Source organism: Xyrauchen texanus, chromosome 2, assembly GCF_025860055.1.
Source record: "Xyrauchen texanus isolate HMW12.3.18 chromosome 2, RBS_HiC_50CHRs, whole genome shotgun sequence".
NCBI classification, from domain to species: Eukaryota; Metazoa; Chordata; class Actinopteri; order Cypriniformes; family Catostomidae; genus Xyrauchen; species Xyrauchen texanus.
In genome coordinates this window covers 32,039,682-32,159,920 of record NC_068277.1, presented here as the reverse complement: position 1 = coordinate 32,159,920, position 120,239 = coordinate 32,039,682, and the positions used below count along the sequence as shown (strand labels likewise).

The 120,239-nt window shown below is 38.3% G+C and overlaps 1 protein-coding gene across 4 annotated transcripts; it reads left to right on the top strand.

Annotated features, from left to right (window-relative positions):
• Positions 1-6,363: 6,363 nt before the first annotated feature.
• On the top strand, positions 6,364-99,506 carry LOC127617083 (uveal autoantigen with coiled-coil domains and ankyrin repeats protein-like). Of its 4 annotated transcripts, none has more exons than XM_052088991.1 (19): positions 6,364-6,536; positions 69,031-69,161; positions 77,494-77,582; positions 81,349-81,413; positions 83,322-83,379; positions 85,547-85,617; positions 86,469-86,575; positions 86,801-86,982; positions 88,628-88,665; positions 90,215-90,268; positions 90,522-90,614; positions 90,880-90,912; positions 91,118-91,213; positions 91,340-91,370; positions 91,695-91,744; positions 92,995-95,682; positions 95,779-95,931; positions 97,044-97,109; positions 97,299-99,506. In XM_052088991.1, the coding sequence occupies exons 1-19, from the start codon at positions 6,489-6,491 to the stop codon at positions 97,368-97,370; spliced, it is 4,125 nt and encodes a 1,374-aa protein (XP_051944951.1). In that variant the 5' UTR covers positions 6,364-6,488; the 3' UTR covers positions 97,371-99,506. The 4 variants fall into 4 exon arrangements, with proteins under 4 accessions (XP_051944951.1, XP_051944934.1, XP_051944929.1 ...); XM_052088974.1 differs by having other exon boundaries at positions 90,516-90,614; XM_052088969.1 differs by having other exon boundaries at positions 90,215-90,269; positions 90,508-90,614.
• Positions 99,507-120,239: the final 20,733 nt, after the last annotated feature.

Here is a 120,239-nt window from a genome sequence, read left to right as displayed (position 1 = left end):
TACCATTCAGTTAATGTAATCATGCACATAAGTGGTGTTAACACTGACTGATATGCTTGTCTTTTGTTTTCCAGGAAAACTCTAAAAGGAATACAGTATTGTGCACTTTGGATTATAAGTCCATTGTTAATTGTGGCATTTTGTTAATTCAACTGCACATTCAAACTGTTTTATTTTTTCTATAAAATGTCTAAATTGCACACTCAGACAGAGTGTTACTTTACATAAGTAAATGATTATTGCCAAGTGTGCTTTAGATAATTCTTCATTTAATGTTTGCATGATTTAATATTGGTTAAACAAAGCAAAGCTTAAGGTTATTTTCCAGTTTTTTAATTCTCCTTTTCTGTCACTCCTGAGTTGTTTATCTTTCCCGGGGTACACATTCTCTGACTGTAAATGTGTACTCTCTACCTGTTAGTCTAATCTCATTCTCAATTAGTTTAACTTCCAGTGACCTCCACAGGCTTTTAGCCAAGACAACACCATCCACCCTCATAATAAGATGTTTTTTAATTAAAGCATTCAAGGATACATTAGGAAAAGCTAGGCAGACCATGTTGTCGAAGAAGGCCATGTCAGTCTCTTCGCACACATCTGAATGTGCTCCTGTGTAATGTAGAACTATCAGCTCTGCAGCATCCAGTTAATAACCCAGAAAGGGACGACCAGTTTCATAACTGATGTGAATGCTCTATGTCTTGTTAAATTGTGGTTGCTTATAATCACTTACACAGAAAGTTAATGGTCGTCATTTGCAGGCAGTTTGGAAGATTTGAAAAGACAGTACATACTGTATGTTGCTGTTTACAGTTACTTACATCCACAGGAGCTTTTTATAATGGACACCCAGCAGAAGTTATATGCTCTTGATGATGTTCTACACATTATGATACTGTACAACCTGTGTTCAGTCTGTAAATGCAAATGAACTGCAGTGGTCTGATCAATAGTAAGTATTTTTTGCATACAAATATGCTCCCATTGAAGACTATACCAAATAAATCTTGTAAAAAACCTATGCTTACTATAACTCAGCTGGTTTTACTTTATGTGTGTTAAATGTCATTTGAATACTATTTGTATGTTTAAAAACAAAACAAAGCAAACAAAAAATCATATATGTGCCATTGAAGTTCCTGTTTGTATAGAAACATGCATGTCCATTTATTTCGAATGCTGTATATATTCAGAGCAGCCCCATGAGTTTGTGACAATAGCACTTTTACAACTGTGGCAACTAGTACATTACAATCTATAATAATCTTTATTTGTACTTTGTCTTTCCATGTGATCACATATGCACAAGTATAGAATACATAACCTTGCTATTAGCCTATGCTTTTTGTTGTGTCCAGGGTTTGTCTAGATTTACAGTACTATGCTTTGTGTATGCAAATTTATCAGTTTGCCAATATTAGGAAACTCACTTTGGTGTCCACTGAGTGTGTAAATGTAATCAGATCCCCACTGTTAACAGGATTTCCTGTGGTGAGATGGTTTTCTATTACTGAGTGGAACTATGAGTTATAATACAATTCACTTTCTAATGCATGCCATTAAATCAGCATGTTCACATTATGGTCACTTGAAATGTGACAACCTTGAAATTTAATTGTGTACCCTTTGGGATATGAAGGATGTGGCAGTTGCTCTATGCCCTTGGATTTATTAAACAAAACATTTGTATAATTAGACTGTACTGCATACATTTTTCTTGATTTTATTTTTGGTGTATAATTGTTACAATGAGTGAAATCAGTTAATGGAATTGTTCGAACAAGCTCTAAAAATCCAAGCAATCACTAACTTTATCTGATCTGTGTGATGGCCATGACAATAATATGCACAAAGAGATTAATTTCAGATAATTAAGAGACTAATTAAGCTTGGACTTTATTTGCATATAGGCAAAATGCTCTGTTTTATGATGTTTCTTAATTAATATAAAATCGATCATCTCTCACCTTCTCCACCATTCACAATGACGAGGACTTCACATTCCTTTTCAAAAACAATGTGGCCATTTATATTACATATATATTAGATAGATGCTTTTATCCAAAACGCTCAAAAAATGATGAGACTTCAGTAGATATTACTCTTTGAAATAGACAGATTTTACAGTAAAAAAATTGGATTTTACAAGATTCAACAGCAATTTCTTGCCACAAAATATGTATTCAGCATTTGAATGTATCAATGCAGGCTAGGTGATTTTCTGCCGTAACGCAACAAATTACTGTAAAAAGAGAAATTATAATATTACACTGCATTGTGGGGAAAATACTGTTTCATTTCAAGTCACCATTATGGTGTTTATTGTTCCCTTTGAATGGGAACTTTGACTTGATCATTTAAAACAAAATGTCTCCCAATTGGAGCAAATATGTTAAAGAACACAACATAGTGCACTGAACTGCTTGGAGAAACTCATTTTACTGATTGACTTCCAGTCTGATTACAGTATATAACCACCACTACTTCATGCATTTAAAGAGATGTAATGTAATGAATTGAAACAATCAATGAGGTAGGGATGTTTGCAATAATATGATTACATTCATTTGTCACTTTTCAACCAGATATTATCGGGCATTCCCAGAATTCTCTGCATGACCCATTATATTTAATTATATTTTATGGGAATAGTTATGTTTCTTCTTATTTTTAATATCAGTTAGGTACACTGGGGTGTTCTGTTTTATATTTAATGTACATTATATTAATTTCACATGTGTTACCTGATGGTGTTTAGTGTTTGTGTGAGTGACACTGAGCACTGTCTCTACATGTTTATTGGTTATATGCTCCAGGAAGAGCCACTATTGATTAACTTCATGTCATCATGCACATCTGTAATTACTACGTGATTAACAATACTTTATTCATTAAAAAGATGATTTTTACAGTTTCAGAAGGTTACTGTCAAGATTATCATTTTATAATATAAATGATGATAAATTGAAAAATGACAAATGGAAGTAATCATATTATTGCAAACATCCCTCCCTCGTTGATTGTTTCAAATAATTACATTACATCACTTTAAATGCATGTTAAATGCAAGTAGTTGTGGTTATATACTGTAATCAGACTGGAAGTCAGTCACTTAACTGATTTCCTCCAAGCAGTTCAATGCAATAAGTTCCTAAACACTATTTGCTCCAACTGGCAGAAATTTTGGTTAAAAAATCAAGTCAAAGTTCCCATTCAAAGGGAACAATAAACACCATAATGGTGACTTAAAATTAAACAGTATTTTCCCCACAATGCATTGTAATATTATAATTTCTCTTTTTACAGTAATTTGTTGTGTTACGGCAGAAAATTACCTAGCCTGCATTGATTTTACATTCAAATTCTGAATACATATTTTGTGGCAAGAAATTACCGTTGAATCTTGTAAAATCCAATTTTAATTTCACATGTGTTACCTGATGGTGTTTAGTGTTTGTGTGAGTGACACTGAGCACTGTCTCTACATGTTTATTGGTTATATGCTCAGGGAAGAACCACTATTGATGAACTTCATGTCATCATGCACATCTATAATTTCTACGTGATTAACAATACATTATAAAGTAAAAAGCTGTTTTTTACAGTTTCAGAAGGTTACTATCAAGATTTTATAATATAAATGATGATAATGCACCGTAAAATATACAAGGCATTAAAATTACATCCCAGAAAGCCTGAAATGTGGTTCCCTTTCTGTCACTCACTCGACGTTGTGTTGAATGTAGTGACACAAGTGGTCTTTCTTGAGAGCCTCGCGTACCTCTGAACTTGATAAAAGGCCAATGAAGAATTGGCATACAGAATCTGCATGTCCCGCCCCCGGACATACGGGTATAAAGGGAAGCAGGCGTGCATTTGTCAGTCAGATTTTGTCTTTGGAGACGAGCGGTTGTGCAGCAGCAAGCTGATGTCTCATTACTGTTCCACTCACCTCTATCAGAGCATTGCTGTTGGATCTACGGCACGTTACCAGCGGCTTTCTTCCTCTCTGCACTCTTCGACAGCACTTCTGTAAAAGAGTGTATACCTCTAAAAGGGAAGTATTTTCCCCTCTAAAAGAGAGTATTTTCATTCACAAAACAGCAGGCGTTGAACGTCCTTTTCAGGACACGTCTTTTTAAAGATGTCTTTCCACCTCTGTGTAGTTCCTGGATGTGTGCTCTTCGCTCCTGACAGCCATAAGCGCTGCCTCACGTGTCTGGGCTGCGATCACCCCCCCCCCACACACACACAATTATGGTCCACGAACCACCCACCAAGCATGCTCGTTTTGCTTCCGTCCGGGTCCGACGCAAGATCGGCTCGCCTCACGGCCAGTCCATTGTCTCATTCGGACCCCGCGAGCTGGATGATGATTTCACCACTGCATCGGAGAGCTTCATAGCGGCATCTGGTGCTGATGACACGTCTGGGCTGCCAACTTCAGGTCTGCTTGTCCAGTCTGAGGCTGACGTGCGTATGTCCGCTATGCTTTTCGGGGGGCCGCCGTGAGTGTGAGGCTGGACTGGACTTCTGTCCCCCACTCACCCCTCACGGCTAGTCAATTGGTTCCTTGGGTCAGGGCGACGCTCATAGCCATGCCCGGTTCCTTTCTTCCTGGAAGTGCATGACAAGCTGACGAGGTCGTGGAGGGCACATTTTACTACCCAGATCCGTCCTCCTCGCTCGTCCGTCACTACCCTTGACGGTGGGGCGGCCCATGGGTACATGGAGGTCCCCCAGGTGGATAGGGCGGTTGCAATCCACCTGTGCCCCGAGAACTCCGCCACTTTGTGGGATCGTCTGGTACTCTTTTCCAAGGCCTGTAGGATGATGTCGTCACTGACTTTGAAAGCCTAGAGCACCACTGGACAGGCCGCCTCCGCCCTGCATGCCATGGCTTTCCTGCAAGTCCACCAAGCCAAGGCACTTAAATATCTGCACTTGGGTAGTCCTGACCCCGACGTGCAGGAATATATATCCGTGGTCAGGGGCGTATATTCCGGGGGCAATGGGGGAGGTAACCCCCCAATAATCAAAAATCAAAACAAGCTAGTACAACCCCCCCAAATGTATACCATGGTCAATGGAAAGATCCTAGTTTATTATTAAGACAGTAGGTTTTACAGTATCAATTTACGATTTTACCCAAGTTTTTTTGGGATAAGGCAACCTCTCATTTAAATCTGCAATATGTAACAATTTTCATGTAATATTCACCTTTTTTTTTGCCAATGTGTGAGGGGCTTGTAACGCAATTTTAAAAATGAGCCCTTCCCGGACTATCTAGGTTGCCTATTAAAGCCTGTAGACTGATTTTCATGAGAAGGCTTATCAGGAGCAGTTGCCTGTATGGCAGGTTAAAAATAATAATCGATACCAGGTTAAGGTAATAGCATATTTCCCCTTCAAACCATTTCAAATCATTGTAAATGATCAACCTGCAAATATTTTCCTGAAGATACTTTTGGAAAGCATAGTCAACTGTGAATTAATATTTTTTATTTGTGTAACCAATCTGACGCTCGCTCACACAGAAGCTCATGCGCCACATTCACTTCATTTGTTTTATTCAAGACCAGTAGAGGGCAACAGATCTCTTGAGTGGCATGTGAACAACCAATGATTAAAATGTATGACAATGTCACACACACACACACACACACACACACACACACACACACACACACACACACACACACACACACACACACACACACACACAAATAAAAAAGAAAGCTGTGGCTTGCCAATTAATTTGTGTGTGTGTGTTTTGCACTACATGTAAATAAAAACCAACTTTGCGAGCAAGACTAGGTTTCTCCCACAATTGTCAATGAAAACATCATTAAAAAATCACAAAAATATATATATTTATATATATATATATATATATATATATATATATATATATATATATATATATATATATATATATATAAAATATATATATTTTTACTTCATTTTCATAATTATGTAATGTATAAAAAACCCATTTTAACATTTTAATATTGTTCTTTTCTGAATAGTATGGCTTCACCCAAAACTATGTAGGTGTTGATATCAAATAACATAATTATTTCACTCTCGAAATACTCTCGAAATGCCCTCAATCTGAGACAAGGTCCAGCCCTTTTCCAGGTAAGGTTGACGTCAGCGCCCAACAGCGTCTCCTGCTGCTCCCAGTTGCCGTTTCAAACGCTGCCGTACCACGAGGAAGTCCCGCCCCATCCACCATTCGACTGGTCTAAAGATAATTTATTCTAATATTATTGAATGCTATTGGATGACGGTGTTGTCATACAGGCAACGGCTGCTGATAAGCCTTGTGGTGGTTCACATCAGGTGAAGATCGCAGTGCGAGTGTTATCAGACGTTAGAAGTTGTTTTGTGCAACCAAACAAAACCGTAAAACATATCTGTTGATGTAATTTGTTAACGTGCTAAACACATGCTACTGAACCAATATATTCAACCAAAGCGAAAACATGAAGAGTTTGAAGTCCCGACTGAAAAAGCATGAAGTTGCCATAACAGTAAGTTACGAGTTTAAATCAGATTTGCTTGTTTAATGAAAACCCATGAATCGAAGTCGCGCACTTTTCGCGCACTTTTTTTGGACACGCTGTAATAACGTGCTTGATATTCCTGTGTAATAAATCATTTACTGCTCTTAATTGTTTTTAGATCTGATGCTCTGGTTGTTTAAGTGTTGTACAGAGGCTGTGCTCGGATCATTAAGGCAAATACGTTGTCACTTCTGTGTCCTGTGTCAAATACACGAAAAGAACAACTCTATGGGCTCTATTTACTTATGTTTACTTTTTGTACTCAATTAATTGACATTTATGCCGAACTTTGGTGAACTTGAATGACTCTCGTCTCTCATTTCTGTTGTTAAAACTTTAGTGGAACTGTGTGTGAGGAGATCTATGATAATTTTCTATTAGATTATTGAGTTTCAGAAATCATGCCGAAATCAAAACTAACACAAACAGCGTTGGTTTATAAGGAGCTGATTCAACAGAATCTTGAAATCCCCCTCCCATTTGTTTTTTAATTTCCATGTGAAAAAGCCTGGCACACTTAATAGAGGGTTTGTTTTGGACTGCTTTTAAAATGTTGTGCATGTTGAAGATGACTCAAGAGGAAATGACTCAACGAGGACCAGGTACTCCTCCAACATGGAAGCTCTGTTATTGCTGATGCATCCTTAGACCTATGAGGAAAGTAGCATTTCCACACCATCTCAGAGCCAGACTATTGTCATTGGTTGCCCTTTGATTTAACAGAGCACAAAGACCATGGCTGCACACCCTGTCTTTTTGTGAAAATCTGACCCTTGCACTGCATTTATCTGGTCTACTTTAACCTTGTGAGACCCCCCACGTGACTTCTGTGTGCAATTTCCATTTCATTTTTTGATTTGTAACTAGTAGCCTCTAATAAACAAGCACACACACAAAAGTAAATAATAATTCTAGAGCAAATTTTTTTCTCTTAAAAAAGTATTTCCGCATATGTGGACAGCGGGAATATGTTGTAGGGCTGCAACTAATGATTATTTTTGATAATCGATTAATCTAACGATTATTAGAACGATTATTTGACTATTCGGGCGATTATTGCAACGATTAATCATTAGCCCTTAACCGAGTATTCAGCTTATGCCCAACTTAAAATGTTGTACTAAACGTGCTTACTAGGGCTGGGACAACGCGCAAAAAATACGTCGAAAAATATGTGCGTCGATTCGTCGGACCCAAAACATAGATGGCGGCGCCGGCGAGTAGTAGCAACACGACTGGCTCCTCAGACTATCAGAAGTGCAAGGCGGCACGCACTCGTTCCTCTAAAGTATGGGAATTCTTTAATTTAAAAGGAAACAATTCCGTGATATGTCGTCTTTGCAAAATGGAGATGGCCTTCCATTCTAGCACCACGGCAATGCACCAGCATCTGAAGAGGCGCCACCCGGGAGCAGCTGCATATGACAGAGTACCATAAGTTTTTTTTCAACTCCCCACTTTGCACTCGATGTTGGAGTAGGCTATAGTACGTTGTCGACACCTAAAGTTTTCGCTTATAGCTATTAATAATGCGCTTATAGCTATGAATGTCGTGAAAAATACATAGAGGACACTGACAACGCGCTGACAGACAGGACCAAGCAGGTAACATTTAATAAAGTCTCAACTTTCAAATTTGGACATTCAAAGAAAATTAAACCATAAATAGGCCTACTATTTTGTGGCTCTTTAATGTGTCAGATTGCCTCAGTTAAAGCTGCTCGTGAACCGATCATCTTTTCCTTGGTTTATTTATAGCATCAAATAGGCTAAACATGAATGTAGCCTACATCAGAAGGACTGTTGTTTTAACCACGGAAAGATGTCAGTACAGTAGCCTACAATCCATTATTCAAATTCAAATCCACCGACGTTAATCTTCTCTCTCCTGACTACTTTGTCGGACAAAAATTGCGTATTATGATTGATTGATCAGATCGCCAGTCAATCAAACTCCCATCAAATGTTTTTTTTTTTACATTTTATACACCCCCACCCCCGATGAAACCGGTATTACCGGTGTTGTCACAAGTCGATTAATCTAATCGAAATCTAATCGGACTGAAAAAAATGAATCGTTAGATTAATCGATGCATCGAAAAATAAATTGCTAGATTAATCGTTTAAAAAATAATCGTTTATCCCAGCCCTAGTGCTTACTAACAATAAAGAGGACAAAGTAGTCTTTTAAAAATACCTCTAAAAGACATTCACTGAATTAAGGGGAAAAACTTGGATTTTTATTGTTTAATTAATAAAAAATTAAGTCTGTCTCCTTAAGCATTAAAGTGTGAAAGCATTAGTATTGGAGTGGTGGTGGCGTAGTGGGCTAAAGCACATAACTGGTAATCAGAAGGTCGCTGGTTCGATCCCCACAGCCACCATCATTGTGTCGTTGAGCAATGCACTTAACTCCAGGGGGAATTGTCCCTTTAAATTGTCACTGTAAGTCGCTTTGGATAAAAGCGTCTGCCAAATGCATAAAGGTAAAGGTTTCTGACTCTTTGGAGCCCTTGTGGCATGCTCAAGGCCTGAATTAAATTAATACACAAAGTCCCACTGCCAGCAGTGAATAGCTTCTGTTTTCAGAATAAATTAAAATGAACAAACTACCTTAAACTATTAAATCAGACATTCTGATCTCAAACATTTCTTTGCTTTGATCTCATTTTAGCTGAAAATTGAATTGATAACATTAGTTGTGGATGAGAAGAACTTGACAAGTTCAATAGTAAACAACTATTTAATCACAATATGAATGAAAATTAAGTGAGTTCACTAGTGAGCAGATCAAACATGAAATTCAGTGTCTACAAGATGCAGCACTGACGATTTTGTTGTTGATTTGCTCAATGAGAAAGAAAACTTTCGAGACACTTCACAAACTAATTCGGTTAACCTGATGGACAAGTGGACTGACAGTATTATCATGTATACACAGTCTGAGGGGTGATTAGAAAGAATCGAGTGTAAAAAATATTATGGTTAACACATTATATCAATTGGAACAAATCTTTTATTTATTTATTTATTTTTTTAATCCCCTTATCTCCCCAAAATGGCATGCCCAATTCCCACTACTTACTAGGTCCTTGTGGTGGTGTGGTTACTCGCCTCAATCTGGGTGGTGGAGGACAAGTCTCAGTTGCCTCCACTTCTGAGATCGTCAATCCGCACATTTTATCACGTGGCTCATCGTGCATGGCACCGCGGAGAACCGAATGAGCCTCCAGATGCTGTGAGTCTCCGCGGTGCCATGCATGATGAGCCACATGATAAAATGTGCAGATTGATGGTCTCGGAAGCGTCAACTTACCACATGCCCCACTGAGAGTGAGAACCACTAATACCCCACTAGTACCCTCTCTAGCAACCGGGCCACTTTAGTTGCTTAGGAAACCTGGCTGGAGTCAATCAGCACACCCTAGATTCAAACTCATGACTCTGGGGTGGTAGTCGGCATAAATACTAGCTGAGCTACCCAGGCCCACCCTCAATTGGAATAATTAAAATTAAATGGCTCTGCCACGCATCATGTATATATTTGTGCTTTGTACATTTGTTTAAAATCACTGCGCAATTCACTCACATTAATGTTAAAACAAATTTTGTCAGTTGGAACAAGTATTTTATTGCCATGTACATCTATTTGTTATACATCACTAGAAAATTCAGCATGTTAAGAATTAAACTTGACATCTAATCACAAAACCCATCTTCAGTCTGACCCATTATTTGATACTTTAATTCTGCTAATGGCAGCACAGCTGTTATCGACATAACAATAGCACAGCAATAACGATTGCATAATTTTGTGGAGAAAATACCACTTTTTTATGTATACTAAAAATAGTGCACTCCAGGTCACAACAATGGGATTAATATTTGGAGAAGAAGTCTGTTAAGTAATTTAAAAATTGGATACAAAATCAAAGACGCCACTATACATATTACAGTATATTAGAGATGTAAGAGAACTTTGGTAAGATTGAATGCAATGGCAAAAATGTAGCAATATGGAATACATTATGAAGATAATCCACATAAGATCATATATTTTTTTTAAGTGTATGCAAGGCAGAGATACAGCAATATCATTTACATGTTAAGAGAACCCATGGCTACTTTCTTACAGTCAGTATTTGGGATTGACATCCACATTTACTTACAGGTGTAGTAGCGTCTGTTTGAATGAACAACTGGAGTCAAGCCTGTATTCTGACAGCTGTAACCGTAGTGACAGTGACTGAAGTAAATATTAAAGATGGCAATGTCCGTAACACAGGCAAGTCTTATCACTCTAATGATGCGTTATTTAATAAACAAGTCCAAATGAGGTGCAAGTTCATTCATCAGATTATAATTAGCCCATAGCAGCTTTGAATGCTTTTTAACCGGGTGCAGAGTGCAGCATTTGTTGCACAGCTCGCAGCTTCGGTGAAAGACAGCGGTTTGATCTTCGGATGACACTCAGTTATATCTCCCTCTCTGTGAGTTAACAAAACCCCTCACTATTGAGATGAGACACGTGCTTGTACAGTGAAGCGTGGCTTTCATATTATTTGACATGACAGACAACTAGTTGTCTAGTAAGGTTCCATTCATACAGCACAGGTTTGCAGAGAATGCGGTTGTGAGACTGAAAATTTGTGGGTGTCAGTTTGGTTATAGAATGCATTTGTCATCCTCATAAATAACCGTCCTGTTTGTGAACACAACCGTATCACGCACACAAAACAGGTCTGACAACTGTACTCCTCTTATGCTGCCATGTGAACGTGGCCTATATGATAATTATTTTTGTTTTCAGTTTTTAAGGCATTTGAAGCAATAAAATTCAGGTTTAACACAACATTAACCCAACACATTTCATCTGATTTTATAAAACTGTTCACTTAAGCAGCACCATAAACTATCAGAGTCATGACATATAAAGGGGTCATGAAATGCTTTTATTTTCAGTTTTTTTTTTATAGTTTTATTATCTTTCCTGAGGTCCACTGATAATGTTTTTTTTTTTTTGCACCAAAACAGTAGTAATTTAGCTGGTAATATATCATTATTTTGCACCCTGTCTCTGGCCCTCAGTCTGCTCGGTTTTGGCACCTCCTTAAAACTTCAATGTAAACACAACTGTTATGATTGGCTAACATCATGCAGCTCCTCGAATAGATAACTAAATCAGAGGAAAATGAATAAGAACGAAAACATTATAAAACTAAATGTCAGGGATTACACATTCGACACATTGCATCCGAATATATTAAACTGTTCATCTCAAGCACAACTGTTAACATTAACACCTTGTCTACACCGGACACGAGAATCATGTCAAAGGCAATAGGCCATTAAAATAAATGATGCTGTCTACCATGGAAGCATCTATAGCAACGCGTCACATCAACAGTAAATAGAAGTCGTGTTAAATTTGGGAATGCACGCTGTGGCACAACTACTACCACAACACAAAAACACATCTTAGAAAGTTTGTGTCAACGTGCCTGGTGTAGACAGCCTAAAGCCGTTGTGTCACGTCAACGGACACGCCCGATGTAAACAGGGTCACAGAGTGCTTGTGCTCTTTGATCGTGAGAGTTGTTTCTCTCCGGCGCATCACTTAAATTGTATTGCTATTTTCTATGTTTTATAATGTAACATGTTATGTATTAAAAAATTATTTCACAAAATTGTTTGTTCTTACCACAAGTTAGTATCCGCGTCATTCAAACCAATCATAATGGAGAAAGGGAGCACAATAATTTTTATTAAACTGTCCAACGTCTTACCACTATTTCAGTTTCAATCAATCAATTGTGCAGCTTTCATGGATATCAGACTGAAGTCTCAGCATTCAAGGTTTGACGTTTTTAAAGTGTTTTCTCCTGATCATGTAAGCGTATGCAATACAGGGAGCACCGGTATGAGTCTTTTCAGGACAAGAGTGAATTTGCTCAAGATATATAGATGATTGTACTTTATTAAACTCTCTGCATGTTCATATAGAAAAACATTTTACAGACAGGCACGTGAAGGTGTCCTGTGTAAGTCCACTTTGGATGAGTCTCCCATGACAGGCCCTATCTCTCTCTCTCCTCTTCACCTGTGTGACTGACTAGCTGAGCACCAGTGGGCAGGGCCAAAGAGATGTTTTTGTAGCTATAGTTTGTTTTTTATAGTACAATGTCCTCTGATATGTCAAAAGATCAAGGAAAATTTGAGCAACAATTAATAATGGCACAGATGGGTGCAAAAACAGTCCAGAATGCCTTCAAAATAGCACAACAGCAAGATGTAAGATAATGTCAAAGCCATGCATGGTTATGTAGAAAAACATTTAAATCCAGACCATTCAGGGGCCAAGGGTAAAATGACAGAAACATAGGCATTGATGTCTTACTGAAAAGGCTATGTGAAGTCATATCACTGATCTATATATATAACTGGATCGCTCATAGAATTCTAAACTGCCAGCAGTAGGTGAAGCTACTGGAAGTGCTCTGGCGGCCATCTTACTATTCCCAACCGACAGAGGTCATCGCGGCATGTGCAGTGTTTAACCGCGAAACATCACTCACTTAAGGATGAGGCTAAAGTGCCCACATTTTGTAATTTATGACTATGTACATATTAAGCACACATTAGTCGTTATCCCCATGTAGAGTGGGCATAACGATCATAATCTTTAATAATCAACAGTAAAAATACAACACCAAAGTGTATTAATACCCCTTTTTAAAGCAAAGTTATCCATCTGCAAATTGTTACAGGATGCAATGTTTCTCTGCCTTCATAGTTTAAATCTGTTGATGCTCATTGTTCATAATGTTGACAAATTTGACAAATCTGCATAATTTGCCAACATTATTAACCATTTTTTGACTAGATTATATAGTAGGGGGTGGTGCATGCACATCAACAAGTTTTAAAGTTGTTAATAAAAACGACTAGCTTTGTGTTGATATTCTAACTAGACAGTACCTCTTCAGAATAAATCCAGAAGAACCTAATATAAAAATTTAGTATAGTGCACACACAAGTTCAGATGCATTATGTGTGTGTGTGTCTGTGTGTGTGTGTGTATATACATACACACACACACACACACACACACACACATACATGAATTTACCTTTACTTCATTTCTGGAATATGTACATACCAGCATTTAATTATTTCAACAATCCCCTGATCTTTTAAATCATAATTAGAAATAAGTTTATTGACATATGCACACTCAAGGAAATCATACATATTTATTTGTTCAATAACAAAAGCTTCCAAGTACACACAAAACTTGACTTAAACTGAACAATACAATACAAATTTGCAGATATGTGGGGACAAATCTGCTAATGGATTTAACAACAATCCCACATTATACAGCTTTCAAACGAATGGTAGCAAGACATGCCATCAGAGCTAGTGGCAACAGTTCTTCACTGGATAGCACAGTGACACTGGAGGCAACATCTTCTGATATGCATTTCAGGCAGTGACGTTCAGCCTAAAACAGAAGACACAGAGAAAAACATCACAGTATGTCTTCCCAGCTTGTCCATGTTCAAAGAGGCTGTGGTGGGGTACGTAGCAGGCTTTGCAGTTAAAACAACTATGAAGATGATTCTGTGCACTACCTGTTTATCAGCACTCAGTGTCGAGAGCTCTTCCCAAGATGAACACACTGATCGACATGAAGTCCTGAGGTGGATTTATAAGACCGTCAGATAGCGTCTTGAAAGTCTGCAAGACAGCTGAGAGATTTCTTCAACAGCACACACTCACAAGGCCCATCTCTGTCCCCACAAAGGTTCTGGATCTCCATGGTGGTTCTGCATTCAAGGAATTTGAGGCAAACATGTTCAACCTAGAACCATACAACAATCACATCTTCATACTCAAAGTGCATTGCAGAAAGCTGCACAAACATCAGGCTCCACTTCATTGCCAAGGAAACATGTGCTGCATCACAGTCCAAACGGCTTAAGAAAACTCTGGGCAAGCTTGTACTGCAAAAAAGAAGAAAAAAGAAAAGTTTGATATAAAGATCAGGAGCCGGTTGCACCAGCTATACAAAAGTTTAAACTTAGCCTAGTTGTGGTGTAAATGGGCACGAAGTCACAATTTACGCACTACTAAATATTAAACTTCAGTACGACGTAACCCTATGTATAAACTAAATATTTACGGAAGACTCCGAGCAGGTGTAACTGATGGAATAAAAAAGCAGACTGATATTTTATGAAATCAATAAGCTCATGACAGGCATCAATCAAATAATTGTGATTATGACAATTAATTGACTTTTTTAGGTGTTTCATAAATATAATGATTAATTACCATACAAACTCACTAATTCATTTATACAAATTTTTACAAGCCTGAGTCATATAATAAAATAAGACATATAATATAGACAGTCAAATATAAAAGTATAAAATGTAAAATAATTAAAATAATAATTATCAAAATATGTCTCTCAAGAGAGCTGCTCTTGTGACATCTGCAGTGACGGTTACATGAGCAAACAAGGTTTGTACATCAACTGTAACTAATTCAAATTGAAGTTCTGCATTGGATCAGTGCAGGTAAACGTCATAATATGCGACTACGCATCACTTTATGGAGAGACTTACTAGTTAAGACTTGCCTTAAGAACAGGTGGAGCAACCAAATTAAGCACTGACTTAGTTGCAAACTAACTAGTAGTTACGAAGCCTTGAACTTTATACCCCAACTTAAGACCTTACGCACAGCTATTTACTCAACCTCATGTCCTTCCAAACCTGTATGACTTTTTCTGTGGAACACAAAAGATGACATTTAAAAAAAAAGATTTGTCCATATAATGAAAGTCGTTGGTGACCAAAACAAGCTATTTGCTCACCATTTACTTTCCTTATATGGAATACAAAATACATTTTTTTGGGGTTCTGCAAAAGAAAGTCACATGGATTTGGAAGGACATGAGGTTGAGTATATGATGACATAATTTACATATTTGGGTCAACTTTTATATTAATATTAAATGTTATAACTATTTGAAACACAGTAATTTTATGAGACTTATACTGCAGGTTGCAAAAGTATCTTCATTGCAAATAAAATCAGATAGTATAATATTTTTTTACTCTGTTAAAACAGCTCATCAGTGAAGCCAGGCTGACAACTGTCTCTTCATACAGCTTTTCCTCTTGTTGCAAACCAATTCCAGTTTTATCTAACATTCAGTGGGATGTTTATTGAAATCCAAACGGCAAACTTACCTTGTTTAACTTCAACAATATCCATGTGCTCCTTGTCAGGGCTGGACTGGAAAGAGAAATCGGTCCGGGATTTTACATAACTGGCCCAAAAGTTGTTTTGGGGAGAGCGTTCGCTAACGCGGCGGCTCGTTTTAGCTTATCGCGGCCGACACAGCAGCCCGCTCGGATCTCCCGATGGCCAGTCCACCCTGATCGGCCCCAAAGTGCGTCGGTCCACCGGAAAAATGTCCGGTAGGCCAGATTACCAGTCCTGCCCTGCTCCTCGTCTATTCCAAATGATCACTTTATAAATGATGGCCGTGAGGTGGGCCGTATTCAGGCATGCACTGCAAAAAGTACAAATCACACACAGAGAATTAATGCAAGCCCACATTATATTCATCATATGTAACCGGTGTTGATCTGCAATTAGATATTCAACTTGACCAAAAAAGCAAACCTGGTGAGTTATACTGTTATTCATTGTGGTTATTTTCCTAGGTTAACGTTAGCTGCATAGCTAATATTCATTTATCCCAAGAAAATAACCACAATGCACGTTCAACGTAAACAAAAGCTACAAAGCACAATTATGTATTCAGAATAAAAACTTTAAAGCCTGCAAAAAATATGTTTGAAAATGTCTACTGATATCTTACCTCAGTTTCTTAAACTTGTTTCTATTGAGGTAACACGTGCGCCGCTAAACGTAATGCTGCTGCAATAAAGAGTAACATAACACGCTCACACTTAGAATAAACAGGGGGAAAAAAATGAAAGTCAAAATAAATAATGAATTACATATTTAGGAAGATTGCATTGTGATGCAGTGTATGCAGACATAAAACATTTTTTTTAGTGTGACTGGATAGGCAAAAATGACGATTTCCCATTGAGACCCATAGGAGTACAGAATGTTAGGGAATACCAAGATGGCGGCGCAGTAGCTTCACTGTTGTGACGTCATGAGCAATCCAGTTATATATATATAGATCAGTGAGTCATATGCAAATGTATTTGGTCCTTGTGACATCATAAGTTCCACAAATTCTAAACAAGCCATTTTTGAAACTTGGTTTAAATAAATGCTCTTTCTATTAAGGAGGACGTTTTTAGTTCTGAAACTTACAGTATGTTTTTATAGTACAATGACCATGTCAAAAGATCAAGAAAAATTTGATTCCTCTTGTCACGACCCCTTTAATGCATTATCAAATGAAAAACGAACTAATGTGGACTTAGAAGCATAAAAAACCAAGCTGTTAAATTTAATTGCCTTGACAATTTTGACGCAGCATGAGTAGACCTACATGCACTGCCATAATTGACTCTTTTCCTGATTAGTTAATTGTGGCTGCTGTAATTGTAATGTCATTACTCATAAGTACTTTTTAAGTAGTTAAAGGAATACTCTGACTTCAATAAATGAGTTAAGCTCAGTTGACAGCATTGGTAACAATTTTGATTACAACAAAAAATTATTTTAACTTGTCCCTCCTTTTAAAAAAATTTCAAATTAAATAAAAATAAAAAGAACTAAAATTTTGTTTATGCTGAGGCACTAAAAATGGAAGTGAATAGGACACATTTTTGGAGGGTTTAAAGGCACAAATGCAAAGCTTATATAATTTTTCTGTTAAAACCTGTGTATTATATGAGATGTAAAATTGTTTAAATTATTGGTTTTGCAGTTGTTTTAGGGTTAACCATAACATTGTCATGGCAATTTTGTAAAAAATTTGTAAAATTGAATATAAAATAGAAAAACTTATTAAAGCAGTTTTAACACACTAAAGTCATGTATACATGCATATTGTTTAAATATTGGGGCTGTACTTTTGCCTTAATGTATCCCAGATTTTTGCTTTTTGTATTTGAAATTTTTTAAAAGTAGGGACAAGTTGAAATAACTTTTTCTATTAATCATCATTATGCCACAAATGCTGTTGATTTAGCTTAGCTTTATTGAACCCAGAATATTACAATAAACTACAGGCAAGCTACTCTTGAAAAAAAGTTGACCGCTACTAACAAAACGTAGGTAACTACATTAAAGCTACTTAAGAGGGCAAACCAAAACAATGAGGATTTGTAAATGAACAATTAGTGTGACCACATTGAACATGAAAAGAAAAACACTTTTGAATCTGTTCATTTACAAGAACTGTCCTAACTTTCCAATGGTTGGTATGAAGAGAGGGAGAAGTTTCAGATGAACCAATTATCTAGAATTTTTGTTTGTAATTTCTTTACAATTTCTGTTGGACTTTTATTTAAGCATAAAATTTAAATTGAGTATAGTCTTTGACTACCTTTTTTTTATTTGATTTTTATTGAGGCACTTGTTTCTGTGTTGGTTTTGTTCCTTCTTGGCACCATATGTTGATTTACCTGCCCCTAAACATCACAACTACTAAAAGAGTGACTTGGCCAGAAAACACAGATGTTGAAAAGTCTGCTTTGTGAGAACTTAGGTCTTTACATTAGACTGTCTGTCAGTCAGATTTTTGCACATATAGAAAAAAACTGTTTTCTTATTTTCAATTTAGTTTTCATTCGTATTGTACTTATAAAAAGTTTTACGATATTAAAATCAGTACGACACACTTTGCAAAAGGTATGGCCATTGTCGATATAGGTTCGAGAGATATGACATTGAATTCTTCCATCCAGCTGTTGTTATATTTACATGTTTTTTTTCACCGGAGCACCACCCAAGTCTCCTCCCATCTACCAGTGATGCTTGATTCAACTTCCTGCATCTACTACCTGTGCAGATATCAACAGCTCAACTGGGTTGTAAGTCGCCAGGTTGAGGTAACAAATGGGTTGAAATGTGTATGATGTGTGGATTGTGTGAGTAGGATGTGTTTCATACAAGATCTTGCAACTGGACAACCTTGGAATAATATAATGATGTGTTTATTCATATAACGAGTTTGGGCCATACAAATTACCATAGTTTCTTGGGAGAAATAACAAAACGGGAGGGGGTCGGGAGATGGGTGTGAAATACGGGAGACTCCCGGGAAAAACGGGAGTGTTGACAGGTATGGTCTACATTAATATTTTTTATAGCATTGATGAAAGTGGCCTGGGGATTTTGATTTCCCAGCATGCTTTGCATGGGTCTGGATGGCGTGAACAAATGGTGAAACCAAGTGTTATTTTATGCATTTTTGAGCAAGGTAAGAACAGGATGAGTTTCGTTCATGTTTACTGTTCTGTTTTATAATTTCTTTAAAGTAGTGTTTGATTGGCTGGAGTTTGGGGGGATTACCATTATGGTGAAGACTGATGCTTGTGCTTTGGTTGAGGATGGACTTGATGTGCTACTTAGCTCTATAAGCTGTTGCTATCAAACTGACAGGGCAACAGATTCACTGTCCTTACACTCACCTGGCATATACTAATGATAAAAAAAAACAAATAAATTTGAACCAACATAATACATTTAATTTAATAAAGCTAATTATATTAATAAAATTAAGTTGGATGAACATAAAAAAAAGTTTGAATCTAATAAATTTGAGTTAAACCAACTACAATATATTACTTTGATTTGAACTAATCCAACTAAATTATGTTGGCTCAAATTAACTGATTTAATTTGAATGAAATAGATTAAATTGCTTGCATAAAATTGACTTTGAGTGTATTGTACATTTTTATATATTTTTTTGTTTTGTTTGTTTGTTCTTTTACAAACACACCTTTTGCTCTGGAATCCTTTATTTTCTTGAACAATTTAATTAATAAAAGACTGGTCAGTTGTAGGAAATGCCTCTCTTTGATCGAAGTATAGTCTAAAAATTGGAAAACACAGTTTCTATTGGCTTTTTGTTATTTAATTCCCCATTCCTTCAGGAATGTGCAAATTCAGGAATCTAACTCGACCAAACAGTTTTGAAAAATATTTTACCATCAGGCAAAATGTATTTTGTAAAGAATTAACCTGTCAGTCCTCTTGCAATATTGTACAGTATTTTTACATGTTTTTTTTTTTTAACCCACATTGATTGGTATAAGTACAAGAGTGTAAAAACATGGTGAATCAGTGTTTGCTCCTGCTGTTCTTGTCTAAAAACCTGGCTGTCTCTCTGAAAGCGTAGCTGTGTTAAGCTTGGGCCCCCAGTGTAGTTGGAAACTGACAGTAAGGACTGAAGGTTATCCTAGGATGAATAAATAGCTGGGGATTACAGGCAATGGGGAATGTGTTGTAGTTGAAAGTCCTCAGGGATAAATGCACAGCTCATGAGTTTGGAACCCGCAACCCTGTCATCAGAACGCAGCAGAGTTAACATTATTGCAATGCAACATATTTCCCCTGTAGCAGAGTCCGCATCCCCCTTCATTCCTTCAAAGAGAACTGGTTTTAGCGTTGATGTCAAAGTATTGATTTTATTGGAGGAAAGAGTCAATTATGTAAAAAAAAGCTCTTGAGGTCATAGCTTATTCCAATTGAAAAGAAAATTAGCTTATGAGCAGGTTAATGGATAAGTACATTTACTGCACAGGACAGTAGATCATTATGAATCACTGATCTTGCGTTAAAGATTCGACAAAGCAAGAAAACGTCATGGTTACTGTTGTAACCTCTGTTCCCTGAGGGAGGGAACGAGGCATTGTGTCGAATGAAGTGACACAAGGGGTCTTCCTTTTGGAGCCTCCTGTACCTCTGAACTTGAAAAAAGACCAATGAGAAATTGGCAGACAGAATTTGCATGTCCCGCCCCCGGACATACGGGTATAAAGGGAAGCGAGCGTGCGTCTGTCAGTCAGATTTTTGCACTGAGGAGCCGAGAATAAGGTACGGCTGTTTACAGTGGTAGGTCCAGTGTCATGGCAGAAGGGACACAACGTCTCGTTCCCTCCCTCAGGGAACGGAGGTTACAACAGTAACCTTGACGTTCCCCTTCTGTCACTCACTCGACGTTGTATCGAATGAAGTGAAACAAGGGGTCCCATTCAAAACCGTCATGTACTAGACCATGTTATGTGAACCGCTGACACAGGTGCAAGCAGGCTGCTGCATGCTAGAAGCAACTGTATCGGCCGCATAGACCCTCCCCAATGCCCCCAGAAAAGGTGTCATATACAGACCTTAGGATCCCAGCACCCCTGTGGGGGGAACAGGTGCTACATACAAGCATGGGAGCAAGCCCGGCAGCCGTGGCCTTTTCTCTCTCTATGTCTCTCGCATAGAGTGTAAAGTGGCTGGGGCTATCTTAACTCTATGATTATGCATTGGGGATGGCGGTCTTTCCCGACACTATTCTTTCAGGGGGAAAAGACCCTGCAGAGGCCACATCCTGCCCAGACTAGGGGTAGGTGATATGTAGCCAATACACCACGTGGGTTGTCAGGCCACACGTGGGAGCGGCGTGGTGGGAGGTCCTACCTGAAGAGGGAGGAGCTCTACAAACACAGCGACAGGGGGCAGAGGGACTGCCCAAGGGAGACTCTGGTCCGCCTGGCACTGGGACCGTACCGCAGAAAATACATCACAGGGAGTTGCCTGAAGAGGGAATTAAGCCTGTGGAGCCCTACCTCAGTACAGAGCACTTGCGGCTCGTAGTGGGTCTGGTCACAAATTTCTCAGCTGAATTTGCAGAAGGCAAGGGAGGAAGAATCATCCAGGAAGTGAAAGCTTAGTGGCTAACCTGGGAGAGAGAGCGCACTGGATCACTTTGGTGAAGGGCGCAAGGTGCCAGCGGCACACCCGGTCGACTGTTCCATATTACCAAGTTCTACCTGTTCGGAGTAAAACACTGAGTAAAACGTATGCTTCTGTTGTCAAGAAATCTGTGAAGACCACGGAATGCCAGACAGACTTCCCCTGGATGCACTAAGATAAATCTCTCCCAAGGACCAAGAATACAGGAACTCAAAGTGAATCTACCTCAATCAATACTCAGTCTAATCAGAACTCGATTGAAAATCAAACTACAAATATAAATACAAGAAGATCGAGTTGATAAAGCAAAAGATGGAATAGCAAAGACAAAACTAACCAAAGTGTGTAAATATTAGCCAAAATAAGACTTTGCCCCTTAATTTCTGTTAAAACAATAATGACTCTTCCTAATTTATCATTTAATCTGTTTGACACATTTGAATTGTAGATGCTTCCTTATCAGTGTAATGACTCCCCTGCTCTTAATTGAGCCAGCTCTAAAGAAAACATGTCCACCCCATATCTTCCCAAATTTTTCAGCTTCCTGCAGGGAAAGATGCATTTCTTGAAGAAACACTATATAATGTTTCTTAGGCTTAAGAAGAGAAATAACCTTCCTTCTTTAATGGGGTACCCAAACCATTCACATTCCACGTGGGGAGAGTCAATCCACTCATTAACTTTTGACATATTAGAAAAATAGATTGCGTCAAAAATAAAATTCTCTCATTCCAACATTATTGCAACAATTAGACCACATTCCAACATTATTTCAACAATCAAACGGTCCATCAAAAGTCGGTCCACATGGCTACAACGGGAGAACCACAAAAAAACATACACGGTCCATTGGCTTTATGAAGGACATTGCTTGCTGTGGGCTTGTAAATATTTTATGGCCATCCTTTGCATCTATTCTCAATTTGTCCGGGAACATCAGTGCAAAAGCTACCTTCCATTGATGTAGGAGTTTCTTGCATTCCTTGAATTGATCACGTTTCTCTCGTCGCATTCGCAAAGTTTGGGAACAAGAAAATGCTGTGGTTCTTCCAAGAAAGCCTTCCTTTATTCCTCGCTTGCGTAACACCAGATGTTTATCGGATAATCTCAGAAATTTGGCCAGAATTGATCGGGGCCCGTCTCCCTCAGCGACTCTTAAAGAGCTCTTTCAGGAATTTCACCATACCTGACCTTCTTTGACCCCGGGAATTCCAACAATACAGACGTTATTCCACCAACTATGATTCTCCATATCCCCCCAACTTCTCCCAGATGCGCTCCAAATCCACCGTGGTCACTAGCGAATTAGCAGATAATTCCCTCTCTGACTCCAGGTAATCGATGCATTTCTCAACATCCCCCACTCTTGTAACTACCTCAATGAATTTAGTCTCCATGGCAGTGATCGATCAACGTATTACAGCAAGATCCTCCAAGTCAGCTTCGTCAGTATTGCCGACATGTTCAACAATTCTGGCAGAATTTCCCTCACTTCTCTGGACAAATCGGCTCCCTGGCTCAGTGCCTGCTGCTCAGGACTGTCAACATGGGTTCTGGAGGCATTAAAAGACACTTATGTGCTCGAGGATTTTGAATTCTTTGACGTATTGTTTTTTTTCTCATCGGTTTATGACATAAAAAGTATAAAAACGAGCAAAGTGCGCAGCGCTCGCCGTTCACATGTCCGAACCTCGCATGGTGTCACGTGACTCTCTTTCAATATTTTATTAATTATTGCAACTCTAGAAGAAGCCATTTTTGGGGAGTGCTTATTGCTATGTGATTATTGTGGGAAAAAATCCACAGTGACTGCAGCTTTTAGCTCTGTGTATATCAACAAAAGTTTGGTTGTATGCATGTTTGCCACTCTCCCCCATTTCATTTTTGATGAAGTCACTCATGTTGACACAGGGGAGAAGAATGTGTTTATATGTGTACTAGATGTTACCCTAGTAGCGTATGGCTGTAAACCGTGTAACATCTGGCATGTTTTATCATTGTCTCCACTTAATGCATTTTTACTCCTCCCTTGTATTGGAAACTGTATCTCCTCATCCGTCCCATTATACCTCTCTGCTAATCGTTTGGGGAGGGTCTGAAAGAACTTGGTGGCATCTCACTTTACAAAACTGACTTCCAGCGGAAGGAGAAGAGACTCATGTTTCAAGGTTTTATTTGTAATATTTTCTCAGAGAAGGACTTCTACATGTCTGGGATTTTCACTAAAGAGGTGTGTGATTGTTTTGTCATAGTGGTGTCCACTAGTCTTAAGATACAAAGGGCTCATCTCTCCTAAAGTGGCACTACTGAGGGCTTCAGTGTCAAAAGCAGTTGTGCTTGCTGAGCAGTTAAGCAACTATTTTTCTGTTGAGCCATGCTCCCCGTGCTTGCCTGTACTCGTCTCTTATGTGTTCACAAACACATACAAACAACACTGTTAAGTGACTTTGATGATGAATTTGAGTCATTGGTAAAGAAGGGACCCTCTTTTGTCTTTCTGCATCTTCCTAGAGTGGACTCTTATTCAGATTAAATTTATCGATCTTTGATTAATCAATTTTAGAACAAATGCTTGTAGCTGCTTGCGCGCTGCATGACATGTACTGTCAGCAACACAGAATAAAAAAATGCAGACTGGCATCCTTCACTTCTTTCTCTTCTTATAGAATGAACATTACTTTTATTATACATAAACCATGATGTGTGTTAAAGCAGGGTTTCTCAACCACTGGGTCGTGACCCAAATGTGGGTCACAGCGTTGTCAGATACAGGTTTGCGTAATTGGCCGTAAGAGGATGCATTTCCCTGATGTTAATTATTAGCTGTCCAATCACAATAATCTATTAATGCTACTAATCATTCTTTTTAGACAAGGTCTCTTTACATAGCATTGCAAGAGCTAGCTCCATGCATTACCATGCTAGTCTGAATGGAATCCAATCTCTGAACATCATCATTTCAGAGCAGCAGTCCCATAACTCACACAAACGTGAGTAAAATGTTTGTGTGTTTATAAATTACTCCTGTTACAAATATTGGGCTATAGATATTAGGCAGCTATATTATTAGCATATAAACATAACTAGATTAATTAAGGATTTATTCATTTATTCCAGTCTTTGGTGTGTCATGGATGACTGGCATTAAAAAAATAAGTGTGTTTCAGTGGTCAAAAGATTGAGAAGTTCAACGTGACAACACGCAAGGATGATTCGCCGATTTGTTTTAATTTCAAATAAAGGTCTGAAATACGTCTCACATCTTTAGGCTCATGTAAATTCTGTTCTGTTCAGTTCTGTAAATTCTTCACTTTTCTGAGAATCGTAAATCTGGAATGCACTACAGCACGACTCCAATCCTGCTAATCCTTCAACTGTGGAGGCCTGGATTTCCCTTTCTTTTAAGATACTGGACATTTTAAAAGATCTGCACAAGAAATGTTTTTTCTCTAGTGATGTTTTGTATGTGCCTGCCATGGAATCTAGCATGTTTGTTTTTTTAAATGAAGAATCTGCTGGGTCGGGTGTGCTGGCTGGGGAAGCAATGGCAGTTCAGTCTTGTCAGTACAGGACAGCAGCGGCAGGACATCAGTCTCTGGATGCTGTGTTTAAAAGGGATAGTCCCCCCCCCCACCCGTCTGTGGCTAAACTCAAGCATTTATTTGTTTACAGTTGAGATAGTACTGTTTTATATTACATAGCCAGATAATTCTAAATGTAAAATAATTGTATGAACTCCAATTACATTTAAACATGTTAATAAAAATGCTTTAAAGTCACACACTTAAAATAACAAGAGACGTCCAATTTTATTTTAAAGGGGTCATGTCATGAGGAATACAATTTTCCTTGATCTTTTGACATATGAGGCCTTTCTATTATAAAAACATACTGTAAATTTCAGAAGTCAAACTTAATCCCCAATGCAATAAAAGCATTTATTGAAACCAAGCCGTAAAAACACCTCGTTTTCTACTTCTGCGACAACCCACGTCACTTGAGGTTCATTAATTCATGACCGCCTCTACAGCTAAAAAACATTAATGCCTACTTCTGCATCAATGCACCCTTGGCCCCACTCACCGGTGCTTCACCAACGGAGAGAAGGAAAAACAGGCCTTCTGTAGCCTCACTATTCCTGAACACTAAAGTAGGTATGGAACGCTAATTTTGTTTTTTACCTGAACTATCAGTATTGACCAATACTGATCCCGATCCGATACCAGTGTTGTTTTTTGCAACACAAGTGCACCTATTATGCCCCTTTTCACAAGATGTAATTTAAACCTTTGGTGTCTCCAGAATGTGTCTGTGAAGTTTCAGCTCAAAATACCCTACAGATAATTTATTATACCATGATGAAAATGCCAATTTTCAACGAGCTGTTTTTGTTTGTCTTTAAATGCAAAGAGCTTGTGCTCCACGCCAGGTATCCAGAATAGTGCGGAGTTTTGACATCTCTGCTTCGGATAACTAGACATCATAAGCAATATGACTGACAGCGAAAATAGTGGTGTTCATCCCTTTATGTTTGAACCGGAGTCAGACACTGATGAGGGAGAGACTCCGTCGGAAATAACAACTTTGAGAATGAACCAGGAAGTTTACGAATGGTTACTTGATACATTTATTTATATGTTATAGAGATTTGTTTTCAGCAGTTTTGCAACGATGGATGAGCAACACACACCCAGAAATACTGTTACAACGTTCGCTATGCGCTATAAGGAAACCACACACACATAAACAAACATGTCCGTCGGCAGTGTCCGTCCACAGTCGTGGACAGGGCCTGTACAAATTGACGTTACTTTATACAGAATCTGAGACAGTGCTTATGATTAATGGGGATAAAAAAAAAGAACTGGGTGGATTGTTATCACTATAGGGTGGTTGTGTACACACACTGCCAGCACACATTTATGTTCAAACACCATGTAAAAGTGAATTCTGCATAATAGGTCCCCTTTATTGATTTTAAAACCTCTATAATTCACTGTGCGGAACTGATTGGTAGTACTCTGTGTAAAGAAGCAAAAACCTCTAACAGTACATTATTTCATTATAAAATAGGAAAACCAAAACAATTACATAAGAGCATGTGCTAAACTTTATTGTAAACTAGTCTGCAGGATGCAGCAGCAAAAATAAAAGTAATTCCAGTGAACGTCTTCAGTATAAAAGAAGCCTCTCTTTACACATTTTAACTTGTATCTTGACTTAAGTGGTTTCTCTCTCTCTCTGTATTAATATATTTATTTCATTTTAGTTTTATTATTACATCAATACACTATTCAATCACTCAGTCATTTTTGGAACTTAATGAATTTATATTGTAATTTTTAATAATAATGATAATTTTATTGTTCATTTGGTAATACATTTCAGTTTTAATTTCTTAAGGCTTTTATTTTGGAAGTCTATGTTTGAGTGTTTGTTTTAGGCTAATTCATGAAGTGTAATATGCTTCTCATTCAACATCTGGTAAAATGCTTGTCCCTAAAATGCCGTTCTCAATGCATGTTATAGGCAGACTGAACTATTGATCAACTACATCTGAGATTACGTTTGTGTGGAGTGATCACATATTGTGCTGAGTAGCACATCTCGAGCCTCTGCACGTGTTTGTGTGTGTGCCGGCAGAGCGGCACTTGTTCACTAAAGTGTGGTGCCAGAGACTACTTGGCTGTGGATGCTGACTCTATATTTATTATTAAACACAGCCTTTTGCAATTCACAAAGCTTTTGAATGACTGTAAGAGCCTGAATAAATTGCACAAGTTATATGGACCACTTTAATGGTGATTTTGAGGTTATGTCATTCTTTGAGCTTGACAGTAATGTCAAGAGCAACATGGGGTATCGGATTTGGATTGCGCTCGTCGGGCCGTTAACCGGTCTGGATAAAAACGTCAGTATCAGACCTGATACTGGTCCAGGTATTAGATTGGTGCCATCCCTACACCAAAGGGGACCCATCTGGACTTTTAAATTATTTTTCTATATTTTCATGCTCTAGACAGACATCTTTGATTGCTTGATACATTTCTTGGGCCACTTTAAAAAAGACGTGGTGTCAAGTTACAACTCTGAAGAGGAGATGACGTTATCTTTCATTCAGCTGCTGCCTCTTGTTGTTTTGAGCACAAAGGACATATTCTTTCACCTATATTTTTAATTGTTGGTGTATGAAAACATGCTAGATGGAAGTCTTTGACCATTTTGGTATGTTTCCAGTGATGTGATGCTGTATGTGTGTGCATCTAGTTCACAACTTTCTTTGGACTATGTGTGTGCATCCCGTGGCTGTGTCTTCATCATATTTCAGCTTGGATTGCATGTTTTTTCGGCTCATAAGCATTGATTGCTTGTGAACCAGTCATAATAAGATTCAAGCTTTGCAAATCAACCATTATTGAATGATGGTACAGTTAAAAGCACTATTGGACCTGACGCAAACAGTTTCATTCTTGAATATTTCAAATGTCATGACTGTTTAATATTTTATGGCGCCCTGTTTTAACTGTTGTGCTTGGGATGAGTGGTTTAATATATTCAGATGCAAAGTGTTGAATGTGCTTTGTGCAAACCCTGAAATTTAGTTTTTCATTCTCTTCCGATTGAGTTTCAAATATGGCTTATTTCGATGGGCTGCACGATGTTAACCAGTCATAAATGTTGGCATTTATGTTGAAGTTTTGAAGAACTTAAACCACAACAGAGCGTTTCAGTCAGAGAGCCAGAGACCGGGTGGAAAATAATCATATATTACAAAATTATGACCGTTTTGGTGCAAAAAAAAAAAAAAACGTAATTACATTATCAGTGGACCTCAGGAAGATAATAAAACTTAAAAAAGAGCACTTCATGACCCCTTTAATTAAACCAAACTCTGTTTTTTTCCTAGATCTTTTTTGTGTACAAAAGGTAGTCAACAAATTGACTTGTCTTTATCTGAGGCGCTGCAACCGGTTATATTTCCCTGTGAAATCATTGTCCTTTTAAATGATTTGAACTAGATTTACTCTGCATCAAAAGTACAGGCACATCTGCCTTGCCTCTTTCCTTGAATGTATCTAGTGGGATTGAAGCACTGCGCGCACACCGCACGAAAAGTTAGAGAAATTAGCACATGCTCACTTGAGCGTGAAACAGATCCTTGCAAAGTCTAGCCGACAGTCACTGCGATGAAGTCACTTTGTGCGTGTGGACCATTGTGAACAAGTGGCTGTGTCTAATATAAACCATGCTTAAGAGACATTACTTTGGGAATCAATGCACCAGGCGTGCTGCAAGTTTTACACTAGATTTAGTAGAGGGCGCCGCTGCTGCTAAAATGCTCTGTAGAGTATTTTAGGACAGTTTTCAGCAAGCTTCAGCAAAAAATGTGTGTGAGAACAGTTAATTGAACCAGAAGTCATGAAAATCATACTGTTGTGGTATTTTTGTTTTTAAAGATTAAACCTGTTCTCGGTTCCCAACCCTAGTCACCAACCTTCCGTATCCTCGTCCCCAAGAACTTCAGTTACAGGAAAGCTGAAAACTCATTTCAAAACAGCTCTTTGTAAGAGAACCACAATGCACCCCACTACACTACATCCTGTAGCACCCAGAAATAAGTGTCCACTTGCTGTCAAACAAACAATAGACAACCCCTCTGTGCCCAGCACAGGAGCTGGAGAGTTCGATAATGAAGGAAATGTGTCGCTGCATATGGATTGTGTGGAATGTATTTGACAGGCAATAGGCTGCAGTTCTGCTTGTAGAAACTCCATTGATTGTGTTATTGAATACCTAAGAGGGCAGATTACTCATTAATTATGAGCTATTTGACCTGGTGTCCATAGTGTACATTAGGGCTGGTCAAATAATGTAATTATTAATGCAAATAATGCAAATTTAATTTCAATTACGATTTTGACTTCCAACAATTATGAAAACAAGATAATCCAGATAAAACGATTATTGTGCTGCATATTGATTTACAATGAAACTCTCTGGTGTTATATCTTTAAAGAATCCTTTATTTAAGTTAAAATAATAAGGAAGTGGGTTATGAAAAATAAACTCAGAAACGGACATTTCTCTGTGTGGTCAGAGCTAGTGGTCGACCGATATGGGATTTTTAATGGCTGATGCCGATATTGAGAAATCAATCTGGCCGATATGAGGCCGATACAATACATGTGAATACAGTAAATGAGAGACAAAGAATATTGATGAAACTAAATGAACATTTATTGTACATATTTTTAATTGCAAAAACTATATTGCACAAATATTATTTACTAATTAAGTAATTAAAATGTAAACAAATGAGGTAAGGTAACACTTCAATAAATAAAGTTTTAGTGCAGCTTCTTGTCTGCTTAAACATTTACAGAAATAAAATGTTTATTAATAAAACGTAAACAAAATGTAAACAAATGCAATGAGGTACTGTAACACTTCAATAAATACATTTTTTTTGTGCAATTGAAAGCAGCCTTGTGTTTTTTACAAAGTGCACTTATTTGATTTACACACACTCAACTATTTTTACAAACAGAAAATGTTAAGACTAAAGTGCTCACAGCATTACCACCAGTCCCTTTAGTTAGTAGTTCCAGTTTAACAGTGGCAAGTTGTAATGCAGGAAACAAAGTTTCTCTGCATTTATTCCAGTGAGCCTGTTCCTCTTCTTCTGATAAATTTCCCCAACCTCACTAAATACTCTCTCACTTGGAACAGTTGATGGCGGAGGACAGAGATATTTCCTTGCCAATGGTGCAAGGAGACTCAGTCGTGACTCATTCTGTTTCCACCATTCCAGTGATTGACCACTCTTTCGGTCAATAAGTGGCTCCCTGAGGTAAAGATTCAGTTCCTCTGTGATGTTCACTCTCATTTCCAGAGGTGTTTGAGCTCCAAGGATGTTGGCATAAATTTGATCAACAATACCAATGGGTTCTTCTGCCTCTCTCCTTGGTTGTTTAGGAGGACTTGTTGGCCCTTGGCCTTCTTCCTGTGTGGCAGTGACTTCTGGCTGTGCTGAGGCAGTAGCATGTTCCTCCCCTATCCACTTTTTGGCTTTATCCAGTGTTTCTGCAGCTGTAAACATATGGCCTTTATAACGCGGATCCAGCAGTGTTGCCAACACCAAACATTTGTTGTCTTCTATTTTGGAAAACCTTCTTTCCAAGCTCTGCACCATTGTCTGCCTCAGTGTTTGGATTCCTCGTGTTGTGGGACCTTCTGCTTGAAGAAGCATCTTCAGCACAGCAATACTGGGAATAATGCAAGAGGAAGATGCTTCTGCTTTGCTCATTTCAAGAGTGACTTCCTCAATGGGGCTCAGTGTGTCTACCAGATTTGAAATGATGTCCCATTGATCTGCAGTTGGGCTTGAAATTTTCCCCTGTTCCCCTCCATAAACACTCAAAGCACGCTTCTGCTCCAACATCCTTTGCAACATGTGCAGAGTGGAGTTCCAGCGGGTAGGCACAGCTTGAATGATGCCATTCTTTGGAATGCCAAGCTCTTCTTGTATGGCCCTCAGATGTTGTTTTGCTAACACAGAGTGATTAAAGTCGGTTGCACATGTCCTCAACCTTGCAATTATATCCCCAGCTACTCTCTGGCTACTGATGCCATCATTCACGACAAGCTGCAGCGTATGCGCACAGCAGCTAAAGTCTGGCATTTCTGCAAGTCGCATGCCTTTTACAACATTTGCACCACCATCTCTGAGCACAAGCACAACTCTATCCTTTGAAACATTCCACTGGTCAAGCAGGTCAAGGAACATCTGACTGATATAATCTCCAGTATGAGAGCCAAACATGGCCCTTACATTCAAGATAACTTGTCTCCTTTCCCAGTTCTTGTCAATAAAATGGCAGGTGAGGCTCATCAGCGATTCAGCTTCTCCAGACCAACAGTCTGTGGTGAAAGCTAAATGGGATCCATTCTCAGGTGCAATCAAAGTTTTGATCTTATCTGTTGCTTTTTTGTGCACACTGTCAAGCATGTCTGTGCGGTACTATTTTTCACTTTTTAGGGTGTACCTTGGCTCAGCCACACCCAACAACCGTTTAAAGCCAACATCTGAAACTACTGTAAAAGGCTGATTGTCAGTGGCAATCATCTCTTTTATTAATGTGTCAATAGCTTTTGACCTAGGATCAGAGTTTTGCCATTTTCTTTGCGTGTCAAAAATGTGTGTGAGTGTTGTCTGGACTTTGCTCACTGAGGCAGAGCTTGAAGCAGCATCTCTTTTCTTCTGTGCTTCTTCATGCACAAATGCATGGCGAGACTTTAGGTGACTCCACATGTTTGTGGTATTTTTTTTCTTCCCTGTTGCAGCTCCCATTTTCACCACGTCACTGCAAATATTGCACTTTGCATTCCCTGGTGTTGTCTCTGTAAAGTATTCCCACAGGGGATTTGTTTTCTGTCCAGCCATCTAGCAGAATGAAAACACACACACACACACACACACACACACACAAAAAAAAAACATTTTAGATTAAATTATTAAATGTCACATAAATAATTACTGCTGCTTACTGCAGGTTACAAATAACATTTATCATTAATTAACCAATCTAAACAATATTCATAAATTAATGACAAAATAGTATGTGCAATTCCAATTCCATCTCATAAATATACATTTATTTACACTATTAAGTTTAAACAGGTTGTTTACTTTAAGTATATTTAAATGCTGCTGTTCCGAGAATCTTTAGTTTCAGTTTCTGTGTTAGCACCCCCACCTACACAATGGTTGTCTATGTGCACTGGAACAATCATTCATAAAACGCATTAAACTTTAGTTTACAAAGACGTGAAACTCACCGAGTGGTCTGGGGTGTTCACTGATATGCTCACACAAAAATCGCTGCAAAAGATGCTTTCCAACAGGTTTTAACGTAGTTTTTGTACCAAGTCAAGTCAATGGAGTCGGACAAAAACTACGATAAAACCTGTTGAAAGCATCTTTGCAGCCATTTTTGTGTGAGCATATCAGTGAACACCCCAGACCACTCGGTGAGTTTCACGCCTTTGTAAACTAAAGTACTAACACAGAAACCGAAAATTCTCGGAACAGCAGCATTTGTCCAAATTTCAATCTTAACCGTTCTATTTCATCAGAAACGATCTTAAAACAGGGCTTTAAGTGTAAAATACCGAACTAACCCTTTAAATAATAATGATTTATGTCTGTTTAGTTTTGCTTGTTTGTTTCTTTGAAACTTTGTAAGCCGTCACATGTATTTGCATGCTCGATTAGCATCAAATCCGACCGGAACATATGAAAAGGTATACTACACACAATATTACGCCAATCATGGATAATTAAATACAGCAGACAGAGATAGTGAATAACTTAATTCAGATTAAGGAATATTTTTTTTCTCAAACGTATTATTACTTACCAGACAGTGTTCTCTTCTCATCCACCTCACGCGATCACTGATCCGTAGTGCACGCGACCCAGCTTTTCAGGCCGTGGGAAAACAGCGTCTAGTTTAAACGTATCGAGAACAGCGCACGCATCTGAGGAACAGCCAGTCACGGGATTTTTGACTGTTTGTGAGGTTAAATGTTTTCTGTTTTGTTTAAATTTATTTGTCACATCTGTGACCCCCACTGGAGCTACCGCTGGGCTGCGGATCTGACATATCACAGTACTGTTTGAATAGACTTCGCTGCACACCGGAGTGTTTATGTGTGTAACACAATGTAGCGTCAAGTTAGAAAGCGAATGCTGATTGGTCATTTACTGTGTCTGTCAGATGTCTGCTTCACTTCTGAGTGGCTTGTCTTACGGTGCTGGGCGGAGCAGAGCGAGCATATTCAGTTCATTCATGCTCGCTCTGCTCGCGCCAGTGGAAAAAAGCACTAATGCACTGTCACAGACTGTTTTGAAATATATCGGCCAAACGGAAATATTTATCGGCCGATGCCGATATCTAAAAATTCCCCAATATCGGCCGATATATTGGCCTCAGCGATATATCGGTCGACCACTAGTCAGAGCCGTGTCTGAGTTGTGTGAAGTGACCGGGGAGGAGATTGAATCTTCACGCGGCTGATGCACACTCTTGCACGGGGACGCTCGTCACACGCACGCTTTTGCTGCAGCTAGATTATAACATGATGGCTTGCGACGAAGTGAATCATAATATATGCGTCAAGTTCACTGTGTGTATCTTATCGTGAAGAAAATCTGTGATACGCAGCTATGTTTAGAAGAGAAAGTTTGTTTTTAGTTAGTTGAATATGGATCGATGTGAACATAAAGGTGGGAGAGTTTAATCTTAGCCGATTATATTTTTTGTCTTTTTTTGCCAGAGCACATACATTTATAATTCGCAAGTGATCTAGTAATAGCTGCGTCCTGTTTGATTGATAGGCGGCGTATGTGTGTGCTGAACATGCGAGTGTGTTCTGAAACCGCTCTTGCTAATGTGCACCTGAATGGTCAAATACATTTAAAAATTCCACCAAAGTGCCCGTTTTGGAGAGGTATTGATGTAAACACCGAGATTGATGTCTAAAGTGAACGTAAACAGCAGAGAAAAAAGTGGATTTGTATTAAAATGTCAGACTTGAAAGTGTAAATGTAAGCTAATAGACCTGCTGCTGTCTAGTGTCATTATAATTATCAAACAACCATAACGAGAAAACACTCACTGCTCTTGACCTGAGTAAATTTAGTAGCTTTAAAAAGTATTAATGTATTATAATTATACAGTGAAGACCTGTAGTAATTTTATGTCACATTTCATTCTGAATATTTACTTGAATACTTGATCGTCTACTGCTGTTAAAAACTTTTAAGCTGTTAAAAAAAGCAACATTTTCTTAATTTGTATTTTTTGTTATATTTTATTTTATTTCTATTCATTGCTGTTTTTTTTATTGTTATTTTATTACTGACTGTTTTTTAGTCTTGAAATACTATAGAACTTGAAAACATTCTTCCATAATTAACACATTAATTTGTGTTATTATTTGTTGTGGTTTTGAAGCCGGTATTGAGATTTGTCACATTTTACTACAGACTACTGAAATTTTGCAATAACATGATGAAAAAATTAAATCTCATTCCATAGAACTATGAGCATTCCTGCTATATATGATGACGATGGAGGCTTTCCTTTATTTGACTACCATACGTAACATAAAATATTTATCATATGACAATAGCCTCCTCCCCTACCCAGTGCAGTTTACATTTCAAATTCAAATTCAAGGAAATTCACTGTTAAAACCATTTTTATAAAAAGTTAAATAAATGCTTGTCATTGAGTAATCATGTTAAATAATCGTGATTTATCATTTTTGCCATAATCAAGCAGCCCTAGAGTACACTTCACAAAACACAGAGTAGAAGTGTAGAAGCGCTTGTGACCCCAAAACCTTTTAGAATGTTTTCAAAATGCTGATTTGATTTAAACAAGGCCTTAAAGGGAAATGCTAGGAAATTTGCATTCATTTTGAGAGGGTTGCTCAGAGTTTGCAAGAAAGGCTGTCATCACTGATTATATTGGTGATCTGGCTTTATGAGTCTGTGTGTGGCATGTACTTAAAGGAACAGTTCACCCAAAAATTATAATTCTCTCAGTTACTCACCTTTACCATCTCAAATGCAACACTTTCATCTGCAGAACTCAAACAAAGATATTTTAATGGAGACATGATTATACCCATCCAATGTAAGTAAATATGGTCCAACACTTCCAAGCTTCAAAAAGGACATTAAGGCCTTCATGTGATTTATGTAATTTAATCCATGTCTTGGTGATATGATCAAAATTATATCCATGTTAAATTCCTTGCACAGCACGTGATGAGAGAGAATCTTTGGGTGGACTATTCTTTTAAGATTATTTATGAAACTTTTGAGGATTTACTTGGAGCTGAACTGATTTGTGGTTGCAGGTGGGATGCTGTGAATGTGTGGGAGAGATCATGAAAACTGGGTCTCCAAACTGTCTGAGCATCTGTGTTACAATGGCTTGTGCTTTTTTGTGGTTCTGCTGACATCGGTGTACATGTGCCACGACTCTGTTGAAACACAGCGACAATAACTTTGCTGATGATGGTGAACCAACCAAAGCACAAATGTAGTCAAAAAAATCAGACTAAAGCTGTTTCTCAAGAGAGTCTGACACTATTTTTTTTTTTTTTTTTTTAAAGATGTTTTTACATCAATATTTAAGTAATTTTTTTCTATCAATCTCCACTTTCACTTTCAGAATGTGATGTAGTGTGGAAATGAAATCTCTCTCTCTTGAAGAAGAATCCTTTATTTTGGTCACACATTATACACACAGTTTTTTGCATATATACAGTGAAATATATTAGTTTTCACATATCCCAGCTAAGCTGGGGTCAGAGTGCAAGGTCAGCCATGATACAGCGCCCCTGGAGCAGATAGGGTCAATGGCCTTGCTCAAGGGCCCAACAGCATCTTGGTGGTGCTGGGGCTTGAACCCCCAACCTTCTGGTCAGTAACCCTGAGCCTCAACCACTGAGCCACCACTGCCCCAGATTGCTGAGATTTATAGTAAAAAAGGACATAATATTGATCTGTTTCTCAGCCACATGCTTCTGAAGACTGTTTGATGCAGACCTTTTTATTTAGCACAGGAATTCACCACTGTTATTATAACCAGAGTTTACATTCCCCCCAGTGTTAATGCTAAGGGAGTGCTCTGCGAACTGCAGAACGCTCACCCTGACGGACTGTTTATTGTCGCTGGAGATTTCAACCATGCGAATCTCAAAACAGTGCTCCCTAAATTCCATCAGTATGTGGTCTTTGCAACGATGGGGGCAAACAAGCTTGATTTTGTTTACACAAACATCCCAGGTGCATACCGGGCGGAGCCCTGCCCCCACCTGGGCTACTCAGACCACATCTCTGTTATGCTAATTCCAGCATACAGACCGCTCGTCAGACGCACAAAACCGCTCCAGAAGCAGGTGAAAACCTGGCCAGCAGGAGCCATCTCTGCTCTTCAGGACTGTTTTGAGTGTACTGACTGGCACATTTTCAGGAAGGCTGCAACATATGGCGACTCTACCAACTTGGAGAAATACACCAAGCAAGTGCATTGATGATGTCACCTTCTCCAAGACCATCACCATATGCTCCAACCAGAAGCCGTGGATGAATGCGGAGGTGCGTGCGCTGCTGAGGACCCGAGACTCCTCCTTCAGAACAGGCGACAAGGCTGCCCTAAGAACAGCGAGGGCCAAAATGTCCCAGGCCATCAGAGAGGCAAAGCGCGCACACGCCCAGAGAATCCACAGTCACTTCCAGGACAGTGGCGACACGTGGCGCATGTGGCAGGGCATCCAGGCCATCACCAACTACAGGACAACATCAGTTACCTGTGACAAAGATGGTCCCTTCCCTCCTCCTAACAACCAGGTGCTCTGTCTTACCACGGCTGATGTGAGAAACTCTACGTAGAGTCAACCCACGGAAGGCTGCTGGACCAGACAACATTCCTGGCAGAGTGCTCAGAGGATGTGCAGACCAGCTGGCAGATGTTCTTACCGACATCTTAAACATCTCTCTGAGCCACCACCATCGTCCCCATGCTGAAGAAGTCTTCAGTGTCCTGCCTCAACGACTACCATCCCATCACACTCACACCCATCATCATGAAGTGCTTCAGGAGGCTCGTCATGAGGCACATTAAGACCCAGCTGCCAACCTCACTAGACCCACTGCAGTTCGCGTATCGTCCAAACCGTTCAACAGACGACGCCATCGCCACCACCCTCCATCTGGCCCTCACCCACCTTGATAAAAAGGACTCATGCGTTCCAGTGCGGTTCATAGACTTCAGCTCAGCATTCAACACAATAATTCCTCAGCACCTGATTGGAAAGCTGAACCTGCTGGGCCTAGACACCTCTCTCTGCAACTGGATCCTGGACTTCCTGACTGGGAGACCTCAGTCAGTCCGGATCGGGAATAGCATCTCCACCACCACCACACTGAGCACTGGGGCCCCCAGGGATGTGTGCTCGGTCCACTGCTGTTCACTCTGCTGACTCACGACTGTGCAGCAATGCACAGCTCGAACCACATCATTAAGTTTGCCGATGACACGACCGTGGTTGGTCTCATCAGCAAGAACGACGAGTCAGAATACAGAGAGGAGGTGCAGCGGCTAACGGATTGTGTAGAGCCAACAACCTGTCTCTGAATGTGGACAAAACAAAAGAGATGGTTTTTGACTTTAGGAGAGCACAGAGTGACCGCTCTCCGCTGAACATTGGCGGCTCCTCGGTGTCTTCTTTGGTGTTCACCTGGCAGAGAACCTCACCTAGTCCCTCAACACCAGCTCTATTGCCAAGAAAGCCCAGCAGCGTCTCTACTTTCTTTGAAGGCTGAGGAAAGCACATCTCCCACCCCCCATCCTCACTACATTCTATAGAGGGACTATTGAGAGCATCCTGAGCAGCTGCATCACTGCCTGGTTTGGGACTTGCACCGTTTCAGACCGCAAAGCCCTGCAGAGTATAGTGAGGACAGCTGAGGAGATCATTGGGGTCTCTCTTCCCTCCATCAAAGACGTTTACAAAAAACACTATCCGCAAAGCATCCAGCATTGTGGATGACCTCACACACCCCTCACACAAACTCGGTCTGGCAAGAGGTACCGAAGCATTCGGGCCCTCACGGCCAGACTGTGTAACTTCAACTGTGTAACTTCTTCCCCAAAGCCATAAGACTCCTCAATACTCAGAGACTGGACTGACACACACACACACACACACACACACACACACACACACACACACACACATGTTGTGTTTCCATGTTTTATGGGGACTTTCCATAGACATAATGGTTTTTATACTGTACAAACTTTATATTCTATCCCCTAAACCTAACCCTACCCCTAAACCTAACCCTCACAGAAAACTTTCTGCATTTTTACATTTTCAAAAAACATAATTTAGTATGATTTATAAGCTGTTTTCCTCATGGGGACCGACAAAATGTCCCCACAAGGTCAAAAATTTCGGGTTTTACTATCCTTATGGGGACATTTGGTACCCACAAAGTGATAAATACACACACACACACACACACACACACACACACACACACACACACACACACACACACACACACACGTGTCCTGAGTTTCACTTTAATTATTGTCACTTTATACCTGGTTGCTACCTCAACAACTGCTATGTGCATAGAACACTATCTCATAGTATGTTATGTTTACATTTTTAGAAACTGTCATCTTTTTGCACTACTGTGTACTGGTCTCTTACTGTGCCTATTGTCCTGTTAATTTTTAGTAATTTATTGTACTGTCCCGCACTTTTTGCACACGTTTGCACGTGCACTTTATATAGGTATGTTATTTAGTCTGTGTAGTCTCATGTGGTTCTGTGTTTGTCCTATGTTGTTTTATGTAGCACCATGGTCCTGGAGGAAAGTTGTCTCGTTTCACTGTGTGCTGTACTAACTGTATATGGTTGAAGGACAATAAAAAACACTTGACTTGACTTGACACTTGACTTGACTTGAAGACATGATTTCAATCTCTGGTGTTTTATGGATTAAAACTCTGGTCACATTCACTTGTGTTGTATGGACCTACAGAACTAAGATATTCTTCTAAAAATATTTGTGTTCAGCAGAAGAAATTCAGACACATCTGGGATGGCATGATGGTAAGTAAATGATGAGAGAATTTTAATTTTGGCGTAAACTATCCCTTAAACAAATTAGCGGTTAGTCAAGCTTGACTGATACAAAAGTAAAACTGGACATTAACTCCAGGTTTCAGTTTAAAAAATTAAGCTTCAGGCTGTACTTATTTTTGTGTAAAAAAATTAATAAAATAAAAATAATATATATCTCTCATTTGGTTACTTGCCTACCATGAGGAAGTGAATTCTTTGCCCAGTGCAGTTTTGTCAGCATAACCCTTTTCATTTGTGTCTTCTACTGAACTCCATTTATAAGATATCTATCTTAAACTAGTTATCGTTCTTATCTGTTCTTTATTCTGCCTTGGTAGATGTTCACTTGAAGTGATATTTTATGCTAATTGTGTTTTTATTTTTTCAATTATATATAACTAAAACATTTTTACCAGTTTATTTTAAGTTCTTAGAATTCCCTGTTAATGCCTTCACTGATGCAGCTACTAACACAAAGAATGCAGTTTTCTTCCAAGTAGGGAAGCAATCAGTGGGCATTAAGCCCATGTGTGTGCGTGTGGAAAGTAAGGAGAGGAGGGGGTGTGAAAAGAAGTTTGTATTGTAAAGGGTGTAGTGAGACAAGTCCAGACCTGCTGTTCTCAGCCTTCGGGATGGTTGCTAGGCTTTACCTGGCACAGTCCCACATAATGACAGCAGTGTGACAATTTCTTTCTCTCTTTCACACTCACACACTCACACATGCACGCTTGCTCACTCACTTATCTATTCCCATCTCTCCTTCTGTTCTTCATGATACTGATTCACTTTTCTTACACCTATCACACAGTATTTATCTACTCTGTGTTGTTTTGGTTTGTCGTTTCAAGTGTTGCCCTGAGGCCAAAGCAATATTTGGTCTAATGGGTCCCATTTTTTTCAAGATTTCCTGCTCTTGTTTTCCAAATTGGATTTTGCTGAGACCTTTAGTAAGGTAACTGAGGTCATGCAAATATTGTTGTAATGAAATATGCTGTCCATTGAATTTCTGGAATGCTGTGAGGAGTTTTGAAATAATCTTTTTAATCAGTGGTTTGTGTTGTAGAAGCAGTTGTCCATTTCAGTCCATTAGGGGGCTCCAGTGATATTGCAGCAACAAAAATGATAATGTATGAGAGAAAGTGTCATCATGTTCTGCTGTTTTCAGCTATGGACCAGAATCCAAAGATTTGAGAGCAGGCGAGGTCACTGTAATCCGATCCCAAAAATCTAAATCATTCCCCACCATGGCTGTTATTAAAGAGACCATTTCCTTTTCAACTTTTTTTTTTTTGGATATGACTTCTCAGATATTTCACCCCTCTCTTTCGTTATCTCCCCCATGCTATATATTTTTAATCAAACAGAAGAGAGTCGTGATGGTCTGTTTTATCCAGCTATTTTTTTATTTTGAGGAAATTTCTCTAGGATCAACCATTGCACAATATTGGTATCCGCATACAACAACCTCCAGTTTTTATGTTGTCCCTTTCATGGTTTAGAACATTTACACATTTTAAAAGAGGCTCTTTCATGACACTTGGACATAGGGCTGTCATGATTATGAAATCTGGCTGATGATTAATTGTCTGTTTTAGGGCTGTGATGATTAATTTTTATATCAGGGTCATATTTCTTTTTTCTTTGGAATGCCCAATTCCCAATGCGCTCTAAATTCTCTTGGTGGCTTAGTTACTCGCCTCAATCCGGGTGACGGAGGATGAATCTCAGTTGCCACTGCGTCTGAGACATCAATCCGTGCATCTTATCACGTGACTTGTTGAGCATGTTACCACGGAAACAAAGTGTGTTTGTAGGCCCACGCTATTCTCCATGGCATCCATGCACAACCCGCCCCAAGCCTCACACCAAGAGCGAACCACATTATAGCGACCACGAGGAGGTTACCCCATGTGACTCTACCCTCCCTAGCAACCAGGCCAATTTGGTTGATTAGGAGACAATGGCTGGAGTCACTTAAGCTCTCATTTCTTAAGATGCATGTGTGCTTCATACACCTTTAGAAGTAATTTTTACATATTTAATTTCAAATATATTAATTAAATAATAAAGGAGATTATTTTGGATCAATCTCTTAAACACGGATGTACTTAAAATTATTGAAATTATTATTGAGATTTTTGATGTTTTTAAATGAACCTTTTCCTTCTGACAGGAGACAGTAGTGGTAATGTTTATTTTAAAGATACAAATTGATTGTAGGGCTGTCAAAATTAATGCATTATTCATGCAGATCATTTTAAAAGATTAAAGTATTAATTTATCACGATTAACACATTTACTGTTAATACAGCATAAACACTTGCAGTGTGTCCACCCGGAGTCATTGCACTGACGCACAGCAGTGACATTAATAAACATTTTAGAAAATGTACTTTTAGTATTAGCCATCAATTGTAAATTGGATCTGATGTCAGACGCTCGAGCCACGGAAATGCCTTTAACAGTGTTGACTGGAATCTCTAGTTCGACGTTCTTTACAATAGAATCACCAATTATTAAGGCGCTTTCAACATGATTTTTAGTGGGTTTATCACGGAGTGTGGAGAATCATTTGGAAACCCTAAAAGGAACCGGAGAGTGGTGTCGCTTTGCTGAGTAAGTATGCTGCCGAAACGTCACCCAAACGTCCTGCTGCGGGGGCTCTAGAGCCAGAAACAAACTGTGTGTGTGTGTGTGTGTGTGTGTGTGTGTGTGTGTGTGCTCGTTGTACTACCCACATCCGAAACAGTATCTACTGGCTTCTCTTTCTCACTGACCTCCACTATTGTTCAGACGCGTGTCTCTTAACTCATTGTAGAACAGGGAAAGGTTTGGGCATGGAAATGTGTCATCTGGATGCAATAACCCCATGCAGGCAAGGGCTTTATTTTCTGGAATCACACTTTGTACACTCTTCTTAGTGTTTCTTTGGGTTCACTCAGATAGCTTCACAAATAACAAAAAACTCTCAATAAACAAACTTCTTAATAACATCTCTAGTTCTTTAACTTCAGGGATCACGTCAACACAGGACTGACGTGTCGCTCTCTCTCTGTCTTGTCTGGTGGTGGTGTGGCCATTTATATGCCACTCTCCCCATGCTCACTGGAATTAGAGACAGGTGTTAGACATAATTTTGCTCCGGTGTAAGTGCCCTTACCACTTTCTTTCTCTCCGGACGGGCGCTTGACCACGTCCCCGCTGCCACACTCATTAATCTTGTCCATCAGTTTGACTAATTCCTTACATTTATCAAATGTGAAGTCCTCACTTCTGATGGGAGAAGCTATAGTAAATATGTGGCATGCAATGCAGGAAGAAATAATATGAGCGAATGCCATGACTTACCACAATTGTTTGTTGTTATAGTTGTTCTTGAGTGGCGAGGGTTTGAGATCGATGTGGTTCCTGATCAGTAGATGTTTGAGATTGATGCAATAATCCATGTAAATCACAGTGGAGAAAACAGATGCACGCTGTTGAGACGCGAGATGTAGCGAAGCTGGGAAAAAAAGAGAGAAAATGGGTGTGCGCAGTAAAATACAAGCTTAAAACACTTAAGCACTTGATAAAAAGGATAAAATTATGAACGTATAAGAATAAGCAATGCTATGCATGCTAGCAAGCTAAAAACACATGCAGTGTGCCGACAGCAACCAGGAAATAATCTTTGAAATAATCATTAATAAATATCTTATTTATTGGCCAACAAATGTTAAACAAAACTCGTAGAATTTCTTATATATTAAAGTTTCTTCACAACTGCCACACTTAGCCTATAGATACAGCTAGATACAGCTCTCCACACTCTAGGCATTCCCGTGAATTAATATTGTGGAGGATGACAGTTTAAAAGATTTAATGACCATAGGAATTAATATGCAACCTATGTTGGGACAAGTTCTTTAAATTAGTCAAAGACCTACTTAGACTTTGGGAAACATTTTATGTTACTTCAATTGTTGATATTTTAGTGCATTTCTGTCTTTATACTGTGCTATATATTTGTTTTAAATTAGTATTATGTTGTTTCTTATTGTTTTTTTTTCTTTCTTAAGAAGGAAATGCATGCATTTTGACATAAAATGAAACACATATATAGTATCAAATTTGAGCTCTATCAAAATTTGCGATTAATCTCGATTGACTATGAAAAATTATGTGATTTATACACATTAAAAAAATTACCGAATGACTGCACTAATTTATAGTTTTGTTAATGTTAAATTTCATCTGTTCATCTTATTTGTCTTTTTAAGGCTTTAAAAACGTATGAATGATGTGAACAATGTTTTAAATATCAAACATTTCTAAATTATTTAAAACTTTTAGGTTTGGTCAATTTTACATTTACACTGTTGTTTTTGGAACTCATTTATTTAATAATTTTCCTTTAAAAATATTAAAAAATATTATATATTATAGTGTGCAATAGTAAAATATTTCTTACCTAATTTCTTCACTTTCACACATTATTTAATACTCTTTGATTAAACCCATCGAGCCCTTATTTCTCATGAATCAAAACGTAGTTTCATAGCTTTAGCACGCCACAGAAATAGAGTAAGTGTGCATCTCTTCTGTGTCACTGCATGTCATTAAAAAAGCATGTATGAACCTGCTATCACCAGGAACCATTATAGGATTGATTATGCTTTGGGTTCACTATCAAAGTTTATATTTGTTAGTTTATGTGTTTGTGGGAGTTTGGCGCTAGCATCTTGGGACTGCGCACCAATAGAATGCTTTGCATGCACTTCCGGACAGGAGCTGCTCTGGTTGATGTCCGTGATGTGGCCCAGTGATGCTCGGAATTTAACTGAATTGCACACAAATGTGCCATTGATGGCATTTATAGAATTCCCTTATTTGTCCATTAAAATGTGACTGGAATTTGAAGTCCACAATAATTATTTGAGAACCACGATCAGACGATTATTTAATAATAGTGACAGGCCTACTTTGACACCTCGATAAAATGTAAATTGCGAAGTTTGTTTATTTTGGCCCCTTGACACAGAAATTTAAATTTAATTTGTTTGGAATAAAATTATCGGGTGACCGAGTGAGAGAGATTTTAGTAGGAGTGATTTAGACTGGAATGTATCCTCATTCATCAGAGCGGTGCTAGGACTCTGCTCTGGTGGAATAAAGATGCCTCAATTTTGATAAAGAAGTTGGAGCAACTGGCGCCGCCAACAGAAGATAATCTCAGATTCCCCTCATTCCCCTGTCTAGAATCCATGAGCTATGCTACGCCACCCACAGTCTGTTTATCCTTGTTTAGGTCTATCTCACACTCTCTTGCTCTCTGTCTCTATCTTTCCTTACTGCTGGAATTATATATAAGGCATCTGACTTCACTCTGCATTCTGTCCTGTTTAATGTTTATATTGTGCTTTTCACCCATTCTGAGCACAGTGACCCTATATCAATGGTATTTCTTTCATATTTCAATATATAGAGTTACTAATATACGCTTATAAAGAATTTGCTTTCTGCTGTTGTTTAGGATAATGCATTCTAATTACTGAAAACATCTTGCCCTCTGGCGTATTTTTCTTATTCTTTCCAAGTGTTTTGCATGTCACACAAGTGGGCTCAGGCATGCCAATGAGATGTTAATCATTCCACTCTTATATAGTTGTATTCTTAAAGTGTTAGCTGAATAATGACCTCTCTGCTCTCAGACACAACTCACTTCTAGTGTTAATTGAGAAGCTTTTTGAAGGATGGTCATGCCCTTGAAAATTAATAAGAACACTTATTGCTGTTAGCTGTCAAAATGTAAAAAATGAGCAACAAGGAAAATAATGGTGCTGCTAAAATAATATCATCATTACATTTGTCAGAGGTTGTTGTTTTTCGGATGTGCTGAGAATTAAACCGTGAAGGTTTGCAAAAGGTTCAGCTCTCTAGAAGTCACTGCACAGATCAGCAGAAATCTGATCCCTCACTGTACTCGGCTGTTGGAAGTAGAGAAAAATAGCAGTGAAATGGCTTGATCTCTGGTTCGAAGGTCAGAACAGAAGTGAATAAGCTGGACAAGACTGAAAGGCCCAAGTGTGTGTCTGTGTTCCTGTTTGCTCTGTACAGAACAGCAGATGAGAGGGGTGGTTAGGCTTACTCCTGTTGCATGTTGCAAGTGAGCCACAGCGACACTGGCAAAAGTGGTAATGATTCTGAATGTGTCTGAAAAACAAGCAAGGAGACTGTCTGAACATTTTGTTAATTTATAGAGAGAAATGCACATTAGGGTTGAGCCGACAGACGATGATCTCAGGGATCGACGATGGTCAGAGTGATTGCCAATAGCTGATGCCTTTGACAATGTCAAGACAATATTTGGCTCGTTTCCCCATGCATTAAATATTTATTATTATTATTATTAGACTATTATTATTATTATCAAATTAATATTACAAATAATTTGCCCGTAGACACAAAGACACGTGTTTGAAGAAACGCTCTTTATTATATGATTAAGAACAGATGACAGAAAAGCCATTTATGCGCATGAATGACACTCTGTTTGTACGGAGACGTGCAGTCTCGTGGAACACGCATGTAAAAGATTCTCACTCTTTCTTTGTTTCTGTTTGCTGATTTTTTTTTTATTTTTATTTATTTTATTTTTTTTGCTTTGCAAGAACAGTATCATCTATGAGTGCGAATTACATCTCTGTTCAGGAGGTGCTTTGAGTTAAGTTTGCTTTATTTCCACAGAGCAGTTTATTGTGACCACAACTCTGCAGCCTATAAAATAATACCAAATATATAAAATAGAAAAACACATTCACCTTGAACTAAATTGTTGTCTAACTAAACTAAATCACTGTTTTTATATTTTAGTGATTTTAGTGATTTATTATCATTATTTTTAATTGTATAATAGTTTTTGTCTTCATTTAATTTTACATATGCATATTTATAAATAAATATATATAAATATATTTACACAATTTATAAATATTATATATATATATATATATATATATATAGATTGCCCTTCACAACTGTCATAAAGCCATCTTTCAAAATGTTGAACAGCACACATTTTAATTGTACTTATTTTTTTTTTTCCAGTTTCATTTGAATTTTTTGTTAAAATAAATAAGTTAAAAGTTTGAAATATAGGTGTCTTGCTTTTATTGTGTTGGCTTAACAAAAATTACCCCATAGTACCACCTAGCGTCCAACCAGCAGTAATACACTGGTATTCAACCGGTGTTCGTCAGTTTCCTGTGGAGGTTTTTTCCCCCTGCGACCAACCATCCGAACTCTTCTCATCGACTGACATTCGGTCGAATATTAGGGGACAGCCCTATTTTATAGACTCTATGCGAACAAAAATACAGATGTTGGTGATTTCACCGTAGCTTGCTAATAACTCTGCACGCCGGTGTGTTCATGTTGACTGATCTTAACTGACTGATTGGGAATTAATTGTCAGCTTTAAAGTAGGTGGAGCTTCTGGTCACACCTAACGATGACAGGGACCAATGGCAAAGTTTGGACTGGAGAGCTGTTATGAACCAAAGGCGCGTTTTTAGTGGCCAGATTTAGTTGTAAATGATGTCACACCCGTTCCTCCTTTAATTTCGTATGATGTGTGCCTTAATAGTTTCTTTATACTAGATTTCAACAAACCACTTACCCAAAGTATAAAAATTAAGCTGGTAATTAGAGATGCACCGATTGCAATTTTCTTGGCCGATTCCGATTTTTTTGCAAGTGTGACCTGCCAATACCGATTGTTTTTTTTCCCGATTTTCTTACTAAGAACCATTATTGACTGCATATACAAACAAATGCAACATTTTATTTTCTATAATATAAAATAAATTATTAAACATTACAATTTCCCCCAAACTGCACTAAGTTACAGGATCTTCTCTCACTTAAACAACTCTGAAAATAAAGTGCTCTGTGACTGGAAAGAGGTAGAAATAACAATTAACTGCAAATGAGTTGCTTTATATAACAGATATCATTTTCCACTATTTTTATAAATGGACCTTTTTCTCTTTATTAATCGTCTAACAAAACAATTCCAAAGATCTGAAAAACTGAAGTGTCCAATACGCTCAACTTACTTTAGATGTCCAAATATCAGTTGTAAAACTGATTGCTGCTTCGGGAACGGCTTGTAACTTCATACCTGTCAACACTCCCGGTTTCCCCGGGAGTTTCCTGTTTTGTTATTTCTCCCAAAAAAAAACTCCCGTAATTTTTATGGCCCAAACCACATTATATGAATAATCACATCAATATATTATTCCAAGGTGGTCCAGATGCCACAGCTTGAATGAAACACATCCTACTCACACAATCGACACATCATACAAATTACAAATCATTTGTGACCTCAACCTGGCAACCAAAACCCATTTGCACTGTTGATATCTGCGCAGGTAGTAGACGCGGGATGTTAAATCAAGCATCACTGGTAGATGGGAGGAGAAGACTCAGCTGGTGAGTGACGTGGAATATACTAAATGTATAGTCCCTCCCAGATGGATTAAAAAGTTTCCAAATATCTGTAAAACCAATTTTTTTTACACATCCCGTGAAGCATCAATGTTGCTTTAGGGAGCTTGCACACTTTTGCTTCACTATGATTAAGGACTGAGTCCATCAAAAGATTAAAGTCTTCTACCAATATTATATCATGAGGGGTGCCAACTTCCCTTCAAGTTCTGTAAAAAGCTCTGATCATCAATGTTAGTTGCATAAATATTGGCCAGAATAAGACTTTGTCCCTGATAAGGATGAAACGGTTACTGGTTTCACGGTAAACCACAATAAAATTCCCAGACGGTTAGTATGGGAATTAAATTATCATTAAAACGATTATAGGGATTTGTAAAACTCCTGGTAAATGCTGTCCACACATACCCAGCATGGGTCTGATACATGGGTGCAGCATGCAACATTGTTATTGTTGTTTTTTTAGTGTGAAAACATGGCAGAATGCAATGACAGCTCTCAGGAGAATTTCCAACCTACCAAAAAGACCAAATCAGAAGTGTGGTCATACTTTGGATTTTATAAGAATGCTGAGGGAAAATTAGTAGAAGATGGTAACCCTGTCTGCCATCCTTAGTATCTATTCTCAGTTTGGCAGGGAACATCAGTGCAAAGTGACCCTCCACCGATTCAAGAGTTTCTTGAAGGAGTGTTACTACACAAAAAAACTCCAGTCGCTAGGCGGAACCAAAACAAAAGAAAAAAAGGCGCCCAGCTTCCTCAGACAGTCAGGTGAATTGTCTGTATGAAAGACAATGCTTGCTGTGGGCATGTCAATATTTTGTGGCCATCCTTAGTATCTATTTTAAATTTGGCCGGAATCATCAGTGCAAAAGCGGCCTTCCATTGATGTAAGAGTTTCTTGCATTCCTTGAATCAATCATGTTTCTCTCTTGTCGAAGTCTGGGAACAAGAAAATGGAGAATGTCATATTGCGATTATTTTGAAAAATATTGCGATTGCGATTTTGAACTACGATTATGATGGTAATATTTTCCACATGTTCAACTGCAAAAAGCCTACTGGAGTTTTCACACTTGAGCCATCTTAAAAAGATCCAAACTGAGACCTTTTTTTTTTTTTCAGTTCAACCACAAACAAATAAATATTTAAATAGTGAAACAAAGTCTTCTTCATATTCAAACCATCCACCTGTTTTTGTCCATTTTGTGATAGGGTCTCAGCCCACTAATCATCATCATCATCATCATCATCATTAGTTTTTGAAACAGTTCACTTGAATATTACCCAGATAGCAATGAGTCGGCGGGCCGCTGGCGGTGCTCCGGAGGCAGTAGAAGCGGCAGAATGGCGTTATCGCAAACATGTTTGACGGCGCACCGCCGGCGGCAGCCGCTTTTCCTACGGCCTACGTTCCGCGGCCGGCCCGCTGGCCATCCGCCGTTCTGCCGCCGTTATATCGAAGGCGGACCTTCCGCGGGGCGTTGGAGGCAAACGCTATTTTCGAGTTATCTGCCGCCGCTTATTGTGTGTGTGTGTGTGTGTGTGTGTGTGTGTGTGTGTGTGTGTGTGATATATATATATATATATATATATATATATATATATATATATATATATATATATATATATATATATATATATTTATTTTATTTTTTTGTATTTATAGCATGCAGTTTATCAAGAATAATGATTGATCAAGCCAGACATATTTCCATTTGGCGTTTTAATTCCACATTTCAAAGTACAGTAATTGTCATTGAAACAAGATGTCAGATCACTGAAATATAAATAACAGAAAAATACAAACATTATATATATACACACACACACACACTAAAGAATGTGCAGGTTTCCAATTCAATTTTGGTTAAAAAAAACCACTATTGTAACACTTACAATAATTGTTAATAATATAAAGAGGTCAGCTCTGGGATGAAAAGAATTACCAGTAAACATAAGCAATGAGGATATTTGGTACCAAATAAAGTGCAGGATACCAAATAAATTGAGGTATAACATCATATATACAAGTCATTTCTAAGAATAGGATAAGTGGTAATAATTTAGAGTAAAGCTCTGGAGTAGAATATACCATTATAACTGCAATGCTGACCTGTGGCACAAGGATTTACAAGCTATATTTAACAATAGAATAACAGTTAAGCACTGTGATGGAATGAAAGTAGAATTTTTGGTACTATTTAATGTGCAATATCAAGTATCAGAGGTATGAAATAGGATTTACAAACTATAATAGAATCGTTAAGCACTGACGGAATGAAATAAGCCAATACTAAAGTCACGGTAAGTAGAATATTTGATACCAGATAATGTGCAGATATCAAGTATTAGATGCATAATCTAGGATGTACAAGCTATATTTAAAAATAGAATAGTTAAGCACTGTAACAATGAAATAAGCAGCAAATTGTATATTAAATAATTGGGATATTTGGTATCAAAGAATGTGCAGGATAACAGGTATAAAAGGACAAACCATCCCATATTCATCCAAGGAGCTGCCCTCAAAGCAGAGTCACGAGAGGAAAAAAAAAAAAAGAGCAATTTCCACAGTGAACAGTGTGGATTGGGTGAGTGTAGTCTGACACTTTTAGCAGGCTTTTTTAGGGGTCTTGATGTTACTGACTGCAGGATAAAGAAAGGGTTCCAGTTGTCAGTGATGCTGGGGTGTCAGTAGTCAGCCTAGGTCGGCTGTGGGTCCCTCTAAGCTGTGCGGCACCTTTTTCCACATTCACGTTCAGATGCTCCTTTCAGGTAACGCGTAACGGTAACCTGGATCGCCTCATCAGTGGCATCCTGGGTTGCTGGGTTCTTCCAGATGGCTCCTGTAGAAAATAAAGATCTGTCATTCCATTTGAATGGCATAAGGTCAGACACATCTACTTAAATATAAAAAAAATATCCAACTTACTTTGAACAATGGTCTTCAGGAACATGTCTCTAAAACATGCTTTATCCCCTACACCAGTCCAGGTTGTATTGATGGAAAGGTGATTAGAGAAGATACTCTGAAGCATTCGGTTGTCTTTAGGTTTTTTATTTTATTTATTTTATAAATAAAATAAAAACGTGTTACAAATTACATTTCTCTGAAGCTTCTCATAAATTTAAAATGTGACAGGCTGTGGATTCAGACTGTAGAATATGCAGTGTACAATCTTAATTTTACTTTTTAGATTACCCTATGGCGTTATAAATGAAATCGGCACACTTACAAATCGTTGCTGGAGCTCTTTATCCTGCCTCAAACTGTTGTCAAGCAACGCCAAATCTTCCTGGGTGTCTAGGGGGGAGTAACAGATCCCCTGGCAGGGATAACTCTCCAACAGACACATTGGCACTGAAATGTTGCAGCATAGTGTCCATTTTGTTGTCCATGCTACGCACAACATCGCCAAACTCTCCAAGACGTCGCAGCATTAGGGTCTGATCTGCACCTACAGGTGTTCCCAGAATAAAAGAATAAAGTAGTCAGTCCTGGTCCTTCAACTACTAAACTATGACATTTATATCTAGGTCTACTACATGTACAGGTGGCCCCAGTGGGAATTAAACCAACAACCACAGGTGTTGTTTGCAAGTTGTACCTGATTGCCCAGTGCGAGCAAACATCTTCAACATTGTCCCAACTTGCTTCACCTGCTCTATAAGTGAGCCGCTGTCACCTGGGAAGTAACAATATATTGATTAGCAATACACTAAATATAATAGTAATATAATATATCCACAATTATCACACCAGTAACTTTCCCTGTAATTTCTATCCACAGTATGATATGCATGGCATACAAGTTCATAATGAAGAACCCTTATGATAACATCAATTTCATTTTTTTTCTTTGAAGCAGAATATTTGTTTGTAAAAGGGGAGGAAAAAGAAAATAATTACATATTGGTACACATATTTTGGTTGATATATCATACTGTACAGTGAAATTTGCTATTGTTGTATCCCTACTCACCTGAAGGACTGATAGATCAGGCAAATCTCCAGTCAGACCTTTGTAGAGTGTGTGCTCCTTTGAATAACATAAAACTTTCATGAGTGGGAAGTGGCATATCCACAGGTATTTTAATTCAAACATGCAACATATTGTAATAAATGTACAATATTCAGCCTTTACCTTACACCCTAGGTTGTTTCTCTACACTTTTATTATATTAAATACTTATTTATATAGCTTGCTCACTGTATAATCATGATAGCCTAAAACTTATAACACAAGATTGCAACTTAAACGAATGACTGAGTTGAAAACTTGAATAAGAACTCATTTTACACAGAGGGGACCAGCTAGGGAAACTTACCTGCCTACAATAACTGTTTTCATTTGATTTGAGTTACATTAAACATGAATAACCTTAGCCGAGTCCCCAGGAACATCGGGCTATTAAAGTAACAAGCCTATAACTGCGGTCTTACCAATTCTAGCTTCACCATACACTCAAACTGTGAGGTTTCTGTATTTTCCTCATGGACCTGTAACACAATGCCCTGACAGTGACTTCACCTGTGCCCTGATCTTTATTAGAAACTGAGAGGAGAGCAAGTTAATATAATTGATATTACAATTATCACAAAAATGAACAAACAGTCTGCTTTAAAACTAAGAAAAAACAAGCTTCTATACTAACGTTACATTAAAAATGAACACGTGGCGAACTAGCTTAGCCGCTATCTGCCGGCACACCACATTAGATTAAAATACTTACCCTTGTAGTTGTGCAGATAACTCGATATGTAGAGTTTAAAGCCCTTGTCCCTCTTGCTTGTCGGAGCAGGGGACCAGGCATCAACAATGCGATGAACATCGCTGACGCTAATTTTCGGAAGATCATGGAGACATAGAGTAAAAACAGACATTTTGGGCGACACGCAAGTAAACCGTAAAAAAGATATGCCGACTTCTGGCGACAGTGGAAGTTCGTAACTACGCTTGTGCACGTAGGCTATTCAGTACTCCACAGTTCACAGTCTATGTAATGTGTTTTAGCAATACATTTAACATTTAGAATGTGTTTAGATTTTTTTTTATTGCCTTTACAGGGACTTTAACACTTTAATAAACATTTGTACAGGTCATAATTGCAAATGAATCCCTTACCTGTAAAAGGTAAAATAACTAAAAAAAAATCGAGGTTGGAAAAAATTTAAAGACATAAACTAAATTTCTGCGCAACTGTGAAACCAGAGGATAATTTAGCTTTTTCATTGAGTTTATCCTTCACGTCAAAACGGGGATTTTCATGTTTATGATAGATATCACCATGGTTGCAAATTAATAAAAAAAATATAAAGTATACCCAAGATTTTGGCCATGTTGCAGATGTCTTTCACTGTTCACTGATAGTCAGGCATTGGTGAAAAGTCTAACTTCATCAATTTATTTTGCTAAATTGTTCATACCATGAATTAAATATCTATTTTAAAACCTAATCAGAATCAGAAAGATATTTATTGCCAAGTAAGTTTTACAAAAGGAATTATTTTTGGTTTATTGGTGCATGTCTCAAATGTGCATCAATCAAAGAAATGTAAACAATTTTCACCTAAGTGCATAAAATAATTCAATATATTTTACATATATTACTGTATAATCGCTTCAGAGTTTCAAAGTAATTTAAATGTCATTTCCTAAACCTTACCTTATCATGGAATCAAGAGTCAAGACTATGTTATAAACCCCAATGGCTTTGGAGCAAAAAATAATAATAGCCAACATGGCTGGTCGATTTTGAGAGTCTAAGCTGTCCTTGTATTTCAAAGTGGCTTGCCGCCAGCCGGCCGCGGTCGATTAGCCGGAGGCAAACGCCAGAGAAAACGAAGCAGTCGTCCCGCCGTCTGATCGCCGGCGGCATCTCGCAAGAAATGGGAGTGACGAATTCGGCGGCAAATGTTTCATCCCCGCGAGTGGGACGCACCTATAGCCGACAGCTTAGGGTCGGCGCCAAAAAGAAGCCGTGCAGACATTTTTTGCTATCTGGGTAGGGATGCTCCAGTCAGGAGTTTAACATCCGATACCGATCTCCAATTTTCTTTTCATCTCATCAGTCGATGCTGATCATTTAACTTTTTATCAGCAGCTCTGTCAAAACTGGTTATATGTAAGCTTTCTGCTCTATGTCACTGTTAACTAAATTTCCCTGTTGGTAAAACCATAGTTGTTGCCAAGTTTATGCTGTCAAAAATAATGTTGGGTGATTAAATAATGGAATAAACACAAAACATAATTTTTAAATATAAATGTTACTCTTTATTCTAGGCCTTAAAAAGTAGTTGGCTTATACAATTTCTTTACTGCATATAAGAAAGTCCTAAAGAATGAGTCTTAATGTCAAACTGAATTTGAACTGATAAACCATTGGTGAAATTAAATTTAAAGTAAAAATTTTGGTTAGTTTGACACCATTTCATGTAATAATTTTTATTCATTATTTTATTATAGTTAATTTAGTAATGCATTATAGTAAAGTAACTAAATATTTGATATAGATTTATTATATGTACGTTCCTTCATTTTCATTTTGTTTTATGTTAGTAATATTAGTTCACTTGTTTCCGCGGGGAGTGTAATAAGGGCGACACGCTCTCTCGTGAGGTAAACAAATGACGGGAATGAAGAGATGTTTAAGGACTCTACGGGTGTTACTGTTAATGCTGTTTGCTCAGCAATCATTTAATAAAGATGTTTGAATTATACCACATCTTGTATTCCGTGTTATTATTATGACACCTGTGCCTTGCGGAGACTGAGATGATGCTACCACAGATAATAATAAAAACACTTCACGCAGGATGCGCCAGTTTAGTGTAAATAAAGCGTTTAGCGCACGTAAGCAAACGGAACAGAACTCTGAACATTTATTTTACTGTAAGCATGAGAGGGAGTTGTGGAGCACAAATGCTCTAGCTTAATATAGACTGGACAGAGCAGCACAAATAAACTTTGAGGGGAGCAGAATATTTATTTAATTAAATCGCAGCCTTTTGCAATTTAATAATCGCACAAGGTCATATCACGGTTTCAATTTTATTTTGATTAATTGTTCAGCCCTAGGTTCTTCCAAGAAAGCCTTCCTTTACTCCTCGCTTCATAACACAAGATCTTTATTGGATTATCTCAGAAATTTGGCCAGAATTGATCAGGATCTACAGATCTCTGAGCCCGGGACCCTGTGAGCTCGCTCGATTTCCAGCTTATGGCCTGTTATGTCGAGCAGACTGAGAAAGAGCTCTTCTAGGAATTTCACAAATTCGGACGTTGTTTCACCGATTACGATTCTCAAAGTCTTCCAACTTTTCCCAAATGAGTTCCAAATCTACTTTGGTCGCTAGCAGATTAGCAGCTAATTCCCTCTCCAATGACTCCAGATAATTGATCCGTTTCTTGACGCCCCAGATTCTTGTAACCAACTCAGTGAATTTCGTCTCCATCGCAGTAATCGATCAACTTTATACAGCAAGATCCCCCAAGTCCACCACAACCTTCGCCAGAATTGCTTGTGAAAGTCAGTGGTGGCCCTGACATGCATTACATTTTGGACAACTGTATGTCAGAGGATGTACATGTATTAGGAGTATAGACACATTTTGTGCTTTTATTGGCTTGACCTGCACTGCACGGCACTATTTGCATCCATCCCTCACCCAGTTTTAAACTCTAGCATGTGGGAAGACTATTTCATGGCTATACAGATGACAGCAGAATTGGAATGGAAATTTATCACAGGGATCTAATCAGAATTGTTTTTCTCTTGCATACTTTGGGTGGTTGCTAATTTGTCATCCATTTTTGGTATTTGGAGGATATTACAAGGTCAAGTCAAGGTCAAGTGGTTTTTATTGTCGTTTCAACCATATACAGTTAGTACAGTACACAGCAAAACGAGACAACGTTCCTCCAGGACCATGGTGCTACATAAAAACAACAAAGGACCAACACAGGACCACATGAGACAACACAACGAAATAAAATACCTATATAAAAAAACCCTACATATACCTATATAAAGTGCACGTGCAAACATGTGCAAAAAGTACAGGACAGTACAACAAATTTCTGACAATGAACAGAACAATAGACAGTGCAGCGCCGACCAGTACTCAGTAGTGCAAAAAGATGACAGTTTCTAAAAATGTAAACATAACATACTATGAGATAATGTTCTATGCACATAGCAGTTATTGAGGTAGCAGACAGTTATAAAGTGACAGTAATTAAAGTGCAACTCAGGACACGTGTGTGTGTGTGTGTGTGTGTGTGTGTGTGTGTGTGTGTGTGTGTGTCAAACCAGTCTCTGAGTATTGAGGAGTCTGATGGCTTGGGGGAAGAAGCTGTTACACAGTCTGGCCGTGAGGGCCCGAATGCTTCGGTACCTCTTGCCAGACGGGAGGAGGGTGAAGAGTTTGTGTGAGGGGTGTGTGGGGTCGTCCACAATGCTGGTTGCTTTGCGGATACAGTGTTTTTTGTAAATGTCTTTGATGGAGGGAAGAGAGACCCCAATGATCTTCTCAGCTGTCCTCACTATCCTCTGCAGGGCTTTGCGGTCCAAAACGGTGCAAGTCCCAAACCAGGCAGTGATGCAGCTGCTCAGGATGCTCTCAATAGTCCCTCTATAGAATGTAGTGAGGATGGGGGTTGGGAGATGTGCTTTCCTCAGCCTTCGAAGAAAGTAGAGACGCTGCTGGGCTTTCTTGGTGATAGAGCTGGTGTTGAGGGACCAGGTGAGGTTCTCCGCCAAGTGAACACCAAGGAATTTGGTGCTTTTGACGATCTCCACAGAGGAGCCGTCAATGTTCAGCGGAGTGTGTTCACCTTGTGCTCTCCTGAAGTCAACAACCATCTCTTTTGTTTTGTTGACATTCAGGGACAGGTTGTTGGCTCTACACCAGTTCGTCAGCCGCTGCACCTCCTCTCTGTATGCTGACTCGTCGTTCTTGCTGATGAGACCCACCACGGTCGTGTCATCGGCGAACTTGATGATGTGATTCGAGCTGTGCATTGCTGCACAGTCGTGAGTCAGCAGAGTGAACAGCGGTGGACTGAGCACACAGCCCTGGGGGGCCCCAGTGCTCAGTGTGGTGGTGGTGGAGATGCTGTTCCCGATCCGGACTGACTTAGGTCTCCCAGTCAGGAAGTCCAGGATCCAGTTGCAGAGGGAGGTGTCCAGGCCCAGCAGGTTCAGCTTTCCAATCAGGTGCTGGGGAATGATTGTGTTGAATGCTGAGCTGAAATCTATGAACAGCATTCGAACGTATGAGTCCTTATTGTCTAGGTGGGTGAGGGCCAGATGGAGGGTTGTGGTGATGGCATCGTCCGTTGAACGGTTTGAACGATACGCAAACTGCAGTGGGTCTAGTGAGGGGGCAGCTGGGTCTTAATCTGCCTCATGACGAGCCTCTCGAAGCACTTCATGATGATGGGTGTAAGTGCGACGGGACGGTAGTCGTTGAGGCAGGACACTGAAGACTTCTTTGGCATGGGGATGATGGTGGTGGCCTTGAAGCACGTTGGAACGACGGTGCTGCTCAGAGAGATGTTGAAGATGTCGGTAAGAACATCTGCTAGCTGGTCTGCACATCCTCTGAGCACTCTGCCAGGAATGTTGTCTGGTCCAGCAGCCTTCCGTGGGTTGACTCTACGTAGAGTTTTCCTCACATCTGCCGTGGTAAGACAGAGCACCTGGTCGTTGGGAGGAGGGGTGGACTTCCTCGCCATCACGTCGTTCTGCACTTCAAACCGAGCGTAGAAGTCGTTCAGCGCATCTGGAAGGGAGGCATCTTTGTCACAGGCAACTGATGTTGTCCTGTAGTTGGTGATGGCCTGGATGCCCTGCCACATGCGCCGCGTGTCACCGCTGTCCTGGAAGTGACTGTGGATTCTCTGGGCGTGTGCGCTTTGCCTCTCTGATTGCCCGTGACAGTTTGGCCCTAGCTGTTCTTAGGGCTGCCTTATCGCCTCCTCTGAAGGCGGAGTCTCGGGACCTCAGCAGCGTGCGCACCTCCGCAGTCATCCACGGCTTCTGGTTGGAGCGTGTGGTGATGGTCTTGGAGAAAGTGACATCATCAATGCACTTGCTGATGTAGCTGGTCACTGATGCTGTGTATTCCTCCAAGTTGGTAGAATCGCCATATGTTGCAGCCTCCCTGAACATGTGCCAGTCAGTACACTCAAAACAGTCCTGAAGAGCAGAGATGGCTCCTGCTGGCCAGGTTTTCACCTGCTTCTGAAGCGGTTTTGTGCGTCTGACGAGCGGTCTGTATGCTTGAATTAACATAACAGAGATGTGGTCTGAGTAGCCGAGGTGGGGGCGGGGCTCCACCCGGTACGCGCCTGGGATGTTTATGTAAACAAGATCAAGCGCGTTCGCCCCTCTCGTTGCAAAGTCCACATACTGATGGAATTTAGGGAGCACTGTCTTGAGATTTGCATGGGTGAAATCTCCGGCGACAATAAACAGTCCGTCGGGGTGAGCGTTCTGCAGTTTGCTCATAGCCCCATACAGTTCACAGAGCGCTTCCTTAGCGTTAGCGCTGGGGGGAATGTAAACTCCGGTTATGCAAACAGTGGTGAATTCCCGTGGTAGATAAAAAGGTCTGTATCTAACAGTCACAAGCTCCAACAGCGATGAACAGTAACTAGAGACTAGCATAGAGTTATTGCACCATTCCGTGTTGATGTAAACACACAAGCCACGGTGTCTTACCGCAGACAGCTGTATTTCTGTCGGCACGAAACGAGGCGAGCCCGTCTAGCTGAATGGCGGCATCCGGAACTCTGTCGCTGAGCCACGTCTCCGTGAAAACAAAGACGCAGCAGTCTCTAAACTCACGCTGCGTAGCCTGCTGGAGTCGGATATAGTCCAGTTTATTGTCCAGGGAGCAAACATTTGAGAGCAGGATAGACTGGAGAGCCGGCCGGCTAGGGTTTGTTTTTAGCCTAGCATGGACCCCCGCCCTCTTTCCGCGCTTCCGCTTTCGCGACACCGCTTACGACGTCCTCTCCCCGGCCACCGGCATCAGGCGACGCCGAGGGCTGGAGGCCTGGTCTCCACAGCAAGCCGAGTACGCGTAGCGCCTCCTGCAGGTCATCATGCAGCTTGGTTTTTGCATGAGTCTTATATTTCAGTAGTGTCTGGCGGTGGTAGACACGAACACCGGTTGCTCCGATGTCCATGTGTTGCAAAAGTCGGGCTTTTTTAACAAAAATAGCACCATTGTGGATCCGGAGTGGCCGCTGCGTGCTACCGCGCCGCCATCTTGGATCAATCCCCACAATACATCAGTATTCTCACAAATTTTCTGCAACTACTCATCCATTTGTGGTTAGTATAGCATTAAATCAGACCTGTTAATGTGTGGATGGCATGTTGCAGGGCTGGAGGCATGAGGGATATTCTGTGTATGGAAAAGAAAAATGAAGCAATTTTGTTTTATTTTGCTGCATGTGTCTTTATTGGGGACCTTAGATTGTGAATTGGGGAAAACTGTTGAGTGAACTCATGTTAAGAGTTCAGTTCACATCTTATTCCATTCATAGCTGTCAACATATGGTCTTGAGCTAATGTGGGCTAGTAGTCATGGCACTAAAAAGGTTTTCCAAACATACTGAGTCTGAAACACATTTAATTGCTCTCCTTGTCACACCCATAATACCTGCTTGGTTTAGTACATTTCTCACTTTCACATTCTCTGTCTCTCTCGGAGTTATCGTAGTATATCTGCTCTCAAGTATCTATAGCTTTTTTCTGTATGTTTTGATTTATTGGCATGTGCAGTGCTATAGTTTTGCTGTTGTCAGGTAGGACGTTTTTGTGGGTGTTAATGTGTGAGACATGGGATTGGTGTAGGGTTTCATTTTTACAAGTCTTTGAGTTATAGCACTTAGAGCCACTCAGATGGTCCGGCAGCCAAGATCCGACCTACAGTAGATACACTGTCCAACCAGAGAGCTTATCACTTCATACCCCATCAGTCATAATAACCTGTTCCTGCTGCTGTTGGAAACACACCATTGATTGCATTTGCATTTTTGTGTATATTTCATGGGCACACACTAACTTACCACTACAAACACACCCCATTCCTTACAACCTTGTAAACAAACCAACCTGTTCCCACTTGTCCCATAAAAATGCTTTTGTTCAGGCATTAACTACACACTCCTGACCTATCCACTGTAGCCAGTAGTGATGCACTAAAAATTCTGGAAACACTGGGCCAAAAAATTTAAATTATTATTTTAAATTAGACCATTTTAAATAATTAAATTCGAAATGTTATTATTAATTATTCATAAAAATGTACTTTTCTATAACTACACTTCAGTTCAGTAAAAGAGTAAAATAGACACTACTGGATAACAGTGTTGTAGTACTCGAGATCGATCTTGGTGTAGAGACCACGTTTTGAAGGTCTCTGTCTCGTGCCACTTTTTTTCTCTCCGTCAACAATGCGATTTTGACCTGGTGCAACTTATAGTCAGGTGCGACTTTATTTTTTGTAAAATACAGTAAATATATATAGAAGTAATAAAAAATGTATTTGCTGTGCCATTGCAAGAATTAATTTGCAAGAACAAATCTACAATTTGAAAAAGAGTTGGTTTCCATTTATTTCACATGTTGCAGACATATGCTAAAATGCTTTGAATAATTAATTTTTTCATATCAGTCTACATTCCATACCCCGTAATGGCAAAGCAAAAACCATATTTTTGATAACTTTGCAAATTTATTAAAAAGGAAAAAATTAAATATCAAATTGAAATAAGTATTCAGACTAGTGCTCAACGCTAAGGATTTTTCCCCCCCAGATGTAGATTGGAATGCAGGTGTAGTATTTTCATAACCAATTTAAGATTTAGTGACTGAGATTTTATTGTTTGCTTAATTTAATAAACATATGAATCCATGAGAGAGGAGACTATGCTACTAAATAAATTTCATTACTTATCACATATAGTGGAATCTTAAATATTTCATGTAATAACTAGCACCCAAGCAACAGCGAGAGAGTAGCAGGATATTTTATTTATATTAAGTTTTTCCACACCTGCATTCCAATCTACATCTTGATGTAATCCTTCCTCATGATCACACAGCATGTTTTCATCTGATGAATGGGAGGCTAAACACTATCAAAGTATAACAAGACTCGCACTGCACGTGCAAGCCATTCGCACAGTCGATCAACTATTTAGCCCTTTTTGTTGAATCTAAATTTAATTTATATGTTGACTCCAATTTTTAAACCCCACGATGTGGGTTTATGTTCTCTTTTAATTGTTTAAAGTAATTTTGAGTGTGCCCATGGTTTAAGGAGGGTGTACCTTTATTCTAGGTTGGAAAACTCGAGGATTAATATTTGTGTTTTCCTTATTACATCATGTGTTGTTATGAAAGCAAAAAGAAACAAATGAAACAAGGAATGTAGACGGCATCTGCGCAGCCTGACCGAAGCAAAGCGGGCACTTTTACTCGCTCGATTAACCGAAATTGAAGCGCTGCCAGCTCGAGATGTGTGAATGGCTTGCACGAGTCTGTTGGGTATACTGCAGTCTCATCACATTTTAACTTTTTGTTTAGCCTCCCACTCAGCTCATGAAAACCCCCCACATGATCATAAGGAAGGATTACATCAAGATGTAGATTGGAATGCAGGTGTAGTATTTTCATAACCAATTTAAGATTTAGTGACGGCATTTCATATCAATAAAATGGCCTACTCCTCTCACCATTGCTGGCGTGCCAGTGATTACCCCTACGCGTGCCAGCATTGTGCCATAGGTTGCCGACCCCTGTTCTAGCAACTGTACTGAATCTCTCTCGCACTGGCCCTGGGCCATAGAGCAGTCCTGCAGACCCTTTGCTATGACACTTAGCTCAGGCGCATCCCATTTCTCTGGATCATCTTTGAGATGTTACTACACTTTGATTGGATTCAACCTGTGGCAAATTCAATTGATTGGACATGATTTGGAAATGTATTAATATAAATGTATTTTCTTAATTTCTCCAGTACCGACAGCAGAACCGATAACGTCCGAGCTTACCAAAGCCAGTCCTTCAATAGCCTATAGTGTGTTGATATCTTTTTTTTATTACTTATTTCTTTGCATTGAGTGACAACCTTCTCAAATATAAGACACACAAACAGAACAAATAAAAGTCTCAGATTCACTGTCTGTAATTGCTAAATTCTTGCTTACTTATTGTGACATTTCACTTCTGCTGTTATAATGCAACTTCAACTACGCTATCAATATCCAAAGTAGCCGAACATCATGTCGCCTATCGCGTTTGTCACGTTTTTTCTTGAAGTTGGCAGTAACATATCAAAAGTTTTTAATTAAATATAAAGGAGTTATACAAATTTAATCCTTACCGTTTTCTCCAAGGAACTTCGCTCCTTCCTTAGGCACTGGATGAGGTCTGCTCACTCTAGGGGAAAATGACACTAGGGGCAGCCACAACAACACTAGGCTGCCCACAGATGCGCCTGCCTAATAATCAGCTTGATATACTTGGATATTGTCCGATGCCGATTATGTAAAAAAATGCTAAAAATCGACCGATTAATCATAAGGGTCTGAATACTTATGTCAATGTGATATTTCAGTTTTTTCTTTTTAATAAATTTGCTATAAAGTTATAAAAAACTAATCTAGTTTTTGCTTTGTCATTATGGGATATGGAGTGTAGATTGATGTGGAATAAATGCACTGTATATATAGAATATTATATACTTGTGGATAGGAATGGGAATCAAGAGGATTTTAATGATTCTGATTCCTCTTAATGGTTCTATTAACAATTCGTGTTGGATTTAATACCCTCAACAATCTGTTAGCAAATGATGAGATAATTTCATATTTTAACGGAATTGATTCTTGCAAAAGGGGTTTACACAGAATTTTAAATAAGATATTTTATTAATTCATTATTTTTGTAAAATACCATGACATGATGAAATAAATGACTTGCAGTTCAGTAAATATTTTCATTGACTAAAAAATCCAGCAGATAAGGGTAATTTGTTTAGGATGTAGCGCTGTATGTCTTGTGGTGCAGATTCAAAAGAATGGGCTCAAGTCATTCGTTCAGTAATGGGACTACACTGGTCATGCTGTATGTTTCATGCTGGAGATTCAAAAGAACCAGCTCAAGAGACCTTTGTTCAGGAATCGGGCTACACTTATATAATTGTGTTAAAAAATCAGAAATGTACCATTTGTTCAATTTCATCCCACTCTAAAATAACATTCAAATTGAGTTCATGTATTTCTCATGGTCCAAAAATAGTTTTGTGCGCTCTCTAGTAAAGAAACACATAAATGGTTGTGTCATAAAGGTCAGATAAATTGCATGCAATGAAATAACCCTATCTTTTTTGGTAAAAAAAAAAAGTATCTATTAATGCGGCTTGCGTAAGTGCGCACCAAATGGGATGAAAGTATCTTTTTTTTTTTTCGCCAGCCCAGCAACACTGCCAAGGTGACATTGCTAAGTGATAGCTAGTAAAATTGATACTTTGCTGTTTTACCAGACTCACCTTGTCAGTCGCCCATGATTTTAGATTAGTTGTTGTTGTTGTTGTTGTTTTTATTACAGTTTGAAACATAATTGTTATATAAGGTGAGATGCATAGGGAGTTTTGATTCTGATGGCATATACGTTTTGATGACAGGTGTCAGATGTCACTCGCACCTGTGCTGTCAAATAATTTTTTCAGTCACATACAGTAATTTTCACTTGTATTTTCTCACACCCTAGTTTTTTCACAGTTTTTCTTCTTTTTTTCCTCATTGTTGCGTGATTAAAGTTTTTTCAACAAATGAGCTCAACCTTGCTGACAGTTTTAATTAAAAAAGCACCTTGAGCCTTGAAATGTTGAGCTGGTCATACAATTGCACAGATACTTACCCGCAATGCTTGCAGTCAGATGGCAATGCCTTAACTGCAATGATGCACAATTCCTGATACAGTACCAGCAGCTAGTCTTGCATACTGGCAGGTCATATAAAGTGCTAGTACTGTGTCTTACTCCTGCGACACGATGGAGGAGTTGGCAAAATATGTAGTTATGCCAAAGCATGCCCATCTTAATAATTGGTATGCCATTTATTCAATATCTAAATGATAAATATTCTCTGTAAAGAAATTGTACATATATATCAAGTATAATATAAGGTAGTTGTTTTACATGCTATGATTGTGATGAAAGTACAGTTGAAGTCAGAAGTTTTCATACACCTTAGCCAAATACATTTAAACAAACATTTTCCCAGTTCCTGACATTTAATTGTAGAAAACATTCCCTGTCTTCGGTTAGTTAGGATCACTACTTTATTTTAAGAATGTGAAATATCAGAATAATGGTAGAGAGAATTATTTATTTTAGCTTTTTGTCTTATCACATTCCCAGTGGGTCACAAGTTTACATGCACTTTGTTAGTATTTGGTAGCATTGCCTTTAAATTGTTTAACTTGTGCCAAACCTTTTGGGTAGCCTTCCACAAGCTTCTCACAATAAGTAGTTGTAATTTTGTCCCACTCCTTCAGACAAAACGGAGTCAGGTTTGTAGGCCTCCTTGCTTGCACATGTTTTTTCAGTTCTGCCCACAAATTTAATATCAGATTGAGGTCAGGCCTTTTTGATGGGCACTCCAATACCTTGACTTTGTTGTCCTTAATCCATTTTGCCACAACTTTGGAGGTATGCTTGGGGTCATTGTCCATTTGGAAAACCCATTTGCAACCAAGCTTTAACTTCCTGGCTGATGTCTTGAGATGTTGCTTCAATATATCCCCACAATTTTCTTTCCTCATGATGCCATCTATTTTGAGAAGTGCACCACAACATGATTCTGCCACCCCCATGCTTCACAGTTGGGATGGTGTTCTTCGGATTGCAAGTCTCACCCTTTATCCTCCAAACATAATGATGGTCATTATGGCCAAAAAGTTTCATTTCCAAAAAGTAAGGTATTTGTCCCAAACTGTAGTCTGGCTTTTTTATGGCAGTTTTGGAGCAGTGGCTTCTTCCTTGCTGAGCTGCCTTTCAGGTTATGTCTGTATAGGACTCGTTTTACTGTAGATATAAATACTTCTCTACCTGTTTCCTACAGCATCTTCACAAGGTCCTTTGCTGTTGTTCTGGTAATGATTTGCACTTTTTGCACCAAACTACGTTCATCTCTAGGGGACAGAATGCATCTCCTTCCTGAGCAGCATGATGGCTGCATGGTCCCATGGGGTTTATACTTGCAGACTATTGATCCTACAGATGAATGTAGTAATTTCAGGCACTTGGAAATTGTTCCCAAGAATGAGCTAGACTTGTAGAGGTCCAAAAAATATTTGTGAGGTCTTGGCTGGCACTGAGTTTGAAGGTAGGCCTTAAAATACATCCATCTCCAATTGACGCCAATTAGCTTATCAGAGGCTATTTGGATAATTATCTAAAGATTTGACATCATTTTTTGGAATTTTACAAGCTGCTTAAAGGCAGGTGATTTAATTAAATAAATGGTCTGAACTCACTGCCCACTGTGTTGTGCTTATGAACATGGCTCTGTTCTGTCTGTAGTACGTAGTGCTTTCTTAAGTGTATGCAACGGGGTCAGTGTATTACACATAGGTGTGGCTGGGCGATATGGAAAAAAATATTATCACAATATACTTTTTCATATCATTCGATATCGATATTTATCACGATATTCAATCACATTTGCAAATTTTTTTGAATTTCCAAAAAAGAAGAGAAAACAAAATCCTAATCAGTCTAAATAGTCTTTATAAAACTGCGTTGGGGGTCCAGACACAGCCAATGCAGGGGTGTCTGAGGGATCTTCTATGAAAATATTACAATATTTTATAGAGTTTATCAATTGAGTGCAGTTGGGTATGAATGTTATAAGATGATCTGTTCATTTTGAATCATAATGAAGGTATGCGTGTATGTATATGTGTATATGTATAAAAAAAAAAAAAAGAAATCGTCTTTTTTTTTTACATTAACATTATTACATCCAAGTATGGGGGCATAGAAGCCCTTGTGACTGAGGAATGATACTGTATGAGGGTTCAGGGTTATCTCCAGAGAGAAACTTTTGAAAATGTAAAAGTCTGAATGGACCATTTTTCTATTTTCATTAAAGTGAGAAAGACTAGGCTACAAACTAGTAATTGTTTTGTATTTCATCCTTGTCAGAGATGATGACATCTGAATAATTTCACAAAATTCTAACAGAAATCTATTTGTTTATTATTAAAGGCTTGGAACATGCTGATTAATAAACCTAAATTTAGAAAGAAAAAACGTTATGGTCTAAAGGCGTTCTGGAAACACAGATCTCATGTTTACTCACGTATGGGGAAAAGAGGAAGCGGGTGTGGCCTGGGACAGGGCATCAGTGAAGCGTGTTTCAGTGCTAGAAAAAAATATTGAAGAATACAACGCAGAAAGATCAGATATGATGTAACCAGCACTGTTGTTTTGTCGCGCTGCTCACTAGAGACGATGAGAGGGCGTAACCGTCATCATGATGTCTTGCAGTCCAGATGGAATCAATTCATAGCGGGGGCAATAGCAACTTCATACAGTCTGAGGCGAAACATACAATAAGAAAGCCAAACTGCAAGCGTTTTTAGCAACATGCGTGTCTAGATGTAGAACACAGGCTAAATATTGAAAATTACTCAAAAGCATATCGTCGATATCATGGGAGTTTTTTTTTTTTTATCGTGATAAATATTTATATTGTTTTATCGCCCAGCCCTACACATAGGCTACTCTGAGCATACAGTAGGCTCATGATAGTGGTTTCAGAGTGGTTCTGTGCTCAATATACACAAATTATATGTCCTTAGTGAAGAGTGTGCTACATGTGTGGAGTGTGTTAAATTTAAAGCACTCCAGATTCACTTTTTTTGCAAATTAACGTAATTCCACATGTTTGGGCGCAACAAGATCGTATACAAATCTAAGTAAGCCTATGACACCAGCTTTTTGTGGACAGAAGGGGAGATGATAGCATTTCACTGCATTTAAAAGGCTGTTGTCAACTCTACTTCAAAGGTCTAGCTTCAGTTATCTATCAATAATATAATATAATATAATATAATATAATATAATATAATATAATATGATGTTCAATTTGATATCCGCAAACCCAAACAGTTACATTGAGCATATACATGTACTAGGAGGATGCTAGTTGTCAAAAGCAACAGTTGCAAAATAGCATTCTCACTCACAGGGCTGGACTGGTAATCTGGCATACCAGGTATTTTCCTGGTGGGCCGATACATTTTGGGGCCGATCAGGGGCAGACTGGCCATCGGGAGAACCTAGCGGCCTGTTGGGTCGGGTGCGAAACGTGCCTAATGGGCCGCAGTAAGCAAAAATGAGCCACTGCATAATGCAGAACGGACCACAAAACACCAGCGCGATATGCAGAAAAGGACAGCGAACACTCTGAAATGTTTTGGCTCACTCCTCTCCCCCTCCAAGACCCCCAGCCCACCTTTTTTGAACCCCTTTCAAATCTCTCACTTTCTAAATTAAAAGTTGACATCTTCCTTTTGGAAATAGATCTTATGCATGGTGTTTATCTTGAAGATGCAGAAATAGTGGGAAGTGATTGTAAATGTGGGTCCATACTGTAGACAGCTGATTGTAAAAAGCCGACACCTAATCCTGCTACTGTGCACCGCTTCCATCAGTTCGACCCCTCCCGGTGAGGGGACAGACTCTTTGAATGAGGCTGCAAGCACCTCCTCAGACTACCAGATGATGACCTGGTCTGGAACTGAGACTTTTATCTCCCAGAGATTCGGCTTTTTCTTGCTTTATGCATGTGTGTTGCTGGGGAGGGGATATGTGTTGACTGCACTGAGGTTCCTCTTGTTTGGCTGGCCTTGTTTCTCCTCTCACATTCACGAGTGTCACCGTAACAGTTACTCATGTACCAGATATGCTAGGATGGGTTATTCTTAGCGGTTCTACCCCAATCAGTCATTGGAGAAAGGTCTGTGGGTCAAATAATAAAGAGGCAACCAGCCTGAATGGCTTGTCTGCGTGCTGTTTACAGGATATTTTAGACATGGAAGCGCTCTCATATTTACCGCCAGAGGTTGGATAACCTTGCCATTTGGCATATAGGAGCACAGCAGATAGAGTGAGGAGGAGAGAGTGGAAATCAGCAGAGTTTTGAAAAGCTAGAGGCTGTGTAGTCAGAAGGACTGTCTTTGAAAGGAGGACAAAGGGGAGAAGAGACAAAGACACAGCCCCGGAGGAGGAGCTGCTGTCCCGGGGCTGGTCCCTGTGCTACAGTGGCTCTCACTCTGTGTGTTTACATGTCTCTTGTGCTGTGATGAATTCTCGGGAAGAAGTTAGAGGACTCTGCCTAGGTTTCTCGTCCCCCTATGAGGCGCAGGCTGCCTGCTGGAGAGGGGGACTCTATTGAACACCACAAACACACTGATAGATGCTCACACACTCGCTGGCTGAGTGTTCATTTTGTTTGAAAGGGAAAAGGAGAACTTCCTTATTTTTCTACATATCCAGACCACTGCAAGAGGACCATCAAGATGAGTCGATGGCTCAAATGCACCTCCATGTACTTTGTAGGTATCAAGAGATCCTCCATTGGTACTTTTACATTAAAACTTAAAAGGTCTTCTGGGTTCTCTTTTGCATGTGTCTGTGTGTGTGTCTGTGTGTGTGTGTGTGTGTGTGTGTGTGTGTGTGTGTGTCTTTGTCTTTGTCTTTGTGTTTGTTTTGAACTGACCCAGTGGGGGAGAGTGACTTATAGCTTTCTCCACAAATGCAAGGAATTCAGGAATGCTGCTGATTTCTCCTGGAGAGTGAACTGTTTCTTGAGATTTTTGGAACTTAAATATCTTTGAACAGCCTGTTTAAACTTGTCATGCCAGACTTTAAAGTGCTCGTTTTTGCAATCATCTTTTGTTGATGACTAATTTTTATGCCAAATGTTCATTAGAAAAATATTTTTATTTGTATTTTTGTTTTTATTTGAAATCATCTTTGCTTTTATTAGGTCATTTATGTGCTTTTCATATCCTTTTGTGCGTTTCAGTATGTGGTTGGTGCAGAAGGGTTGGTCACATTCCTTAACTTAGCTAATTGCAATTTGGATCACCACCCTGATCATCAGCACATTTATGCACAAATGAAATCTCAACACCTTTATTTAACTTGACACTTCTGTCTTTGTAAATATGTTGACGTTATTGAAACAGAATGTACTGATCTCTCTGTGTGTCTCTCTCTTTCCTGTAGAACACTGACTGGAATAAGTATGATGACAGGCTGATGAAGGCAGTGGAGAGGAGGGATGTGGACAAGGTTGCAGCAGTGCTTGGCAAGAAGAGCATCATCCCAACAAAACTTGATGTAGAGGGGCGCTCTGCGTAAGTTCCCGTCGCACACGCAAATCGCTTTCTTGATGTTTTTGATGGCACTGCATATCTCTCTAAAAATTAGAGATTTTATTTCTTGTTATTACTGGAAATGTAATTTTGGTAACACTTTACAACAAGGTTCAATTCTATGGCATTAGTTAATGCACTAGGTATCATTGTTATGAATTGGGAAGCAGGAGAAGGCTGGTTTGGATCCACATGCGGTTTATTAACAAAAATGACAAACAGGGACTAAACTGAACTTCAACATAAAAGCACAAAGACAAAAGACACCAATGAACATGACAATCATGAACTAACAATTAACAATATCCTTTTTTGTAGCTGTCAGAATTAATGCATTAATAAATGTGGATAATTAAAGTTTAACTTGTTAATTTTTTAAATCACGATGCCAGTAACTAACATGAGTAATTATTTTAGGGACCATTGCTGTGCGTATGTTAGCATATGGTAGTGATTAAGATCTATTTGAATACTTTGGTATTTACAGAAGTCTTTTAGTTGTCTCAATTTTGGGTTCAAGAAGAGTTTGGAAAGCATGCTGTGGCCGTGAACAGCCCAGAACAGCCCAATAAGACTATAGCACAGATCTGTTACAGTGTATCTAGAGTTATCTGTTACTTAATCTTCTGAAAGCTCACAGACTAGAGAATTTTAGATGATGCCGTTTTATTTTCAGATGAATGCAGAAAAGGTTTTTTGGGGATCAGAGGTGAATATTTGAACCCTTTTACTCAATAGCACTAATCTATGTTGTACTTCATTACATGGTCATGCGGTAAACTTGGCTTTCTAAAGAAAGAAAAAGACCCGTTAATCTGCCAAATTGACATGCATGTAGGGCATTGATGGGCACATTTCAGCTCAATTTAACCACAGCTTTGTTTTGTTCCCTCATTTATGGACACAAGGCTCCCTTTGGGTATTTTTGTCATAGTGTGAGATTCTTCATTCTCTGTTGGGAGGAGAAGGGCTTGACTTGTAATAAGGTGCTAGAATTTCTTAGGACTAAATCAAGTGCATTTGCCGCCGTCAGAGTTGCCGGGCCGATGTTATAGTGTAACAGAGCTCAATCAATAAACACAGTCCTGATAAATGAAATGTGCTCATGGACGTCTGTGCACCCTTATGGCTGCCAAATGACCCAAACATGAGTGTGTTTGTAGCATTTCTGTGCAGAGTCATTGAAAGTGGTAGGTTAACACACAGATCACATGTTAACTTTGGATTTGTGCAAATCCTCTGTTCATATAGCAGGACCCCACATGCAGCCTGTTATTTCTTCCACTGGTCAAAATAGCTCACAGACACAGGCAGGGCAGACCACAGGGCTTGTAGGGTGTAATTCAGTAGCTCTGGTGGGAAAATTAGTAACCTGCAATAGTATGGTGTATTTTTATTTGAAGAAAAGAAAATCACTTTTACCTTGTTTAAATATTGAATTGAGCATATTTCTCTGTGCATGTGTGTACACATTGCTTACTAAAGGATGGTAGCTCACAGGAAACATAGCCTAGCCTTTTGCCCGTGACTTTAACCTTTTTCTTTTATGCCCACATGCTTCTAGAGTTAGACTCGCACAGAAGTTTATCTAGAAGGTCAGAAGATTTTTTTGGAATGACTTAATGTTTTTCTGCTCCTAGCTATTTCAGTAGCAAAGAGTTGCATTCAGAATTTGAATACCTTTTCTAATGCACACCACACATCAGATTTTCAAATATAGTGAAATTAATTTTGCTTTTCAACTGCTAAGGCTCTGGTGACAGACCGGTTACAGCATGCAGAATTCTTGTTTTGAATTCAAACTGGCCCACACTTCCCACCTCTGTAGCACCTCTAAAAATACATAATGTATCTTAGAGCCACAGATATGTGTCAGTCAAGGAGTTGGAGCCAAGCTAGAATGACATGTCTGGGTCTCCGTGACCATCTGAACCTTTGAGTCTCCTTTATTCACCAGGGGTCACTCCATTAGAACATCCATCAACTTACCCTATACATAATAAAATGTGGTCTTGTTTTGTGTTCCTATTGTATAGTTCTTTGAGGAAATAACCTGATCTAACCTGCAAACACAATGAGCTGTGGCTCCCTAATTGGTTTCCCGGGAAATTGTGTTTTCATTTTAGATTTTAATTTAGATTGTAGTTGACCATTTTTAAATGGCTATTATGTAACTAATTTTGTTTGCGTTTTCATCATAAAAACAAGTTTTAGAAAGTGAATTACACCAGTCTTTGGGTTTCATCAGTGAGGCCCTCTTGTTCACTGTATGACTAACGCATGAAGGCTTTTCTTTTCTAAAGTCTAACAATAACAAGTCTAACTCATGACACCCTGTACCTGTGTGTGTGTGTGTGTGTGTGTGTGTGTGTGTGTGTGTTTTCTTTTTTTATATACAACATTGCTCTCATCTGAAACTACTATCCATTAATCATTCCATGGAGTTGTTTGGGACAGTGTGTGGAGTTATCCACAACTTTACGCATAGAGCTCCAGGTCAAGTCTCTGTTTACATGTTTGACTTCTCACCATCAACTAGGAGTTGCCACAGACCTCCGATTCAATATTACAATGATATTTCCTAGCCGATTTGATATGTATTGTGATTATTGCGATTTTGTAAGTATTGCGATTTCATGTTTTGATATAAAACTTCAAGTCCTTTTTCTCAGAAAGAAATGTCTATTGAAGAGCAGTTGTGTCATAGAGCGCATAATCTCTATGTCGATACTTCAAATGTTGTGAAAAACTGGTTTGGAAACACTTTTTGTCGAGAAATTTGGCATTAACGCAAAACTGTAGTGTCACATGACAGAATTTACCCCAATCATGACGACGGTATACATCCTTGAAAGCCAATTTATTGCACGTGATTATGGATTGATCTTAATTGCATATAGATCCGATGCTGCAAACATGACACTTCCAGGAGTGCCAACACAAATATCTTGTATCATGCACAGGTGCACAGATAACAAATAAATGGCCAAAACAAATCCTGCTCCGACATTAAATGTCCCTGTAGTATATTTGTTTCCGGTCACTTATACAAGGGGGTGACAACATTGGCCTAAGAATCTGCCCCTTTATCCACATGGGCTGTGGTGCCCTTCTGGATGAAATATAGGCTGACATTTATTAAATTATCAAATAATTAGTAACGTACACGTCAAGCCACATGATAAGATGCGTGGATTGACGGTCTCAGACGTGGAGGCAACTGAGATTCGTCTTACGTCACCAGGATTAAGGCAAGTCACTACGCCACCACGAGGACTTGGCGCGCATTGGGAATTGGGCATTCCGAATTGGGGAGAAAAGGGGAGAAAAAATTATAAATAAATACCAGGAAAAAACAGGTAAAAGTGAAATTCAGAATTGTTCTTCAGTTGCCCACATGGAATGATTAAGAGGCTACAAATTGGTAGATCTGATACATTAATATGTTTCTGATTTAATGTTATCACACTTTGGGTCTGTAAATTTAAAATCAGCAATTTCTCATCCTTATTTTGTGTTCAGTTTTAAAGGGTGTATTAAGTTATCCAGAAAGAGCAGTGACTGTTTTTTTTCTCTTTTTCAGTATTGTTGCTTGATTAATATTCCCTAATTTTATCTGTACGAAGTGTATGCAATCTAAAGGACTGTGGTTAATTATATAATAATTATATTATATTAGTAGATACCATGTGCCTCCTTTTGTTTTTCCTTTTATATTCTTTTTATATTTTTAAAGCATTATAAAGTAAATCTGGACTTTATATGCATCAAATGATCATGTCTTGTGCATGCACTCCTTATATGTACAGCAGGGTTTAGCCAGGGATTTAACAAATATAAAATATTCATCCTGTATGAAGTGAGAGTTTGTCATATACACGCACCTAAAGGATTATTAGGAACACCTGTTCAATTTCTCATTAATGCAATGATCTAATCAACCAATCACATGGCAGTTGCTTCAATGCATTTAGGGGTGTGGTCCTGGTCAAGACAATCTCCTGAACTCCAAACTGAATGTCAGAATGGGAAAGAAAGGTGATTTAAGCAATTTTGAGCGTGGCATGGTTGTTGGTGCCAGACGGGCCGGTCTGAGTATTTCACAATCTGCTCAGTTACTGGGATTTTCACGCACAACCATTTCTAGGGTTTACAAAGAATGGTGTGAAAAGGAAAAACATCCAGTATGCGGCAGTCCTGTGGGCTGAAAATGCCTTGTTGATGCTAGAGGTCAGAGGAGAATGGGCCAACTGATTCAAGCTGATAGAAGAGCAACTTTGCCTGAAATAACCACTCGTTACAACCGAGGTATGCAGCAAAGCATTTGTGAAGCCACAACAAGCACAACCTTGAGGCGGATGGGCTACAACAGCAGAAGACCCCACCGGGTACCACACATCTCCACTACAAATAGGAAAAAGAGGCTACAATTTGCAAGAGCTCACCAAAATTGGACAGTTGAAGACTGGAAAAATGTTGCCTGGTCTGATGAGTCTCGATTTCTGTTGAGACATTCAGATGGTAGAGTCAGAATTTGGTGTAAACAGAATGAGAACATGGATCCATCATGCCTTGTTACCACTGTGCAGGCTGGTGGTGGTGGTGTAATGGTGTGGGGGATGTTTTCTTGGCACACTTTAGGCCCCTTAGTGCCAATTGGGCATCGTTTAAATGCCACGGCCTACCTGAGCATTGTTTCTGACCATGTCCATCCCTTTATGGCCACCATGTACCCATCCTCTGATGGCTACTTCCAGCAGGATAATGCACCATGTCACAAAGCTCGAATCATTTGAAATTGGTTTCTTGAACATGACAATGAGTTCACTGTACTAAAATGGCCCCCACAGTCACCAGATCTCAACCCAATAGAGCATCTTTGGGATGTGGTGGAACAGGAGCTTCGTGCCCTGGATGTGCATCCCACAAATCTCCATCAACTGCAAGATGCTATCCTATCAATATGGGCCAACATTTCTAAAGAATGCTTTCAGCACCTTGTTGAATCAATGCCACGTAGAATTAAGGCAGTTCTGAAGGCTGAAAGGGGTCAAACACAGTATTAGTATGGTGTTCCTAATAATCCTTTAGGTGAGTGTGTGTATGTATGTATAGATAGTATATATATATATATATATATATATATATATATATATATATATATATATATATATATATATATATATATATATATTAGGGCTGTCAATCGATTAAAATGTTTAATCAAATCAATTACATGGTGTCCCGATTAATTAATCGCATATACAAATATTTGCTGAGAAAGCCCATCATATAACAATAATTCCATATATAAAGATTATGCATATTTATATCAATATATAATTATACATAGTTATCTTTAAATATATATATATATATATATATATATATATATATATATATATATATATATATAATAAACAATATTCAGATAATTAAAATGCATTACATTCTTGTGGCAGAAGAGTTAATCATTGATAAGATAATTCAAAAAGCTGCTTTAGAATACAATGTATTGTTTACTACCATATTATTGATCATAAGTCAATCATTGACACACAGTTCACAGCAATCCATTTCACAAGTGAATTTGTCTATCAGTTCGAGATTTATTATGAGGGCTTGTTTAAGGACCCGTCAATGTACATCTGCATCAGACATGCTTGTATAGCGTCTCGGGTGCATTGCATCATAAACATAAAATGTTTAGTTCCCTGTTTCAAGTTAAATATAGTTTAATACTCAATCTTTAAACACATCTTGAGATCCCTTAGTTCGGATTTGCGCTCCATCAAGTGTTTTGAATGCAAGAATGTAACGCAAGTTTGTGTTGTTCTGCCTGCTGAAGTGTTTTCTTCACTGTATAAACTGTGCGTTGCTCATACAGCTGAAATTTCACTTACTGCCCTCTGGAGTATACAGGTGGTATTACAAGCTTGCATTTCTCAGGAATCTTCCTTATTATGGTGCGATTTGTTGCGTAAATTTCTTTAACGCGTTATTTTTTGTCAAATTAATCGCACTGAATTAACGCTTTAAATCGACAGCCCTGACAGATATATATATATATTATATTATATTATTAAATCATGTTTAATGATTCCAAAACAAATATAAATGATTTAATTCAGAAAATACACTGCCTTTGTTTAAGAAAAAAAAAACATATTTCTAATGTATAAGCATTTATATCTTTTTGAATGCAGAAGTGATGTCAGAAGATGTTATCAGCAACAAATAATCTAGAGTCCATGTTTTATGTTTCACTTATTGTTAAGATGTGGATTTGGCTTTGGGAAACTGATCAGCAGTTATGTGCCACTTTTTAGCAGAAATCGAAAGCAACAGGCGGTCGATTAAGTGAGATAATTCCGCTATGAAATTCTCAATGCGAGAGCGGAAATCTTTACCAATCAAATGCTCAAAGTACAATGAAGGCATGAAAGCAGAATGCTGCGTCTGCTAATTAGGACACACTGGTCTGCAAGATCATACATGTTTATTATTTTTTGTGTGTGTTTGTCGGGATTCAAGGAAATATTCTTTGCCTATATACAGTATTAATAAAGCTTACATATTCAATTGAGGGTGCCCTAACATTTGCAACCCCACAGAACCGGGCCTGCATCTAGCTGGCAGCTGCACTGACATGATTGCAAAACAACAAAATACCTTACTATCTACTTATTTATTAATTTAATATCAAATGGTATTGTAGCCTACTAGCTCACCTTATTTTGCACTACCAGCACATCCTCGTGCTCGTAAGGCAATGTGACGTGTATTGCAAAGGAATATTTGCTAATTCTCGCATTCTCTCCACACTCCCTTTCGATTTCTTCATTCTAACTTTGATTTATACTTTGCATTTATGTAGGCTATAAGGTTTGCATTTTCACTAAAACAATGTTTGAACTCCCTCGGGCCTATTTCTTATTGCACAGGTTCCCAAACCAACATATCACGAAGGCATTCTGGGTTGAGCGAGCAGAGTGGAAGCTTCAAAAAGGTGCTCTCCACTCAGGTGGAATTATCACCGCTCTGCTCCACTCACATGGTCTGAACAGAATCTATTTTTGTTTCCCAGCCCTACCATCAACCCTGTCTTAAATAATGCTTCCCAAACACAGGTGAACATCTGCACATCTCTTCACACCATGTCTCAGACTCTGAAGGCCCCAGTACACTTCATTCGAAATCAAAGAATAAATGGGTGTGATGTCATTTGGAAAAAAATCTGGCCCAAACAAAGGTGTTTTTTTTGTTTTTTTTTTTTCGTTTCACTCCACCTATAGATTCAGTTACATTGTTCAGTCAGTTAAGATCAGTCAACATGAACACACCTGAGATTGCAGAGTTATTAGTGAACTGCTGCAAATTTACCAACATCAAATCTACTCAAATACTCTTAAGTGCCCAATGACTTTGTTTGATAAGCTGCTTCACTCATGTGCTGTCTGCTGCAAAAGCCATTCATACATCTGCCCATAGTAAGGTATGCCCCTATTATCATCATTCTTTTGTCTCATTCTTGTCTTTATTTTGCCCATTAACACCCTTTTATACACACATCTTTGCAGTAGGATCATTGCCATCATAAATGTACAATAACAGTGTTATCTGCGCATATTATGGCTGCGTATAGCATGTCATCGCATTAGTGAATATAGAATGTAAACATGAAAAATAACACAATCTACTGCATACTGTATATCTTTTAATCATCATCCAGTGGTTAAAACAGCTTGTTTTTCTAATCTCGTGCGAGTTCAACTCATAGAATGACGCATGAAGTCTTTCACATTTTATGCCATTTTTAGGTTTTATAAGTAGTCATGTGCATCCTAATATTGAAATACTCCTGAAATGCCTCCCACAGTGGTGTGGCCAGTGTCTGAATATTTCAAACTACTACTGTTTGTCTCCGAGCGAAGAACGAAGAAGCACTTTGCCGTATGCCGGGGCCTTCAGGTCAAACAGACTCTCATATGAGACCGAGATGTGAACATGAATGTGAATGAGTTGAAATATATGAACATTGTTACCTGGCTTTTAAAGCAATTTCATGCATTTCACTGAAGTATGTTTCTGTAATGGATGTATGAAGTATACTTATGTTGAATTGTGAGAGGTTTTGCATGTGGATAGATTTATGGGGAGAAGGAGATGAATTTCTCTTAAAGAGTCTTTTCCTCCTCCAGATGATGCTGGTAAAAGCGGGCATCGATTTTCAACATGCCATTGCCACAACTCAGCACGCTTTCATTCACCTCTCATTAGTTTCTCCTCTCTCTCACTCTCTATCTTTCTGCAGGTTCCATCTTGCTGCCACCAGAGGACATCTCGACTGCCTGAATCTTATTCTTAATCATGGTGTGGATGCCACAACCACTGATGCCACAGGTGAGAATTAGGGGTGGAAAAAGTTCAAATTTCTCAATATCGGTTTGGTAAATTCTTAACACGTCATTTTAATAGATGCACTGATTATGCAATTTGAAGCAGATTCCTGTAATGACATCATGATCATCTGCTACTGATCTTTTCATACTTGCAAATTATTTGCCAATATTTAGTTTTTTCAGAAAGCCATACTTTTACAAGCATTAAACCAAATGCTACAGCAAAATACACAACACTGTAGAATTACAGAAATAACATTTTTTGGGATATATATATAGAAAACTGATGTAAATAGTTCTGTTGAGACTGTCAAAGATGATTGTGGTTGAGCTCTTATGAAAATTTGGTTCAGCATTCCCAGATCTCAGGTTTTTAGGTATTTACAGCTGTGCCACCTGCTCTGTACTATTTTTGGGTGTAGGATACACCCCCCTAAAGCGCCAGATACTCTGGGAATGGTGATTACTGCTTTTGGAAAAGGTCATGAGGCATCAGTGTATTACTCCCTGCTAATTCAGAGTCTGGGGGACGGAGCTTTAGCTTCTTTCAAGATATTATTTGAGAAAGATTTTAACTTTGTATTGGAGGAAGGAGTGTGGACATGGATTCAAAAAAATGTCAAGTCTGCATCTAGAGATGCAAGGGTGTGCCTGATGCAATTTAAGTTTTTATTTAAATTGCATCAGGACCCCCTCTAGATTGTATAGGCTTGGTCTTAAAGACACACCCACCTGCTGACAATGCCAATTGGAGCATGGCCCATATTTTTTGGTGGTGTGTTGAGATCCAGTAATTCTGGTTGAAGATTCAGAGTGTGTGATGTGTGGGGCACTCGTTTTGCCCCAGACTCTGTGTTTTGGGCGATGGGGTGTTCATCGATGTGGGGCACTCGTTTTGCCCCAGACTCTGTGTTTTGGGCGATGGGGTGTTCATCGATGTGGGGAATAGACACATAGGAGTCTGACCAGTGTTGTGATCATATAGTTTTAAATGTGTATGTATGTGTGTGTGTGTGTGTGTGTGTGTGTGTGTGTGTGTGTGTGTGTGTGTATGTGTGTATATATACACTCACCTAAAGGATTATTAGGAACACCTGTTCAATTTCTCATTAATGCAATGATCTAATCAACCAATCACATGGCAGTTGCTTCAATGCATTTAGGGGTGTGGTCCTGGTCAAGACAATCTCCTGAACTCCAAACTGAATGTCAGAATGGGAAAGAAAGGTGATTTAAGCAATTTTGAGCGTGGCATGGTTGTTGGTGCCAGACGGGCCGGTCTGAGTATTTCACAATCTGCTCAGTTACTGGGATTTTCACGCACAACCATTTCTAGGGTTTACAAAGAATGGTGTGAAAAGGGAAAAACATCCAGTATGCGGCAGTCCTGTGGGCGAAAATGCCTTGTTGATGCTAGAGGTCAGAGGAGAATAGGCCGACTGATTCAAGCTGATAGAAGAGAAACGTTGCCTGAAATAACCACTCGTTACAACCGAGGTATGCAGCAAAGCATTTGTGAAGCCACAACACGCACAACCTTGAGGCGGATGGGCTACAACAGCAGAAGACCCCACCGGGTACCACTCATCTCCACTACAAATAGGAAAAAGAGGCTACAATTTGCAAGAGCTCACCAAAATTGGACAGTTGAAGACTGGAAAAATGTTGCCTGGTCTGATGAGTCTCGAATTCTGTTGAGACATTCAGATGGTAGAGTCAGAATTTGGCGTTAACAGAATGAGAACATGGATCCATCATGCCTTGTTACCACTGTGCAGGCTGGTGGTGGTGGTGTAATGGTGTGGGGGATGTTTTCTTGGCACACTTTAGGCCCCTTAGTGCCAATTGGGCATCGTTTAAATGCCACGGCCTACCTGAGCATTGTTTCTGACCATGTCCATCCCTTTATGGCCACCATGTACCCATCCTCTGATGGCTACTTCCAGCAGGATAATGCACCATGTCACAAAGCTTGAATCATTTCAAATTGGTTTCTTGAACATGACAATGAGTTCACTGTACTAAAATGGCCCCCACAGTCACCAGATCTCAACCCAATAGAGCATCTTTGGGATGTGGTGGAACGGGAGCTTCGTGCCCTGGATGTGCATCCCACAAATCTCCATCAACTGCAAGATGCTATCCTATCAATATGGGCCAACATTTCTAAAGAATGCTTTCAGCACCTTGTTGAATCAATGCCACGTAGAATTAAGGCAGTTCTGAAGGCGAAAGGGGTCAAACACAGTATTAGTATGGTGTTCCTAATAATCCTTTAGGTGAGTGTATGTATATATGTAATATTGGTTGTTTGTTTGCTTTTTTGTGTGTGTATATATTCAAATGTGACCACAGGGATGTTTGTTGGGGGTCAGGGCTGGGTTGGGGATTGGGAGGGGGAGGGTGGTTGTGGGGTTTAAATGTTAATTCTATATATACATGTTTTTCTTTTCTTTATTTATTGTAAGAATCAGTAAAAAAAACAAAACAAAAAAAAAAACAATTATGATTGTGACACACTGGCATCTAGTGTACACTAAGAGTTCAGCATCACACACATATATTCAAATAGCAGAGATATATCCAAAATTAGCTTCAAAACTGCAAAACTGCTACAAAACATTTGTCTATGATTCGTGTGTACCCTCTTTTGGTTTTTGTGTCACTTTAAAGGAATAATTTCACCAGAAATGAAAGATCTCTCTCATTATTAACTCACCCTTATGTCGTATCAAATACATTTGACTGTCTATCTTCTGCAGAACCCAAACAAAATAATTTTAAATGAGATTTAATGTATGTCCATACAATGCAAGTCAATAGGGTTCAACACTTCCAAGCTACAAAAAGGACATAAAGGCAGCTTAAAAGTAAACCATACTGTTTAAGTGGTTTAATCCATGTCTTTTGAAGCGATCCAATCGGTTTTGGGTGAGGAACAGATGAGAGCTCCTTTTTTTTTTTTCATGATTTGAAGCTCAATTATACCTCTTCACGCTTGCTGCACACAATGTACAGCGCATTGCGCATGTGTAAAACAGGAGGAAGTGTAATCCAGATTCAAATCATGATCACATCTTGGAGACTGCAATGTAAAGATTTATTGTAAAAAGGGGGTTACATTTTGGTCTGTTCTCATCAAAAACTGATCACATTGCTCCAGAAGACATGGATTAAACCACGAGTCGTATGGAGTACCTTTATGCTGACTTTATGTCCTTTTTTTTTTGGGCTTGGATGTGTTGACAAGAATTGACTTATCATATTCACATAATATCTCCTTCAAAATATCTTGGTTTGTGTTCTTCAGAAGAAAGAAAGCCATAAAAAGTTTGGGCATAATGGTAAGTAAATGATGAGAGAATTATCAATTTGGGTGCACTCTTCCTTTAAGTAATGCAAATCACTAATAATTTAACATTTATTGAACCATGGGTTGTGATCCACACAGGTTTTTTTTAAAACATATTATTACGAGAACCATTTTAGCCCACATGTTTCACAATTTTCTAGTGACAATATTGCTCTTAAGGGGTAAAATGAGCATACAATTCACCAATTAATTTTATTTTTTTTATTAATTGTATTTCAAAATGTTTACAGACATGAGCTGCAATATTCTTAGTAGTTGATCAATATCTTTGAGAACATGAAATGTGAGTGCATGCGATGTATATTCTCACACAAGCATCTAAATTGGTCCTTCTTGCAACTGCTGAAGCATTTTTGTTTTCCAAATGCCTCAATGATTTGTTTTGTTCTTGTAGGAAAAAATGCCTTGCACCTGGCAGCCAGAAATGGCCAGTCACTTTGTGTGCAGAAACTACTCCAGGTAAAGCTTTTTTTCACTAGCTACATAGTTGTATGTAGTGGATAGAAACTACTAAGTGTTCTTTTTGTGCTGTGTAGAAATTGTGCTCTTTCTAAAAAAGCCAGAAATTCTTAGCTCTTTTTTCAGTCCTCAATGCTTTTTATATATATATATATATTTTTTTTTTGTATTTTCTGTCTATAATCTTAGTGTAGATGTGTGGTTTTCTGAGTACGGTGATGGTTAGATGAAGGGTTGTTTAGTCTTAATTGCCATCTGTACAGTACATTTGAAGAAAACAGATGCAGCCAAATAACTTCTATTTAACAAATAAACAAACTTGTTATCATTTGCATAATGACATCCTGATTCTGAGAAGGTTATACTGGTTTTAGGCAAAGCGTGACAGACTCTGTTTGCTGATATGTTGTTTAAATTTTAATTAATTAATCCACAAAATCGTTGTTGTGTTAACAAACACAAACCTTGTGTTAACAGCTCCAACAACAGTTTCTTTGTCTCAGTGACTGGTTTGTGTTAATTGCTTGTACCAGAAAGAGATGGGAACAGAATTAGAAAAAGCATGTACAGAGTTTTAGAAAGACAAGAACTCTGTAATTATGCCAACTCTGAAACAAAAGAAAATTACTTCAAAATGTACTTGGTTTTACTGTGGATTTTGTCATTATTGCAGTACTCATACGCTGCTTTCTCTGAATATGAACATAGCTAAAGCAAACCCCTTTGTAACAGGACATATCTTGGTCTAAGAGCCATGATTTAAGTCAATTTTGACAAAATGTGTAGGTACTACGATTTCTACTATATGAAACTGGCTTTGAAAGCATTTTCTGTTAAATTCCATTTGATTTAACTTCCATTTAAAGTTGGTCCAACATATGTCTTTCAGACACCAGCTAATATATTGTGCAATCAACCATAACGCTCTGCCAGTGAACTGAGTGTGGACTGCTTTTGCCAACAATATTGAGTCACTGGATGAGAGATTTTGCTGGGTGTCAGCAGTGTTGACAGGCTGCCCACACTTTAACCTGCAGTCTATATTTCTATGCCATCATCATGTGCAATCTGAGCCTGGCTCTTAGTGCACATCAGATAGAGTTACCCATGACACAGTTAGCCAGCAGGACCATGTGACCCTGCTACTGGTTTTGGAGGCTGTTGCTAGAGTAAAAGGGTTTTTTATAGTGACTGAAGTCAAGGGAAGTTATTTGGTTTGAAATGGAGCAAAAAAAGTGGGAGATAAAAAATTATTGGGTTGAGGAATTAGGACAAAGTGGAAGATCGAGAGAGAGGACAATAGGTTTTAGAAATGTGAACACAGTCTTAGGTGGGATCCAAAACCACTGAGCCAGTTTCATATCAACACTCTTCTCTTGCTTAACCTGATTTCACTTCTCTGGTTCAGAATAATTTCAAACTTTAGAGAGTCTAACACACCTGTCATTCTGTTCTTGTCTTAATTTGTGTTTAAATATGTAACAGTTCTAGGCCAGTCAGTATTCAGGGATGTTTTTTCTGATAGGGGGCGGCTGTAGCTTAGGTGGTAGAGCGTGTTGTCCACTAATCACAGGGTTGGCGGTTCAATTCCCGGCTCACACGACTCCACATGACGAAGTGTCCTTGGGCAAGACAGTGAGCCTTTCATTGGGCGCAGCTTGGGGTTCACCCCAAGTTGCTCCCAATGGCAGGCTAGCACCTTGCATGGCACCTCTGCTGTCATTGATGTGTGAATGGGTGAATGAGACCCAGCGTAAAGCGCTTTGAATACCACTAAGGTTAAAAAGACGCTATATATGTGCAGACCATTTACCATGTTTTTAAAAGTTAGACATCTGACCTGAAGCTTAATGGCTGAAGTGTCAATGAATGGTCTGACTGAGTGCATGACAGTGTTTTGTGTTTCAGCACAACTGCCCAGTGGGAAATGTGGACCTGCAGGGAAGAACAGCCTTGCATGACGCCGGTAAGCAAAAGAGATTTTATTGAAATTAAACTGTGAATTCTTCTCTATTCCACCCCACTCAATAGATTCCCACTCTCTCCTTGCTCACTCTCCATTTTCCTTGGTCTTCCTTCCTCCACCACCACCTTCCTTCCACTACCCTTGAATATTTAAACGCTTGAGTGGGATTCTTTGAGGCAGCTGCACTCGTAATCAATAAGATGAAGTTCAGGGAATTATTTTCCATCCCTCAGAGGGCTTTCATGTAAGATTTAGAGGTTTTGCATATGTTCAATGCACAAATGGAATTTGAATTGTATTTATTTTTTAACTTTTTTTGAGAGTGTGGTTATAGGTTTGGTTTCACTGTACCTTGTTGATGAAACGACTCTATCCATAGGCAGACTAACTCTCTGTCTTCAAATTATAGGCTAAAGACATACCTTTTCCACATATATATATATATATATATATATATGGGGTGTAAAAAATATTGTATCATATTTTATCGTACAATATGATGCTTACTATACAATACCATATGTAGGGTACAATACATAATCACATTAAAGTGTATTTAAAACCAAGTGCAATATTGAGAGCTACGGAACAGTCTCCTCCCCGGAGAGGCGGTGCCGAGCTCGCAGGAAATCAGAGCAACTTACAGTATATAGGTGAAAAGATTGATGGCAAACACCAAGTAGCTTGTACAGCTAGTCGAATTTGCCAAACAATGATGTCATGTCCTGGTGCTACAGTACATCAAACATGTCGTTTTATTTACGCCAACATCACGCCGCAAATCGATGGGTGGGTGGGTTTGTAGGGCAGAAACAGCAGCAGTAAGTTTAACATCCACCTCTCCCAGCCGACACCGAGCATGACATGCACAGCAAGACGCTCATAAGTTATGAGCCATAACTATAAAAAATAAAATAAAAAAACAGCTTATTCAAAAAACCAACAATGTAAGAAACCCGCAATTACATGACTTATAATTATCTGCTTTTGACTTCAAAATGTAAACAGCTTTGAGTACAACACTATATCAGATGTTACAAGCCAGTAATAATGCCGATAAAGTTTACATGAGGAAGGGGCAAAAAAACAACAACAAAAAACAATATGTGTGCCGATCTGATTTTTCTCAAGCCGCTAAATGATATTGGATTATGTACATATATCATAGAACTAGATGTCGGTTTCCTCTCGAGTTTTTCTTTTTCACAACTAAATTAGGAGATTTTCCTTTTTACAGTCCCTTCATCTTGTTCACAGGGGGCTTTCAGACAACAGGGCATGATTTTCTGTAAATCTGCTTTGAAACTGCGTAATATGAAAAGTGCTATTCAGAATTAAATGACTAATGTGTAGACAAACTTATTTTCTCAAGAAAAACATGACAATTGTGAGTTCATATGAGTTTTTCTCATTACAATCAAACAAAATAGTGACAAACAGTGCTGTTGTTTAAGTACTAAGAGTTTTTTTTGTTGCCAATGTCAGACACTTTTGTGGCATTTATGATTTAAAAGACATTTGTGTTGAATCCTTGATTAAGAATAAGCAAAACATTTGTGGGTCCTTGTATCGTTTTGTATCGTACCGTGAGGCTATGCATCGAATCATATTGTGAAATTTGATCGTTACATGCCTTGTGTATATATAATAACATATATACATATATACATTGCCACACAGCTGAAATTTCTATTACTGCCCTCTGGAGTAAATGTGGTACTACAAGCTTGCATTTCTCAGGAATCTTCCTTATTACAATCCGGGGGCATTACGATTAATTGCGTTTTTTTTAATGCGTTATTTATAATTAAATTAATCGCACTGAATTAACGCGTTAAATCGACAGCCCTAATATATATTATTATGCCCTAATAATATATGTATGTATGTGTGTGTGTATATATATATATTCTTGTTGCAATCTAATCTGTATTGAATACTACTATTATGATGCTAGTGAAATTTTGTAATGCAGCACTTTTCATACTGATGTCTCAAGATTAATCGCTTATGTATTATTCCTCCTTTTGTAAGTCACTTGGGATAAAAGTGCCTGCTAAATTTATAAATATAAATGTTTATGTAAATGTAAGTTGAGTCAACTGAATCTTATTCAGATGTTTAGGGGGGAATTTTTTGGAGTATCATTGTTTGTCTCTTCCATCAGTTATGGCTGGCTGCTCCTCCAGTGTGAAGCTGCTCTGTGACAGTGGAGCATCAGTTAATGCCAGTGACTTTGTGAGTTAATATGCATATGCATTTATACGCTCACTGAGCACTCACTGTGGTCCTGATAAATTGCCTGATATGGTCTCCTGCTTTTGTAGCCATCCGCCTCAAGGTTTGACATGTTGTGCATTCTGAGATTTTATTCTGCTCACTACAATTGTACAGAGTGATTATCTGAGTTACTGTAGTCTTTCTGTCAGCTTAAACCAATCAGGCCAATCTTCGTTGACCTCTGTCATCAACAAGGTGTTTCTGTCCGCAGAACTGCCACTCACTGGATGATTTTTGTTTTAGGCACCAAACTCTAAACTGATTAAACTCTAGAGATTGTTAAAATCACAGGAAATCAGCAGTTACAGAAATCCTCAAACCAGCCCATCTGGAACCAAATATCATGCCACGGTCGAAATCACTGCTAACTTTTTTCCCTATTCTGGTGGTTGATGTGAACATTAACTGAAGCTCATGACCCATTTCTGCTTGATTTTATGCACTGCACTGCTGCCAAATGTTTAGCTGATTAGAAAATCTTATGAATATGTAGATGTACAGCTGTACCTAATAAAGTGCTCAGTGAGTGTATATCCCTCATATAATAATTTCCTGATAATTGTATACTTTGTCTAATTCTTCAAATATTTTTTCTTAAAAATGTGTCGAATTAAAAGGTAATAATACTGTTACAAATCTATAACATTAAAATCTATCATATATTATAAAATATACATTATTATAATTAATATGCAGTATATATTTGAATTTCAAATGTGCTTTGTCCTCATCGGTTAAGATTTCTCATGCCTTGTCTTTTTGAGCTTATGTGTTTCCAAACATTTAAATTGGTTTGTGTGCGTTTGTAGGATGGTCGGACACCATTGGTGCTTGCCACTCAAATGTGCCATCCACACATCTGTCAGCTGCTGTTAGACCGAGGAAGTGACATCACAGTCAGAGACAAACAGAATAAGTAAATAAAAATAAAAAATCCTTAACTAATTGGTATTTATTTGTTCTTTTCTTGATTTCATTGCCCTTATGCACTTTATTTTTTATTTATACAAATATTAGAATGGAATGCTTCAATGTTCTTGTGCAATTATTGTCTTAGAGAAGTCACAGATGCTTCATCGAATATACTACTTGGCTGCCATTGCCATTCATTATAAAAATGTGTACTACTTGGTTTTCTCAGGACGGCATTGATTCTGGGTTGTGAATATGCGTGTAAAGATGCTGTGGAGGTGTTGTTGAAAAATGGCGCTGATGTCACTACCATGGACGGATTTGGCCATGACAGTTATCACTATGCACGACTCAGCCAAAACCAGAAACTTGTGTCTCTTGTCAAGAGTTACTTGGACATTGCCACAAAAGGTAGGACCCATTTTGCCCACTATTAACTGATCAATTATTTTTGATTGAGTTTAGAGAGATAATAAGTGTTAGATTTACCGTCAGAGGAAAAAAACGCAGGTAACTCTGGTTTTTCGATTATTTGCAAATCTTCTTATGCAACAGTACCTGGGGCAAAATGTCATTTCATATTGTTAGTGGATGCGTTTCTTAGGAATATATGGACGCTTAATACATTTCTTAGGGGTATATGGATGGTATTCACATTTTGTAGACATATGGATGCTAAGCGCAGCCCTACATTAGGAAAACTGATAAATACAAAACAAATTGGAGGTATATTGTAAGAGACACTTCAACATGGGGCACAACACTGCTTATGCTCATTTTAGACACAGAATGATGCACTTCAATGTAACAAGAGTGCTTGGAGTTGCTTCAAAAGTTCATAACTGTTACATTTTTGTGGGTGCGCATGTAGTTCACCATAAAGAATCTGTAACAGACTCCAAAAAAATACTGTTCTTTAAATTTTCCACAACACCTCACAAATTAACTTATGGACTATGCCTGGTGTGTGTGTGTATGTATGTATGTATGTATGTATGTATGTATATATATATATATATATATATATATATACTATAGATTAACTGCAAAAATTGGTCATAATTATCCTACATTGGTTTATTCACACAAGAAAACTCTCAAACAAGTAAAAAATTAATAGAATGTTTAAAAAGTTTAAAAAAAATTATAAGTAGATAAAGTTTAGCTATTTGGGGCTTACAGCAGCAGTGATCGGCACATAAGAGATGTTTGTATTTACATGTATCATATTTCTCTTTGTGATTCTTTTGAAAATCTTTCAAGTTGTGGTACTAGGGCAAAAAAATATTACTGGGATTGAGAGCTTTCAATTGACATATGATTTGGTTATTTAAGTGGTATTTGAAAGACTTTTATATTCATATGAATATTTCAAATGATACCCCATCTGATTGACTTATGTATTTGGAGACATGAACATTTTAAGCATAAAAGTTTTTCAGACATAGTGGCCGCTTTTTGACCCTCTAGCTAGTCCGCAGAACGCTGATGCGCCACACGCTGTCAGCACGCTTAAATACTTCAAGTTGCATCTCTCAATTCATTCCTTTAAAAGTAGCACAGCTAAAAATATTAAACTTGCTAGTTTGTTGTTGAATGACTAGTGAAACATCCTGTCCCATTTGTTGGTTGTGTACCTTTTTATTGGACTTCTGTCTGCATTTTTTATATCTGTCACCTTATTTATATCTGCCCGTATTTATTAAAATGTACCAGAACGGACAATGTAAGTCACTTTTTGGTGGATGTCTAGTAGATCGAATTTGCTGTTATATTTTGGAGTTTGTGTGTAGCTCCAGTTTCATGTGAATTAAAAGTTAACGTTACCTGGCCAAGTTTTTCTCAGAGTGCTTATAAAAAATTGAGTCACATATGATGCACACACTCACTAGGAAGAGCATAGAGAAGTGTCTTTTTTAGATTCAGAGTAAAAATGTGTCTTTCATACATTAAATTGCTCTGAAGTAAAAGCTTTTCAGTCCCTCCTTTTCATCATGTATTTGGGGGGTTCAGTGCAATGAATTACTAATTCAGCTTTACTCATTTGTATTCACAGCAAAAGAGGCTGCCAATATGGAACAGAAAAAGAGACGGGTAACACACAGCATCTTCACATTTGTTTCATTTTGAGCACTTTCATTAAAGGTTGTCTTTTGTTGTACACTTGACTGGTGAGATTAATAAAAGAAATAAACTCATTATAATAACTTATATATTACTGATACTGCATAGAGAAAAGCTTCCTTTTCATTCTCATTGCAATTTTACTAAAGCTGTCGAGAGGAGTGAGACTAGAGTCATGTAGATGAGATGGTATTAATTTGAAAGTCTTTAACAAGCCCTATTCTAATTCTGATTATGAGAAGATAGGGCAATGTCATTTAGGTCTTTGATATCCTTTCAGCAGTTCTACATCTAGCATATTACATTAAAGATGAATTGGAATTTCAGACTAATATAGTTCCTTATCACAAATAATCTGGCCTCACTGACTGACTTGTCTGACTGCACTGCATGAGCTACTTCAGTGCTGTAGAGATTATTTTTGTGTTACACACTACTGCCACCCTGTGTTGAATGACAGACTTGCAGGGTACATACATTTGCTATACAGGGCCATGTAAGTTCACTTATAATGCTAGTCTGGGTATCTTGAATCAAAGACATTCTTTTATCATTATTATGTATCTAGTTTTATGTCCTCATAATGTAAGACTACTTTGAATATTTGCAAATAAAAAAAAATCCTTAAAAGCATAGTAAAGATAAAGATTAAATCGATAACAAATGGCTCAACAAAATGCCCATAATTAGAAAATAATATAATATTTTGATGTTTTATTTTTCATAGATCAAAGAAATAATGCAATAAATCAGTACAAATCTAGAACAGGATTCATTACTTTCACACAAAAATTTGAGACACAACTGCCTATTGAGCTACACAAGTATTTTCTCAGACACTTATTGAGTCTAAATAGATGCGCAAACAAATGGCAATAGTTATGTCATACTGCTCATGTGTTTTACTTGCTTTAGTTTACTTCCACGTTGCTTCTTCCTCAAATAGCAATGTCAAATGTAAATCAAGTCAATCACTGAAACAACAGCACCACCTTGAGTAAGAAATAGCATGTATAATATATATGTATACATGCATATAAAACACCAATGTTGCACAGAAAATCAATGTGATATAGTACTTATTTGTATGAATATAGTACTAATTGCTCTTGTAATAAACAAAGAAATGGATATCTAGTGATGGTAAACTTGTATACATATGAAATAATCATACTAATATAATTTATGGAAGTCCAAAAAGAAAAAAGAATAACCTTGTTATTTAAATCATTATAAAAAATATTGTTTTTGCAATTTTGGTTTTGTGTGTGTTACACTATTTATAAGTGAATAATTGAGTAATACCAAAAAGGTGTGGACACAACTCCAAAAATGGATGAGGTATAGGGGGTGGAATGAGGTCCCAGGTCACTAAAGACCTGAGGTATAAGTGTTAAAGGGATTCTTTTGTCTTCTTGGAAATTTCTGCTTTACCCCTTATAGTTAAATGTCCATTGACCCTAGACTTAGAAAGTGTTCCTAACATTTATAATTGTATATTTTATTTTCTGTCTGTCAGTTGCAGTCTGTGGAGTCAGTCTCTGAGTCCTCAAACCACGAAAAGATAATACAGGTGAGGACTATAAGCAAACCAGTCAAAACAAAAATCAAGTGGTTTTCAGACAACAATTTAAGCTCCCAGACCGAAATGATATCCTTCTGAGGTACATTTATTCTCAGGCCTAGACTTGTTTTATTTGGGCCAGAATATTTGGTAATTATTAAGGGTGTAAAACATCAATCTGACAAGTTTGTTTGTAAATTGTTTATTTGTAGCATTCTGTAAATTGCTTTGTGTTTGTGTTTTCTTGGACCTGGAGAAACAGAATGAGAGCCAACAGGAAACTCTAAAGAAGTTCCACCAGGAGCAGAGAACACTACTTGACAAAGTTAACATGCTTCAGCAGCAGCTTAGCCAGGTGCACACATGCACCAAACACACTCATTTTTGTTTTAATTCCTCAGTCTTTCAATATGTGAAGTAACTGACAGATATATCTGCAAGCCTGTGTCTTAAACACGTTTTTAACAGAACTACAGTAAAGTGAAGCTGAAATACTCCTAGATGGAAACTTCTCAGCCTGCAATTGCTGTGCATTGTGTGTTGCTTGAGCTCTTCAGAAGACTTTTGTAATGCATGTAATCTCTGCTTGAGTCTATCTTTCTGTACTCTCCCTGTTTTAGGAAAAGTCAACAGTGGAGGACATTCACAATGAGGTAATTTGTGTATTGTGCTGGAAGAGACATTCAGTCCTGTAGACATTGTCTGTTCTCCTTTCATCTCTTATTCCTCTGACCATTCCTTTGTTTCCCACATAATTATCACATCATTGATGCAAGGTTATTTGTTTATTTTTCAATAACGGTTATTATATTAGTGGTTGTTGAATATATGTCTCAATCTGTTTATTTTGTGCACCAGAAAGGACAGCTGAAGCTTCAACTCTCAGTCAAAGAGGAGGAGGAGGAAGGAGCGAGAGCCGTGGAGACTGTGAGAGTTCAGCAACGGAGCCTTTTGGTTAGTGGCTAGGGGAAATCTGTGCAAAATGCTCAAGAAATGCTGCTTATTAGCCCCAGATCCAACAACACATGATCAAAGTTTCTGATGAAATGATGAATAATTCTGCATGTTTTTAATTTACAGGGAGATTACAAAGGGCAGTCAGTAATCAAAGGTGAGTTTGGCTTTAGAATCTGGATCGTTAGACTGTGACCCTTGACATACCGAGTGGTGGTGGCTTAGTGGGCTAAAGCACAGAACTGGTAAGCAGAAGGTTGCTGGTTCTATCCTCACAGCCACCACCATTGTGTCCTTGAGCAAGGCACTTAACTCCAGGTTGCTCCGGGGTGATTGTCCCTATAATAATTGCACTGTCAGTCAATTTGTCTAAAAGTGTCTGCCAAATCCATAAATGCAATGTAAATGTAACATACGGTATATACATATGTATGTTTCTGTGTATGTGTGTACATATTTGGGTTATTTTCTTTCCTTGTAGGTAAAGAAAACATGCTTGTTCGGCAATCACACAGCTTGGACTCTGCTCAGGTAAAGTTGTCTTTAAAATCTACGCAAGTTAAATACAACGAATTACAACTGAGACCAAAAACAAATAATATATCACATATGACATATCCTATTATCCATATGTAATCCAAAGACTGAATCAGACTTCAAGTGCAAATACTAATTATAAAATCAAGCATAGGTTCTACAGATTTGCTTAGCATGTGTTAACAATACACTTGGTCATATTTGCCTAGGTTTGGTATTTTAGATTTTGCTACATATCCCCAGTAATTCATTAAGCAGACTGGCTAGGTCAGCTGCGTTAAGGTTAGGAGAGGCAGTGGCAGCCAAATAAGTTTTTCTCTCACTTCATTCCTGAAACTTCATAACCTGCAGTGCCAGAGGGGGTTATGAGTTATTAGCTGTAATATCTGAGGGTACATACTATACATGGGATCAGCCTTTGGGCAGTTGTGGTGGATGCAATTTTGTTTTCATGTTAGCACCAGAGACTAATTTACACTCACCTATATAAGCGGTCACTGTGCACTTAAGAGGACAAAAATTACACCTGCAAAAGTAGGATTGGATAAGATCTCTGACTTGGGAAGTGACCTAGATAAAGTTCTCTCCAAAAGTATTAAGCCCTCGTATGACCCTATAGGATGAAAAGGATGGAAAATGTTCCTCATCCCTTTTTATTCAGTTTTTCTCCTTTGAAGGCCAGTCAAGATTTCTTGTTTTCCTGTTTTGATGTTCTTGTTGCATTAATGGAAATATTTGCTATGGATGCAAGTACCTTCACTTGTATTTTATAGTAATATCAGTAAAGTTAAGTAAAAGTGGTACAGATATTTGAGGGTAGCGTGTTATTTTTTTTTATTATAAGACTTGCTAAAGATGTGAATAATATCAGTTTATTTAATTTGTTCAAGAGTTTATATGTATAATTTATAGAGTAAGAACTTCTGTTTCACAACATATTATCAGTTCAAATTTCCTTTGTATTTGTGTGGCAGTGTTTATGTAATGAACAATGTTCATCTGCTGCATTGCTTTTGCTTTCTTAGCATTTTAACAAATGCGATTGCAAAAGCGTAGTATAGGATCAGTATTCGTGCATCCCTGAAATTCGCTGTAAAATAATTATATTCTAGCTCTCCTTACACTGGAAAAAGCATATAAGGCTCATGTAAAGCAAAGTATACTCATAGTATAGTATAATAGTATATCCTGTCCAAATGTTTTATGCAATGAATAATAAATGCCTCATTGTGTTTGAATTTTAGATCTTGCAGCCTACAGTATCATCTCCATCTTTGACTCGTCCTTTGGAGCTGTCTCGGCCGAAAGCCAGTGATCCAGAGACTTTACTACAAGAGCTTGAATCTGTTCGCAGACAGCAAGAAGCTACACATGAAGAGGCAGGTCATCTTCAAATGGCTTTAGCACGCAAGTCTCAAGAGTGCAAGGAGCTTACCAGTAGGTGCGAGACCATCAAACATGAGTCAGACCAGCAGGTACATGAGCTAGAGGAAGCACTGGAAGATGTGCAGAAGAGAATGTTAGACTCTGAAGCAAAGGTGAAACTGCTTCAGGCTCATGTGTTGGCAGTAAAGGAGCAACTAAGTAACCAAGTTGTTGATGACCTCAAAGCACAGATAAATGAGGTTAAGGCAAAGTATGAAGGAGCTTCTGCTGAGGTAGGAAGGGTTAGAAACCACCTGAAGCAGAGTGAGAAAGCCTTAGAAGAGTACAAGAAAGGTGAGGGGCTACTGGCTGTAGAGGTTGAGAAGCTGACTGCAGAGCTGAGTGCAATGCAAGAGGAGCGTAAGGACATGGAAAAGACCATCTTAAACATGGAGGGTCAAGTGAAAACAGCAGAGGTCATGTTGACTTCAATGGTTCCAGGAGAGAAATTTGACAACATGAAGAACCTTCTCACCAATGCTGTGGATGAAAAAGAGCAACAGTTGGCAGAGCTAAGAGACGATTATGACCGTGTGCTGGAGGAATTGGCAGAGCTCCACCGTGCTATGGATGATCGGAAAGCTATCCCCCTACAAGAGCATGAGCAAGTCCGAGTCACTCTGGAGGAGCAGAACTCATCCCTGAAGAAGAAACTTGCTGATATCACTACAAAGTGTCAGTCATTAATTTGTGAAGTGGAGAAAGGTGAGGATGAGAGAGAGCTTCTAAGAGAGGAGCTGCAGGAACTCGGCAAAAATATGAAGACCAGGTTTGTGACTTTGGAAAACCATGAGGAAGTGAAGAGATCTATGGGACTTGCTGTGGAGGATTTGAGGGTCAGGTTAGTGGAAGAGATGGAGAAGAGCAACCAGGCTGAGGAGCATCTGCGGAGGCTGCAGGAAGAGAAGGCCTCTCTCTGTGAGAACATTGCCAACATGAGATGCACATACATCCCCTGTGAGCAGTATGAGAGCGAGATGGCTGCACTCTTGGTAAAGAACTCAGAGCTGGGGAGTGAACTTGAGAGCCTTTGTAATAAATACCAGGAGAAAGTGAGTGAACTTGAGATAGTGGAAGCTGAAAATGTATCATTAAAGCAGAGCTTTGACATAAAGTTTGTCACAAAGGAAGAGTATGAAAGAGTGCAGACAGAGTTAGGTAAAGCTTTGCAGAAAGGGAAGATTGAAATTGCCATGTTTGAAGAAGATCGTAGAGTTCGGGATGTGGAGCTGGAGAAGCTGAAAGAAGGAAATGCTATGTTGAAAAAGGAATTTGAGGATGTCCAGGCAAAGTTAGAAAATGACTATATAAGCATTGTAGAACACGAGGTGGTAATAAGCCAAATGAGCAATGATTTATCAGAAGCAGAGGGAAGAGCTAAAAATGCCTTCTTAAAGTACCAGTCTGCACAAGAGAGTGCCTCAAAGCTCCATGAGGAAATCGAAGCACAGAAGAATGAGCTGAACACTATCCAAGAGGCTTTTCACTCAAAGTTTGTGCCATTGACAGTTATAGAGGAAAAAGAGATGAATTTCAGTACTGCTCAGAGGGACTTGACAGATAAACTTGCCAAAATGCAGGAGATGTACAATGATGAAAAGACCAAAGGGGAATGGCAGAGGCAAGAGAACAAGAAATTGAAAGATGAAGTGGCATCTCTGCAGCAGAAACTTCAAACAGGGATCATATCCAGCGAAAAGTACAAAGAAGCAGAGAATCACTACCAGGGCCAGGTGGAGGACCTGAGTCTGAAGTTGGTGGAATTAGAGCAGCAATATAAAGAGGTTACTATCCAGAGAGCCGAACTTGAAGAACAAAACACTTTGTGCAACACTGAGATCCAGAGTCTCCAGAACAGACTGAACAGTGAGTATGTCCATCTGGAGCAGTTTGAGGCTATGCAGCACTCTCTAAGTGAAAGCCTGCAGGAGGCACAGAAGAAATGCGAGGGCATCCGTGAAGCTCATAGATTAGAAGTCCAGCATGTACATGAACTTGAGAAACAGCTCCAGATTCACAGCTGTGATGAGGTTCTAAAGGCCCAATACAGCCAGGCTAAAGAGGCTCTGGAACATGAGGTCAATGAGCTTCGCTTAGCACTGCGAGAGGAGGAGGAAACCAGTGCTCAGAGGGCAGAGGATGTAGCCACTCTGCAGACTGAGCTTCTCAGAGCAACACATGCTCTGGATGATCTCCGCAGCCACGAGGAACATATGACGGAGCTCAGAGCCGAAAAGCGCAGGCTAGAGGAGGAGGTCCTTGAACTTGGAAACCGGCTATCAGGGCTGGATGAGCAATATGAGGAGCTGTACAGGGAAACAGGCCAGGCCAGGGAGGGTGAAAAGAGAGCTAGAGCAGAAACCGAGGCCCTACAGGTAAATAGCGCCTCCATTGAAAAGGAGATCGGGGATCTAAAAGAGAGATACAGTGAATCACTCGGCACCATTGGAGAATTGCAGAAGAGGATTCAAGCATCCTCCGACCAGACTGAGCTCAAAGACAAAAGAGTAAGATTGTTGTATGTTAATTTGTTATTTGAAAGAGCCTTTTCGATAAGTGTCTGATATTTTGCTAGATTATAAGCCAGGTGTTTTCTGTTTCAGATCACAGAGCTGTTGGCAGAAGTTGAAAGGCTGAAACAGGCTCTGAATGGCTTATCCCAGTTGGCTTATGCTGGCAACACGCCCAACAAGAGACAGACTCAACAAATTGACACACTCCAAGCCCAGGTCAAGAGCCTCCAGCAGCAGCTGGCTGTGAGTAGTTCTGTTTGCATTCACATACCAGTAGATGGGTCTAATTGCCTACAAATGTGACAGGCCATAGCCAGGCCCATACGGAATATGCAAACTTTCCACATTTTCTGCACTAATTTTCAGAAGAAATATGCTGAATTCTGCGGAAGGGCTTCAAACATTGTAAAATGTTTATTGGAGCTGATTTTATTGGTTGCTGACAGCTTCCCCAAACTAGCCAATATATGTAATAAACAACGATGCGGTGATGGATTTGTAGAACTTTTTTAACCTTACCAAAGTTCAAGCCTTCTTGCATAGTCCGCTGAGGCTGTAAATTGAAATAGAAAAATAATTAAAAGTCTTCCATTGAAATCAGATCAGCCACAGGTTTCACCTCTTAAATTTTTTTTCTTGTAGAATAATTAAAAAAACTAAATGTATGTGTGTACAAAACACTTTAATAATCATATTAAAAGATAGAAATAAATGTGTTGATGGAAACAAAGCAGTTAAATGTTGTAGATACCAACAATAAAGCAAAACATTAGCATGAAATTGTAAATATAAACTTTCCTTAAACCTTCTCCTTTTTTTAGGCTTTTATGTTTGTTGGTTGAAAGGTGATCAAAAAATCTGTTCCAGGATTTTGGCTTTGTCTGAAGTGCAAAAAACTATACAGCTTTTCATCATGTTTTTCGTTGTTAAAATGGCCAAATCTATCAGATATTTCTCACTGTTTTTCTCACAGGAATGAATATGGTAACAATGGTAATGTGGCTTTGCTTTCCCCCCACAAATGGGCATGCTTCCTTGCTGACTTAATCTATTAAACTAAACGCAAAAACCTCCTGCAGAAATAAAAATAAAATAAAGAAAAACAAATGGAAATAAATTGTAGCATTATAAAGTGTTATAATAAATGTAAATGTAAAAGTTAATAAATATGTGAATTGAAACCTCTTGCCCACCTTCCCCTTCACTTCCAGGACAGTTTTGTGTGCTCTGTGTGCTATCGTATTGGAAGATGCAATGTTTATAAACACTCACTGACCAGTGATCCCTGTCAGACCTTTTTAGATGACAAGTATAAAAACAATGCATGATTTGTCTTATCATTTTCTTCTACACAGGATGCTGAGAGGCAACACAGAGAAGTGGTTTCAATTTATCGAACTCATCTTCTCAGTGCTGCACAGGTAATTGAGCATGAATGTGTCTTTTTATTATTTTGTTTTCAAACCACTGATATCTTACAGGTATATTATTGTGTATGGTGATCTGTGTTCTACAGATGACATGTAGAAATCAACAGCACTGTTATAGTTACCAATAATACCCTAGCACATATAAACTTATTTAGAAAATGGTAATTTCTTTTCTTTCAGGGTCACATGGATGAAGATGTCCAGGCTGCTTTGTTGCAGATTATCCGAATGAGAAAGGGTTTTGTGTGTTAAACTCAACATGTTGACACTGCACTGACTCTAATTCATCATTCACACAGTAAACTTCAGTTCAGCTCAGTGTAGTTTGATACTGCTCTGGACTGCTTCAGTCCAAAATTTACCATTTGAAGGGTTGAATTATCCTTATTAGGTTCAAATATACTTTCAGAAAGTATTAATATATAGCCTTGGCGCTAAAAAGACTAACAACAGTTTGCAATATGAACCAGGGTAAACGGAGAAACATGAAAAAACTGTATAAATTTAGTCTATTTTATTCACAGTGTTTTGGCTTAACTGTGTGCCATAGAGTGACCTGAATGTTCTGATCATTTGCTGAAATGTCTTGATTAAGTGGACAAAGCTAATGGCAGTCATTGAGGACCGTGGTAGTGGAGGCTGTTACCTTCAAACTACTCACTCCATGATGACTAATTTGCCTCATTTCATGTTGAAATAACCTGGCTATAGCCAGTCTTCTAAAGATGGCAAAGAATATTCATTTATTCCACTCTCATAACCTTGGTTTTAGTCTCATCCTCTTAGCTATGAATGTAGTGTATTAATGAGGTACTCTTAAGCCCTTTAGTGAGAACAAAAAGCTGATTTCAGACCAGCTTTGTTGAGTCCCCTGCAAAGGTTACAGTAATGACTTGGTTAGAGGAAGCTGTTCTCAGATCACTAGGGAAAATGCTTTAATGCAGGGACACTTTTTTCACATATTGTTTCAATATCCTGCAATATACACAGAATAATTCTACACTCTTATTACAAGCACCTAAGAGAAATCGTGCACATCTCCATTACCATATAAATATAATTTGCACACACTGATTTTAAGGATGTTCATGTGGTACACGGTCATCATGAAAGATTACAGCATATCTTTGCAGCAGTTTTGCTAGGAACCATGTGTATGTACTGCATGGTGTTTTTCAACTCTGTGTGATATATTGGAGTCAGTCTGTGTCTATTGGGTTGGGTGATATACTGTAGGATGGACTAGTAATTTTAAGTGTTCTGTATATGTTAAATTTTTTTGCTTTTGCATTTATAAGAGCCTGTAACTGTAGCAGGCACAGGTCACATCTCATGAGATTGCATGGGTAAAGCATTTAACATTACTGAAGGCATTTAATTGCACACTCTATCCCTCATTGTCCTGTATCCTGGCTGATATTGCCATCTAGTGGTATGACATGGCTGGCCAAGTTTGTAGGAGAATGAAGTGTGTAGGAGAATGTAACGCATTTAGGAATTCTCCTTTGGATGCTTCCCGAATCAGATATATGGATAATTTTTTTCATGGCTTTGTACTACTTTTGATTAATGAACACCGTGTTTGTGGTTACTATAACAGAATTCAGCAGGACTGGAGTAGAATGGCACAAAACAATCTGTTCCGGTGTCAGAACATGACAAAACTGACATACTTTATATTTTGTAGACATTCTTTTTTATCTAACTGTCAATTTTAAGTCAAACTATCTTTGTATCTTATTGATTTCCCAATCAGATATTACTAAATTAGCAGCACTCTCTGAACTTTCTTCCACATGGTTTTGGCTGTATTGATTAATTATTTTAGAAAAAACACTACCTTAAAGCCATTTGATTTGATTGGTATTAACCAAGACTATTGATTCTCTCTGTTGGGGATAACTAATTGTAACAGTTTCATTATTTAATAGGATTATTTTCTAACTGTGTTCTTATGATTCGGTTAGTCCTTCATGGACATTTCTCTCCTTTTTCTTTCTTTTTGTTTTGCTAAATTTTGAGTCTAACATCAATAAAAGTGCCTGTTTTAGACTAAATTGACTCTGTGCAAATGAAAAAAGAAAAAAGAAAAGAATGAAGATAAAACCCAACAGTATCAGACTGTCATGAAGTGAAGCTTGCCTTTGGCAGGCCTTTCCAGCCCCTCTAACTCTCCTTGAAGTTAGCATATTGTATTTATTTTAATACAATCAGATCAAGATTGCGAGCTCCTTTTTCTCTCATGTGGTTTGCGATGATTTGAACCTCAGTGTTGAACTCACAAATACCTGAAAAAATGAGACCTTCAAATGTAAAGAAAGGAAACATTTTTACTTCCCATAAAGGTTTTAGTCTTGTTTTTTCAAGGTCAGATGAAAATAATGTAATACTCCAAGAAAATAAATGCTTGCTCTTTATTTCCACAGTATGCCTTAGAATATCACCTTATCCACACTTTTCTATGTTTGATTACTTAAACGGGTTTCAATTTACAGTCTGACTTCCTCTACTCCCTCTCTTTTTAATGAGTCTGTTATTTGTTTCCTGCCCTGCATAAGCTGTTCTCAGCAATCATGGCAAATACAATTCAATCTGTTTTGAGCTTTCGCTTTAATTTAATTTCCAGGACTATAAGCAGAACCAGACATCCTCACATCACTCCCCTCTCTCTTGGATTCCTCCCTGTCTCTCTAACATTAATCATGTCCATAAAGATCACAGTGTAACCATGTCATTTAGCTGGCCTCCTGGTGAGTGGGTGGGGGTGTAAGTTGTTCACTTTGACCACAACATCCTCCACATACCTACAAATGATTTGCTCTCTGTTGCCGTTCTCCATTTGCACCTATTTCTCTCATGTTTTCTCATTGGATTGTGCTTGATTACCTTTAGAAAAGAAAAATAGCATGGTAAGCCCCATCTTCACTCGTTAGCCACCTCGTGATCAAGCCCCTCACTCATCACCCCTGCACACCCCTTTAATGTTTTTGCAGAGATCCCAGCACTGTTGTCTCTATAAAGTTCATTTAAAGTATAAGAGGGTTCTGAAGGACATATGGGACTGATTTTTGACTTGATGGATTCAGCATGTCTTCTGCCCAGCTCCTCTGTGATGCTTGCAATGTGATCCTTGCCTCGCTGACCTCATCATCTAACACCTGGTGTGAGGGGAAAGATGGTTTAAATTTTTTTTTTTATTGGAAGTATTAGCTGGCCACATGAGAGTCCCACTACCAGGACCAGGCAATGGCTTTCTCCATCAGTGGATCAGCTTTTATGTACGAAAGACCATAGGGTTGTGATGCATACATTGTGGCCTATGGGCCTCCAGATCATCGCTCTTAGAGACTTTGACCTCCTAATAGAAAATTTAAATGGTAATTAAAGGAATGTTCTGGGTTTAGTATAAGCCAGTGGTTCCCAACCCTGTTCGTGGAGGCCCCCAACACTACACGTTTTGGAGATCTCTCTATTCAAACACACCTGATTCAACTCATTAGCTTGTTAGTAGAGACTCTACGACCTGAATTGGGGGTGTCAGATAAGGTTGATGTGCAGTGTTGGGGGATGCTCCAGGAACAGGGTAGGGAACCACTGGTATAAGCTAAGCAATTGGCAGATTTGTGCCACAATGTTGCTTACCACAGACATTTATTTCTCGATTATTAAAAGAAAGCACAAGTCTTTGTAACAGTAAGGCTCTTACTGTAGAAGTAAATATATAAATATAAAGGAAAAAATAGACACTTTTCATAGCACCTTACGCTTTATGACTGTTTGCGGTTATCAAATCCATCACTGCACTTTATATGCCAAAGCTGAGTTGCTGCTTTTGACCAGTGTTGATATAGTTTGGGATTTTTTATTTTGTTTTTATTTCTATTTTACATCAATTTTTCATTCCAAATTGGTTTTAGATTTCATTCGTTTTCACAGTTTTAGCTTTTAGTATTTTTCATGGCTACCAAAGCAGAAGCATTTACTTGTAACATTTAAAATGTCTAACATCATTACATTTTTCAAGGCAGTCTTGTTGCTACTTCTGTCTATTTGTATTATCGTGTTTAATTTGGATTGTTAAATTTTATAACATAGGGTGAATATGGGTAAAGTGACAAAGAACATTTAAACTTGATCCCCATTGTATCCATATTAATTTCCTTATATGATTATAAATAATTTTTTAACCAATCTTTGGGAAGTAAACAATTAAAGGGATAGTTCACACAAATGAAAATTCTCTCATAATTCGCTCTGTAGTTCCATACAATGCAAGTCATCAAGGTACAAAACCTTGAAGCTCCAAAAAGTACATAAAGATAGCAACCTTTTTTTTTTTACTGCAAATCTTGACATCAGCAATCTCATTGGCGATCTTACCTGTAGACTGCAATTGCAGTATTTATAGTGAAAAAGAAGTTACATTTTGGTCTGTTCACACCCAAAACAGATTGGATTTCTTCAGGAGTCATGAATTAAACTTCTTAAGGATTACTTTATGTTGCCTTTATGTGTTTTTTAGAGCTTCAAACTTTGAACCCTGTTGACTCGAGTTGTATGGACCTACAGAATGGAGATATTCTTATAATATCTTTGTGTTCAGCAGAAGAAAGTTAAACACACCTGGGATGGCATGAAGGTGAGTAAATAATAAGAGAATTGTTATTTTTGGGAAAAATTGGCTTAATTGGCTTAATTTACCCAAAGAGATGCACTAAATTGCAGTAACCCTACGAGTTGTCAGAAACCACAGCACAGTAAAGCATTGAATGTCTCGCAAATATGAGATGCTTGAGCATTTTGGGCATTTTATCACAGGACACAGGTCCTCGTCTCACCTTTTTTTTTATTATGATTTAAAATGGGAAGATTTGCTCTGCTAAATAGAGGACCCCAAGATAAAACGTGTCCCATATGGTTGGATGTCAGGAGGATGTCCCCTCTAAAATGGGCAACAAACAACACTAGCAGCAACAAACATTGCATATACCACCTCTCGTATTTTAAGTCGTTGTCTGTGAAGAATGTTTGCCCTCATGAAAAGCATAATCAATGGTAAAATAACTATCGCTAAAATCTTATGGTGAATATACGCACATTTTCTGCATTACATGACAACTAATGTGGATATGATAGCAAAAGTGACTGTAGTCTGAACAGAAACAAATCTGATCTGGACACATAGCAAAACACATGCTCCAACACCCAATCAAAACTCAGACTTTGTTTTTTGTTCTTTGATCTGTGTGTGTGAGTGCATTCTGTCTTCTGACTGTGTTAGTGTCACCTATTCATTGTGGTGTTTTTTTTTGGTTACAAATCTAAACAAAAAAAATGCTCTGTTTTAGAGTCTCTACCATTAATTTCCTATGGTCAGTCAATTTGTACCACGAACAGCAAAGATGTCACTTTTTGTTTTTTTTGCACCCACTTATACTCATCTAATCAACAATACATTTTTGTTGTATGTTTAGATTGCAAGTATTGTACCACTCAGTTTGAGGAAACTATTTTAATTAAAAAAAAATTATAAAAACAAATCTGAAATTGGTTAAAAATGACCAAACAGCCCTGGTGCCAGTTGCACCAGCTGGACGTAAAAAAGTTGGGCATAACCGCTATGCCAGGCTTAGTTAAGCTTAAGATGCACAGACCGACTGTCTCCAAAGTGGAGGAAAGCTCGAGAAACGGAAACTTGCCTTAGAAATCCATCTATTACAGCGAAAGGCCAGCTACACAAGCGAGAATTTTCAGTTTTTATGAACTTCTAAATAATTCCATACACCCCATTAATCAAAATAAATCTACTGTAAATCCCTGAATAAACACAATTATATATATAATTATATAAACGGGTATAAATTCTACAAAAGACTTGAGGCGCATCTTACGTCCAGCCTAACCTTACAACCGGGTGTACATCAAGCTAGTGCATTTGGCCCCTGGGCTGCATTTCCCAAAAGCATCGTAAGCTTAAGTTGAACAGAGAGGCCATTGGTGCCAATGGTTTCTACTATTAGGCCTACGATGCTTTTGGGAAACGCAGCCCATGAATGTTAATAAACATATAACGATCAAATTTATTTTTGCAGTAATCAACTTAATGCCACAAGTACTGTTGATTTGAGCTTAATTTGCAAGGTTATCTGGCCCCCCTGACTATATATTGCTCTGGGCCCCTTTCCTATTAAAACATACAGTTTAGAATTTGATGCGAGGCCACCTAGACCTTTGGGCCCCTAGAACCGTTACCACCTTTCACCCCACTAGCTACGGCCCTGCCTGGAACGTTCCTCTAAAATGTGTGTCTATAAATAAACACCCTCACTTGAGCACGTTAACGTACGAAGGAGTTTGATTAGATCATGCAGGTATAAAAATGTGATACTGTTGAGCTCATTTCAAACAGACTTTTAAACTGTAAAGTTCATCATGTGAGAGGGGGGTGTTTTACTCCAAAGCCTGCCATCTTTGCTTGACATTTAAACTGCACATATAAACGGTTTCATCTGAGCTCATTGTTGTTCTTTTTCCCCTCATTAGTTCTTGGTTAACCACTAATGCCTTGTGTATCAACTAAATTTTTTTCCTCCCCCTTTTCCGCTCAACACTCAACAAGAAACATGTGGTGGTCCTCTCTTCCAAGCTCAACCTCTTAATAATCCCCAGCCTGAATGGAAAATTGGCTGCATTTCACATGTCTGCTAAGGGCTGACACATGGGGCTGTGTCCGCGGTTTAACAGAATAAGCCTGCGGAATTGATGGTTGGCTGCTTGGAAAAGTGCCGAAACCAATGTACTTTTTTGATATTATAAAGCGATTGGTTTGTCTGCTTTTCAGGCTCTGCGGAGAGGCCTTGTGGTTCTTTACAAGCTTGTTAAGAGGTAAATTGAAGGGAAAAAATGTGAGGAGAGCATCACATTTTCCCTTTTTGCTGTACCTTCATTTTGTTAAGGACTTCAATTTGTAACATCAGTCTGCAATATGAAGAAAACACTGGGTTGCTTTTATGTGGGCTCAGTGTTTCTACTTATTGATTTTGGAAAACCCTTTTAATAGTATTAGTCTATATACTGCTACATTGCTTATGGCAACCAAAGAGTGCTCAACTGTAATTTATAATTGGCAAGTAACTTTATTGCACTTTATATCATGCTATTAAAGTTATTGAACTAATGTTTTTAAGATGTACTACTGATTTGCTTGAGCTCATATTTCAGAGTACTGTGCAAGAACAAGCCCTTGTCTGGCACCTTGTACATATTACAATTTAGCCAGCTTTTTTATTATGTGCACTCTTCTGCACCCAGCTCTCAGCATGAAGTCAGCAGGTAGGGCAAAGTTGTGGCTCTAGAGGTGTTTGAAATGTTTAATGTTCCTGAACCGTTTCCTGCTAACAGAACATGTGGTATTGGTTTATTCATTACTCATTAGGCTCACAGTGCATTTGTTAGACGAAGCCGCAGTCACACAATCCAATTAAGACATGAAAGCCCCCTTCTAGGAAGGAATTCAAAACAACCCCATGTTGAACACTTCGGAAGAAACAAGGAAAGCTAAATGAATACCATGTGATTTTGAAACTGCACAAGGGTTTATTGTAGAGTAAAACATCTAGCCCACATCTTTGTAAAAAGAGAGTATTGCTGATTACAATCTTTAATTATAAATTATCTTAATTACAGGGATGCAAACTACACACCTTTCAGCTAAAGTCACCTTTTCTTCAGCTAATTTTCTCAATTTGTTTGGTTAAATTATTATATATTTAATTAAACATAAAAAAAAAAGCTTAAAATACAACAAAAAGCTTTACTTTCAACAAAAAAATCATCTAAAATATGCATTGGGAACACCTGCGTTTACTTCCTCACCTTTTTCACCTCATGAGTTTGAATCCTAGTAATTAACAAGCAAGTCTGTTCTTCAGATTATTTAATTTGTTAATGTAAGAAATATGTGATTTTTATCCAATTGCCATTTATCTTCCTGCCTTCATATACCAGAATTTTAACGATATTTCATTACTTGAGTTATGTTAAATGATGTTAGCATGGGAGTGTAAGTGTTGCATTCAGTTTGCTGGCCTGATGTTAATTAAATTGCTTTCCCCTTTCTCTCAGAGGGCAAGGTACTGGATTAACACCTTTTGATGTCCCTTAAATCTCTAATCTTGCCCCTTTCATCTGCGGTTCTTGCAGGTTTGTGTTGCTGTGATTACTTGCATAATCTGCCTTTGATTGCACCTTAACGATAGCAACTCGCCTTGAATCATATTGCAAAATGCCACGAATAACTGAGTCCAGGTATTAGGTTATAGGATCGGGGGTAAGAAGAATAGTGGCTGCTGCGAGTGGAAAATATCTGATGTAGTGGGCTCTGTAGGATGTGTGTGCTAGTCCGGACTTTCATGCTCTGCCTTTCAGAGAGCCAGTTTCTACCTTTCACACCTGCTTCCATAAATAAAAGGAAAAATGTATGAGTCATCTACACAACAGACAGCCAGCTGAATCCTGAGTGTCAGGACCCATAGGGAGAGTCAGTGGGCTGACAGGCCCTGTATGGTCCACTGGGTGAGTGCAGTGCACAAGCACGCTCTAGTTAGTGCGAGACACATGTAGGCTATGATGTTTAGAGAAAACGTCAAGTGCCTGATATAACGATTAAGCAATTTTTTATTGTTATTGTTATTGGTGATGTCTTCTAGATTGTGTTTTTGAGACCTACAACAATCTACAAGCATTTATTTGTTTAAAGAAATTGTAAAGTGTCTCACATGCTTTACTCTTAGTTCGTCAGATTCAATCCACTCATTTGCTTGAAGAAAAAAAATAGTTTCAGACTTGAGATGTTATGCATAGATAATGGACTCAATGACATTAAGTGATTATAACTGGGCAGCCCTGCTGGTGTCTGCTCCCTTTTTCTGGTGTTTGCCCTACAATTACCATGCCAGCACAGTCCATTAAATATTCTCCATCTAATGCCTCATTATATAAATATAGCATACTGTAATGGTCAAGAGATGCATTTGTTATTGGTAGTAAACGTCTCTAAAATGACCGAGGAAGTAATATATCTAAGCAAGCATGAATTAGATCTTAGAACGATCCCCAGTATTAATATATTCATTTGAAGGCACTCACTTGTGGAGTTTTTGTGCCTTTTGTAGTCAGGCAAGTGTTTTAGAGAATGTTGTAATTCCACACCCATCTCCCAGAGGGCAGGCCTACATTGTTTCAAACCTTTCGTTTGAAACAATGTATATATATGTATATTATAGCCTACTGTGCACTGGTGAACATAATCGTAATAAGTCTATCTAGAATGACACTAACTTAACTCTTGACTGTGTTTTGGAATCTTATGAATTCAGCATTTTCTTGTATTAAATATTTAACTTATGTATTTTAATGTTTTTCAATGACAGAATTTAAGAATTCTCTCTTTTGCTCTAAATTCCCACACTAACTTTTACTTGTCTAGACACTACTGGATACATCATGTATTCACTTTAGTTTATTTATTGGGCTCTTCTAAATGTTTTCATCTCTTTTTTTTATGACCTCATCATCTTAATTATTTGCTGAGAGGGAGTTAGAAACTCATAGAATTATTTATTTTCCAAAACAAATTCCCACCTCTTGATTTTGGACTCAGCAGTGCTTCAACAGGTTCTTGAGCAATTTCCTCCCCATCCAACAACACCAAACAAGCTCATCTGATGACTGTAAAATTGTAGTTGGCTCTTATTTAAAGAATACAGTGAAAATACTATGATATAGATCTCAGTGTCCTTGCAGAAGTACAGACTGAGCTCATGTTCCCTCTTCTGTGAATATTTTGGCCCTGTATCTTTGTTTACACAGGTGAAATGGCCTATCACCAAATATTTGTGTGATTTAATGCTGTTTTAATTGGCTAAGGTGTTGGCAGGTGTTCTACTGAATGCAATGGTGTATCATGGCCAATATTCCCCTTTGTAGATGGGCAATAGCATGCCAGCTTGCATCATAATGGCTCTAAATATTTACCCATGCTTACCTGCTGCCACATCTGCTAAAAATTATTGTAAAGCATCTACAGAGGAATGAGGTGGGGTTGGAGGCATCAGAGAATTAATGCTGTCCTGATCTATAATCAAATAGGAGTATGAAATGAGAGGGGTCTTAATTGTAACTTTTATCATCATATGATACACAATACTGCTAGTCTTAAAGGAAAAGGAATGGAAATTCTGTCATTATTTACTCGTGATTAAATAATATTCATGTGACTTTCTGTCTTCTGCGGAATACAAAAGGATACATATAAAAGAATGTTACAATGCTTATTTTTATACAATGGTATTGGGACGTGCCTCAGTTTAAAGCTTTAAAACGTACCCAAATGTTTCATTAAAGCAGTTCATGCAACTCATGCTTCACATACAAAGTCTTCTGAAGGCACACGATCAATGTGCCTCACTCATGAAACTTTTGTAAAAAAAAAAATGAATACATTTTGTAATGTTTATTTGTTTATTTGTTTATTTTTAGGATCCCATTAGCTGAAAGTCTGTGCCATCAGCTAGTCTTCCTGGGTTCCATTCTAAAAAATTACATTACAACAACAACAACACATTTTAATCATCACAGTAAACAATATATACATTTTATATATGTACATACATACACAAACACACACTCATACCTACATACAATCTAGTTTCGATTCATAAAACTAAATATAAATTCCATGTTATTTACAATTACCTTAATCATAACATATAAAAACCTATGCCAGCTTATTACAAAGCTGACGAACTTCAATGGGAATGTTATTCCAGATGACTATTGCTCTATACAGAACGGTTTTCTTCATAAAATTAGTTTTTGGATAGGGGGTCATTATATGACCATTATTTGCCTTTCTGGTGTTATAATTATGCACAGAATTACAATACACTATTTGATTAAACAGAGAAATAGGCATTTTCATTGTCAATGTGTGATATATCATACTGCTTAAAGTAACTGATATTCTTTGGTTTAAAGTGAGCCATGAAAGAGTAGAATACATCTGATCTCTACTTGTTTTAACTGAACAGGCTAGAACCTGTCTTGCTGATTTATTTTGCGCAACCTGAATTTTTGACAAGTCCTTTTTAGTTGCAGAAGACCACACCTCAGTGCAGTATGACAAGTGACAATTACAATACATTTTGTAATGTGCACTTAAAAGGTGAACCTGTTTTGAACCTGCAGTTCCCTGTTCAACCAACGGTTGTGAAAGTTGCGCACTGTACTTGTCTATTGAATGATGCTGGTTTCATGCCTTTATCTCCTTCAACATAAAAGCTATTACAAAAAGACAATTTACATTGGACATGCAGTACACACAGCAAGCTATTACAAAACAAATATTAAAAAAATAAATTAAAAAGGCACTTTCTCCACGGTCCTTTACTTACCGCTACAATAAGAGGAACTCTTCCTGGGGTAACTCACATTGCAACAAATTTTGCAGGCCAATGCTCATAATATCGAGAGATAATAATGAAAACAAGCTTCTGGAATATTATTAGCTTTCCACGTTTTACAGTAATACTATTTTGGAAAGTATTTGCCAAGCCATTTAAGAGTTCCCCGTTTAGTAACATCAGTTTCGCCACCAGTTAATTTAACACTAAGAAAGAAAACAAAGAAAAGGGAACGAATGGGCCATCACATTAAGGATCAAAGAACACAGACTTCACCATAAACATTTACCGATTATCAAAATTATACAGGGCAAACAATCACAACAAACGCACATGCAGGCATCAAACAAAGAATGAATTGGGCCGCTTTCCACGCAGGCGCTCCCTTTTAAACTCGCATAGCCCGCCCTCATTGGTGGAGACGTCATCAACAAGCATCTCCAAGATTGACAGGAAAACAGGCCAATTAAATACCACGCCCGCTTGCTGAAAGCCAGAGTCATATAGAGAGAGAGTTGCGACAACGGAAGTTCTAAATGCTTGATCGTCACGTGATTCACGTAGACTTCAGATAGTTCAAGGAAGTGCTTTGGCGGGCATTTCAAACTGTTAGAGTAGAGTGACAGACCTGCGATTTCTGGTAATTAGTAGTCAATAAATGCATTTATTTGATATATTTATGTAACACACCGACATATGTATGTAGCATGAGTATGCTGTTACAGCGATGTTGTTTTTTAAAGATCAAATCAGCTAATATTTGAGGATTAGTGTTCGCTTACCGTTATTTGCCTCAACTTATTTCAGGCTAGGGTTTCTGTTGCCTTTTTATGTTACCTCATGTTCATTGTTATCACTAATCTCATGGCAACTAATGTCATATTTATGACTTTTCAGATAGTACAGAGACAGGCTGGTAACAGGTGATTTCCAGCTCGCACCGCACAATGGGTCAATGAAATATTAACTATTAGCAGCAGTTACGTAAATGTAAAATGTAGTGAAATGAAGCTTAGTGTTTACAATTCTTACAATTCTATATATAGTAATATAATTATTTATGCATTATAAATATTATATATCTAATGTATAATTCTTACAATACTTATTCATATACACAATATATTCAGCTTTAAAATAACTTAAGCATACTCGTATATAAACTGCCGTTCAAAAGTAATGAGGCTGAAAATTCATCTTGGCATCACAGGAGTAAATTACATTTTAAAATACATTAAAACAGAAAACAGTTATTTTAAATTGTAATAATACATTACGATATTACTTTTTTTTAAACGATGGATGAAACTGAATCAAGAGAACAGATTTTACAATTAATAGGGTGTTCGTTACTAACTTTATCCAGCTCCAATCCTTGCCTAATCTGTTCTCCTAATTTAATGAGTAATACACAACTATAAGGTTTTAATTTACAAGTTATTTTTATTTAGATGTACTGATAATATACAGAATAAGATAATATTATTCTTTAAACGTCTCACCTTTTAAAAGTGCATCGCAAACGGTTTGTTCTGCTGCATCTCTACGGCGCGGCATGTGTTTGCTGCTACTTCCGGGAACTACTGAGAGGCTCCACGAGCCGCCATTGCTGTAAAAAAAACGTTCCATTGGAGTCAACGGAGTTGTCGCAACTCTCTCTTTATATGGCTCTGCTGAAAGCGAAAGAGGCAAGAAAACAGAGAGGGAGAGAGAGAAAACAAAAACAAACATACTTTAAAACCCAAGTCGAATTTATGACATGGGACGTAACAGTCATTTATCGCAGAATGTGTCAGGAATATCAAAAACAAAACTATCTTAACCTCGCTCCTGTCCCATCACTTCCACATATCATGGAAGCACTATCCATTTCCGCCTTCGACTCAGAAATGAAACTGTAATGCTGTAATCTTCTGCATATTTCACCATCTTATTACCGCTACAACAAGATAAGTTCATTCATTCAGATATTAAATGTCGGACTATTCTCCCACATTATATTTTGGGGTTTGTATAAAAACATCTGCCTCAAACAAAGTTTTTAAAAAATATTTTAAAAAAAATATAGAGTGCCACATTGCCAAGAAACTTGTAAACTTTATGTTCTTTAACATAATCATGTGTTGGAGTTTAAATTTAAAGAATAGCCTATCAATATAGTTATATCAATATCATATAGCCTATCAATATATCATATAGGCTATCATATAGCCTATCAATTTACTTTCATAATGTAATGTATTCAGTCCTAATTCATAGTATGTCTCTTAAGATAAAATATACATTTTTATTAGTATTATTAATATCAGGAATGTTGAGCTACGCTTCATGCTCATGCCCTTGAATGAGTCTGTGCCCCACATGGGCCACCCCAGTCAAAAAAGTCTGGACACTCCACTGCTTCGTACTCCCCAGATTTGTTAGTAAAACATGTGTATGTTTGTGAATTCCAAACATTCGTAAATATGGGCCATGTGCACGTTCAATCACAGTTAACATAATCCACGCCCATGAAAACACCAGATACTTGTAAATGCTGTTAATATCAGTGTGGACCAGTAATTAAATTTTTTTATGAATGAAGTGCATCACATCTTAAATATTTGATTTAGCAAACACAATAGCATCTCAAAGAAAGTGAGAGCTTGCTGTCATCAAATATTTTTGCGGTCATATGACGCTCTTTTGTGAATCAAACAGTTCAAGAAGTCAATAAAAATGGTTTGACTTATGAGTGTAACATATGTTTAGTACTGTACATGACAGGAGGAGGATGTCCACTACCATTGACCCTCTCTGGTTCAGTTCGCATGGCATCGACAGCATCATTTGTGAAAGTTCTCGGGTAAATCATGATGGTAACAGTGATATACGTGCAATTGAAAGAATCTTCAAATAATTTAATAGAATGCCTGAAGAAGATCTGTGACCGAAATGCTGCAAGATATTTCAGATTTACAAGCTATTGGCTGTGACAATGGGCAAGCTTTTTCCATTTTTCCCTGTTGTATTGTGTATGCACCTAGCTGCAAAGGATTTGTTTATTTATAGGTTTGACATCATTTGCATTGACCATACGTTATCTATTGAACACTATTTACTGATGCCTATACTGAATTGAAACCTAAATTATATAGCTCAAATCAAATATATAAAAAAACTGTCCATCCAGTCACGTTAGAAGGCATACATTTTTTTGAGAAAAATGAAGCACATCTCAAAAAACAATGAGCAGAGTTGGGGAAAAATGATACTTTGAAAAATAAATTCAAGCAGTAAAGAAACATTTCTAAATAAGTAGCAGTTAAAAACATGCATCAAACATCCAACCCAGTAACCTACAAACAAGGAAGTCTTAAATAATGCCTAAACTAAAGCTAACTAAATTCAGCTGAATCGATACATGTTTTAACGGACTATGACAACACATTGTTTTCCTTGGTAATATTACTGTTTTTTGTGCTCTGACAATTTTGCTCATATTATTATTTTTTAAATGTATGCTTACACTGTATTTTTCTTTGCTTTTGTTTCCAAGTTCTGCGCTTGATTTTCCAAAACTTGTGAGTAGAGTTTTATGTAAATCAGGGGGTGTTTTGCATCCCTATTGGTCCACTAGTTCTTGATCGACAGCTCCTCTGGCCAATCATTCGAAGAGGGGTGGTGACGTCACTCCAATGCAACTCCGATGGCTGCTGCTGAATATTATATAATTTGTGGTTGATAGATATGCTGCTTGTGTCTGTTTTGAGTATTTTCTACCAGCTCTAGGAAGCATGATTTTGTTTGCAATTTGTTTGATCTGTGCTTATTATTTTTATCTGCACTTTTTATTTATTTTTGCGCTTATTATTTTTTGATTCACGCTTAAAAAATTTTATTAACGCTTATTATTTTTGGATCCATGACCGCAATACATTTTTGCGGGATTTTGATCCCATATACTAGGGTCTGTACCAGAAATAATGCATTTTGTTTCGGACCTTTGTGGCCAGCATGAAAAGCAGCTTGGTCTCATTTGTTCTTGTGCTTCTCATGATCTGGTGAGGTTTAATTTCAACGACGTGTCCATATTTGATTTAAGGAGTTTATTCATGATTTGATTTGAGAGTGATTAACTATCTTTTTGGTCTCTTCATCACACAAAGTTCTGTATGATCTCAGAAGTCTTGGTATATGATGCACAAGTCGCATGGACAGCTTTAATGACACCTTTTTGTGATTGTATGAAAATCAGTATCACAATATGCTTTAAAATATTTCCTTAAATATATTCTACGTAAAGCGTCATATGAGTTTGACATTTTTGGGTGAACTATTCCTTTAAATTAGTGGCACTGGGGTTTTAGTTGCCCTTAAACTTCAATGCCAGTTCCAGACCATTCACTGAGTCTGAGAAGAAATTCCCAATCAGCCAGACTGCACTGAAAATAGAATGGTCCAAAGAGGTGTTATGAAGGATAGGCACATGGAGTGTGTACGTGCGTGTGTGTGTGTGTGTGTGTGTGTGTGTGTGTGTGTGTGTGTGTACAAGTATAGTTTTTTTGGAAAGCAGATGTCAAATGTTTGTGAGAGTGACTGTGATTGGGTAAAGGGCATTAAGACTAAACATAATACATGTGAAAGTTCAGTTTTAGCAGTGTGAATACTAGTACACAAATTGGTTGATCAACATCTGTACCTCTCTTTTTCTGTAGGAAGCTAGGTGCTTACATTATGCAAAATTACTCAAATGCACTTAAATTATTTAGAATTACACACACACACACACACACACACACTCAAAGTAATTTTAAGATTTATGCTTTTCAGTTTCATGACAAAATTAAATTAAACTGAATTGAGTAATCTATACTAATACAAAATAAATAACAAATTATATTGTAAGTTTTATTAATTTAATTATGTTAAACATCACGCAATTCAATTTGTTGGAATAGAAATGCTTAACTCTTAAAAATAGACAATTATGTTTTGAGTGGTAAGTATTCCCGGCTGATTGGCACAAGCCTCTTTTTTGTCATTTAGAATTTGTTCTCAATTTCACTTAAATCATATTAGGAGGTTTTATTAGATACCATCTGCCTTAAGAATTAGTCACACAAAAGATAAATGCAAGCATATCAGATGCTGTGGAGAGACTAGGGTGGCTCTGATTGGTTCTGGATTCATGGTTTTGATGTTCACTTTCTGTGGTTTTGGACGCGGTTCTGACAGGTATTTTCCCTGAGGCAAAGAATTACCTGAGGCCTCACCAGTCTTCATGACACAGACCAAAACAAGTTATCAGAGGCCTTGTAAGCCGCTGTGTGGAGAGCATGACATAAATTATTCTAGCCTTGCAGATGTTCTGAGATCAAAATCTGCATGAATTAATGCCATTTGCAGTGAGTCCCACATCTTATTAGTTTTCATGATGCATGCTGGAGCAGCCACGATGCTGGGGCTTTTACAGCGGTCATAAATCTGGGTCTGTCATCATCTCAACCACTTTGGTAGAGATTATTTTACTCGGCTAATAAAGCAACTCCCGCTCCACATTACAGATGCCTGCAGGTTAACAACCTTGGCAGCCGTGTGATCTCGGCGCTGTCTCACACTTCAGAGGCTTTGCGAGCTGGGAAAGAAATAGAAACGCAGATATAATAGGAGACCCTAATGGATCCCAAGTGGTTGTTTGATCCGACCTCACCTGACATTTGCTTTCTCAGGGGGAAATGAACCTGGGTCACCCTGCCTCAAGTATGTGCAAATTCATAGTTCATTTATTTTCTCTTTGATGTAGCTTCATACCAAAGCTTACATTTCTGCCTTGTTCAGGAATGGACCAATTTCCTATTTTTGGAAAAATGTCAAAGTTTAGATTCTTCAAAAATATGAAATAGTTTAATAACTACATTTAATGTTCTCTCCGGGGTGGACAGCTGAAAATGTGGTTCCTGAACAAATGGTCTGAGCATGGTACTATTTAACAGACCAAACTGAGGAAACATACATGGTCGGTATTAGCAGAGTTAATTGTATTAACTTAAGTAATTAACTTAAATGGAATTAACTTAAGGGAGTAAATCAATTACAACATTTTTATTGGGTGTTCTTCTCAAATAGGCACAAACCTTATTGAACCTTCTTCAGCCCTTTTCTTTATCATTTTACAGTAACACTCATACAGTGTACTACTGGCACTTTTCCACTGTATGTTACGGTTTGACCCGCCTCAACTCTACTTGCTTTACTTTTCTGAGCTTGCATTTCCATTGCAGTTTAGTGCCACCTCAACGTGGGTGTGATTATAGGCTGATCATCATAGTTGCGCCGCCTCTACTGCCGTGACATTATCTTAAACACAACACAAACTGACCAAAACAATAACATGACCGCTTTTCCTTGATGATTCTGTAGTCATAGTTTGTTATGATGGGGTAGCATATGTTAACCAATAGAGGGAACAAGTATGCAAAGGTGTTGAAGGACATGATTGTTCCAATATGTTGTTTTAAAAATAGAAACTGGAATCGCTGCTGGCTATGTTTAGAATGAAATGGTAGTGTGCTGCTTACTACATTGCATACTGTATATTCTGTGTACTATCTACCCTTTTTAAATAGTATGTGAAGCAGTACATTCAACAACAACATTTTCAAACAGTTGTATGCTACATTGTACCAGTAACACATAATGTCAATAAAAAGATGTTAAAATCCGCAATAGGAAAAACATTTGTTGGTATAACTTATTTCAATTGTGGACATTGGTTCCACACAATCAAAATTAGTTTCTTTGATTTAAAATTAAAATGTAGGCTCTACTCAAATTCTTTGTGTAGTAAAAACTTTAATGAATTGAGTTAACCTAACTCAAGGTCTGGGTATACTTCATTTCTGCGCGTTCTGGATCGACTCTTGCTTGGTTGACCGCGTTGCCATTCTGAGTATACTTTTCTGGCCGCATATGAATAGGAACTGCTTTGTGACAATCTATTTGTACGGTCAATGGCCAGTGCATGCACAGAAGACACGCACAGCCGAGGACCACGTGTGCGAGTCAAGAAAACCTTGATGGTGGACGATCAAGCCACACGGCTGTGCTGATGACACAAATGTACTCTCCCAATCCAGTCCCATGTCAGGCATTCTGGGAACTGGAAATACCCTGCTTGGTTTCAGCAATGCACTGATGCAAAATATTATTCACATAGTTCCAACACAGTTAGATTAAGTGGACATAGATGGATTGTACACAATGAAAATTGAGACCAAATGCTAAAGAATGGTGTTGCAGCTAATTTTAGGATAATTGAATATGGTCATTGATGTCATTGTGGCTCTGTTAACAATGATGATGATTGTAGTGATGAGAATTGGGAGGGTTTGTTTGGATATGACACACTATTCTATCATGAGACAATCTATCAAGTCAATCAAAATGGATTACTTGTGAGAGCATATCAAGACCTCCACAGAGTGAAGGTAGGATCTTGTATACTTTGAATGAAGTTCTCTTGTTATGACATACTCTGAACACTTTAAAATACTCATGATAACTTTTGAAAACTCTATAACCTGTATATTTACTTTGCTAGCTAATTATACTTTGATACCAACACCAACATAGATATCTATATATCAACTGCTAGACCGAAAGTTCAAAGACTACATTTTCAAGATGACTGTGCACAGTTTTTCTGGTGCATAAAGTAAATGGAGTTTCACTCTGTTCATTTCAAAGTAATTTAATGTAGAAAATATAGTGCATGATCAATACCGATTTACTATTGTAAAGGCCGTAAAGCCTTCTCTAGTTTATATGAGATCATTTGCTGTTGACTGAAGCAATATCCTGTAGTAAATAAGAATGCTTATGCAACCACTTCAAAATCTTGTCAGCCTCAGTGATAACAATAATTATTTGAATGCAAATTATTTTGGTGAAAACTGGCATACAAGTATGATCCTGTTTCTTTCAGAAGGAGAAGTCTGATTTTAATCTAGTGCGCTTCCATCTCTTGTCATTCTTGGCCCTCTTTGCACCGTTTGTATAGTTCTGACAATGCTACACTGTTATGCTGCATATATTTCATTCTGTTCTAAATTCTCTATCCTAAGATCAGCCCATCAGGTTGTAGATAAGCTGTCTGTAGTCCATCCAGATGATATCTAAAGCTACACAGAGCTTCAGACAGCATGGATACAGAATGGCACTCAGGGGACCAGCAGCTATGTAGAAGTAGCCAATCTGAAAAGAGTTTTATGTAGTTTGTCATGAAATATTTATGGCAGGGCTTAGGAGTAGTGGAGTATCAGGAAAAGGCAAGAAGGCCAAAAAAAGCATTGTACAAGAGTTGCAAAAATCTAAATATAACAGTGCTCCAGCAGGGAGATTATTGGACAAGGGTTACTGATTTATCAAAAGAAAAAAAAAAAAAAACATTATATATATCCAGAGGAATATTTCAAATTATTGACACAATTCCAATCTCAGAAGAGGGTTTAGGATAGGTTAGTGTCAATAACAAAAAAAGATCCTGGATTCAGGTCAAGGGTGAATGTTTGGCTTCTATGTCATATCTGGCAATGAATTACAATGAATGTTAAATTCATTAACTCAAGCCTTTTCTGTCGACATTCAGTTTCTGGATGAACATTAAAGAAGTGTGTTGTGTTTTAGGAATACTAATTTGCTATTCTGGAAATGTTTAGTTGATTTCAAGATGTGACACTGAAGGTTGCTAGCCTGTCTTGCTCTGGAGAGAGCAAAACATGGACAAATGATTTATTAATTGAGCAAAAGGACGCAGACACATTTTTTATTTGAGTAATTTAGCACTCACCATAACTAGTTGGCCTGTATCCCTTCCGATCCTGCAACCCATTCTCTGCACAATTTACTGTAACCATAGCACATCTTACATAATCTGAACCACGTGATGTACACTAAACAAATATTGTATACCCTTTGATTGAAGCATGAACACAGAATTTTTATGGAAACTGTATTTGTATTCCTTTTGGTTTCAAAAGCCAGAGCTCTTCCAAAAAAACAAGACTTTGACATTTAAAGTGATTTTTGGACAATGGACCATGTTTACTCTGCACACATACAAGCGATCTGTCTACTTGTTGGTTTCAGGCCTCTCACTTTAATGAGTCAGTGGGCATTAAAACATGTGTTCTGCAACTGACTCAGATCTAGGCTGTTCACAGTGGCTGATATAGCTACAAACTTTGCCCCACCCTGAACTTTAGGCAGACCTTTTTTTATGATATTTCCTACTTTCCTGTCTCCACCAGTTTCATGCTATACTCTTCCTCTCTCCCTTCTTCCCTTTCTCTATCCTTTCTGCTTTTTCTCCCACCATTGCACTCTCACCCCTCACTTCTTTACTGTTCTGAAACCCCCAACTTCTCTTTTCACTGGCCTGTGGTCAGCCCTGAGAGTGCAGGCCACAGTAACCACCCTCAGAGCAAAAGCACCATTTCCTCCTTACAAAACCACATAAACCTCTTCTAGTCTTGTGACAGAGCAGTTAACATAACACTTGCAGTCCATGCCAGAGATACTTTGTGGACAGAACCTCTTGGGCATTAATGTACCTGAACATCAATCTTGATTTATTAATTAGCAGGACAGCGTTTGGTCTGGTTGCTCTGATTGGTTTGGCTCAGCCAGTCTGGTTCTGTTATGTGGTTTGTAAGAAGAAGCATCGTGTCTGTGTCTGCCACGGCCCATGCATTTTAAGTCTAGGCCTTTAGTGTGATTCATGCCATTTAAGAAAACGCAGTTTCACAATGAATAAGACACCGTATCCTATCATACATTATGTGGCAGTCAACTAGTAATACCAATTGACATTTTATAAACATGTCCACACAGGGACATCACTTCTTGCGTGTACTCTGTTGTGAAACGTAATTTGGAATCCAGGCAGTGTCGTCTGGGATTTGTCAATAGTGAAATGTTTTGTAATGTGTTCACCCCTGTCGCCGATTCCTCGTGTAATTTGAAAACGCTACGACTTCCATGACAAGACAGACAGTTGTGTAATATGAACGGTAACACAATCCGACATCTTTGAAAGTCGTGTAGTGTGTAGGAGGCATAAGGAGCATGGCTTTGGGCATGTGATTGTGAAACACTTGTAAGCATCAAGGAATAAATTCTGACTGGATAAACTTTTTGTTTTTTGCTATTCATTTGTAGATGAATTAGCAGTGGAAAAAAGGCATAGGTAAAAAGGTCAATGAGAATGAAAGGATGAAAAAATATTGATTTTTTAGGCAAGACAAATCACCACTGGTCTGTGAGCATGTGGAAATGGAGGATGTGTTTAAAAATGCCCCCACGGCGCATTGCAGCTGGTTGGATAGCAGATTTAATATAATGGTTTGTGTAGGAGGCCTACGGGCACCGGCCTAGGCATGTGAGACATTTCAGCCTGACTTTCCTGAGGGCAACTACAGTGAGTGAGTGGAACAGAAATGTTTGTGTCATGAATATTTCAAACGCTGTGTACACACACACACATATATATATTAGTGCATGGAAATTTAACATGGTCATTTTTGCGATTAATAGTTTCTGTTTAATGCGTAAAATGTAGTTTTTAATGTAATTAATGCAGTATCCTTTATTTCCCCTCTTCCCAAACCTTGTTGAGATGGGAGAAAGGTGTCTCGAGTTGTTACTGGCAGGCTACTCAGCCCTACTTGCTCCATTTGTTTAGGAATAGAGTGAAGCGGGGTCATGGCACCTGCTGCCTGTCTGGAACAAACCCAGGCACCTTTGTACAGTGGGCGAAACTTCACTAATGTTTTTACCCACTTTCTGTAGCTAATTGGGATATATAAATTTTCAGGAAGTACACTCGACACGACTGCACACCCTAGCACAGAAACCAGTTGTGTGGAGCAGTGCATGTTTCATCAGACACCGACGCATCTCCCGGGCATTAAAAATACGAGAGCGGATTTACTGCAAGGAGAATGGAGATTTCACATGAACCACGTATAACAGGCAAGCTGCTGTTTCTCTTCACTTTCTAAAGTGGAACCGCAAAAGAGAGATTTTAAACTCATACTGAAGGCTGAAGTTTAATTTGTTTGTTTATATGTATACTGTATATAGTGTCTAATATTGAATTGGCAATGTACAGTACACTTAGGTTTATCTTGCCATTTAAAGCTTGATATGAATTGAATCTGCCCACTTGATCCTATTATTAAATTAAGTCCTCTGGAAAACATCAAAGGATTTTTCTCTTAAATGCGTTTTAAATATGTAACTATCTGGCAAATATTATTTTTTTTAACGTGCATTTCTAACCAATTTCTTTAAGACAAAGTATAAATTAAATATATATGATGATTTTTAAACGTTTGTTGTAATGTATCATGTTCCATAATTAATTACAGAAAATTGTGCAATTAATTAGATAAAAATTCCAGATCCCCAGCCCTAATATATAGGCCTATATATATCTAAGCGTAAAAGAGATAACATTTACATTTGTGATATACACTATCAATGGAAGAAAACCACAGAGACCTGTGAGGGTACTTTTAACATCCCACTCTCTTTCCTCCAGTCACAATCCCCTCATCTTAAAAATGAGGGGGGAAAGCACAAGAGAAAAAGAAAAACAGGAAGGATCATGTCCCTC

Coding starts and splice junctions, on each gene's coding strand:
- LOC127617083 (XM_052088969.1), top strand. CDS start 6,489: ATGAAGAGTTTGAAGTCCCGACTGAAAAAGCATGAAGTTGCCATAACA. Junction 81,414..83,321: donor GTGTGCAGAAACTACTCCAG/GTAAAGCTTTTT, acceptor TTTGTGTTTCAG/CACAACTGCCCAGTGGGAAA. Junction 88,666..90,214: donor TGGAACAGAAAAAGAGACGG/GTAACACACAGC, acceptor TCTGTCTGTCAG/TTGCAGTCTGTGGAGTCAGT.